This window comes from Anthonomus grandis, chromosome 5, assembly GCF_022605725.1.
Source record: "Anthonomus grandis grandis chromosome 5, icAntGran1.3, whole genome shotgun sequence".
Taxonomy (NCBI): Eukaryota; Metazoa; Arthropoda; class Insecta; order Coleoptera; family Curculionidae; genus Anthonomus; species Anthonomus grandis.
In genome coordinates, this window is record NC_065550.1 from 9,711,339 (window position 1) to 9,853,085 (window position 141,747).

Below are 141,747 nucleotides of genomic sequence, written 5' to 3' on the forward strand. Positions count from 1 at the left end.
TCTGGATAGTTTAGGTATGTTAATCATGGATCATGTTCATCGCGGCTGCTTTAATTTTTATAAAGCCGAAATTTATGTTTTTGTGCTTTGTTATTAAGCCAAAGTGCAGGATTTTTCTTCTTACCAATTCGTATTTCTCTTATTTATAAAATTTTCGTTGTAATATTAAATTTATAACAGTTTCGTTAAATATATATTCTTTTTCTGTCGATGTTATTAGTTTGGAAACTTTTTTGCTTAAATGATTTATATCGTTTTATAATGGTGCAAAATTAAAGTTTTAATAGCGTCTGTATTTAACGAATATCGGTGGCAGCATAATGATATTAGATGATTCGATAACCAGCTTTGGTTGAACTTACGTCAACTCAGCGTCTTCGTGATTGTCTAGGTTTAAAAGAAATCTAAAAAAAAAAAGTTAGCACGGAAATTTTAAGGGTCAGGTTTTTCAGTTTACTTTTTAATTTATGTGACCTATTTTTAATTTATTTTAAACTTTTAGATTATCCTTTAAAATACATTTAAACAAAAGGACATCGTTAATGACTTCTAGAATTTTGTAGGACCCATCCTAGAATATTTGAAGTTTCGTTGACTTTTCGAGGCCCTTTCACCTTTTTGGCTCGTAGAGGCCAATTAAGTCATCGCAAATTTGCAACTGCCAATCATTGTACGCAATTCTTGCCCGCAATATCGGTTCGTGGCAGGCAAGGTAAATAAAGTTCCAGGTCGCATGGGAGACTCAGTTCTCTTGCCATTATTATGCGGGCCCGAGTCCCCCAGTCTCTAAGGCTAAAGCCTACTTTGACGAAATACCGATTAAAGATTATTTTATCTTTTCATGCGTTCTACTATTCCATCTGACTGTGGGTGTAATGCAGTAGTCTTAACTTTCATGATTCCAACATTTCTTCTTACCGATGTTCTGGAACAAGTAATTAATAATAATAATATTAATATTATATTATAATTAATATTATTATTATTATTAACTCCACAACTTCCAGTTGCGCAGGGTCATTAAATGCCAACCAGGACCTAATCTGCTGAAGGTGATGCGCAGGAGAAACTGCCCGAGACATCACTTCAAATAGACATCAGCAATAAATGAACGTGATTGAGCAGAGAGTCACTGACCAATACCGCGTTATTTTTAGAAACAATTTAATCTCAGAAACCCGACTTAACTCTATTAAAAGAAAAATTGCAGCCCCAACAAATGATTAACAGGCCTTAAATGAAGTAAGGGAGAATTTGCAGGACAATGCCGACCAATAGAGAACAGAAGCGGAAGAAAACTTTAACCCACCACACCAGGCACCATTACCAGAAATAACAATAAATCAAGAAACTCAAAATGAAGACCAAAATAAACACAATGATGAAGTGCATGCTAACCTTAGAACTAGAGTTTAGAAGGGCAATGGCAGAGTATGAAGATACAAGCTGCCTAACAAAGCCAGCTCTTGCTAGATTTCCGCAAATTTGCGATTTTTGTTATTCATGCCAACTTAACTATACCTGAATATACAGGTATTCATACAGATACGACGCTTAAATAGCTTCATCTAATAATCTATTGTGCGGCTACCACTACTATTAAAACCTTGGGATTAAATATAATACATAACGAGCAAAGTATTTGACGTAATGTAAGACCGATATCGCCATGGAAAAGGGGATTACTGAAAAAGATTGAAGATATTAGGAAATACATTGGTCGGCCTAAGGAATATATCGAAGGAAAACCAGGAAGGTTCTGATACCTTCTATAGGAAGACTAAAGGAAATAATGCATCAGACTCACTTAACATACATGGCAGGACCCAGAAAATTGTACTCCAGAACAATGTCTAGACACCCTTAACTAAAAATTATCTATTTTTTCAGGCCGCCTAAAAAGGTATTATAAGTTCAGTAATAAAAGGAAACAAGATAATTTACTTTTTGAATGCTCAGAGAAGCAATTTTATCGAAAGTTCAACGACACTTCTGCAATAAATACTGCCATTAGTATTTTCCCATTAAAGAAAACGTCGAGGAGTTCTGGGGCACTTAATTAACAACATCTGGTGAATGCAACCTCGACACTAAATGGCTGACTGAAAAACGAGCAAAGTGTCAAACATATAATCAAATGCCATTTTTATCATTTTCAGTTGACGAAGTAACTAACGTAAGAAAAAAGCTACATAACTGGAAATCTTCAGGCCCTGATCACGTCCAAAATTACTGGATTAAGAAATTATGATCAACACCTCAACAACTGACCGACCTTTTAAACGACGTGCTTATAAATCCTCAGAATTTTCCCAATTCTTTAAAAAAAAGGTACCATTTACATCTTGTCCAACGACTGCTAAAACACTCAAGATCCGGCTAAGTATCGGTCAATAACATGCTTACACTCTATAAACTAATTGTATCTTGTATTACAGAACGTATTTACAAACAGTGTGACCAATCATAGCAGCTCAACAGACAGGATGTACCAGAAGTGCCATGGGGTGTAAAGAACAGCTAATTATCGACTCCATATTTTGCAATCAGGCATTTAACAACTAGAGAAACCTTTTTGCAGCGTACATTGACTAACTAAAAGCTTTTGATACAGTTCCATTTAAATGGCTTAATAATATACTTAAATTGTATAAAATAGGTAACCACATAATTTCCTTTCTAGAATTCACTATGGCATCTTGGGGAACGTCAAAAAAACTTCAGGGGCTAACGATACCTGCATAGGAACTATGGGTATATTCCACGAAGATTCCTTAAGCTAACTTTGGTTCTTATTTTGAACCCACTCTCTAGACAATTCAATTCATCTACTTTATATGGATGACTTAAAAATTCCTACGGCAACACGAAATCAACTAGATCAGATGCCTAAAATAGTGGACAAATTCTCTGATGATATAGGAATGACCTTTCTACTGGATAAGTGCCGAACTGTGAACATTTTTAAGTACGATCAGGTGATTTTCAGACAGAAAACGGTCAGATAGTTAATGCTATGGACGAAGAAGAATCCTACAAATATCTAGAAATGAAGCAGACGCAAAGAATATACCATAGAACTATAAAGAATGAGCTGATAACTAAGTTCACTACAAGAATGCGACCATTCCTTGAACAAGTTTTAATAGCAGAAACTTATTTGAAGCTATTAAAAGGTATGGTATGGTAAGCTATGGTATTATAGAATGGACTAGAACGGACATCGAGAACTTTTTAAAAGTGTTTCTGTAAACGTTTGCAGTCTTTTCTACTCAAGAAAAAATTTTTTAGTAAATATCAGTTTGGATTCAGGACGGGTCGCTCTACACAAGATTCATCTTTGTTCCTATATTCATATGTTTTGTCTAATTTGGAATTAAATAATAATAAATGTGTTATTAGCCTATTTTTTGATTTAAAAAGGGCATTTGATGTAATAAATATTTACCTAATGTTGGATAGATTTAATGACTAAGGCATGCGTGGTTCTGCCTATAAATGGATTAAATCGTACCTGACCGGTAGACATCAAAAAACGATATTAAAGAATGGAACTGTTTCAGTTGCGTCTGAGTGCCTACCAGTTGTTAGTAGTGTCCCATAGGGTAGAATTTTAGGGCCACTGTTATTTGTTATATTTTTTGATAGCATCTTGTACACATTTTCTGGCAACCATATAGCAGTGTTTGCTTTGATGACGTTATAATAACTTCGAGTGGTGACTTAGAAGAAGTTTCTAGAGGTTTAACCGGGATAGTTGACCGAATGAGAGTAAATATTAGTAGCAGGAACAGCCTAGTGCTTAATGAGTCAAAAACTGAAATGATATTTTTTAGTCTTACCGATTTGAATAAAAGCTAGCTTGTTAAAATGGATACCAAAACCATAGAACAAAATAAGGTTGTCAGGTACTTCGGAATATTAATCGATGAACATCTTAGTCTTATCATGTAAATATGGTTTTAAGGAAATTATCAATTTATGCCTATGTGATCTGGCAGTTGCGTAATAAAATCGATATTAGCCTGAGACTTCTTTATTACTATGGTTATTTCCAGTCATGTTTATCATATGGAATAAAGTGTTGGGGTAACTGTTCTAGAAGTAGTGAAGTTCTTACAGTATATTTTATTTAAGCCTTATACATTTTCTTGTAGAACACTCTTTCCAGATTTGAAAATTATACCATTTCTTTGCCACTTTATTTTTTTAAACTCGGTCATGCACAAAAAGCGTAATTTGTCTGACTATTCTTTGTCTAGCCACCATGAACTCAGGGTTAACTTAAATTTAGATTTATCCAAACATACATTAACCAAAGTGGCAAACAGCCCAGTAGTTTTACCAATTAAATTATACAATAATCTTCCCATTGAAATAAAAAAAATTGAGAAGATTAATTTCAAAGCTTCATTGAAAAGAATTTTAATTAAGAATTTCTTTTATATGGTAACAGAATATTTAAATTGCAGTGTCTCGTCTTTATTCCCATAATTCTTATTTGTTTGTTTGTTAAAAGCTGTAGTTTCTTATATTCTAAGTTTTTAGTTAATTGTAGATTTTTATTCTTTTTTCTTAAGGCCTTTTAAAAGTTGTATGTTTAGGTCTTATAGTTTTATTTTTTGACATTATCCGATACTTATTTGTATGAGTCTATAGAAATATTGATATTATATATATATATAATTTGAGTATTGAGTATTGGAAGCAGCTTAATCACCAAATTAGTCACTTGCGTTCCTTTTTCTTAAGAAAGGCTGAAATATCAGACATTCATCGTGTCGTATGTGAAGCAGATGACTCAACACCACTTCAACTTCAGGAGCTTGAGATACTCATAGCACTGAACAAGAAAAAAATGCAAGCTTGGATGAGAAAACCACTACATGGAATACATGTTCATGAGTTTCAACAAGAGTATATCGACATAGCGGCGTCGAACTTCTGGTTTACTTCGGGACAGCTTTTCCCCGAAACTGAAGGGTTTCTTATGGCTATCAAAGATCAAGTAATACCAACAAGAAATTATTTAAAGTTTTTCGTAAGTAACTCGACGGTTCAAAGTGACAGATATAGGTATGGATGTGAGACAACGGCGTCCATTCAGCATGTCACCGGTGGATGTCAAACTTTTGCACCAACAGAATATAAAAAACGGCATGATTTAGTTGGAAAGATACTACATCAAGAGCTCTCAGAAAAACTAAACCTCTTTCAGCAGCCAAGATACCGGAACACAACTTGTACTAGGATCGCACAGTACTTACAGACCAACGAGTAAGCAACAATAGACCTGACCTAATACTAATCGATAACATTTTTTGGGAGAGAACCCTTATTGATGTAGCAATTCCCAATAATAACAACCTAAGAGCGAAACATAATGAAAAGATTATTAAGTACAGGGACTTAGATCACCAGATATGAATACAATGGGAAACGAGAGAAGTGCGGACAGTTTCAATTATTGTGTCAAAACAGGAGTAATACCAAAGAGCTTGATCGAAAACATTAAATTCCTCAGCCTTAAGGAAATCATCTATAAGCTAATGCAGAAGTCGACGCTATTATTTACATCTCGAATCGTCAGAAAGTTCATTGGAAACGCAGATAACGTCAACTAGTTTAAAAAACATATGTAATTTTAGTTTAACTGTATTATTTGTAAATAAAGGAAAAGATTATAAAATCCGATAACATAGAAAGGACTCATTAGAGCTTCATCCTTCTGATAAGTGAATGTTACCTCCCTTCCCAGGGGGAGTGCAATTTGGCATAAAATCTATAATATTTATAATATTAATAATGAAACCCGTTAATATCGTGGAAAATCAGTCCTCTCAGTCTTTAAATGAGAAAGAACTTAATGTTCTTATTAAGGGTCTTAACTTTGTACCAGTTTCAAATTGCAAAATCAACCTTAAGAAGATTATACTGTGATTATAAGTGTTGAATCATCAGTTCACTACTTGCCAGAAGCTTCGAAAAGTTTTGCTAGAGAAACGATTCGCAACCAAATTACAAGAAATCTTACCAAATTATCAGGAATCTTACTAACGACCGAGAGAAAAAGATTGTTTCTATTTAAAAGTTGACAAGAGAAACAAAGTTGTTATTTTAGACAAAGCCGAATATTTTAAACGAGTTGATGATCTTATTGAAAATGGCCTATATGCCATCAAACTCCGCAGCACTCCGATGCGACCGAAAACAAAAAGATAGGCGCCTAAACTAGCAAATCAGCGTTCCAAAGACCGGCAAGAGCCTCGCGACGCTATACTAGATACATGGCAGTGCTAAGACGATGAGTTTAGTTTTAATCTTCTCCCGAAGATGCTAACATCGATTTTGAAATACGTATCGAAAGTTAAAATGAAAACTTTTAGTTAGTGGTAAAACTGTCACGTCATTTGAGTATCATACCAAAGTTCCAGCACGACCATGATATACTTACTACCTGCTTCTGATTCAGGAAACGGGTCGGCAACGTCAATAAAAATTCTTTTAAAGAGACTATCCACTTTCTTAATAAAGTCATCGTAGTTACTCGTATTAATCTCCGTATTATTAAACTTTTGTTTACCATTTTTTTTAACCACGTCACTTTTGTCACCATATTTTTTTTCTGAACGTACCTTATTTTGCCCCTCAATCTTCGATACGAGTTCTTCATCAGCTAAAGGATGTTCGTGTTCATTAATGCCTACAATTTTTATTTGCCTTTCTAACATTTTGGCTATTTTGATTATATCACTGTCTGAATTCACTCCTTTTCGCTTTCACATTTACATATCCCTCAGACTCACCCATTTTTGTTGGATTTTTCATCGACAGTTTAATGGTAGCAATACATTAGGAGATCTTTTCTTTAAATCGTCCATATTGGCCAGTTTATTGCAATTCACCAGAGAAATAGATGAGTTATAAATATATTAAAAAAAGGAAAAGTGAAGGAGAGGTACAGCTCCCTGGGATCTAATAAATCTCAGATCTAAAACCCTCCATTTCAAGAAATTGCGGGTAACATAATATTATATTAGGCCAATACATTAAGACTGTTTTGTTAAAAATATTGTTTACAAATTTTACTACTCGATATTATAACTGTCTTGATGGAACAAAATGGATCTCATTATAACTGTGATAGAATAATACGATCAGTATGGTCAAAAGCTTTTCGAAACTGGTGCAAAGTATAACAATTCAGCTTCTTTTATTAAGAATTTAATAAAATAAATATATGAGAAGAAGCTAGAAAAATTATAGTCGATTGAAAAGCAAGAGACATAAACATCGTGCGTGCTAACTGCATCGTTTCTAATTGTGTCGTAAAATTCTAAATGGGTCAATGCTTGCCAAAGCTGATAGAGCGTGTATGTTTAATTGTGTCTGGCCTCTTGGTTTTTAATATATTGAATACACTATAGTCATACCTTACGTTTTGCATAGAAGCCATATATCTATAAACTATCTATATATCTATAAAGTGATAGCTTCTCTTACGCAATGTAGGCCATTTGAAATCAAATCCATGTCATCCTTTTCCACATTTCGCAAGGCTTTAAAATTACACTTGCTGGAGAGAGCATTATATACAGCGAACAATTTTTTTATTAAATAAATATCAGAACGTTATAAATATTCATTTAATATTTTAATTTTTTCGTAATAAGACTGTGATATTATTGTACACATATTTATAGTATAGTATGTATTTATGAGTATCTATATTTTATTGTATATTTTCTGTATTGTGATCTTTCCTTTGTTTTTTAGTTTTGTCTACAAATTTTTTTGACAATAAAGCAGATCATTACTATTTTGGTAGAAAGAGAGAAAGTAATATTAAACATAATTTAAAATTGGTGTAATCACGGTGACATAGATTTATGCGTTATAACATTGTGTTCTAATATACATATCTATCTGTTGGCTATACTTTACGTGCGATGTTACCAGGATGCGTATTTCCAAAACCTAATATTGTACAACGCCCGCAAGTTTTCCTCGATTGTTATTGGTCAATTCAAAATCTAGTTGGTTACAACCCTGTACTCCAAAATCTAATACGATTCAATGCCGCCACAATATTAAATAGGATTTTACCATTAGACTCCTAGAATGGATTTTACCATTAGACTTCTAAATATATTCGAGTACAGCGCCAAGCCGCTAAATCTAATATACTGCAACACCAAAGCCATTTATTTACATATAAACACTCATAACATACCTTAAATATTTTAGTGCTGTTATTGGTGCAGGTATCATTAGTTTTTAGTTTATTTCTATTTGTTTTTGTGAATTAAAATCTGTGAAAACATGGAAGAACTTGGAACAAGCAGTATTTAATGTAGGAGTAGTGGATATTGTGGAGTTTCGTGACAGAGAATTTTATAAGGCTGTTTTACGTCTAAAACTGCCGTGAAAAAAGTATGCTGACTTAACCTCTGATCTTAAACATTAAGTGTAATGAATTGATTAAAACCTTTTCGGCTTTGACAAAAACGCAGTGGGTAGTCAAACAAACATTACCATATTTACAAAAACTTTTATTTCGAAAGAGGTATGCATGCCATTACACTAATTTTAACAAAATTAGCCAAGAAAAACGAAGACGGCTACTAAAACTAAGGGTAACAAATGTGAGGCTTCCGTGCATATAAAAATTAAATAAATTTATAAAAATACCATAAGAAATGACGTGCTTTTAAAAAAAGGATTATCCGCGGAAATTACGGTAAGTCAAATAATATTTTATTTCAGTACTAGTAGGTACAATAAGTAATACAGTGCGTCCGTTGTGACTCGTAACTCGTTAGGTATGCTAAAAGGTGCTTTTGTAGGTTTATTTATTTCATTTTTTTAAATGTTCATTTTTAGTTTTCCCGTATTACTAATGGAGTATTATGGGGATTCTGTATAAATATATTTTTATAAATAAAAACATTTTTGGCAAAAAAGAGCTGCCACTCTACCCGATTTTGATATTAGGAAGAGGTTGTTGTTAAAAAAATAGCCTTAAGATAATTTTAAAATTTGATTCAGTTCAAAGCTATGGTGATGCGATACTATTATTAGTGCTTTGTTCGCATTAACTTAATTATAGAAGTGTTATAAAAATTCAGCCAACGGCTCGTGTCAGAAGAAATACGCGCCATGGATCAAAATCTGGCGCCAAAAGAATCCAAAGTGGTAGGCCAGCTAAGAGGCGACATTCCTTGGCAGCTAATATTACATCAAATACTCCTAATGCCAAAATACAATAATTTTTTTTTGTAAATAAATAAATAATTAAGTAGATAATTTAGATACTTTATTAGATTTTTCATTTTTCCTTTACCGCATAATACACAAATGTTTTTAATAAGTTTTGTGTTTAACATTTTGGATAAGCAAAAAAACACTAACTTCTCAATTCTGTGTTGCAGTCTATTAGATTTAGCGGCTTGGCGCTGTACTGGAATATATTCAGGAGTCTAATGGTAAAATCCTATTTAATATTGTGGCGGCGTTGAATCGTATTAGATTTTGGAGTACAGCGTTGCAACCAACTAGATTTTGAATTGATCAATAACAATCGAGGAAAACTTGCGCGCGTTGTACAATATTAGGTTTTGAACATACGCTACCAGGATTGAATATTTATGTATGTCCTTGATAGAATGATAGCGCGTTGTCAGTTATTGAGAACATAAGGTCTTTTTCTTTTTGAAAATGTTTATTATTTTTTAAATAATTAACTAACTAAATTTATTTACTTGTATGTATTTTATTTATTCGTGAGCTATTTTCATTTTTTTGGTTGGTTTTCTGATTGCCTTACCTTAAACAAGTCAATAAAGAGAAAAACTTATCGCCAAGTAACACCACTATTTTCGCTGCTTCCCGACTTACTAAATATTTAGAAAAAAATAATTTTTTGTCATTCAACTTTTCGTGCTAAAGTTCTTTTTTTAAATTATATTGGTTATGCTTCGAATTTTAAATTAAAATGTCTAATTATGAGATTGATAATAAGAAGATATCGTTACACAAAAAAGAATTCCAAATTAGATAAAGCTAAATCAATTATTACAATTTAAGAAAAACATAACAGGGCATAATTTTTATGTTTCTAGTATTACAATTATTTGTATACATTCTCATTTATTAAGACTTAAGGTGTTAATAAATACTGAAGAGTATATTTGAAAAATCTCAATTAAATTAAAAGTGTGGTGTTTAATATCAATGTTATTTATACAAATACCCAGAAAAAATATATTTGTGAATTATTTTTCCTGTATTGGATTTAACAGCCAATTTGATTAAGGATTTTATTTTACAAATAAAATAATAATAATAATAATAATAATAATAATAATAATAATAATAATAATAATAATAATACGTTTATTTCCAAAATATCAAAATTTAAATACAAGATACTTATTCTACTTTACGTATAAGTACAAGGAAGAAATAAACGATTAGTACCGAAGCTGCTTTATTTAGAAGCTTGTTGGTACTTTTTCTTTAGGGATATACATAGTCCAATTCGGGTTTAAAGGTCAATATCGGGTTTTTCTTGTCAAGTCCGAGAATATATTCCATCAATGGTATTTTAATACATCACTCATAATTTATTTGTATCTGTCCATATTCAATTATTCTTATTGCCGGTTTTAAAACAACATTCAAAATAAGGATAACCGCATCTTGCACAACACATACAATAAGAAAAGACAACACTATTTAAATTGAAATACTTTCAGTAGCACATAGGAATCAACAAAAGAACGTGGGAATTATCGTTTAATAAAAGTTATCGCTCGGTTAGTACAAAAAAAATAAGAACAAGCTACAAGTTATATATTTAAGTTATATATTTTATTCACCAAACGATGAAATCCAAACGAGCCGCATCTGTCTGTTCAATCCATTGCCTTACATAAAATTTAAACGTTGCTATAGATTTTTTCCTGTATGGGTCTTGGTATAAAATTATAAAGTTTCAGTGCTAAATATTTGAAATGATGCTGACCAATACTTTTTTTGTTTCTACCAACACGCGCATTTTGATTAAGCCTATTTCTTGTGGGGTGTGATAAAGTTTCAAGAATTATTTTTTTCCTATATACATTCATACTTAAATTGAAACAGTAAAGTTTCCTCATGTTCATTATTTTTGTTTCCTTACAAAGTAAATTTGGTTGGAAATAGTCGATTTTTTTCAAATATAATTTTTTCTATTCATTTTTGAATGATGGCTAATTAAGTACTGTAAGTGGCAATCCCGGACACCACCCCACCCGTAAAATCCATATGTCAAATGAGATTGAACCAACGAATAGTATATTATGGTAAGATTCTTGATATTTAGTCATTGTTTTAAATATTTAAAAGTTGAAACTAAACCTCTAATTTTATTGGTTAACTGCTTTAATTGTAAATCCCATTTAAGATGTTGGTCTATAATAATACCCAAATATTTTATGGACGGTGATGCAGGAATTGACAACGATTGACTAATTTCTAAAGCACCTATTTGGGGTAAGCACCCATAGAAAAAAGACTATTTATATATATAATAAATAAAAGTGGTCCCATTACAGTGCCTTGGGAGACTCCACATTTGATATCTCTCATTTCGCTATAAGTGTTGTTAAATTTTACCACACAAGATTGATTTATTTGCATCCAATGCGTCATACAGCTGTTCCGTTAATTTAATAATGGCATCCTCGCTTAAAGTCTTCTCCCGAAACCCACATTGGTTTGGGGATAAGATCTTATATTTTTTTAAAACGTTATTTACTCATTGTTTTAAAATCATTTGAATTATCTTGGATACATTCGAAATTAAGGAAACTGGTCTAAAATTATTTACACCATCCAAAGACCCCGATTTATGAAGTGGTATAACAGTGCCCATTTTTAGAACATCCGGAAAAACACCTGTACTAAAGCATAAATTTGTTATTAGACATAAGGGCTAAGAAATATATTTGGAAATTTTTTTCAAAGTCTCTGATTGAAGATTGTCATGCCCTGGTGCTTTATTGTTTTTTAGTTGGTGTATTGTTTTTTTAACTTCTTGCTGATCGATCAAAAACAGAAACATAGACTCTTCCACAAATGTATCCTCAACTAAACTCTCTTGACAATTAAACTTTGAGGCTAATGTTGGTCCTATGTTACTAAAGAAGTAATTAAAATATTCTGACAGTGCCTTATTTTCAGAAATAATATCGCCATTCTCGCTTTTTAAATTTGTTATCTGCCTTTGCTCGGTGTTCTTTCTGCAACACAAACGATCAACATTTTTCTATAGGATCTTACTATTATTTTTACTTTTATTTATTTGTGAAGATATATATTCTTTTTTGGCTTTTTTATGTCGCGATTAACCAAATTATTGCACCTTTTGTATTCTGCTTTTAGCTGCTTATTATTTGGTTGTTGTATGATTTATATATTGATTTAGAAATAAAAGACTTGAGCCTTGGAAATAAAATATTTTATTAAAATATTAAACACTAATTGAGGCATACTATCTTAATAGTATTTTACTAAGTTAATGATACTAATCAAAATTTGCTTTAGTAATAAACTATCGTTAAAAATGTATTAGCCCTATAATTATTATTACTTATATTATTATATTACAGAACTCTCGATATCTTTAAAACGAAAGCCTTTTAATAATAAAATGCGATTAGATCTGGGAAATAAATTGCAAACATATAATATCGAATATTTTTGAGAAATGTAATTTTCAGTTAAATCTTCTGATCAAATAGTTATCCATTCTACAAAGTTATTTAACATTGAAATAATTAAATTACTTATAACATTTTTTTGGGTCAAAAAAAAAACAATAAAAGTTCTATTTTAGGTTTTCATTTAGAATATAATTTCTCTTACATTTAACTACCTAATACATATTAAACTTATTTAATTTTAATATTATTGCGAGTGATAAAATAATCTATTTTACATCAAAACAAATTGCAAAACTTAATAATAATGAGGTATTCATTGGTCTAGAGTATAATTTGTATACTTTGTTCTATAATTAGGATAATTTTAATAAAAATATTTATAAAAAGAAACTTCAGTCTTAGATATCGTTTAGAAGTCTTTTAGTTAAATATTTAAAATTAATATGAGTTTAACCATCACAATACCTAATATTATTTTTACTATGTAATTTGTACTTATTTTTGTGCTCTGAAAGCTATCTCACTTGCTTCTTACCCTACTATCTTTTTATATCGAACTTCTAACAAACATACAAAATCAGACTTTTTGCGGATAGTCAGCCTTTAAAGTTGGCATCTAATGCCTTTTTGTGCATACATCACCCTTATTGGCACAATTCAATTATCTATCTTAATAATATAATTGTGAAAATAGGAACTATATTTATTCAAAGTTGCTTATCTATAACCTTGGGTAAAACATAATACAACAAATCCTAGAATTTAAATAATACACAAAAATAATGACAAATTAGGTAAAAGCAGAGAAATATTAACACCTTAGATTTTTAAGTACATGAGACTTTTTAACTGCTTCTAAAAAATAAATATAAAACTTAAGTAAATATATCACCTTTCATTAATTGCAACTCATATTGCAAAAAATTTGTATGCACTCAATTATGAAACATTTATTACATAAAAATTAGTATACATTTACAATGATTAAAAACACAGTCAAATAACAATAGTAAAATTATTTATTTATAAAAATTTACGTTATACTCCTGTTAAAGTGATTGACACTTTTACTGGACAAAATTCGGTATCTAAACTGATATATTATTTGTAAGGTACTCGTATATGAATAATACCTTATAACATTTAGCTCGAAAAAATTTACGTTACGTATGTGAACAATTGGACATACAAATAGAGGTATTTGTTTTAAAATACCTGGATTCGATCATTACCGAAATCCATAAGATGGATGTGACCTTCAGGGTCAAGAGCTGCGGCACAAGGACGGTCAAACTCCGCTGGTTCTTTTTTACCTTGCCGTCCCACCATCCACATAAATTCACCCTTTTCATTAAAGACCTAAAGAAATGTTGGTTAGTTGTATTTACTTAAATTGAAATTTACAACTATTTACTTGAAAACGATAATTTCGGGAGTCAGTAACCACAAACCATCCCCTATCATCACAAACTACGCCTTGCGGCCTATTAAATTGTCCTCTTTCTTTTCCTTCTTTTCCAATAAATCTCATATTGTTTGTGTATCTGTCGATTAAGATTACTCTGTGCTTATTAAAATCGGTCATTATGATATTGCCCATAGGATCGAATGTCACACCCCTAGGAGTGTCCATGATTTCAGTAATCCGTTCTATGCCCCATTTTGTTATGAAGATACCGTCCCATCGAAACATTTGAAGGCGGTGGTTTCTGGCATCTGATACCAAAATGTTTCCCTCGCCGTCACAGGCTACATCCCACGGATACATGAATTGGCCTATTCGTGATCCTAAATATGACGATAATTTTGAATTGGCATAAAAACGCAGTGTTATATACGATAATCCTATTCTTATTTCATAAACTCAGTTAAGTTTTAAATGTTATTATATAAATATTTTCTATGTAAATTCTACTTTCGTCATAATATAATTTATTCGACTTAAATGAAACTTTCTTTACCTTTTTCCCCAAAAGTAAATAAAAAGTCTCCATACATATTGAAAACTTGGATCCTGTGATTGTCTTTATCAACAACAATTATGTTATCATTAATTGGACTAACGGCAACTGAAGAAGGCCTATCAAACTGACCGATCTGGCTTCCCTGTGAGCCAAAATGAAAAAGATACTTTCCTTCACAATCAAAAACCTGAAAATTCAAGATTATGTTAATTTTGCTTAAATATCTTAATAATTATCAAATTACCTGAACTCGGTCATTGCTCCTATCTGCAACGATCATCTGTCCGAATCGATTGATAGCCAAACCCCATGGTCGGGACAGATATCCGGGGAGTACTCCATTTTCGCCCCATACGAGTTTGGGCATTCTGCCGAAATCCTTTATTGTCACAGTGTCACGACATCCATAGATTGGACGGGATTTTGTAATTAGTGAAGGTTTGGGAGCTGACACTAAAAAAAAGTAACATGGTAAAGTAGTACATTATTCAATAAAAAATATTTCTTCGTAATATTTGATTAATGTTGGAAGATAAGTAAAAATGAAAAAAGTAACGGTAAAATTCAAAATGCTGGCTAGAAGTCTTAAAAAAACTGAAAAAAATGGTTCTCTTATAAACATAATTAAAGGTTAAATACGAACCACAAAAGCCACGCTTTTGTTTTGGATCCGAATACATTACACATACACTCATAAATATGTGTAGATACACCATTTATAAACCTAACGATAACCTTTTGAAGAAAATTATTATTTCACATAGTTTAGGAAGTAGTTTCAAACTTTTTCGTAAAAAAAACCAAAGTTTTACTCCTTGGTTAAGTACGGAATTAATAATGTGTAATCGATATTTTAACTGAATTCTTGAATTCATAATTTAAACAAAAAATCTACCAACATCTGAATATTTCATACACGAGTTAAAAAACTATTGATCGGAAATACATGTCCTGTTGGCTTTTTATTGAATAATTAGATAAGAACATTGAATCCTTTCTTGCTAATCCAATCGTGTCTTACAAATGTTAGTCTCCTAAATACATATCCGTTTACACTGGAAGGATCCGAAAAACATTCTTTTTTGTACTTAGTAAATGTAGCGGAAATCAGAACCTATATTTAGAATTCTTCTGAAATTAAAGATTTTTTTATATTAACTTTAATGAGAACTCTCAAGTTTAATAAGAGATTGGATAATATGTAGACCATCAGACATGTTAATTACCATTTTAAGCCGTACTCCGGTAAACTAGAAGTTCTAGAGCTGATTATACAAATTGGTTGCTCACTCGTGTTTGTGATCCTTTACGTATATAATTTTTTCTCTTTCTTTAGTTTTCTGGTTGTTTAGTGCGTCTGGTTTAGTTCTCTGAAGAAGCCAATAAGCAAAAAACGTGTCAAAAAGTACCAACCTCGTCTTTCCTCTGCTTTCTGACTGACGGAATATCCCTATATTTTTTATTATTTAACTTTTCGTGCTAACGTTCTTTATTGACTCCTATTAAGGTTGTATCACACAGGTTGTGCGTGCTTCCCTGGTGTAGATATATAGATATATTTTATTCCTGATAGTTTTTATTCCCAAACTAGAGGTAGTGCAGCTTGTTATATAAATTCGTTATTATCGCCTGTTTGTGATCCCTCAGATATTTCATATTTTTCCTTTAGTTTTTTGGTTGCCTTGCCTTGAAGACGCCAATAATAAAATTATGTGTCAGCAAATAGCAATTTTTTTTGCTGACTGACAAAACGTCCCGATAAATATATATATTTTTGTTATTTAACTTTCTATGCTAACCTCCTTTCAAATAAAAAGTATTAATTTATTACTTAATGATTAGCTTTACTGGTAGTGTTTAATGATATATTTAACTTTAGAAGTCTGATGGGGCATAGGAAATTTTGCGGTTTATAATTTTTTTTCGGCGTAAGTAATAATATTTTTTTAGATGTTTCATTTCTACCCACTGATTCAGTTGTAAATAACTTTAAGACGATGCAAGTGACATCTGTCAACAACCGTTTTTTTTTCGAAACAGTCGTTGACTGGCGAGGTGAAAAAACGTTTGCTAAATATATATTAGTAATCGAACTTACTAGTAGTGGTATAGTCACTTTTTTATACCTCGTCTTTTTTTCCTAATATAACGGCTGCAGTAATAGGTTCTATGATTCATCTATATGCTTTACCATTCTTCGACGGGTCATGAATACCAAATTCAAGACACACCTATGAATTGTCATGTATTTTGACAATAAAATCATTGACAGTATTTTAATCTATATTTTGATAACTATCGACTAATTAGCTTGTATTAAGGGGAAGGATAAATAAAATATAAATTAAAGGATTATATTTTAAAGGCAAAGTTTAAGTTAATGAGAATGGGAGTTCAGAGGATTCAAAGAATTAAAAAACAAGTTACTTCTGAACTGGTTTGTTCGTTGATACTAAAAAAATCAGGTGATTTTATTGCCTTATTAATTTGCCTTATTAAATGCTAGGATTTCCAGCTCCAATCCCTTTCGACAAGCATGTAGCACCTCAGTATCCGCTACAGGTTCACACTTATATTGATTAGTTTTAATAATGTGAGGAAAGGAGAAGAAGTATTACAAAATAAACCTCTTTAAATTGGTTTCTATTCATTTAATATGTTCTTTTACAGGAGTTTTATTTCTTCTTCCACTTGACCGATGTAGCACACTTTATAGTCTGGATAAGAACATTTTAGTCTGTAACTCCAAATCTGTGTCACTCACAGGAATCTTGTCTTTGCTTTGACAAGGAATTTGAGGTGCTGATAAACTTTTAATTTTCAACAATAATTTCTCTGATATCTTTTAGCTACCTGATTTGATATTTTATTTTAAAATTTGATACTACAGTATACGACTACTTTAGTGTCTTTAGTTAATCAAAATAAATTAGTAAATAAGATTTTTTATTTACAAATTTATCTTGATGTTTTGAATATATATTGTTAATGGTGTTATGAGAATATCCGTTATTTCTATTTGATAAATTTCTGAAAGTTGTTTAAAGAAAGAGGAATGTTAAAAAGTCTGCGAAACAATTTATTAAATGCAGCAAATTTTTAGTTAATAGATAATTGGAAGAAAAGTAAATTACACTGTTGCTGCAGGTTTTTTATCCATCTCGAATTCAAGTAAATTAGTACTTAATCTTTTGATCAATAAATCAAGAAAGGGTGAAGAACCTTAATTTTTTTTCATATCTAAACTTATAAATAGAGCTGTGAAAAGAGAGAGAGAAACAGCGTCTTTACAAAGTCCTGGAAGTCATCTTCAGATCCGGTATAAATTGTAAAAATACATTCCACGTAACTGTACCAACACTTTATGAACTTTTTTAAAGAAAGTTATACTGAGATATTCTTCTCAAGAAAGAGTATGACACTCTTGAAAGGAATGGAGACAAATTGGAATCTATATTTTGGAATAAATTTTATCTTAAATCAGTAAAAAGTGATTTGATGTTTATTCAACATTTAATTTATAATTTGCCAAAAATTTTGACGTTTTTTTACGCACTAGTGCGAAAAGTAATTTGGTATTTTTAATTTTTTTAAATATTTTCTTTGGTAATAAAACAAATTTAGTATGTTACACGTGTGTAAAATCTCCCTTTTTTATTCATGGGAATTGTCGCATGAGCCGTAGGCGAATGCACTGTAGGGAATTTCCAGTGGCGAAGCGTGAACTTTTTTTTCGGGTAGACAAACAATAAAAATTGTTAATTAGAAAAAATGTGTATTCAATATTATTCACTTTAAAGAAATACAGAATGAAAGCGCATGAAATATTAACTCAAAGAGAAAAATTATGTAGTGATATAAAAAAGAAATAAATAATTACTACTAGCATAAAAAGATAGATAGATAAAAATAAATACTACTTACAAAAAAACACTAACTAACATAAACTAAAAACTAACTAAAATACAATTGCCAATATCGAACAGTCGTTCATAAATAACCACTAAAAAAACCTTTTCTATACACCCAAAAACAAAAATACTAATTATTAAATTACTATAGCACGCGCCCCCACCAATTGCAGACAAAACTGAAGATGTATTGCGGCCGACCAGATCAAGCGTGTCCATAAACAATAACCCTCAACAGCATAATAAAATAGCTGGTCGACTTCGATAGACAAAAGCTCGAATGTCTTCCCCGCGAGTAAATTTTGCATGCGAAATAGGCTGAATGCGGCCGGACCTCTGTAGCCTGCTTGATGCGTATTTGGTTCGATATGCTCCAAATTTCGGAAGACAAATATCAATGTGTCTTCCTGGGGCTCGTATACATTAATTATCAGTTAAAATTATAGCCCTGTATTTTTATCTTAACCGGTGCGGCAGGCGGGGCGCGCCTTCGGATCAATCATGTTTAGATACTATATAATAATAGTAAGGATGAAAACATCTTGTCGAACTTGCATTGTCTTATTTATTTAATGTAACACGACGTTTCGGTTGTGTCGTGTTATTTTTTTTAAATTTAAATTTAACAATTACATGAAATAATTACGTCATAAATTAATGACAAATAACTGGATAATTTTGGGTAGACAGTGTCTACCTTGTCTACTCGTACGCTTCGCCACTGGGAATTTCTCATTTATAAAAAAAGGATCATTTTACACACTTGTTACATAAATAAATATTGCCTGTTATATACAACTAACAAGACTATTGGTTTCAGTAGGACAAACACTCTACGATAGCTTTGATAATTTAAGATGGCTTCCAAAACCTTTGGATCATACTCCTTTGGACTCTAGACTTCTTTCTTTGAGGGTATTCTTTATTAAAGAAACAGTTTGCGCCAATAAGGTTTAAGATCTGGATCACCTTAAAAATAATATTTTAAGAGAAATTTAAATAATTTATTTAATTATTATTTAAGTCCTAGTTACATAAATACATTTTTATTTGTTTTTTTTTTAGTTCCTACCTTTTTAAAAGGAACTATTTTTTGCTTCATCTTATATAACCATCTAGGGAAATGAACAAGAAATCTCTTCAAACAAATAACTTTAACTAGCTCGTTAAACAAGTTGCTGTATTTACACTTGGGAGTAAAGAAAATCATTTATTAAGAAATACTCAGAGCCCATTAAGCTTTTCAGCCATAATCAGCCTCAACTAATATGTAGAAAATTAATATTAAGATAATTCAATGGATTGGAAACTATTTAAAAAAATAGGACAAAATAATTTGGAAAATCACTTCTACTAAACAAAAATAATAAAGTTTCACTCTATCTTACGCGAATTCCTTTTTTTGGTAAGTATAAGTTTTTCTTTATATGTGTACTAAATTTGAACAGCATCTATAAAGGCTTCAAGATAATCTTTAACACTTGTATCTTATTACTTATTTTGTAACTCTCCAAATCCTCAATTCTTTGTCATAAGTATCTAAAAATAAGTTATTATTGCATGTAGTACATTACGTAGTCTACATATTAGTTAAGTAAAATTAAAATTAAAAGCTGGTGAATATAAAATATTTGTCACAAACATTGCGAGAATACCGTACTTATAAAATGTTGACTACTCAGATACAAAAGTACGCGTTGAGACTAATAACTCTTAATCTAGAATCTTTTGAGGTATATTCTTCTTTTAAATTTCACATTCATTCAGGTGATGATCCTTGATCTTACTAATTACTTATTGTATTATTTTAGTAATGTGAATATAAATTATATTATAAACTTACCTGTGCAATCTATGTAAAGTAAAGGTTGTTTACAAAGCATATTAGTTATAGGACTGGAGGACACGATAAGTTGACCTAAATAAATACTGTGAATATGAATATTGGTCGGTTCTGTAAACATAAATCCAATGTCATCACGTGGACCTATCTGAATTCCTAATATTATAACAAAATAAACATTAATTAGTATGTCTTTGAATTATTCTAAATTAATTCCCTACCAAGATTCCTAGCTTGTATTACTTCATTATAAGCTTGATAATTTGCAGCCATTTTCCTAAATGCATTGAAATGAGTAACAGGATCGTTCATAAGGTCCGAGGCGCGAGCTAACCTCGAGTAACATAATCGAATATTCTCCATTTGGAAATTGATGAGCGTTTGCTTTACTTGCTTGGCCTGTTCCAGACTTTGTAAGATCTCATCCTGTCTTCTCTCTATATCTGTGATAATTCTACAAAGTGTGTGGTACGGTAAACATATTTGTTAATAGGATAAGCATTGCAAAACAAACCTTTTAACAGAATGCTTTACTTTAGAGGTAACCTCATGGGCCCTAAAGTTGATGTAGTCAGACATGCCTTGCAAGTTATCTAGTGATTGACGTAAAATAACATTTACTTGTTTAATTTGCCCATTAATATCGTGTGACATTTGTGCCACTTTTTGAACAGCTTCTGTGATGTAAATTAATGGGTGTTCTGTAATCGAGTTTTAAAATACGATATAGTATTTGTATCGATAATGGAAATAAAAAATACTTACCATCATGCATATTCGTAATGCACATACTGCAGACAGGTATCATACATTCATTACAAAAAAATACAAATTCGCATTTATGCAAATCGCAAATTCCCCATTCAAAACGAAAAGGAAAAACTATGTTTGATGGGCTAATTAGCTGACCTTCTTCTTCTTTTGCATTAAAATCTTCTTCCCCGTTCGTTGCAAGTGAATCAGCACGCTTTTGCTGGTTCACTGATGGTGAAGATAAGCTGTGCTGGTTCGCTGATTTTGCTGATGGTGGAGATAAGCTGGAGCGAGGAGTAAGAACTTCAGAATAATAGGACTGGGGAGAAGAGGCATTAAAAATTCCGTTATTAGAATTTATGTTGATTGAGACCGATATTGAACTAAGCTGCAATTAAATGATAAATATATAAAATGCTAGAAAAATACAATAATTATCTTACCGTAGTTTGTATAGAAACTATGCTTTCATCGCTGGATCGTCTACTTTCAGTTGGGCTTGGTAAATTAATAGAGGAAGTTCTGGATGAGTCACGTGAAGATTCACCATTAGATCTTCGGCCCGCTCCCACTACGCGTGATAACGCATAGTTAGTAATACTACTATGATCTGATTGGTTACTGGTGGGTACTGAGTCGTTGTTTGATTCTCTAGATGTGGACGGTTCTGAATCTGAGATAACAGTTGGCGATAGTCTATCTGCCAAAGTATCAAAATTGTAAATATGATGAGTGTTCGTAGTTCTGTGTGCAAACACACATTTTTCGCACATGAATGTATTGCACTCGTAACACTTTGCACTAGCCTTATCCATTTGATGGCATATTGAACAATCCTGTGTAAGAAAAAATTGGAAATTATCAAATTTAATTTAATATAGGATTAAGAACTTACCACAAAAAAACCTTTAAAGAAAGAATCACCAAACAACTCATAACATTTTAATTGATTATTGTCTATCGGAAGACTTTGTTGCGAATTTTTAGGGTGAACCTCGCTTTGCGAATTAGGCAGTCGTGAAGATGGTAAGTTACATTGATCGAGTGGAGTTTCAGAACCTGAAACTAAGAACCCGAAAGTTAAGACTACAAATCTTAGTGCGTACTTTAAGTACTTACCTAATTCTTCAATTTGATTGTCGCTTATCTTGTGCAAAGAAAGATGTTGATTGGCACCGGCATCTCCGTGAGCTTGCGCTGTTAGTGGATTTGTGTTTGGTATCGATGAAGATGGGGAAAAAACCATCTTGATTTGATGTTGAGTGTATAATTGGGGTAATATGATGCGGTGTTGAAACTTTGTTGTTAAATTAACAGTGAATCTAAAATAAAAGCAAATAAAACCATTATAAATATATTAAGAAGTTGATATAATGAAAGTAGTGGGTGAAATTCAGGTTAAGGCTCTTTAGCAATAACTTACTTTGCTAAATAGGCGAATAAATGTTACTAGGAACTTGTTCCATCAACCGGAATTTAGAAACTTAAAAATAGTCTTTACTTAACTACGAAAATTCAACACATTTTTCTGAAATTTATGAAACTATCAAATGGGTGACATTCAGTTTTGACATATTATTTAAGTAGTGTTTCAAATCAATTTTAGTAAAATGCTATTTTATGCACTGTAATCACTATATTATAATAGACAAAGATAAAACGAGAAATCTAGATTCAATTTAAATTATATAGTTAAAGTATTGTTATGAAGTTTAATTTATTTAAAAATATAAAGAAAACTTTTGATAGGATTCGAAAATTTTAAATTGCATATACCGTCTGCGTATTAAAGATATTTTGTATAGCCATAAAATGTTCAAACAATCTTATACCGTTTGAAAACGTATTAAAATTATCATGAGGGTCTCGGTCAATAACAATAAAAGTACACCCAAAACCAATTCTTTTCCTATAACAGTACCCCTTAACAAAATAATAGAATATTAGGCAATCAACTTGGGCCCTATTGCATTGACTACTTCCACCCTCATAAGTATTTTGGCAACGCCGAAGACACGTTGACCTTCCATCCTATGAACCTATCCTTTTTTTGTTTGTGGAACAGCGGTACCTTTATTTCGGTTGGGTTAGGTTGGGTTGGATTCCCCCAAAAAAATATTAGATTACTATTAAAAACTAAATCTTTTAAGATACTATAATATAGCTAAAGATTTCTCAAAGAATGAGATTAAACCTGCTAAGCACAAAATAATATAAGCTATAAGAGAAGCTACAAAATTTTGAATTAACGTCCGATAAAGGACCTGACACATCAGTATGGCCGTAGTATGTAGAAATTTATGTATGTAGTTATGTATGTAGAAAAAGGGATGCCTTTGAAAATAAGGCAAATGCTATAAATAAATAGTGAGAGATGGAGATAGGGTATAACCCTCACCTAAAGAACTTAATTTATAGTTAAAGTTAAAAATATTATTAGCGAGGGATTACAGAGGTGCAGAACAATACGTAAAGCGTAACAATACGTAAATGCGTAAGTATATTCTCATCATTTTTGTAAATATAGGTAACAAATCCAAAAATTATGTATACAGGGTGTTTTAAATTCGACCCTCAACATGGAGACCTCGGTATCTATAAGGTATACAAAGATGGTTAAATTGGGGCAATTGAGGCACAAGTTGAGAATTTTTGAACAATATACAATTTAAAAAAAATAAAAATGCCGAATGGTTCAAAGATATTTAAAAAAAATACGAAATTTTGAAAGATCGTTTTAATTTTTTTCGAGTTTATTTCTTACACGATTTTGAAATAATTTGCACATTTGCGTTACTACTTTTTTTGTGCTATATGATGGTGTTTTTAGATTTTCAATACGACGTGTCGTCTTTTGCCAACCATCATCAACTTTGTTTTTTCTTATAGGCGCTATATTCGGTTCTTGCATTTTTAAAATCTTTGCAAAATTTCCTATTTACCGATGCATCATAAGTAATATTTTTTATTTTTAAAAACCTGAATTTCTGAAAAAAACTAAATTTGTCGGGGTAGGCTATGCTTAAACTGGCAAGACAATATTTAAACTGTCAATAAACATTATACGTTAGACAGAAATACTAGCAATACAATACCGTAGTGGTGCAGACACATTACTTCAGAGTTACGTCCTTATAATTTGAAGTCATTTTCCATTTTATTTTACAAAATTACGTTAAATACCTGAAAGACAGAAAATTACGCAAAATTATTGGAAAATATAAAAAAAAATGATTGAAATCCCTGGAAGGCGTAAGAATTTCATTCAAATTAATCCAGTTTTTTGGAAAATACAAAATTACGCTAAGTAATAAGTTTGTCTGCTTATATATGTCTTTATTCAGCAAATGTTACAATAATACCTATTTCCTTACAAAGGCGAAGATTAGCTACAAACTACTCCTAAACTGGAAAAAAATTAAAAGAAAAGTGATTTGAAATACCTGGAAGTCATGGAAAATAATTCCAAAGTCTCGGAATAAAACTAGATTTTATTCCAAATGCCTCAAATAATATAAATATACCAAAAAAGTCTGGATTATTTTAAAAATTATTGTAAAACTTTAAAAAATTCTAAAATTAAAAATTGAAAACAAAAAATTATTTTAGAACATTAAAATTAAAAGATAAATTATTTAAAATACTTGGAAAATGTGGAAAATGACCCTAAGGTCTAAGAATAAAATTATATTTTATTTCAAATGCCTAGAATGATGTAAGAATGTACCAGAAAAAATCCAGAAAATGTTAAAATTTATTCTTCTTCAAAAACTGAAAAAAAAACTTATTTCAAAACATAATGATCAATTTTTTGAAATAATAATAATTTCCCGAAATTATTATTCGGGGATTATTTGTCTCCAAATGCGTTTACTTATTTTATTATATCTGTTAAAAATGCCACAGTTTGTAAATGTACTTTCATCGGTCCATATTATATTTATAATAAATTTTAATCATATTTTGCTTTTCTTTATTCGTAAAAACTTTTCTTTATTCGTAAAAATTATCTAAATTATTAGTAAAATAGTTGTCAGTTTGTACTAGAACACTAACAAAACATACAAAAATACTTTTAACATGTGCTATTTATAACAGCTTATATATTATCTTGTCAGTTTATTATAGCCCACTGTGACAAAATTAGATATTCAAATAATTCCTACATACATCGTTAAAAAGGTAGCTTTGCACAGATTTTAAAAATATAAAAGTCCAATATAGCGCCTATAAGAAAAAATAGAGTTGATGATGGTTGACAAAAGACAAAACGTCGTACTAAAAATCTGAAAAAATAATTATGTAGCACGAAAAAAAAGTGGCAATGCAAAAATAAAAACTATTTTAAAATCGGATAAAAAATTATTATTAAATTTTTTAAACGGCATATATAAGTTCAAAAATTCTTAACGACAATTCTGACGTGGCTGGACGGTTTTATTAAGGCCCTGTCTAAGGCTTACTTTAGTAAAATTCGTTAGTTTTTATACTTCTATTCGTTACTTTAATACTTATTTATTGTTGTTATAATAGTTAATAAAAAAACTTTTTATTTATGTTTTTTGTGTGGTCTAGGGATATGAAAGTAATTTTTTTAATTTTTTTCTTAAAAACTAAGCAAGAAACAAAAAAAAATTAAGAGACAAAGAAGCTGTACTTTTAATATAGCCAATATATAATTTTAATATACCTCCAAGAAAGTTTAAAAAATCCACAAAAGTCAGTGGCGTGCATTTTTTAGTAAAAGTATTGATTTAGGTATCGCTCGGAATGCCACTGAATTAATAAAATTTAATTAAACTAGGAATAAATTAACACCTTACTAGTATAAATTACACAGCCAAATTACAACAATGTTGTATCCCTTATTTAAGATATCCCTTATTTAAGACATACATTCAATATATTCGATAAAAACCCATTTTTTTTAAGTTTTAAGCCGTTGCAGACGCATATTTATTCAAATGTCTTTAAATAACTCCAAGAACGTCCATCAGATTTATTTATTGTTGTTATTATAGTAAATAAATAGTTAATAAAAAAATTGTTTAAAAGAAATTTTTATGTTTTTTGTGTAGTCTATCCCTAGAAAATGAAGTTCATTAAATTTTTTTTCAAAAACTAACCAAAAAATTAAGAGGCAAAAAAGCTGTACTGTGAAATTAATTTATCTCAAAGAGAGTAAGAAAATCAGCAAAAGTTAATAACGTGCATTTCTTAGTAAAAATAATGGTTTAGGTATCGCACATTAAATTTATAGCACATACTTGCAATTAGCACGCCGTTTATTTTTAATTTTATGTTGTACCCGAATATTCAACGAATTAATAATTCTATATTTGTTTTCTATTTTTTTGCTCCTTTTTTAAGCTACGGTATTTTCACCGTCTAATAATCCTGTAATTTTAAATCCTAGGTTATTTGATTTATTTATTTTTATTTACTAAGTATTATGTATATATATTAATTTGTATTTCTTGATCAGTTTTGGCATTTCTTCTAAAGCAGCTTTAGTGAGCATATCATTTAATTTAAAAAAGTTTAATAAGAAAAAAATTAATGAAGGTGAGTTCATGGAAGACCTTGCCTTACTTAGTAGGATCTCACCTAGAAAAAAACATATTCTTAAAATTAATAGCCAGTACAAAAATCAATTTAAAGGAAAAAGGTTGTTTATTGCCGAAATTCAATATTATATGCACAAACATTTTTAAATAACACAAAACTAAAGATATCTGATGCAAAATTAATTGATTGATTTAAATATTTATATCTGTTCTACCAATTTGTTTCTTACTAAACAGATATTTCACTTAACAATAATTTTGTAAACAAATTATTTCGGTAAATTGACATCGACACCAAAAGTTCTAGTTCTCTTGGATGGTTAGAAACTGTGTATCAATTTTCTGTGTTCAATATCTACAGGTTTCAAATTTATCGAAAAAAGTAAATATTTTCTTTGAACTTTACCACCCCGTAATGTAAAATCTAAGACGTTTAGGAAATATGTTTATAGGAACTTTTTTGCTTGATTTCGTCCACAACCTTGAATTTTGTCGCAATATTTAAAAAAAAAACACCTTGTATGTAACCTTTAAGCCAAATTTAATTATACACGATTGTCGGTTTTTTTGTATTTTCTCTTTATTAAAGTGCGGTTCTGGTGTTTTAGATATTTAAAATAATATTTTTTCTGTTTATAAAAAATCACACATTCTTAAAATACAACCAATATTCTCCAAAAAAAACTACCCACCTTATTAACGAGTTTATCAAAAATTAATTAACGGTATTTTAATATCATTCATCTGAAATAACCCTTAGCTCTGGGATACAGTTAATGGGTTAAAAGATGACCCTTATGTTTTAATAGTTAGGTAAACGTACCTGCCCTCTAAGTTTACCGTTAGAGAATGGAAGCAAACATGTAGTTAAAAATGAGAATCAAGTTAACCTAGTTAATATATACACAGGTAATTTTAATATCTCTTTTATTTAATTAGGTATAATTTATTGCAATCAAATTGGTTAGATGTAAAGAAAATAATATCATATTTTATTTAAAAAAATTGTTAGAACAAGTTAGAATAATTTTATAAAATATAGGAAGAAAAATATGAATTACAATAGTTTTGCTTTCTTTTTATTTTGTACCTTTAGTCTGTTTGATTTTTTTGATAAATATATTTCCTTCATTTATTTTCTGTTTCGTCTTCTTGCTCTCTTTCCTGGTTTGCTCGTATTATTATTTCTTAAAAGATTATTCTTTTTAAACAATTTTTGTAAATCGCAAACTGTGGTTTTTCCTTACTTTATGTAAAACTCAATTTAGTTTCAGTTATATTATTCAATTTATCTCTTACTCAAATGTACAATCAGACACTTGTGGTTTTTTACAGAATATTACTACTCAAAGTTTCATGCTCCTGAATTTTCTCTAAGCACTGTAATCAAATTGAATACTTTGGTCTGTGGTATTATAATGTTTATATGTTTTAGATTATCCAGATCTGAATGGGTCAATTCTTCTGCCAAGAGACTAAATGGAATTATAAATTCAATTTTAAAGAACAACTTAATTTAAAACTTAAATCTTAAAATTTAAATCTGTTTCTAATATTCTTGTTGCTATATTTACTATCTTCATTATCAAACCTTTTTTTTTTTTTAATATAATATCTGGTTTTCCATCAATAAATAGACCTTTATATTTACATTTGCAAATTGCAATGTTTTGCGTTTTCTTTTTTTGTGGTTCATATTTTTACTATTTCATTGGTCGGTCTAGTTATTTAGGCTTTTCTATGTGTAGATTATACTTCTTTATATAATATGGTGTTAATTATTATTTTGGAACTACAACTTCTGCTATTTCTCACTTAAATTTTTATAAAAAATTAATTAACCAGCACCACCTCCCTAAGCAATCTTGCAAGTTTACTTAAATTGGCTTTTTTAATCGTAGTTTTTTTTTAAGAAAATTTGTATATTTTTTATAAAGTGACTGAAAGTATATATAAGAATTAAAAAGCAAATAAGCAATAAAGCAAATATAAGAATTTATTCATGTATAATAATAAGTTTATAAGTTGGCTTATTCTCCAAAGAAGACGCCATTTTTTTGTAATGCTGTACGTTTCTAAAATAAAGAATGTTATTGTTAAATTATGTTTTGACCTATATTTTTTGGGCTGCATATTTTAGAAATCAGATCAAGTCAGATGTAATTGACAATATGAATAATGATTAAACTTTAATAATTGCCATATATACCGAAATTAATTCAGAGTGGATCTTCATAATGTGATATTAATAATAAATATATCTTGATAAATACTTGTGCGATTATCTATTACAATTACTATTTAACCCTATTATAAATTATATTAAAGCTACAGAAAAACCGTTTAATAAGTTTTTATCAAATTCTTATCGGAGTTTTAAAGAGGATTTGTTTTAATGGCAAGGTAAAAGTTTTATTTGAACTCGCCAAATTAATGATTGTAAGCCTTTTTTAAAATGATGCGAAGCTATACGCAATAAATTAATAATCTAACGTAATCACTGTAACTATTGCAATGTCAATTGTGAAAATCTTTTAAATATTTGCGAATATTTCTAAAAATTATATTTTTTAATCTTTTAAACATTTGTTTCAATAAAACAGGTAATAGTCCTATGGTTGGAACCTTTGGTGTGGCAATCAAATCTGTCTCGTAATTTAATAATAACAGGTAATATTTTTTTTTATTGCAAGAAATTTTATTAGAAAAAAAAGTTTTAATTGGAAGTCCCGGTAGCTCAAAAAATTATTCAATATTTTGAGACAATTATATATTGGAATTTATCTTTTAAATCTTCAAATATTGGGCATACTTGAAATTGAAGACCTCATAGTATTATATGTTTTTGTGTTGTATAAATATCATGTTTAAATTCATGCATATCATAAAGTAAGTAGATATCAATAAATACGCATTTTTAAAGCTCTTAAGTTGATACACCTTGAACTCCTATATAGTGACATTTGGTTTAAAAAGTAGAACTGATACATATATGCCTATTCTTGTAAAATACCTAGACAAGAAATCAAGCCAAACGTTAAGTACTTTAAAGCAACTTCCTTTAAGATCCAGGGTCTATAATTTAGTTAATATTTCCCATCTCGAAGGTCTAGTAACGCCCATATTCTTAGTCATCCTCCAATTTAACAGTGACCGTGAATTTCGGCGGATATTGATTTTCAGCAAAACACGCACAGGCCTAAGAATGCGTAGGCCCTTATTTGATACACCTCATCTGAGGGACGGAGTAGTTGCCATATTGTGCGAAAAATTTTATGGCAAAAATAATAGTTTTAAACGCTGAAATAAAGCATTTTTCCAAAATATTTTATTTCATTGAAATATTTTTATACTATAAATACTTTTTTCTCCTTAAATTAATAAATTTATATATTTAAAAAAAATATTTCCTTTTGTATAAAAATAATTTTAAAAAAATGAGAGAGAAAATGAATTAGAATTAAGTAGAATTCAAGATCGAAACCAAAATTTGAATCGTTAATGCAAATTTTCTTTAAAGTTAATTTTCACATTCTTATCGTCAGCTTTGTATCCTTTTAAGATTCACAGCATTATTTCGTAAAAGTGATCTTCTCCAAAGAAAATGGTCTAAATTTAACATATCATGCAATCCACATATCAAAATTGCCTAGGGACAGGGTATTAAAATACAATTAAATGAAACTTTAAAAAAAATAAAATACCAAAAATTCAAAATAACAAAATTTAAAGAAAAGTCGTTGTTAATGACAACCTCTGTTGTTAATAGCAGCTCGATATCTGTTTGGCATGCTCCTAATTAAATTGTCAATGTCCTTTTGCTTAATTTGTAGTAATTGCTCTTGCATACAGTTCAGAAACTCTTTTCTTGTCTGGAGCACCATTCCTGGACTTTTTAACATGTGCCAAATGTGCTCAATAGGATTTCAGCCGAGAGATTTGCGCAGGCCATGGCAATACCTAAATATGGTGATGCTTCAAAAACTTTCTAGCGGTTTTTTCAATATGTAGATAGGCACTGTTGTGCATAAGTACAAAATTTTCAACAATTTCTATAGCACGTTGAAGAAGAATGGGTTCTAGAATTTGATCCCGATATTCGTTAGTTATAAAATTAAAATTAAAAATTCTTCAATAAGAAATAGATAACTCCGAAAACCTATAGAACCTCTAGGCCACACAATCAATAATCCGCTGTGATACCTGTCAACTTCTTGAATGATTTCCAGGTCTTTGCTACACCCTTAGCCTTCTTGAATCAGGACGTAACCAAACAATTACGTAAAAAAACAACGGCCCATCCTAATCTTCTTCCCTGAGTTACACCGCATAGTACTGGAGTTCTAATGAGACGTCTGGTGTAAATATTGTCCTTCAGGTTATCCATTATGTAGAGGTTCTGTTGCTCTTGTTGGCCCAATATGTCTTTCTTTCACATCATCAGTCTGTTCAAATCTCCATCTTAAGGATAGTGCCCTTGGTATAAATTATACTTTCTGCGACGTCAACTTCGTTATTGTAAATGGAAAAGCCTATATATTAAGGCATTTTTGGATTCTACGTTAGAATATAAATACTTTTTTGGTATAATGACCTGATATAAATCTAGCCATTTTAAAAAGATTTAGGTTTTTATGTCGAAAATGACGTTTCCAGACCATAAAATAAATATCAACTCTTTCTATAGGAAAACCGTTACCATTATGTAATGTTTTATACTTTATATGAATTTTAGATTATTATAAATAGACCTTTTTCTAGATAGAACTCCCTATCTTTATAATTTAATCGTGTTAAGCATCAGTGAATCAAGACGTAACCAAACAATTACGTAAAAAAACAACGGCCCATCCTAATCTTCTTCCCTGAGTTACACCGCATAGTACTGGAGCTCTAATGAGACGTCTGGTGTAAATATTGTCCTTCAGGTTATCCATTACCTATTATTTGATCAATGACACTAACGCCATGAACATTTTGAATCTGACTTCTGAGGTGGTTGGCAGTTATATTGAGGTTTCGTAATGCCTGGAGACAAATAACTTTTCATGTAGAGATTCTGTTGCTCTTGTTGGCCCAATATGTCTTTGTTTCACATCATCAGTCTGTTTAAATCTCCATCTTGAGGATAGTGCCCTTGGTATAAATTATACTTTCTGCGACGTCAACTTCGTTATTGTAAATGGAAAAGCCTATATATTAAGGCCTTTTTGGATTCTATATTAGAATATACATACTTTTTTGGTATAATGACCTAATATAAGTCTAGCTATTTTAAAAAGATTTAGGTTTTTATGTCAAAAATGACGTTTCCATATTATAAAATAAATATCAACTCTTTCTATAAGAAAACCGTTATCATTATGTAATGTTTTACACTTTGTATGAAATTTAGATTATTATAGATAGATCTTTTTCTAGATAAAACTCCCTATCTTTATAATTTAATCATGTTAAGCATTAAAAATAACTTTGTATAAAGATAATAATAATAATAATAATAATAATAATAATAATAAGAGATTAACTTAAGTTTAAACAATATGTTAGGTTCACATCATCCCAAAGAAAGGCCTTACTTTTAATATCAAATTATGTTACCTACTTCTACCTCTGCTACCGATTAAAAAGTATTAGTAACGCCTTCTTTAATATAAGTACTATAAAACTGAATCAATAATGTTACTACTTGTCATTTGCAATTGTCGTTTGCTTATTTATGTGCTGTTGAAAAACTTATCCTACTAACGTATTTAGAAAAAATACGGAAGGAAATTTTCGAATTGCTAATTTTAAGGCATTGGATTTATGGGCACTATTAGATTTTATATCTGACGTTTCCATTTCGGGAAACCATAATCAAATTATTTAATTTATTAAAAGAAAGAAAGTACTTTTTTTCATATAAAAAAAGTAATTTGAAGAAGGTTTCTAGAAAACGAAACGTCGGAGATAATATTTCATACCATCATGTAGTTTCTTAAAAATAAGACCGAAGACGTGTTATTAGTTTCTTGATATAGGTATCTTAAAATAAAGTCATAACAAAATCAAATCAATGTAATCAAAAATTTCGTTTCTTACTACATTTTATTAGTTTGGCTAAAGCTGTATCTCCAGCTAGTGCCAACATCCTCAAGATGGGATCCTTATTTTGTACACCCTGTATACTAAATATAATATGAAGGTTCTGTTAAAGATATCGTTAAATATTTTAACTGAATGAGCTGCTTAAAGTAATATCTTATAAAATGAAAGAATAAAATAATTAAATGTTGTGTTAAACATTCAACGGAAACCAAGGTTAAAATAAATTTTATAACAAAAATGATTACTAGTTATTCCTATAATATTTACTTATATTTTAAGAACTGTGCTAATCTATTTTTTCTTTTAATTCAATTCTTTATTTTTCTATTTTCAAGTTGTGAATCATTGCATGAATAAGCATTTGTTGGCCAGAAATAAATAGTTTTAGTAAATAAAAAGATGAAACTACAACAAATAAATAATGATAGCAGAAAAGAGAAATAGAAAATATAAACCAAGTAGGTAACAAATAATAAAAGAAAATGATCACAACTAAGATATATGGAAATTTTATACTTAATTATGATATAAATAGATTACATACAAGAAATTTAATCTATAATATAAACATATACAGTTAATATTGACGGTATACTTTGAATATTTAAGACTATATATACAAACGTTAAAAAAAATTAAAGCATTCTAAACTCACCATTGAATTTAGCGATATTGAAAGGATACTTCAAAAGGTATCAAAAAAACTAAAACCGAAAAAAAATTTACGAAGAACGTGTCGCGCCGAGATGTTGGTCACATGACAGATCTTTGTAATTTGAGAAAATTTTTGCCTGCCACCCTGGTTATAGGGTAGATCTAACCCCCGGCAGGCCTAAGGCCCATTACTTCGTCCTTTGCAATGTTGCCGTTATAATTTGTTTATCCTCCTTCGTACACCGGTATTTTAACTTAGCATGGTGAAAAAGTACTACGTATTTTACGTTTTTTTTCTCAACAGATTTATTTTATCTCTCAAGAGTATTTTTATTTATTATGCATTTTTTAATGTAGAAATGTTATCAAATAAAAAGATAAAACTATCCTTTAAAAGTTTTAAATCATTCATCAAAACAAAAAAGACAATATAAACTAAATAGAGAAAAAATCATCAAAAGTCACTACCATTAGGATGTAAATAAAAAAAAAGATGAATGAAAAAATGTTAACAGATAATGAAATGATTAATAAATATTTAAAAACTTTTAAAATATACATATATAATAAATTAAGACATTTAATATTATAATAAACGTTTAAAAAAAACAAAAAATATTTCTTAACTTACCAATAGATTAAAATAAAAGGGAAAATGTACTTGATAAAGTACCGAAGAAAAAAATCCAGGAGATATCCACCGAGAAACACTAGCACATATTGACATATTCATCACATGAAATACCTTTGCAATTTGAGAAAATTTTTGCCGGCCCTCTCAGTTATAGGGTAGATCACAACCCCCCATCAGATCCTATTAGCACCACCCTGCACTGTTGCCAATAATACTTGTGTGATTTCTCCTACTGCCGGTGTTTTACTTGCTGTTGTAAAAAAGTACTACGTATTTCAGGGATGCGTTTAATCTGGAGCCCTTTTTTATGGAAACTAATTAGCCTTTTATAAATATAAAACATTCAGAGTGGTGGAAGTAAAAAAACATTCATTTTAACTTAAAAGATGTCATCTAACATCTTAAACTAATAATTAAAATCACTCGGAGGAATTCGGAAGAAGATTATTGATATTCCTTAGTATCTATACAACAGATACGATTTGCTTATATACTTCCAATTGTATTTTTCTACATTTTATTAGTATAACTTGTTCCTTTCTTTGTTCCTTTGTTGATATTACTTCAAAACAATAAATTAATTTTTTGTTATATTATATTAGATTTTACAGGGGGTTATCCTGTACAAAACATCTATACGGATCAGGCTTAATTAAAATAGACATTTTGTACATCTTTAGTATGAGTTTTGGTATTGGATTTTAAATATTACATACCAGGCATAAATTAAAACTTAAAGAAAGTCAATATTTAGTAAAGACAATGCTCAGTACAAACACCCATTGAGATAATGTAAGTCATTATTTATTTTACTATTAGGGAGACTACTCACCCCTATCATCTATAAAGACGTCCCATCTCTGGATATCAAAATAGATCACTTCAATGATATTATTAATAAAACTTTGACTTGTACGTGTTGCTAAATACTAAAAAATCGTGAAAATAAAACAGGAAAAGCTACAAAGTTAAATTGTTTATAACATATACGAGGTATGTTTAAAAGATAAGGTGCTTTGCTTAAGAAGATTAACTAATTTTCTTAATAATTTTATACAAACTCAACACCATGCTTCGATTGATGAATATCTCTAACCATTATCAAGCGTCTACTCAAAACAAACTTTATTTTATAAGCTTATAAATGAAACATGAAAAATTCCGGGACTCTAGGTTGCTTCCAGAAGTTTCCTCTTTCTTCACGACTATTCCTTACATAGAATCTTGGCTTTAGACCAATGGATATTGTCGTCATTTGAGGAAGCATGTTCTGTTATGCCTGATTCTCCTGTTTTAGTCTGTCTTCAATGATTTACTTTGAGCCGTCTTGTCACACCTATAAAGTAGTCTTCAAACTCAAGTTTTTCATACTGCACCTCTGATTATATTCCCAGATTTTTATACGATCAATATGGTAGCTGAGCAACAAATGAGCAAGTGCATTCATGTCAAGAATCTATCATTTGTATCTGTTAATAACAAACTAAATATATGCTAAAAATAACAAAAATTAAAACGAACGTATATATATTACAAGGGAAACTTAAAAGACGTGATCATACTTTTTAAACATACCTCGTATTTAACAATATACAATATTTAAGACTGTAGTTGCATATACAGTGAGAACGCGCAAGTTGAAACAAATTCAGGGGTGTTTTCGAAAAAAAATCGCTAGGACACATCGATTTTTATTTTTTGCTTTGCGATTTTTGATGATGAATTGGTACACACCATTGGTACACATGTATACAGGGTAAACCAAAAATAGGCAACGACCATCAACTTCCATTTTTTAAATAGAAACACCTATTTCTTTATTTCATTTTTGAATTCTGCATAGAATTTTAAGTATATTTTGTATACCATGTCTTATACCTAATACTAACATTATTAATAAATTTGCAACTGTTTGGGTCATGTGAGCATATTCAAACATGTTTTTTCATAGTTTTTTTAACAGGTATATTTGATGGTTAACACCTTGTCACTATTTAACCGCATGGAAAAAATATGTATTACTTTACTTAAATGTCAGTAAGTGTCAAGTGCAGTCGCAAAGTTTAAAAGTATGGCGCGTTTAAAATTGAAATTAAAGTTAATTTAAAATTGAAATTAATTGAAATTGATAATGGTAGGATATGGCGACAAGACTCGAACACAGGCCGAAGTTTGCAATCTGCTTAACAATAAGTACTCGGAGAGGCCTATTACACGTTCGGTAGTAAGCAAAATTGAAAAAAAGTTTAGAGATTTTGGTGTCAGAGACAAATATGACCTGAACCGTCCTACGCTTCCAGAAAACAGACAATTAGATATTTTGCTCTATTTACAAGAAAATCCACATAAATCAACTCGACAAGTTGCTGCAGAGCAGTCGGTTAGTAAATCATGTGTTCTAAAATATTTGCATAGGAATAAATGACATCGATATATTATACAGAATAGAGTTTAGAATTAGAGTAGAGATTACAGAATAGAGTTTTGCGAAATAATGATGAATAAATGTAATGCAAACCCACAATTTTTAAGTAAGTTTTAATAAGTTGTTTTTTCCGACGAGGCAAGTTTTTTTTTAATGGTTCTGTAAATAGGCAAAATTTTCGTTATTGAACAACAGAAAATCCACACTGGAGTATGGAAAGTCACACACAATTTTCCAAGAAATTAAACGTATGGGCAGGAATTGTCGGCACGTCAATTGTGGATCCCTATTTTATTCAGGGCGCACTTACCTCTGAAAAATATTTAGAGTTCGAAATCAGATAACCTGGTTTAAATGCACTTTATCGAAATGGTGAAAACCCATGCAGATAGGATATGGTTCCAACCGGACGGCACCCCCCACACTAATCGCGAACAGTACGAGATTTCCTTACCAAGATTTTCCCAAATAGATGGATTGAAAGGCGGGGTTTCATTTAACTTAACTACTCCTTCCTATTAACTTGATAGTGGTAGCTCATTTTTGGTATACCTGAATTGGCCATCAAAAAAATCGCAAAAAAAAATAAAAATTAACGTGTCCGAGAGTTTTTTCGTTTTTTCGAAGACACCCCTGAATTTTAAATGAATCCGTTCCAACTTGCACGTCCTCACTGTATAAAATTTGATGATAATTTCATATATTTGATGTTAAGTTCATATATCTCAAGAAATTATTTAACAAGTTCCATCAATACAATTATTACAATATCAAGTAAATTCCTTGATTCGTCTCAGTTCTTATAATTATTTGTAGTAAATTTAAAGCAGTACTGCTACTGATATCAAATATATATTGATATTGACGATCCTTACTTCTAACAAAATTAGAGTAAAATAAGTAGAAAAGTCCACGAAGCAAAAGCAACTCTTAGTTGAATTTAAGAAAAAGTGCAGTTTATTTAACGATAAATAGTATTTTAAAAGAAAGATATTAAGAACAACATAGAGACAGTTGAGCCTAGTTCAATGATTTTTTTATTTCTTCTAAACACCATCAACAGGATTTATGCTGTAAAAAATCAGGTAGGTTATATGTTCATCGCATCTGTCCTAATAATATTATGAAAAGTTTCCGCTAATATGCTAGAGCTCTCTTGGAATATTTAGAAATTATGAAAGAGCGGATTAAGCCCAACTTCATAGGAAAAACCTAATCTATAGCAAGAGATGCGAATTGTTTTATGATACTATTGTTGTTTTATACAGCAACTTCGAAGAAGTAGTAAAATAATAGATGAAGAACTATTTATTTGAAGTTAGAGCGTGGTTATACAGATATAATAAAACTAAATGCGATAAACTAGTACATCATATTTTATTTTATTGTTTTTGTTCAATCTAAATCATATAATCTATTTCAAGCCTTGTGTGACAAATTAAAAATATTGTTTAAAATGAAAGCAGTTTAATTTTTATATGACGATACGTTAAATTAAAGTCAGTTACAAAAATTTTTTGTTAAAATTATCCTCTTTGGATGCCACTGGATGTTATTTTTTTATTTGGTACTGCCAAGGCTTAATAAATTCGGCAATATAAATAGTTATTCAGATCTTTTTAAAAAACTATTTTATTTGTGGTAAGTTGTACAACAAAAACAAATATTTTAAGTTGTAACTATATCCAGAAATAACCTGTATTTAGTACAATTTTCATTTTTTAAGCCGGTGTTTCATTGGGTTGTCAATAAAATTAATCTGACCAATCTCAATCTAATAATTATAAAAAGGATGATTTGCTAGTTTCCTAAAGCGTATATAATGAGTCTAAAAGTAACACTTATTGATATGCTGTAATAATACTACTTATATTCTTAAAACTTAATTTAAATTTATTTATAACTGAGGAACAAGCAAATAAATAAATTTCTGAAATTAAGTGAACGGCTGGGTTCTGATTCTATAAAATATAAATATGATTCATTTCATAATTTTCAACTTACTTAATACATTTTATTTATAGGCATATGAGTTTCCTATTATATATTTCCAGAAGCTTGGAACTCAGGTGATATAGTTGATATAAATATTCTGAAAACAATCACATAATCCCATTCTCTGAGAAGTATTTACAATCGCATAAAGTATATGGTATGGAGCCAAAAAGTAAATTTAAATGCTGTGCTATTAAAACATTTAATAATTATTTATGCATTGAATGTTTGGGAGTTTTTCACCTAAGCTGTCTGGAAAGGGATTTTCGGTCACATGAAAAAGAAGAACAAACAAAAATTTTTTGTTCTGATGTGTGCAAATCAACTGCTTCCTCACCTAATTCTGTAAAATCCGTTGAGCATGATAATGCACTTAAATTGGTTGCCGAGCTTCAATCCACGCTCAATGAAAAGAACATCTTTATTGAACAGAATTATCTAAAAATTATGAAATTAGTTTTCTACAGGATAGGGTGACTGATTTGCATAAGGAACTAGAATCTAGGGATAATGCTTTTCGAAAAGAACGCAAACTAACTCAGGACTTCGAGGAGGATATATTGGAAGCAGAGCGCAAAATGGTTGAGGAATTAAATAACAAAAGAGAAGAAGTTATTAAGTTGCGATCTGAGATTGATAAATTAATGCTAAATGAAGAGCTTTTGAAAATTTCTATTTCTGATCAGAAGGAAAAAATATCTTTACTCCAGAAAGATCTAGAAGAAGCTAAATCGATATGCAAAAAAATGATTACTTCAGTTAGACTTCTTGAAGCAGAAAATCAATCATACTCTTGTGAAATAGCTTCTCTCAAAAATGACATGGAGGTATTTAAAGCCTCTAACTCACGCGAGGAAGTTATCCAGGATTCTTTGGATATCGAATCTGACACTCATTGTACACTTAGTATAGAACTTGACAATCCTTCTAGTACCAAGACTTTAACAGTACCTGATGTTAAAGAGTTTTTTGTGACAAGTAATCCTGTCAATGTATGCAGAAAGCAGGTCCTGGTGTTTGGTGATCAGACTGCAAGAGGTGTAGCCTCTGGGATGACACATTCTTTGGACTCTAAGATCTATTGTATTCACGGTGAAGTTCACTCCAACTATACTTTATCCCAGATGGCAAACCGTATATTTGAATTAACCACTGACTATGTTAGTACGGATAATATTATTGTTTGCTTAGATTTAGGATCAACTTATTTTGACTGTCACTCCTTTTATGGTTTACTTTCTTTGGGTAAATTCACTAATTTAACTTTAAGCTTAACTTACGATGATACAAATAAGTTTAATTATTTTCATGTGGTATCTATTTGTAAGAGATCTCTTCGAAGTCCCAAAGGGCTTCAGTAAGAATTTTCAGCAATAACTCTCAAAATAATAAATTTAGAATTAGTAAGAGTGCTCTTTGTGTTCGTCTGGTTTTGTTTGTTACTGTTAGTTATGCGTTAAAAAGAAATTTTGTACTCTCCCCCGTTCCATTATCTAATGTTAATTTTGATAAGCATTCCAGTGGTTCTAACTCTGATAGTTCTCCTCTTACTCTTAACTCTACTTCAGCTGATGCCTTGGTTAATTCTTCTTTTTTAGGGTAGGCATTTTTGACGCATGCATTTCTATTATGCTTTTGAATATTCAATCACTGCGCGGTAAATCTGATGATTTGTATATACTTTTAGACAGTTTAAATTTTCCAAACATTGTCTTACTTACTGAGCACTGGTTAAGAAATGAGGAACCAATTTCCCTTCCTGGCTACTCTGTAGCTTCCAAATTCTGTAGGGCTGGCCTTGGATATGGTGGCACTGTGGCTCTTGTGCATCAATGTTTTTGCGACGGCTTTGTTGGTTTTGGCGATTTTGATGATCTTAGTGTCGAAAAGGAGTTTGAATTCTCAATTGTTTATTCTGGTAAAGCCAATTATTATATTGTGTGTATGTATCGTTCCCCAAATAGTAGTATAAGTACTTTTTTAGATAGGCTTAAACAATTCCTTTTAAAATTTTCTCCTAAAAATACTATAATTCTTGCTGGCGATCTTAATATAGATTTTGAAGATGGGAAGAATAGGGCTACATTGGATTTAATTAATTTGCTTTCCTTTTTTAATATTTCTATGCATGTTAACAGCCCTACGCGTGTAACAGGTACCACATCAACAACCATTGACTATGTTGCCTCCAATATACAGGAGAATGTAATTTGTAATGTATTTGATCCAGCTTTGTCTGATCATAATGCCATCCTGGCTCAGGTGCCATTCAGAAAAAGATACAAATCCAGAGGTTTGGGTAGAATTTACAGCACAAGGAACTTCCGGTCTTTTGACGCAGGATGTCGGTCTTTTAATTGGGACTCAATATTTTGTGAGCAGGATGCTCTTGCTTCATTTCACGCATCTCTTTCAAAGTTAGTTGATAGATACTTTCTCGTTCACCCATTAAAAAATCGATTTAGGGACCGGAAAAGATGGTTAACTCCTGGTGTTCGCATTTCCGGTCGTAATCTTAGATTTTTTGGTATTTTAAAAAAGTTCTACCCGATAAATAATTTTGTATTGTCGCTATTCTCGAGATATCGAAAAGTTTACCGGAAAGTTGTGTGTGAGGCGAAAAGACTCTATTATTCCAAACGTTTGAAATATTCCTCCAATGAGCAACGCGAAGCTTGGTCAATTGTTAATGAGGTTGTGTCCAAAAGTAATGGCTCTCAAGAAGTGCAGATTGATTCTGACATATTGAATAAGTACTTTTGTTCGGTTGCTGATATCCTCACAAAGGGTCTCTCTTCCACTTATGACCCTCTCAAATTTTTACCTACCACTAATGGAAACTCATTTTACCTCAGCCCCACTACTCCCAGGGAGATTTTTTTGCACTATAGGATCGATGAAAAAGAAAAGGGCATCTAGTGACGATGGTATTTCAGTGAATTTATTGGAAAAACTTCCTTTGAGTGCTATTCAGGCTCTTTCTGATGTTATTAATATTTCATTTCAGTCGGGCACATTTCCTCTTTGCCTAAAATTAGCAAAAATTTTGCCTCTTTATAAGGGTGGTGATCGTTCTAGTCCATCCAACTATAGGCCGATTTCAATTTTGTCTACTTTATCTAAGTTAATTGAAAGACTTATGAAGGATCATCTTTTAAGGTTTCTTCTGTGGGAAGGGGTTCTTCGAGATGAACAATTTGGTTTTCTATTAGGGAAAAGCACCTCTGACGCTATGTTTGATTTCTTGTCCAAACTTCTCCAGGGTATTAATGGAAGAGAGGCGACTGCGGCGGTGTTCTGTGACTTGTCCAAAGCTTTTGATTGTGTGAGTCATAGGATACTGCTTCAGAAGCTTTCTGCTTATGGAGTAAGGCGTGTTGCACTGAAGTGGTTTGAGTGCTATTTGTCTGATCGCGAGCAGTCTGTGTACCTTAATGGTGACTTTTCTGGTAGGGAGTCTGTGGATTGTGGTGTTCCACAGGGGTCAGTTCTTGGTCCCCTTCTATTTCTTGTATACATTAATGATCTTATTACTCTTAGCATATGTGGACATTTTACATTGTTTGCTGACGACACAACGGTTTTATGGTCGAATAAAGATCCCAAGCAGCTTGTCAGAGATGTTGCAGCCGATCTCCTGAAATTAAAGCAATGGTGTGATTCCAATCAACTTTGCTTAAATATGTCAAAGTCCCATATTATTGGTTTCAATTTTCAAGCTGAGAGTCTTGATTTTGTTGAGAACGCATTGGACATGGTAGACAATTCTGCATTTCTTGGTTTAGTCATTGATGAAGATTTGAAGTTTTCTGACCATATAATAAAGTTAAATAAAAAACTTGCTTCTAGCTGCTTCTCTGTTAGGGCAACCGTTCATGAACTGGGGAGAGATGTTGCTCGTGATGTGTACTTTGCTTTGTTCGAGTCGCATTTAAGGTATGCTCTTCCATTTTGGTGTGCATGTTCAAATTATCTGTTTCAGTCTGTTTTTGTGCTGCAAAAGAGGGCTGTCAGAAGTTTATTTAAGGCCCATTCTAGAATGCATTGTGGTAATCTTTTCAAAGAGAGCCGTATTTTGACCCTACCATCATTATTTATTTTGGAAACTGCATGTTTAATATTCAAAAATAAGAACAGTTTTCCAATCCGACATCACAATTATCCTACCAGACAGATTAATAATATTCCCCTTCCTATTCCTCATTTTACATCTATCAAAGATTCATTTATATATCGTGGTTTAATGATTTATAATCACATTAGCGTGGAATTAAGAAGTGTTCAGTTTTTGCGCCAGTTTCGTTGTAAACTGAAGTCATATTTGCTTCTAAAAGCCTTTTATTCGATTGAAGACTTTTTTAAGGCTGAGGATGTTGTGTAGTAGATGCTAAGCTTTTAATCTGTTAATTTTAATTTTGAACATACCTTTATGTGTCCCTTTATCTCTGCTACCTTTGTCTACATGCATATATTTTGTTTTATAAAGATTTTGTTTGTAACATTTTTCTCTTGCATTTTTTTTTTAGGCATTTTATATGTTGTATAAATTTTTTATACTTGTTTTGTAAAATCTGATTTGATTGTATTTATTTTCTGAAGCTTTGTCAATAAAATTCGTGTACATGTACCAAATTTTCGACAATAAAGTACTTGAAAAAAAAAAGCAATCTAGCTTCTTACTATCGTTCTATAAGTAAACATTATAAAATGTGTATATCATTGTTATGTGTTATGTGTATATCAAGTTAACAACATAGTAATGGTTCCGTGCCAAGCATAATAATACTAACAAACTTCCTCCATGTTTATGAAAAAGTTTTAAAACTCATAGTAAAATAACGGTGTTAGTATTAGAGTTCTTAAAATTTAAAAATGTGGAGTAATCTTTTAAAAAGTTCTTAAAAAATAAAATCTTTATTTTCCGAGTAAATAATATGTGGATTTGCGTAAGGGAGTTGCAGAGGGTAGTATTATTGACCATTTGCTTTTTTTGATCTTATAGGTGCGACTTCCATAAGCACATTCACGTTTGTCATTTGTACCAGTTCGTTAACGACATTGAAAATGTATTGTCTATTTAATCCTATTAATGTTTATATTACCAACTAGGAACTCATTACTAGAATCTTCTTGCCTTATCCAATTTAAATATAAACGTATTTTAAAGCTCGCTATATAAATACAAATTTATAGTATTTGGTGACAAGTAAGCATTATGCGTGGTTTTAAGTATCTGCCAATAACTAGAGAAATATAGGAAATTGGATGCCAATCTCATGTTTAAACGGTACGTGTTCAATTTATTAAACGCACCATTGAAAATATTATACATGAGCTGAAACATTCATTCAAATTACATAAGATACATAGTTTCAATTTTGTCGATATTGGTTATTGTTGATTATTACTACTTCAGACTAGCTCAGGATAAGTGATTTTTAATGCTATTAACTACAATTGTGCATCAAGAGGTACTTTCTGGAGAACAAATGCTGGTATTGTTAGCAGAAATATGGGCCTTAGTAAAAAAGCAAAAAATCAGCAAAATTCTAAAGTTATTTATTTAGTTATAGTACCTCTAAAAAGTCCCTCTTATGACAATATTTAAAAATATAGCAATAAATTAAATTTTCAGATGAAAATAGTTGGAATATAGATAAAAAAAAAATATTTCTTTTTTATCTATATTCCAACTTTAAACCATTGTCATATTTTTGTATTTCTATCGGTTTCATATTTTATTTTCTTGGATGGTTAGACGCGAATTACGCCCTCGGATTAGGTAGAAAGCCATTTTATGTCATTCTATTTATAGTAAGTTACTTCCCAAGTACTGCTTCAGCTTCTTCGCTATATCAGCAGATGATTTTTCATCTATCTTCAGCATTAATTCTGTTTAATAGTTTAACGTCAATCCATGTATTATAAGCGGTTAATTTTGTTATTTGTTGTTTTTAAGAGCCAATATGTATTTGATAAAATTTATTATTTATTTGATAGTTGATTCATATAGCAATAACCAGAGTGAATCTAATGCGTTTGCCTGAAGTATGATATTGCGAATGTAAAGTACTTTAGTAGCATCTCTTCTAGAGTTAATTAGCTGTAAATGCTTCTTAGATGTTTTGAAAAATATCCAAGACGAAGAAAATTTTTGTATATTTTAAGAATCATGGTTTTTGTAGCCTACATAGGCAGTTCGTTTATTATTGTTGGTGTTCCTTTTATTATTGTACACTTAATTATATATCAGAGTCAGTTATAATTTGCTCTTTTTAGGCCAAAATATGTTATTTTTAAGCACATGCAACCAAATGCAAGCAGACATATAAATGGGTGGCATTTTGTTACATCGGGGATAATGTTTTATTCCCTTAACAGTAGGTAAGTTCTATCATTTACGGAGAGTTAACAGTTAGAAAAGCTGCACTTTTTCTTGATTTAAAAGAGGTTAGAATGTCGTTCAAAAAAATGGTTTAATGAATAAATTTCATTTAGTAGTTGTGTATGTTTGGGGCGAGCAGCCTTAAAAATTAGAAATAATATGTTCTTCTATTTATCCTGCTTCTGTCTTACAAAAAGGATAGCTCGTTGGATTTATCTTAACTTGGATAACAATTTCTAGTGGTGTGTGCTGACGTCCGCTAAATTATCCTGGTTTCTACTATTGCTGGCAATATACTTTTTTTAGGTATTGATACAAATAGCTTCTGGATCTAAACACTTTTATGTAATTTAAATTATCGGATCTTGTCGGGAGCAGCATTCTGATAATTTCTGAAATAGCCGATTTTCTTCTGAAATCTGCTATCCCTAAACTGATTTTCAAATTTTTAGTTATTACTCCGCCTAATTAGGATTTTTGAAATTTAAAATATCCATTAAGATGACTAGTTTTTATCACCTAGCTATTTAGCTAAAAAAGGTTTGTTCCGTCATTTTGCTAAGGATCTTTTTATATCAGCATTTAGTTATTCTAGAAATCTTTTATTGTTTGGTCTTGGTGGTTTATATTTTGTTTGATATTATTCAAGATTTTGTTCTTCTATATCGGCCAGTTCGTTGCTTTTCTCCAGCTTAACCTTTTTAAGATTAGGTAATCGTGATTTACAAGTCATTATTCTGGACGTGATCCACTTGCGCTAATTTGGACAGGACAACTTGCTGATAGGAGGAGATACAACTAATGTCATGTGACATATGTGATAGGTGCCAGACTTCTCAACATGCGGCAGGCTACTGACGGTTTAAATATTATCTAGCCCAGCGTCGACTGATTTCTACTTTTTAATATTTCATAAGTCAAATCTATTTTTTTTTGACAAATTAATTTTGAGTTTGATATTATGTATGTAACTAGAGATCTTATCTCTCATTATGAATAATCGTCGATAAAATGCTTGAACCCTACAAGAATAATTGCGGCATATTTTTTCAAATTATTCATGATATCGTAAATTCTAATAAAATTTTGCTGTATTTGCATTTAAGTCGTAGACCAGTAGTTAAAAGCTTATTAGCCCTTTTTAAATTAATATCCCACTACCAGTACCCTGTTCAGTACTCTACTTTAGAATAATAATAAAAAAATATTTTTTACATTGATCTTTTCATTGTTCTCTCAATAAATTGAAGATTTTTGCTTTACAAGTGTTGTATTAATAGATTTATTTTAATGTTTTCTACCTCTGTTTCAAGTTTTTTTTGATTCAAAAAACTGCCTAAATATTGCCTTATCATTGCGTTAAAGAGCTTCAAAATAAATAAATAAATTCTTGAATTAATAGATAGGTCAGATAAAAGATAGAAGATAAAATTGTCAGTGTGAAATATTAACCTGAAAACTCTGAAAAAATATTTTTAAAATTAAAAAACTTTTTTATTTTAATGAATTACAATTCAAATATACTAGTTTAAAATGCATGACTAATTTTTTGTAAAAAACTTTTATATCAAACTAAATAATAATAATAATAATAATAATAATAATATTAATAATAATAAAAGGTCTTTTTTTAACTCGACGAATCTCAGCAGAGTTATTTGGTTAACCGAGCATACATATTACAATCAAAAATTACATAATATTAATAAAGATAATTTAATAACAAAGTAAAAGAAGAGAAAATAAATTTAAATATATAAATACATCAATACTAGAATAAACAAAAAAATTAAAATATTACAAAACGATGGTCTACGAAATAGTACAATTAAATGGTAAAAAGAAAAAAAAATAAGTGTCTCAAAACGCATAAAATTAACCTACTTTAGAAAGAAAAAGTAAAAGATAAATAAAACGATTTTATAGAAGCAGAATAAGAACACAATCTGGAAAGGTAGCTTATTTAATTACCATTTAACAAATATTCTTTAAAATTATTCTTAAAGGTCATAAAGCTAACACTATCCCATCCGCTAAGTAATTCCGAATTTAAAAGTTTTGGAGCCAAGTATGAGAAAGAGTCCCAAAAATTTTAATGGCGTAAAATAATTCATGAAGTATTGCATTTACCACTTTATTGCTATGATGAGAATAGGAATGCATTTTCTGAGTGTCCAAATAATTTGATTCACTGATATATACGCTATAACCTTTGGATTTTAGATGTCCCCAAACGTAATAGTCGACAGGAATAAAATCAGATAATCGAGAAGACCATCAATTAGGATTTTATCTGTCAATCTACGTATTGAGAAAATTGCTATTAAAGAAGTCCTCAGAAGAATTCAGACTTTCAGTCTGAAATGTAAAACTACATTTACTCAATTTTTATACATGCATCAAATAAAGAGACTTTTGAGTAAAATTAAAATGCATTTCGCCAATTAGCCCATTTGGGAAAATACGAGGTTATATACCGAAGTATATAGCCGAAATTGTGCTTGTATACTCTATTTCTTAATAATAAAATAAAAAAAATAAATTGAAAATAAAATAAAAAATATAAAATTATAAATCATTCAAACCACATGAATGATTTTTAATTTTATTTTATATTTAATATCAGGTATTGTTATTTAATTTTTAATTTAAATTTAAATTTTGATTTAATGTAAGTGAGCTGTATTATATATTGATAATAACTTAACTAAAAAGGTCTTATATTAAACATAAGGTTAAAGAGAATAGTTTAACCACCAAAGAATCTACCTTGTTAGTAAAATAATTTAAACTATTTCTCATTATAAAGCTTTTATATACTAAACAAAATATAGATCAAAGCAAACAAGCAAATCCAAGTACAAAAAAATTAATTATTTAAAACGCACCCTAAGTATGATAACTAAACTACATTAGCGATGGATATGTTACACATGGCAATTTCAGGGTTTCATCTATTTTTTGGAATAATCTCAATCTAAAATCGGGAAGCTTATATCGTAATCGAGAAAAAAAGACACACAGCAGGCAAGCAAATTAAACTTTGTAGAATACAAATTTTCTATGTTTACTTTTTTTGTGCATTTTTGAAGTCCATGGACTTTCTTCCTTTCTTGATCCAACAACCATTTTCTTAGTCGTGATTTAAATAGATGTAAATAATTTGAGATTTTTATTGTATCTGATAAGCAACTGTCTATATTTGGCCGTATGTAAGGAAAAGATCGTTAGGCTAGTAATGTTTTGAACTTTGAGAGAGCCTGTTGAATTTGTATGTCTAGCATTATGATTATAATTTATAATTGTGTAATTTTATTTTTTGTGTAAAACTTATAATAGTGTCTTTTTATTGTATTGTCTCAAAGCTATTTTTTCTATAAAGAGTTGATCAGTCTCATATCCTGCCTTTTTTGTCAAAGAAAGTTATTGTTTATTGGTAAAAACTTAGGCTGTTATAAAATCCTCTTACATTAAAATAAAGGCAATTTAAAATACTAATCGACGTCTCCAAGCATATTTTCGAAAAAAGAACATCTTTGATTTAGTTCATTTATTCTAAGTTAGAGTCTCGCACTGTATGTACAAGAGGAGCAGCTAAAAAGTCCTTATAGCGTTGATTAAATAATAGTTATTCAATCTGTTATTTAACCTATTATTCAATCAACGCTTATAGTCTTTAAAAGTTTCGCTTCCAATTCCTTCGCTTCTAGGATTTTTTTAATTTTTTAAAGAGTATATGGATTTAATAACCTTTATATTATTGGTCAGTGGTAAAAATAATGAGTGACCATTAAAACGTTTGTGGATATTTTTAATTTGAATTTATTGTATTTTTCTTTCTCATCTCATTACCAACATTCTTGAAATATTCATTAAAACATTCTACGATATCTTTTTGATCTGACACAATTTGCCCATTAATTTCAATATCGCCAAATTCTTGTATTTTTTTGCTTGATTAAAACCTTTTTAACATTCTTCCATAGTTTATTGGTTTCCTTCAGATTCTTGTCTAATTTACTTTTTAATATGTTACATAGGCCTGGTCAAACACATTATTTAAAGTGTTTTTATAATCTTTATATCGACGCGCTTAATGTTGACTCCTTGGACATTTTTTCGTTTTATTTAATAATTCATATTTTTTATTTTTGGATTTCAGTAAGGATCCATATATTTTTTCTAAATATTTTGTTATAATAATTTTTTATTGCTCTTGCCGATTCGATATGTGTCTTAAATATTTTAATAAAGTTATTCATTATAAAGTCTGCATTTTGTTCTAAATAAACCTCATTCCACTTTTCCCCAGATAAAAGTTCTTTTAATTTGTTTTTATTTATGTAAGCCTTATTTTTGTAATTTCTGATTGCTTTATTAAACTATTGGAAGTTAGTTTTAAAAGAAAGTGCAAAGCAATAGGACAATGATCTGTTACTTTATTTTCAAGAGTAAATAATTGTCCAATATCTATCGGACTTTTCGGACATAAACCCGCTTTCGCATAACAAGTTTTTGTATTCTTCAGTTATATGGTTAGTGTCAAGCAAGTCGATATTAATACCCTCTATTAAAACCAAATGCTGGTATTTCTTTAACTGAGATTTATAATTCTTCGAAAAATATTTCTAGGGAGTAAAAGAAGTTCTCCATTTTTACTGATGGCGATCTGTATGGTCTAATATAAAGTTTTACCACATTTACTTGGTCTACAATCTCCAAAATAAATTTAAATTGCAATTTTTTTTTCTTTATGTTATATATAACAGTGACATCATGTCCTAAAATTTTACCTTCATCATAGATAAGCTTATATCCTGAAATAATCAAAAGTGCTACATCAGTAAGTAAGAATGTCTTAGTCAATACAATAATTTGATATTTGTTTTTAAGGTTATATGGTTTGGGGATCAAACAAGTAAAAGTCCAATCCTGTTAAAACTACCCTAAGTTTCGTAAGTTTTCGTTTGTTTTTAAGGTCACTAAATAAATTTGAATTTCAGTAAAATGTTTTTCAAAAGTGCGTATGTTCGTTTGGAATATTCTAAATTAATTTGTTCAATTATAAATATTAAGATATTTATTACAATCTTTTATCTTTATATTCTGAATATTATCTTTCTTAAAATCTTGTAAATAGGATTTAATTTTAAATTTAGTAAGTAAAAACTCAATAAGAATAAAATAGTTAAAAGTTAAGTAAATTTTAGTAAAAGTAAATTAAACAATAAAGCAATTACTCAGTTTTTGAAGGCTTACTTCCGCTTCTAAGTTTTTTTAGTAACACGTCCTTTATACTCTAAGTAGTCTCGTAGTTTATTGAGTAAAATTTTGCGAGTACTTCAATTGATTGATCTTTAACTTTATTATATAACTCTTGAGTTTTGTCTCTTTGCATAAATTATCTGCTAGACTTCTTCCAATTTTGTCACCAGCTTCTAACGTTTGAACCTGTTGTATATGATATGGATAATGTCTAGCATGGGGTCCATTGCTCACTATTCCAGAGCTGATTATTAAATCAAATCAATTAAAAATTATTTATAACCAACCATAAAAATACACAAAGTTTGTAAGTTTAATAAACATTATTGCATATATATTATGGCAAACGCTGTTACTCCGCGATTAGAAAAATCGATAGCGTCGATATAAAAACACCTACATAAAATAACCCTTAAAAAACATAATTAAAAAAAAACAAAAAACTTCACGAATGAAAAACTGGTAAGGCAACGGTGGGGACAGAAAGAAAAAAGAGGAAATAACCGCAAGAAAGTACTAGTAAATTATTAGTAATATCATTTATAATAAATTTAATTTATTATAAATTTTAAATTATTAAGTCAAACTCCAAAGGCAACATTTAAACATATTAATTTAATTTAATGTATAGCAAAAACTCCAAGTAATCAAGATGCTATAAACATTTATATTATAATTTTTCAAATTATGATAGCTTAAGTTTTTCTATAATATTTGGTAAATTATTCCACATTTACCGTACACGCGCTACTCAAAAAGATCCAGGCATGTAATTTAATGGATGTTGAGCTACTAAGAGTTTTAATAACTAGTTTAAATATTTCTTGTATTATGCTTTTGACTAGATTTAGAGCATGAAGCCCTTAAACATAGGCGTTATCCTGATTTTATAATTTTAAAAATAAAATTGTACCTGTAGTATTTCTTACAATAACTCATATTTATTATTATTAACTACGTCGATTATATTTTCTTTAACACCTAAATGACGCCTTTCTTGCCATTTATCTTAATTTACTGTATGAAATGTACAATGTTCTTTAAGGTATCCAATCCAAACATTCTTGAAAATGTTTTAAAGTTAAGTGATTTTTTGTTAAGCAATTTTCTTTTACATTCCACTTTTGCAGCACGGCGACTACCATTCCAAAATCCGTACACAAAACCATGTCAGCATACTCACTAAGTTGAAATATTGCTCTCTCCTTTTTAATTATTTTAAAATATTAAATTAATTTTACTTTGTGAAGCATGTTAAAAATTTGATGTTTGACAAATTTTACCAAAGAGTAAGCAGGATTTTTTATTTTTGTAATTTCAAGTTTAATATATAATAATCAATATATATTAATTAATTCAATAAGACATCTCAAATAAATAATGGATATATTTATAAATTAATTAAGCCTATATTTAAACGCAGAATCTCAAATTGAATTTAAACTACCTCCCCATAAAAAATTTTGATTGATTTGAGTCAAATTGACTTTTTAATATATCTTGAAAATGGAAAACAAAAAATTAAAACCAATTAAATTTTTTTAACCAATAACTTATTTTTAAATTTTATAAGACAAATAATAAACTTGCTTCATATTTACTGGGCCGCTATTTGCATTTCAGCCTTTAAACTCACTTTTTCAAAATGTATAATATTATAAAATCAATAGTTTTTAAAAATAGTACTCAAATACATATAAAAACACCTGAAAGTTGTCCCTCCCTTTCCACCGAAGCAAGGCTCGACTTGTTTCACTCTCTCTTCCCACCCCACATTAATATACGTACAAGAAATAATTGAAAGCAAAAAAGATTATAGGGTACAAAGGTGCACTTTTGCAAGTACCGCACAATAAAGAAATGTTTTTTGCAGGTACCAAATAGACTAAGCTTTGAAAGAGACTAATCCCGCATATTCAAGGTGGGTACACCTGGTTTTTAAAATCTGAGTAAACAGTATCGGAGGTTTAGTCTGGTGTACACTTATTTAATTTTTAATTTCGGACTTAGTAGAATACACTGGAGAAAATTTATATACGAGATGAGCTTTAATTGAATGTTGTTAAGAATAACCTTCTCACTCTGTTTAAATAAATGCAAATGTTTTCCTATATGCGTGAAATAAAAAGTAGCCTACTCAAAATGTACCGCAGGACATAACCATTTTTTATTTCTAAGTCTGTTCACACGCTTGGAAAATATTTTATACTAAAACACAAACTTAGTGAATTGTTTAATACTCATTTCGGGAAAAATGCTTTTCTTTCCAAAAAGGTTGATATAGGGTAGTTGCTAGAAACTTCTGTCATTTTACTTGTATGTTCAAATTATTGATTTAATCAGTATTATTAATTCATATTACACGGATCACTTCATTCCAGAAGGAGTAAAAATAATTTAGTTTTTTTTAACATATGGGCGGAAATCGAATTGCTGGGCTAATGAACTAATGCCATCGTGACAAACATGTTCAGGAAAAGTTATCCTAGATAATTGGCTAGCCCGTTCAAAAAAATTATAGGTTCTATCCGTAAAAGAATCAGCTTTCTATATCTATCTAGCACTAAAGACAGCAGAAATGAAGTTACCCATTTCGTTTCCAAAGAAATCGAGACCAGGTCATTGTCGCCATTTGTCTGGGTGGGTCCTTCGAAGTAGAAATAGCAAGTAAAGAATGACATACGTGCACAAGTTATCCAGAAAGAAATTAGTTTGTCAGAACACAGTAAAAAGGAGAAACCTTGGATCAATTCTTCAACTGACTTCGTCTGATTCAACTATTCTTCGAAATGAGCAAATTTATTACTACTATAATAAATAGCATGTTTGAAAATTCACGTAAATTAGATAAGGAACAACAAGTGCAGATAAATCAGACACCTGCATAACTTGTTGTCTCGGCATAGAGCAGATCTGATTGGAGTAATTCCAGGTCACTATAGACTCAACAGATCTCTAGATCAGTTCTCTATCAGAGATGGTACACTGTATCCCACTTTTTGCACGACACAAGAAATCGCCCACAATTTTATAGTAGAATGCGACTAAGACGAGGTACTTTGGGATCTTTATTTCTAACAAAAGAGGAATTCGTATTAGGCTGTTATGAGTGGAGGCACCAATTTGTGTACGTCCACTACGACGCTAGGTCTCAGTCCTGGTATTTATATAGTTAGTGTTAGTATTAGTGGCTCACTCTTAGGTGTTTATACTTCCCCAATTAAGTCCACTCTCTTTGAGAGTTCGATAATTTGATTGGGAAAATTATTCTTAATGTTTTCCGTCTTAGGTAAGGCATTGTCGAAGATGACCTGAATGATTCTCTCTAGTGCCGGACATCTTCATAGGATGTGCTCTGCAATCCATTCCTTCTCCATGCATTGTCCAAAATCGGCGATTTCTGCCAAACTAATCCTATTCATGTGGTAATGCTGTCTGCAGTGGCCGGTATAAATTTCCATTAGGGCTTTTAGGAACTTCCTGTTAAGTTCCCTTATGGTATCTGTTACTTTCCTTATTGCGTCTGGAATGTAAGTCTTTGCATGGTTGTGTCGTAGTAATCCCTCCCAGTAGCGCTTTGTTTTGCCATGTACCAGAGTTGTTTGTTTGTGTGTTTTGCCATATTGTAGGCAATGCCTAATGCTGGTTCTGAATCTATCAGGTTCGATTCTGCTCCTTTTTTGGCTAGCTTTACGCCGCCCCATTCATGTTAGGATAATTTTGTTACTTTCCCAAACAGTATGAGCTTGTTTTTGTAGCTCCATATTCCTCTAGATGTGCAGGTAGAGTATTCTAGCTCTTTTAGAGCCGCCTGACTATCACTGTAGATTTTGATGATTCTGTTTTCAAGTTGCATTTGGTTACGCATTTTTGCACGGATTTCAGTGGGATTGAAAAATTGATGAGTGTTAGGCAGGCAGATAGATATTTGTGTCCTTGGGTTATTGCAGGATATTCCAACTCCTACTCCAAAATTGGTTTCGGAGCTGTCTGAATATAGCCGTAGGATACCATTGTTCCATAGGGACAGTTTTGGCTTCTTGATTATTTTGTCAAAATGCGAGTTTCAGTTAAGCGTCCTATTAAGGATATTTTGCCTCCGTTGCAAATTGGATGGTTTCACCTCTCAGGATTGGCGGTTTGAGTTCGCCCATATTCCTTTTTCTGGTGAATGGCACTATTACCTTAAGCCTATTACCATTACCTTAACCTTAACTGGAAGTGTCTGTTTTTTTATTAGAAGGGTAGCCTATCTAGAAATGATGAATGACGTGGCCAGGGGCAAACGGTTGGCAAAAAGGCTTATCCGCTGAACGTTAGTTCCCCCATTACCACTACCATAGATGTATATAACTCCGCACGTACGGAGCTATATACATCTGTGCCACTACAACTGCTACTATTTTGCGATGCGTAGAATAGTGGACCACCCTGTATAAATATGGCTTGTTGTTTGCGAGAAAGTGAAGTCAGTGAAGTAAAATATTGTTATACTACGAATATTTTAAGGCCCAAACGGAACTGTGGTATAATAACTTTACCGGTACGGTCAAAAAACCGGTTAATGAACTGGCGAATCGGAATTCAACGCTTTATTCATGTTAACTTAGTAAAAGAATGAAATTGCAGGTAATAAGAAGATAAATATGTTAATCTGCTATGTTATATTTAAAATCTAATAATAATTAAAATCTAATTTTTGAAGAAATCCAATATTGGCATTTTCAGTACAAATAATTCATCAGAATTTATATGTACATCACTTCTTATCAGAAGGCGATTTAATCAAATGGGATATAATCATCTATAATACTAACAACAGATAAAAAAATGATATTCTTAATAAAAAAAATCCTTGACCATATAAATCGATTTACGCCAATTAAAACTAAATTTATCTACGAAAGACCTTATGAAACCTAAGTTTTCCCTTCAAATTGGATAAGAACCATTAAAAAATCGCAAATCCGATTCAATTAAATGACCTAAGCGCCATTAGCATTTTGCGTTCTATTTCAAAAATAATCGAAAAATGCATTTTCAATTTATAAAGTTAATTTGCTGAAAGCTAGAATCAATTTTTAAAAATCAATTTGGTAAAAGTACGTAACGATATACGTTTAAATGAAGATGAAAAACAGAGTACCTGTATGACTCTCGACTTTAGTAAGCCCTTGATAATGTTAACGATAGTATATTGCTGGACAAGTTAAGATATTTTGCTTTATCCAATTATGCTTTTTTTCAAAAAAAAATCCGAATATCAACTAGTTTCTTTGGGGGTTACCACAAGGTTTCACCTTATCTCTTCTGCTTTTTTCAACTTATGTGGTGGTCATGTATAAATCTGTAAAATATGCTACAATACAATAATAAGCTGATGATTCACAGTTATATATACGGATTAATAAAGATAATATCTAAACTATTTAAAATCACCGTATTAGTGACATAAGTAACGTTGAACTTTTTGCACTAATCATATTTCCAAACTGAATACATTAAAATCTTAAATCATCATCTTAGGTGAAACAATCACATATAAAAAAAAATTGAAGAAAGGATGCATCTCGATGTTTCTTATAGTTTATATTGCAACAAATCAAGTAAAAAACCTTGGGGCAATCTTTATCTTTCTTTCTAACCGCATGTTAAACTTAAACTAAAAACTATTCAATTACGCCTTTTCAAAAATTTTAAAAAATATCATACACTCAAAGAAAACCATTATTTTTGCGAATCTCTAATGTTGTAGCTCTTTGATGTCATGAACAAACATATTATTCAAAAAATTTAGAATGGCTGTATGAGATTTTCGTTCAACATTCCTTATATAGAGACCTCATTAAGCCCTATTTAAATACTAATAATATTTTAAATATGGAAAACAGAAGAAGAAAATATATGTATAATTGTATTTATAGAAGTATCAAACAAAGCAGACCAATGTATTTAAGACGGATTTTCACAGCCTCTAGGCATATATATAATACAAGGTTCATTCAATGAACCACAGCATCGAACTCTTTAGCGATCTCTTGCAGCTTATATGTGGAACAACTTGCCTTTGACATTAAAAACTTGTGGTCCAAAGACTTTTTCGAAGCATGTTAAATTAAAATTATTATTTAAATAGCATATATAGCATATGTATTTTTAAACATGAAGAATTGCAATTGTCAAGCTGTGGAAAGCCCAAGGGGCTGTTATGCATAGGGGTTTCCTAATGGTCTGGTCGTGTTCCATCGAGGGTTACCAGTGGTCAATAGCCGTGGAGAAAACCAATAAGGATTCTTAGAAAGACTTAATTAAAATTTAAAAGTAATTTATGTAGCTGGGTAAACTGTATTATGGCAAGTATTCTTGCCATCAGCAGACTCTAAAATATATTACAAACAGTTCAAAAACATATACGAACATTTTTTTCTTGACAGGTGACATAAAAAATACGGATCAAATTTCATAATTTTTTATGCCACCTGTCAAGAAAAAAATGTTCGTATATGTTTTTGAACAGTTTGTAATATATTTTAGAGTCTAATGATGGCAAGAACACTTGCCGAAATGCATCACTCCTGAAATTAGAGGATTAGCATTTTATATGTGGAGAAAAGACTTCCCCTACTAACTTTTCAATATTATATTGACTCCATTTCAGAATGTACTTTTTCCTTAATGAAATATAAGTTAAAAGTATCAATCCCTATTAGAAACCATATAAATAAAGTTATTTGGTGGTGTTGATACCCATGTTTTTAGCATGGCACTAACCAGAGTACCTAACTCTTCTGAACTAAGGTAGTAGGTGTATTTCAGTATGTCCACATATATAGCGTTTTGTTCTTTTGATGCATTTTGCTTGAACCTAAGCTGTTCTTGGACGGTTTTGGAACATAATGACTGGTACTATGAACTCTGCATATCTCTGAGATAATTTTTTTAAGTCTGGACTTATGATGCGAACCACATAACAAGCGTATTGTAAATAGTGAATTACAAAATAAGGTTTCAATTATTGGATTATATAGGGTATATTATTTTAAACCAACGCTTAACCAAAATATTTAAACCAAATATTAAATTCTTATACTTATTGGACAAAATAAGCATTTGTCGAATTTTCTAACAAATTTTAAATACAGGGTATCAAGATAATAAGGGACTACTAAATGAAATGACTTTTCGATTAGTCATTTACTCTGTATATAAAATCCCCTTGTGACCCAAAAACTAAATAATAATAAGGGCATGAAACTATAGTTAACTACTGTTACATTTTCATTACAGGAAGCATTATCAAAACTGCTTAGATTTTTCCCATAATAACCGATATAACCCAAAAAAAGTGTCGACAATTGGATATGAGGATATCCTAAATCTTTGGAGAATGCCGGGTGGAAGGCCGGTAAACTGAGAAAAAGTTGTATATTTACTTACCTGCTCAGGTAAAAACGGCTTACATCATTTTTATAAATTTGGAAATTACCTCTTTTATGAGATGCAGTGTAAAAAGAAAGAACGCACCTTTTTTGTTTTGTTTTCTAATTTGAATTTTATATGATATATTTATGTAATCGATGCGGATTACGAATAAAGATTCATATTGTTCGGGTTTAACTAAGGTTGTTGTATTAAAGCCATTTAGATCTCGCAAACAACTCGACACAAATGTTTAGGAAAAAAAATTGTTTATTTTAAATAATATAAAAGATATATTTTGAGAAAACAATCTAAAATTTTTCTATTAGCATTTTTGTTTGTATTTAAACATACATTATGTATTAAGTAACTTTTAATGTCACATTATCTGTAAAATTATGAAATTGTTATTATAAACTTCTTTCTACTTTATGTAAAATTTGTAGAGTATTATAATTTAATACAGTTGCTCATTTTGAAGTCGGCTAAATTTTATTTTCTTTCACCATGTTTTAGTAATAATTTATAATTTATTTTTTTTGAAGAAATTTTTGAGGAGCGACAATAATATTACTTTTGAAATACATTCTAATACAAATTGTTAAGACAAAATTAAAAGAATTTAATTACATAGCCATACCTAGCTTATTACAAGATACTTAAGTTTTTACATTTTCGGGTTAAAAATGTAGAATTATTAAGTAAAAAAATCTTTTTACACGTAAGGAAAGCATTCAACAGTGCCCTACTGAACTTCTTATATGAATTTGCACTGGGGAGAGGAAACTAATTTATCTATGACTCAATTATAGTGATGTTAGAAGAATATCTACCACTAAAAAGAGAGATGCTAAAGTTTTTCACCGAAACAATTTTTATCTTAGATTCCGTGCATTTACCTACTTCATTATTAGAATAAATGCACGACATCAGTCGTAACATATTCAACGGACTTTAGATATTTTCTCTAAATCAAAATCTTCTGCAAGTGAAAAATATATTAACATGTGTCAATATTGAGAGGTGTGTTTGACCATCTCAAGAAGGACTGATGATGTTATTCGTTGTGGGTAAATTTAGATATTAAGAGTTACTCTATCTACTTAAATACATATTTATGTCAAATTTTTCATATCCAAGAGATATGCGCAGTTTGACTGCAATAGTTTTTTTTTACAAAAAAAATTAAAAATTTCAACATTATTTAATTTCATCTTGACATCAGAAATGTTACTTTAATGCCAATAATAGGTTCTATTTGGATTCTAGAAAAATGGAGGATTACCTTGACTTAATTTAATGAGTAAATAAAGATTTTTTATTTTATAAACATATTAGCTATATTTAGTAATTTTCAAAAAGTCCTCCGTTTTGTTCAAAACATAAATTAATTCGTTCCTAAAAACTTCTTTCTACTATATGTAAAATTTGTAGAGTTACTTGACCAAACGTATCTCGTATTTTATGCTCCACATATATATAACTGCCGTTATAGGTATATTTCTATAACCAACTTCTTTTATAAAACCCCATAAGAAAAATAAATAATAATTTTGTTAAGTCAGGCAATCTGGCTAATCAATTAATAGGTCCATTCCTTCCTATCCATTTTCCTTCAAAGGTCACATTCAAATGTTTCTAGAAAAATGTGCAGAAGCTCCGTCGGTTTCTAGTAATTAATGGAAATTTCGCAAGTGATATAGGGAGTTTATTTTGTAAGAATTCAAGATACGTTTCTCCATTAAAATGACCTTTAAAAAAACATTTAATGACCACATATGCTGGTAGTCGATCTGCCGCATGAAATGGGAGTTTTTGGATGAATAATAGTGAAAAAAGTAAATAATAGTGAAGTACAAGTCAGTTTTATATATCTCTATCAAAAAGTAATGGATGAAAAGGATTCCTTTTTAAAATTCGTTTCAATAATCTCTTTCACTTATTCCAACTGCTCTTTATTTGCTTGACTTAGGTGAGGATCTTTGGTTACCGTTAATAACACATTTAACTCTTGCTGATTAGTAACGGGCCTTATTCTTTCTACCTTTGGGTAACAAACATTCACTGCCTCCACGAATTCCGCTAATAACCCTCTAAAAGATTTTTCATCTAGACATCTATCAGGATAACGCGCCCCATACATTCGAGAGGCTAAAAGGCAATTATTTTTACATTCACCCAACACAAATATCATGTCAACAAGTTCGTTATTTTTTAAATTCGCTTTATATGCAATTTTAGTTTAAAAATCTTTTAAGTAAAACTTCCCTTAGAAACGGTACTTCAAAATACTAAATACTTAGTTGATAGTAATTGATTTGTTATATTATTAGTTGATACACATAAAAATGGTATTGTCATCATAAATGTCACCCAAAACTGTCAAAAATTTATTTAGAAAAATAGTTGAAATATTTTGCTTAGCAACAAAAAATATTATTAAAATACCTATTTTGTTTAGAGTGGAAATTTTTTGGTTCTTGTTTAAACATTTTATATCTACAGATAATTATCGTGAATATTTTAGAAACGACTAAAAATGCTAATATGTTATATCATAATTTTTTTTGGTTAACCAAATTATTGCATTTAAACTGCGCATGATGATATATTTAGCGTATATTACTAAGTGGCCTAACGTGGCACCAAAAATGAAATAAAAATGATTAAAAAAAATGCCGCTTAGATCGCCACATTTTTTGAAGCACCCGTATATTTCAAAATATTTTCCAAACATGCGCATTCCGAAAAATTTTAAGAGGTTAGTAAATATTAACCCTTTTTTTAGGCTTTATGGAAGACCGAAGAACTGTTGCAGGATTCTCTATAAGTTACATTTTTTTAATAATACGTTTCTCCGTTTAAGTATTAAACCATCTATTTTGATATCCTTAAGTATTCAAATTTTTTATTACACACTAATAAGAAAAAGCGCAATGAGGGAAATACGCAAAAAATATGAAAACATTTGAAATATTAAGATAATTTTTTGATCGCTGCTTAAGCGTTTGGAAAATTTTATTCCGCACTGTTTTTGTTTGGTTTAACATTTATAAAAAAAACTACTTTAAATTAATCGTAATATAGAGTGAACATAATATGCCAATATATATTTGAATGTAATATGCCAATAATTGTTTAGAAAATACCTTCTTTTAACTTATTAAATTAAAATAGTCAAAAAATGGTTTTCAAATATTTTTTCTAAAAATTTTTTAATTTGAGGTAAATAATTAATTTTCTTTCTTGACATCTTTTATCTATCAGTAAGAGAATTCTACACGAAAGGTTTAAAGCCTACCATTCAAAACTACTGCTTAACAGTTTTAAAATGTAGAGAATAATGTAAAGTAAGGAAACCTATTGAGCTGAAGTTGTTCTGTTCGTAGCTAAAGCAGGCCCCAAAAAAACAAATATGGCGGAAAAGTAGGTAAAGACTTTGAACCAATGTGAAACGGAGGTCGGTAACGTGGGTTCTCGGCTTTATTTTAAATTTCGGAGAGCTCACTTGCTTTGGCAAATTTTATGAGGGTTGTTAGTCTCTTGATATTGTATATTTAAAAATGAGCAACGATTAACATATAATAATTCTTTTTTAAATTTTACTACTTTTGTTTGTTAAATTGTATCAAACGACTAGAATTTTATCCATAAATGTTTCGTAATATACAAAGTGTGCGTGTTAACAATATAACAACCCTGGGCAGGCCATTGTCCCTTACCTATTGTCGCCAGCGTGCCCACGCCGGGTTTTATTGGATACTATCTGCACGTGTCAAATAGTGCCAAAAATCTGGGTATATATCCTTGCCTTGTTTATGCCTTAATGTGTTCTTAAGGCAACGTTGCCAGATATACTTATTAGTAGTAGAGGTTTTGTAATTGAAAAATAAAATTTTGAAAAAAGGAAATCTCTTTTTATTATTTAACAACTAAGAAACCAGGAAGTATTAATTAAGCATTGCTTATGGGCTTAAATTATCATATTATTATCATTTTCAAATTGACCAAACATCTATCGCAGGAGTATTTCGCCAACTAGCGAAACTCTTAAAATTTTTTAAAATGTAATTTTCTATCGAAATTTACTAAAAAAATATATATATCATTTTGGATGTATTTAAAATCAAGATAATCAAACTATAAAAAAAGAATAATTTCAGAAATTATCAACAATAAAAGCATTAATAAAAAACATACAGATAATTTAAGTACATTATCTGTATCTTGTTTTTTATTATACCTTATCTTATTAAAATAATAAAACCAAATGGCTAAAAATATAATTGTTAGATATGCCCGCTGTACAAAAAAGATCATCCGTAGTTTATTTATTTATTTTGTTATCAGTCAACCGAAAAAATCATAACAACTATATCATGTTGCGCTACCTAAGGAATCTCTGTATCACTTTTTAATCAATATTATACATATAAAAGAACAATATATATTAACTAATAACAAAATATGTTAATGTAATAAAGGCAGTATAGTACTGATATAATCATAAGTCATGACCGAAGCTTGCATACATATACGCAAACAAAGTTACATTTTGGAATAACATGCTAACACCTCTAAATCTAACAGATGTATTATTACTTTATGACCTTATTGAAAAAAATAATGCAATATTGTCACAACCCTAAAATAACCCAGTGTGTCCATTAGAAAATGATGCATACGCTTTAAAGGAATCTAGTGCGACCAGAATTACTACAAATTTTTAAAAAATTACAAAGTTACGATAAAAAAACCGTAGAGTAGTTTTTTTAGCCCTTGGCCAATTTATCCACATAATGTGGACCTGGGGTAGTATTGACTTTATTGATTTTTGAATACGGCAGTCACAAATTGCAGTATATAGTTGTGAGCAAATAAAAATGTAACAAATGTTACTGCGAGCAGTGGTATTCTGTTAACTATATAAATGAAATTAAATTTTGTGCCTTTAATAGATAAACATATGATTACGATAGGAATAGATCCTCTTATTATAAGAAATTTAGTAAAAATTCTTATACATAGTAAACATCTCCTATAGTTTCTAACATTTTCTATATTTGTCTATATTATATTCGGTAAGTACTCCATCTGTTACCTTAAAAATTAATGTAATGCTAAACATTAAAAGGCACAAGTTTGCCTCTAAGTAATAGTACCTTTTAACCGAAAAACCGTGATCATCCTATTTCACCATGAATGCTTATTTATACTCTGTAATATCAAAACATTGTTGGAATATAACTAACTGGAATAGAAGTAAACAGTTTCAAATTTTCATAATATGTTATAGACATTTTCATAAACCTTAAGTACCTCTGACTTGAACTAACATAATAAAATAATATTCTTTACAATTTGCTCTATTGTACCCAAAAGTCAATAAAACCCCAATAGCTCAGTATGGTAATAGCCTTTCTCGGTAAAAGCAAAAATTTTATGACCCTTCCTTTACTACTACCAAACGAGTGTCTATTTAAGATAAAGCTGCTTTTAAAACTATTCTTGTAACACCTGCACTTTGAGTTTTTGCTTGATGTATTGTAAATGTATGTATTATACTAAATAATAGCTTTAACAAGTTAATAATTTTAGATTTTAACATTGATTTTAGCATGAGAGTACTAAACTGATTAGCCATCAGGATCTTACGAATATTGTAAAAATCTATTTTATCTATCTACACAACATTTAAAGTGTCTAAAATTCGTTTACTTTTTTTTAAGCTAATTGACTTTAATTAAAAAAAATAATAAAAATTAACACTAGCAGGATACCCTCTCATCTTAAAAAAATATTTATTATCAGTTTCAACACTCTGCATCAAGAGAACAAATTACATCAATATAAAAGAGGTACTATATTATGTTATCTATATAGAGACATGCTACACAGACAGACTTTTAACCCATTTTCAATACCAAATTACTTATTAAATATTAATAAATTCAAGAAATATTATTTAACATCGATTATATGCAACTTACAGAGCTTATGTATTATGATAAAAATTCTTTTTAACTTGTACGCGGTACACGCCCTTTTACGGTGCACGCCGGCACTATTACGAAATTTCTGAACTCATTCATCAAAAGGAAAATCTGTAAGTTTTAGTACGAGATTCAATGGTAAATTTATAGACTTAATTTAAGCCGGCCTTTTTGAGAAAAAATTGATTATTTCTTCGAGTAAATTTATACGTATTCATACCTATTAATTATAAAATAATTAAGGATTAATTATGAAATCACATTACGACCTGTTATTCTTAAGGTATTATTTTATATTAATTATTTTGTAAATTTATTTTTTATATATAGAATCAAATCGAAAATCGAGAAAATAGATTAATGAAAATAATAATACTAATACTAATAATAATAATAGTAATAATAATAGCTTTTATTTTCAACAATTATTACCTAATTATCGGAAAATCACTAAAAAATATTGGTAAAAAACTCATAAAAAGCACCTATAAAACTTAGTTCCTTTTTTAATAAAATCCACTGTTAGTAAACACCTTAAAGATAAAACTAGTATAAATAAAATGAGAATTAAATGATTACTTCATGAAATATATTAAATGAAAAAGAATCTCTTAAATTAAAATTATAACTTTCCTGACTTATTACTGTCAGTATTTTGACTTTTCATGTATAACTTGAGAAAAACCAATTCTCATTTATTTAGTACAACTTTAGTGCAATAGGATAAGCTATTACACAGCTTACCCTGTGTGGATGACAGTGCTAACATGCGGATGCAATGATGTCAGTGAGATATGTATTAATATTTAAAAAGCACGATTGGTTTTTTCGAGTTGATTTAAAAAAAAAACATTTTATCCTTAAGGAATTTAACCAGTTTAAAGATTTAAATATTTTCAAAGATTATGTGCCAATGAGAACAACCCAAGTTCATAACACTGAACAATTTGCTGACTTTTAGCAGCATATCTATCGTATAATAAAAAAAGTTATTTATTGCATCACAAGGTAGTTGATTAGTAGACTGTCCTGACTACTTTATTTTACTTATTTCAAGGCAATACGATTTATTTCTTATCACTATATGCGGACAGTCTTTATATTCATCGATAATATTTGATTTCCGTGACAAGATCTTTAGGGTAATATTTAGGCAGATGGGCATATAATTACATCTAAAAAAACATTCATTTGCAGTAATGTTACAGAATACTACTTTGAAACGAGCAAGAGCTGAATCTCTCATCTCTTAGATAAAAATATGAGAAAAAGTGGTAATTTGAACCAGAATTAACAGTAGTATAGATGAACCAAATATTTGTTATAAGACCTCTCTAGGACTAAGGCGGCCAGGTTACTATCTTACTAGAGTCAAAATAAAAACACTAAGTGTCGGCCTCAAAATAATTTTTTATGTCCCAAAGGTTACATGTTTTGCTTAAAATAATATAATATTTTATAGCAATTCTGCATAGGTACAAGCTTGATCCTTATCACATAAAACTTCATGAAGAGCTTTACGGACAAATGCGTGAATATTACCATTTTTTGAGAAACGTTATTTTTTTAAATTGTTTTTTTTTTAATCAGTTTTTGTTGTTTGTTTTCCTAAAAGGTAAACATAAATATATATTACTGGGTACCTAATCATCCTCACTAGATTAAAACTGGATCAAATCAACATCACTGGACTATTAACGTATGGTGTGATATTTTTATAGATAGAATTAATGGCTCCTATTTTTTTCAAGGCTATTTAAATAGACATATGTACATATATTTTTTTATAAAATCAGTAGTCTTGATAACTAAACCAGAATGTAAATCCTGATGCTTGACCCCCTTTAATATTTTTTATGGGGGTTAAAGGATAAAGTAGTGGCTACTGCACCTATGACTTCAGAGGATATAAAAAAAAGTGGGTATCAAGCTCATTTTAAGAAAAAATAAGAAAGGTTTTGAAAGTCGAAGGCTGCCATTTTGAACAAGTTCTTAGGAATAGATAATTAAAAACTAGGCAGTAAAAATTTGTTTTATTGTAGTTACATACCTATCAGTTATAGTCTTAGTCTCCTAACTAGTAGAGCGATTAAAATTACTTTTTTTTGTAAACAGCCTTCGTGTTTTTAAAATAAAAAACTCATTTAAAATAAGAAATTGACTTCCCCCCCTACTCTTATGAGGGTGCCGATTAGCTAAGGGAAAAATATAAAAAACTCACTGTGTATGTTTTGATAAACTTGCATCTTAATCATTGGAAAAGCGATATATTTTTAACGTAAATAGAAATTATACAGGAAGTTCCAAAAAACCAATAATCTATGGATTTAGCGCTCTTCATAACGAAAATATAAAGTGCTGTAGCAAATTAGAGAAAAACATACTAGGTAAAATTATATGGTTTGTTTTTTCTTCAGAAAACTTTAATTTTTAAAGTTCTTAGTTGAATTAATAGGTCCAAAAAAAAAGTTAAAATCTAATGGATTTAGGCGGTCGAAAAGGCTATTAATATAGAATCCACACTATAAAGCAAAAGAATATTTATTCTGAGACTGTTCCTCTCGTGTAGCTAGTATATTTTCGGCTTTCCAAATATGTGTTTCTTGAATTATACATTTATCCTCATCCGTAAATAAATAGCCCCTAAATATTCTTTAATTTTGAATGACCCATCTGCTAAAATTCATTTTTTAAATTTCGACACCCGTTTCCAATTTTTAACTTGTTGATTTTTAGATTGTTATTAAACAAAACCATACTTGATGATATTTTCTTTCTACATCTAAATGACGCCTCTCTTGATGATTTGATGTTCATTTATGTTTATTTATTCTTATTTTTAATTTTTTCTTGAAATTAGAAACTAGAAAGGAATGAGATGTCTTACAAATATAATGATAATTATTAACCAAAACCTAAAACCTTTTTATTAAAATTTTATGTGAAAAATTGAACATTACCTTTTGACTAAAATATTTATTTATTGATTAACAAAAGAATATTTAAAAATTTTAAATACACAGTGAGCCTTCATGTTATTATTTCATCCTAAAAATTTTACCAAAACCTGACGAGGATTTTTTTATTTTAGCAGTCCTAGGTAGGCCCTCAAATAAGGAAAAATGTACGGTGTTGTTTAGAAGTTACAGTGGTAAATTAAAAAAATCGTATTTTAAGTAAAGAATCCTGTATTTTGCTTATCAAGGGCGAGATAGTCAAAAACCTATACCTTTATCTGATATGGCTTCTAAAAGACTTATTGGAAAAAAATTGTAAACTTTAGTTAGACATAAAAAAATATTTCATTATCATCAGCCTACGTACTAACACAAGATAAATATCATTAAATCAACACCAAAAAAACCACAAGTTGCATTTCGGTATTCGTTAAAAGTAAGAGTTATAAATCCCCGACTAAGTTCCCCCCTCTGTGAAAGTGAACGTTCCCCCCAATGCTTATTCTTCTCGAAAATGACTTTCATCCAAGCTTTGGAAGCTTCATTACGAGTTGATTTTCGACGGTCGTTTAGCTCAGTGCGTATTAATTATTCGGGGGGTTTTAGCCAACTCAAGCAAATAGGTAATTATTATTTTTACATGGTTGGTTTAGTTAAGGAAATTCCAGTGGCCTTATAGGAGATTGTTGTTTCTTCTCTTAAATATAAAGTTGTTACACTTTCGAATCATTTCTAATTCTTGTTATAAAAAAAATGATTAAAATATTGATTTCAAAATAAAATGTATTTTTATAATATGATTAATTCATAAGGTATCTAATTTGGTTAGTCCTGCAAACAAAAATTAAGAAAAATATTTAACAAAGCTTAACCCGCTTAAGAACTCATTTTAAAATGTAGATTTTAAAAAACCCACTTTTTTAATGCAAAGGCAAATAGCTTTCGCCAACGCTTTCATTTTAATAGGTAATTTAATGAAAATTAATAAAATATTTATAGTTAATAAAACATGTTCGAGAATCCTTATCCATGCAGTGGTTTATGATAATTTAAAAAATGCCAAAAAAATAGCAAAGCCCAGTAATAATTTTATACATATTATATATTAAATATAGTAGCACTACATTATATGACAAAAATATAATAACCTAAAAAATAGGTAACATAACAGAATAAAGTAAGAACGATAAATAGAAGATTATTAAGAAAAGAATTAGTTAACTTGGTAGAAATAGATTTGTAAACGTATGGTAGTATTATCTACTAATAAACACCTTAACAAATTAAAAAAAATACATATATATATATATAACTGATTTTACCGTTCCCATATTCATCTATATTATTCTGACGAATTCATAATTAGTTACCTAATTTATTGGTTATTACGTTACTATTTCAATAAATATGTAATTTAGAAAATAATATCTTATATGCTTAAATATTGAAAAAAAGAAGAAAATAGACTTATTCATGTATTTACAAAAAAATATTAACTTCAATCTTTTAACGATGCCTTTTTTTAAATTCAATCTATGTCCAATAATTCTTAAAAACATTTTTTTTATATACGCAGAAGCTAAGGTTTTTTCAATCTTTTTTTCAATTTCAATAAAAAATAAAGTTAAATAGATTATTGAAAGGAAGAAACGAGCGCAGAGGTTGATAATAAAACCTCAGCTCCTTGGTATGTTAAAAAAATCTATTACACCGAAAAATCTATTACGTAAATTATTGTATTTACGAATTATTGGACTTATTTACGAATTATAGCCCACAAAATAAGTAACAGTATTTACTTTTGTGGCAAAAAAAGAAGCAGGGAAAGAATATTTACTTTTTTCAGAAGACGCTTTGCTACGCCTTTTCAATTTCATCCTTTTCAGTTTAATTAATCAGTTTAACAAGTCTCAATTTTAACATTTTCTTTTTTAAAATAAAATTAAGATGATAAGAATCTAGATTAATTAATTAACATGCAAAGAGATTGCTTTTTTTCTTTTGGAAAATAATTGAAAGTTTTTCGAATTTTTCTTTAGAAGGTCATTTTCATGTAAAATATATTTTTTATTAAGACCCAAAATGTTTAAATTAAAAAGAACAAAAAAAATTCTGGAACGCCTGGATTAGTGAGAATTACGATTGAAATTTACGTCTTTATGAAGCATCTTTAGCAAAAAAACTACAAAATTCATTAAACTCAATTTAAATAAGGAACAGCAAATGCAATTCAAACAATTCCAATATTTCCAATTTAGGAAAATGCATTTAGGAATACAGCTATATTTTGGCATCAAATTTTAACTCATATATTTCTTTGACATTAAGACTCTCCATTTTATAAGTCTATCTATAAATACACTGTAGCCTAAAATATCTATTTAAGATTAGTCTTAATGATGATTTTTGGACTTTTTCTGAATAATATACTAAAGAAATTTGGCATATTTGTCAATTTGGAGCAACTTGTATATGAATTTATTTTAATTTGGATGGCAGAATAATAACTATCTGTTTTTAATTTATCTACTTAATATAAAAAGTCATTTTTTATATTGTGAAATATAAATAAATAGATATTATCTATAGGGTATTTATATAATATATGTATTTTCGTATTATCTATAGGGTATTTTATACAGTGCTTTTCTTTGAAGTCCCCCCCCATTTATTTTTTGAACGGGTCAAAAAAAATTTTTGAAACTTGGCATAAGTAAATTGGTCTATAGATACTATTTTTCACTGTAAACTAGGTAGTTGTAAATTCCAAGATGGCGGCTGGGCGAAATCTTGAGAAAAAAATTTAAATAGAAAGGGGGGTCATGTGGTACCTCATTTTAAAGGTCTCAATGAGTACTTTATAACCCTGAAATATTAGACCCATATCTTAACTCGTTGCAAAATGGCGGCCTAATAAAAAAGTATTTTTTTTTTATTTTAACGTTTTACATTTTTATGATTTTTCAATAGGTAAAAATCAGTGTACGAAAATAAATGCGTCACTATTTTATTTTGACATAAAAACGACAGTTCTAAATGTCAAAATAACACATAAGCGCCATCTTGAATAAATGCATTAAATAGAAATCTTGTGTTACCTCATTTAAAAGGTTTTATTGAGTACTTTTAATATTTATTACATGGACTCGGTGAACTCCGTTTTGACTTGTCTAAAAGTAACAGCCAAAAAAATACACTGTTGCGATTTTATTAACGTTTTTAATAATAATATACAAATAATTTATAATTTTTGAATTTTGGATTTAAAGATTAACTTTTTGGTTTCTAAAGACTTACTGAACCGCCCTCGTATGTCACATTTCACGTTAAAGGTTATTGAACAATATTTAGACATTCCAAAAACCAAATAGCTATTAAAAAAACTCGAAAAAAAATTTTAAGATATTTTTCCTTAACCGGTAAATTATCTTAAAATTTTTTTTCTCTTGTATAGTAATATAACTTTTGATATTAATCACGTTTTACTTAAAAATTCAAATGTTACACTGAGTCAGATCAATCTAAAAAAAGATGCCACTACTATCAGCGTGATTTGCACTTACAGAACCCCTAATACAGATAAACGCCTTTTTTTGAATGACCTTGGAATTTATTTACAAGAATGTAAAAAAAGTGAATTTAATATTTTTTTGGGTGATATTAACATAAATATTTTAAACAATGATGATGACTGCGTAAACTCATATCTTTCCCTTTTAAATCATTTCGGCTTTTTATCATGTGTAAACTCTCCGACAAGAATTACCCCAGAAACAAGTACATGTCTTGATCACATTTTCTTTAACAAAAAAAATAATAATACGATGCAGGTCAACTCATATTTACTACATGCTGATGTGACAGATCACTATCCCGTTATGTTAAACATCTAAAAAAAATTTTAATTGCAATAAAAATAAACATATAATTAAAAAAATAAATAGACTAAATGAACAAATTTTCTATAATCTTTTACAAGAAGAAAGCTGGAACACTGTCCTATCTGAAACGGATTCAGCCAGAGCAACAGATAGTTTTTATAAAATTTTAGTAACCTATCGCGACCAGGCCAGTTACACAAAGACGATTCACATAAAAGAATATGAAAAACGTAAACCTTGGATAACCAATGGTATAATAACCAGTATAAAGAAAAGAGACAAAATGAAAAAACTACTTTTGCAAACTTTTAATGAAAATGATAATCTGATTTACAAAAATTATAGAAATAACCTAAATAAACTAATAAATAAAACTAAACACACATATTATAAAACGGAAATTGAAAATGCTGGCAGTAATCTTAAAAGAGTTTACAAATTAATAACAGAAGCGACTAATGGTCAGTCAAAAATTAAAAAAAACATACTTCCCATTGTAAATAATAAAACTAACATCCCCTTTACGAATATCAAGAGTTTGGCCGATTATTGTAACAATTACTTTACTAACATTGGACTGGAAATGTATAACAAAATTAAAACTAGCCAGAATGAAATAGATGTAAATACAGCCTTGTTGAATTCATTTTATTTAAGTCCAGTTGATAATAATGATATAATTAAACAGATTAACAATCTTAAGAACAATAGCTCTCCAGGGATAGATAACTTTACCTCTTCTTTAATAAAAAAGACACATTTATTTTTAGTTCGCCCCCTCGCCCATATTATTAATTTAATATTCACTACGGGAAAAGTCCCTGAACAATTTAAAATATCAATTGTGTCACCTATTTTTAAATCCGGAGAAAAAAGTAATATAAATAATTATCGACCACTCAGTGTAATAAATAATTTTGCTAAAGTTTTTGAGAAGTGCCTGAAAGATAGGTTAATGACATTTTTGCAAAGTAAAAACTTAATATCGAAACGACAATACGGTTTTCTTAGTGGGTCAAGTACAACAGATGCCCTATATCAACTTACTAAACAAATAACAGATAAACTGGAAAAGAACAAGAAATGTATTACAGTATTCCTGGATTTGGCAAAGGCCTTTGATACTGTGCCCTATGATCTTCTCTTGGATGTTTTATCTTCAAATGGAGTTAGGGGCCCAGTATTGGAGGTTTTTCAAAGTTATTTAACTGGAAGGCAGCAATATTTAAAAATTGAGGATACATTAAGTGAACCATTAGAAATAAAAATAGGAATACCTCAGGGAACCGTGTTAGGACCTTTACTGTTCATTACATATATTAACTCACTAACAGAATTAAAAATTAAAGATGGTGCTGTTATATCATACGCAGATGATACGGCAATAATTTTCTCTGGAACAACATGGGAAAATGTGAAAGACAGTGCAATAATCGGAATACGTAAGATAAAAAACTGGCTAGACACTTTTAAATTATCACTTAACATATCAAAAACTCACTATATTGCATTTTCATTAACTGAAGCAAACCGCCCATCATTTAATTCTCTTGATATAGAAAACAATACACAACAGGATAATATTATTAAAGAAGTTTACTTCACTAAATATTTGGGTGTTACTATTGATAAGCATCTAAAATGGAATCACCACATTTTAAATCTAACCAAAAATATTCGAAAACTCTTACACAAATTTTACATTCTAAAACAAATCTTAAGCCGGAAATTGTTGGTTGCAGTTTATAGGGCATTGGTTGAGTCATTGATTAGATACGGTATTGTTGCATGGGGTGGACTGTACCAAACTTCTTTGAAACCCTTAAATGTGGTACAAAATTATATTTTAAAAATCATATTTGGGAAAAATAAACTATATTCAACCAATTTATTGTACTCATGTGATATTTTTGATGTCCGATCACTTTATGTTTTGGAAGTTTGTTGCTTTGTTCATGAAAATCCTGAACTGAATATTGCTGTAACACATACCTTTAATACTCGCAATAAGATGAATGAACACTTAAAAACTCCCAAAAGTAATACAAATTTAAATAAGCGTTTTATAAATTATTTTGCACCAAAAATATTTAATTTAGTTCCAAAAGATATAAGAAAAATAGCGAATAAAAAAAAATTTAAGAAATCTTGCAGACATTATATTTATACAAATAATAAAAAAGTTAAAGAACTATTTAACAGCAGTTAAAATTATAAATTGGAATTTATATAGGTTAGGTTTAAGTAACCGAATATGTAGTTTAGGTTTTAAGTGAATATAAATTAGCATCAGATGGATTTATTGATATTTTGTAATATAAAAAATCTTGTTAACAGGCTCATTCAGGTTTTAAGTTACCTAGGTGCCTATGAGTATATTCCTACATTCCTACATTCATGTAATTTATATTATTATGTATTGATGTATGAATAAATAAATAAAAAAAAAAATAAAAAAAAATTTGTATATTATTATTAAAAACGTTAATAAAATCGCAACAGTGTATTTTTCTGGCTGTTACTTTTAGACAGGTCAAAACGGAGTCCACCGAGTCCATGTAATAAATATTAAAAGTACTCAATAAAACCTTTTAAATGAGGTAACACAAGATTTGTATTTAATGCATTTATTCAAGATGGCGCTTATGTGTTATTTTGACATTTAGAACTATCGTTTTTATGTCAAAATAAAATAGTGACGCATTTATTTTCGTACACTGATTTTTACCTATTCAAAAATCATAAAAATGTAAAACGTTAAAATAAAAAAAAATACTTTTTTATTAGGCCGCCATTTTGAAACGAGTTAAGATATGGGTCTAATATTTCAGGGTTATAAAGTACTCATTGAGACCTTTAAAATGAGGTACCACACGACCCCCCTTTCTATTCAAAATTTTTTCTCAAGATGTCGCCCAGCCGCCATCTTGGAATTTACAACTACCTAGTTTACAGTGAAAAATAGTATCTATAGACCAATTTACTTATGCCAAGTTTCAAAAATTTTTTTTGACCCGCTCAAAAATAAGTGGGGGGGGGACTTCAAAGAAAAGCACTGTATATGTATCTATCTGGTATTTTACCAGATAAACTAAGTTGTATTTTTGTTGTTTATGGGGTCGGTTGCTATGGCGCTTAAGAGCTTTGCGGTTCTCGTCGCTTATTTGTCAAATCCGAGATGTCGATTGTAATTACCGTCACAGGATGATTCTGCAAACTACCAATTTTAAAAATCACTTTTTTTTGGTTTCTATGCAATATCTTAGATATTTCTTGCCAATTCTATGTTGCTCATAAGTTTAAAACATTAAAAGGATAGAATTACATTGCCGTGGAACGATGAGCAGTTTTTTTGCTTGCAACATCTCTAAGGCAATGATGCTAAATGCTTATGTATGAAATGGCAAAAATACACTTTATAACACCATAAAAATGTGTTACTTGTAATCATTTTTAATAAAATATGATAAGATACTCTATAAAGAAGTCAATAGATAAAGTTAAATGACAGTAGATAAGGTATATTACAAAAAAGGACAACAACATCGCAACCCCGCTCAATCGCATTGTTGATTCTATGGACACAAGGAAGATTTACCAGTGACGTCATCAAAGATATTTACATGATCAATATTTATTAATAATAGATTATGCTTTAAATATGAACAATATTACAGTGTATGAATTTTTTATGTGTTTCTTCATGCGTACCTTTACTCTTATCAATTAGAATAAAGAAAGGTATGTACTTATCTAATAAAAAGCATATTTATAAGTTAAATAATTTATAGTTATTATAGATTTCTTAATAATTCATTTTTTAAGATACAAACTTTTAACATTGTCATATGCCATTTTTCCGTCGAAACAAAAAAAAAATAAAAAAATGAGTCCTGTTTAAACAAAAGACAAAACTCGAATTTATATTCTTTATAGCCTGTTAATAGATAAGTATTTTTAAAGAAATATTAGAAATGATAAATATGAAGATTCTTTTATTTCACATGCGCTTCCCATTAAAAATGTAATTTAGGTTTATTTCTCTTAGGGTTATGATCCCTTATTCTACGTTTATGGTGACAATTCTCGCTTGGTATGATTTTATGACAGTATCGGTATTTAGTTCTGAAAAGATCCACTTTAATCGCCTTTTTTCCATAGTGCGGCACAAGTTTTTACTATCGTAACAGTTTACAAAAATACTCAAATGAGATCTTTTTCCTTTTTCAACCAAAAACTAAAGAAAAAACACAGAACTTTACAAATGCAGAATGTAGACGTAAAGACGTTTGGTAAAATGACATTTCGCAAGACGTTTTACTTGCAGTATTGCCATTCCAAATTTTTTAGAAGTGGTTTTAAGAATAATAATGTTAATAATTTTTTTTGGTTTGTAGATTTTATTTTTGCATTTAGAATAGGATATATTTATTTCTACTTTTTATTTTAATCCACAATCCAACATAAGTAAGTTAACTTATTAAATCTGTTAATATATAGCTGAAAATTTCGTCTTTTAAAAATGTTTGTAAACAAAACACTGTATTTATGTTCTGACGCCAATTTTTAGAGTTAAATTATGCTTAGACATCATCATGTTAACTAAAAAAATCACATAAAATTAGCACCGACGTTAATTATTTAATCATAAATCAATGGTTATTAAACACTTTATCAGTAATACAAAGATCAAAGAAATATAATCATTAGAAATCTAAGAAATCTTCTAAATCAACAATTACTTTATATTATATTATTATTTCAAGATATTTAATTTATTTATAAACATCAAAACAGAAAACAAATAATATTAAAGGTAGAATTAAAGTATATTAAAAGTTAAAGATATTTATTAAATTAATGATTTAAGAATTTGGTTTTTATAGTTCTACTATCTAAGCTAAGTAACGGCACCAAGTTATCTATATTTACGACCTATAATGAAACTTTTTTATATAGGAGCCTAGTAAGCAACTCTTTCTACAAGTATAAAAATTGATAAAAATTAAATACATATAATTGTTAAATTCGAATGATGTAGGCTAATGCCGGCCGTGACCTTACTAAACTTTACGACCTTAACCATTCATATAATAGGATGGTCAAGTAATTGAGAAGAATTTGGCAATTATTTCGATTTTTTTTAAACATTATTCACACACCTTCATAACATTGACCTTTTAAATTTTTTATTTATATACGCTGGTCTTAGTGTAAAAGGTGATTAAATAAGAGATTTTAACAAGACAACCTTTCGACTGCTTACTTACCTATTTTTATTCAAGAAATTTAACTTTGAGTGAGAATTAAAACTTAATGAAAAATAACATTATTGCTAATTTTCAGAAATCCTTATTTGCTATCGTTTTGTTACTGTAAATCTGTTTCGTAATGAAAAATTCTTGTGCTTAATAATGAAAATAAGAACATACTTTTTAATATATATTTTTTTAATTCAAGCGATAAATATGTTTTAACAATTTTTGCATCGTATCCATAGCCTAAAGACCTCAATTTGTTGTTACATTTATGCACTTCAACTGCTCGTATTATTTGTAACCGCAAAATTACAGGTTAGTAATGGTTATGCGGTATATACATGTCAAGTCTAATGGGTCGTATTGATTTGCAAATAATTTTGCTCTTATTATACTGATTATCGTACTGTTGAGTAACTGATATGACCTTTTTCTAGAATGGTAATAAAGTGTGACTCAATAAAAAATAGTTAATTTCTAAGCAAATGAGTTCTTAACATAATATAAAACGTAAAATATGCAAAATGTTGATTGAACCAACATCATTTCTATTATTTAGCTATGCATGACTTATCAAACCCTGCTAACAGAGAAAATAGATATGCGTCTAAAAAAAGGTAGACATGCTTGCAAATAGGAGGCTAAATGGTTTAACCTTAAAATAATATCTAAAACATCAAAAAATCTATATTGATATACTTTTTAAAGAATATTTAAACTATAGTAGTTTTCATAAAATTCTTAAAACATTATTTTTTATGCTCGTAGGTTTTTATTTTTCTTGGAAAATTTTCAAATATAAGTTTTCATTTTCCAGATTCTTATGTCTTGCAGATGATCTAAACTATTTGTTTTCTAAGAACAAATAGAACTATAACATAGATGCTATAACATTTCTATATGCATTGTATAATACACCCCTGTCAAATGTGACAATAAGTAGGAATCATTCAAAATTAATATATCTGAGATTGAATCAAAAGCTATTAAAATAGCAGGTTTTGTCAAGAGATGTATAAGAGGTTTTACAAATATTTTTGCTATCCGCATGCTCCACGGTACTTTAATTAGAGCTTTGCTGGAGTATGCCTCTTCAATCTGAAATCATAGCTAGCGTTTAAATTCAAAATTGATTCTGTTGACAACAACCATTGTAATTACAGATTTCTATATCATATGTTTTATCTTCCTTCTCTTATTCGTCGGGAGTAAATAATATTAGATTTAAAGAAATTGTTTAATAGTCTGTATGCTTCTGTAGATTCTCGAGAGTTGCTATGCTCAATAGGCTCAGTAGGCTCAGTAGGTCTGGCAGTACGTACAAAAAATACAAGATCAACTCGCCTTTGTCACAAACCTTTCTGTAGAACAAATATTATGTACAACAGTTTTATTACCAGATCAGACATACTAGATTTTAATATAAATGCAAAGCGCTTTGTTGAGGATTTTCGTATATGACTTGGTGTATTCATTCCTGTCGAATTTTAAACTGATGTGAGCTGGTGGAATCCAATTTGGTTTATTTGCAAGGAATTTGTTATATTCTCTTGTTTCTTGTTTCTATTATCTATTGATCCTGTTTTGCTTTATGACTGTGATAGTGGTAGGTTGTGAATATAAACTAAAAATTGGTTTCAAATATCATTAGTATTAATTGCCTGGAGGTTATACATTTATACAATATTATTTGAATTTATGCTATTTGTAAAAATGGGTAAGGCTCCTACATAAATAAATAAATAACTAAGAATAACTTAACATGATGAATGTGATAACGTATGTTCCAAGATAAATACAATTTATCTTGAAAAAATTGTTTTCGTCTAAAATCTTGATGTGTGTGTAAATAATAAACTGATTTACTTAGACCTGTTAAAGATTGTCAATAAGACAACGCTAATTGGCATGATAAAAAACATTACTATAAAGAAGATACAGAATACCGATATTTCAGCAAGATAGAACTGTTCGGCATTAGGCATTATTAGTTCGGAAGTTTCCCGATGGAAGCAGAAATAATATTGAACGGCCGGCCCATGAGATTACCGGATTTAACTTCCTTTCATATATTTTTCAGTGTCATTGAAGGAAAGGAAGGCTAAGCCTCCTCATACATTTTCAAGAATTATTTAGAAATATTAATATAACTATTTTTTATTAATATATAAGCCCTACATGATACCGTCAACATAGAACGATCGAACATTTTTTCTATAGTAGAAACACGGCGCTTTCGTCGGTGTTTCAATATCGACTCTAATCATATAATATCGAGTTTATTAATATATTTATTATACATGAAATCCACGACAGTACTCTCTCCTATTCTAAAACCCACGAACAGCCACTGATATTTTTTTAGGGATATTTCCTCGGATAAATATTCTACCTTTCTTCATCTACTTCGTCTTATCTAACAAATATTATTTACAATATCCCAGAACACTTTGAGCAATTTTCAACTAGATAAATAAAGTTTTTTATTCAAATATTATTTGATTGGGCGATATTTCGACAACATTATCTTTTTCAAGATAAAAAAAAAAAAAGAAAAAAAGCACACATACATTAAAAATATTAAAGGAGATACATAAACAAATATTAGAAATTTATATATAAAATATTATCTTTATTATGGAATCTTATAAAATGATAATTAAATTACTATAATTAATGTAATCTAAACAATTTTAATTATTAGTATAAAGTGATAAATAATACATACTTCTCATTTGATATTTTTTGTCACTTACAGTAGTAATTTTATTTTTTTAGATAATAATTTTTCAATTATTTTAATTAACAATATTTTATAACATTTTATAATAACTTTTTTTATTTTGAAAATTGTAACTAAATTTTTAAGTAAGATACAAATTTCTAATAATTTTTGCTCTGTTCTGTGATTTCTTTGACACATGTATGTTTATTTTAGCTCTAAAAAGATACAAATATCCTCCAATTAAATAAATCTTTGGACAGAAAACTTAAGTCAGTCATTTCCGCTACATTTTTTGCTCACTTTTTCTGAACCTGGGAGAATAAATTCAAAAAGAAACATTCACGATTCAAATAAATTTTCAAAAGATGTTTGACAAAACATACCCCTCTCCTATGAAAAAAATGTGAATGCCGCCCCCGCGAAGAATTCAAGTACGGATAAAAATAGTGTACCAAAATAAATAATAATATTCGGCTACGAGCATTTTTTAAAATTTCTCCATACAAAGTCGTAAATCTTGCCTGATTGTTTTAGACGACCATTGTAAATTAAATATACTGCTCAAACTGTATACGGTTTGTATTACTTGCTAGGTTATGTACCTATGGTATGCATTTTTATATTATATATTATAGGTCGATCTTTCACTTGATAATATCAAAATACCATATGATTTTTCTGAATTGTAAATATCAAGGCTAATATGCTTTATCACCGTAAAAATATGTTCGTCATCGATCGTCAAGTACCATCCTACATCTTTTTTTTCTAATTTCCTATTCATATATTGACGATTATAGGTTAAAAGTCAAATTAATTACTGCAAAAAAAGTTAAGCAGAGGCGCCGACTTTTTGAACATTGTGTGGATGTTTGTTTAACATAATCTGACTAATGTGACATTGCTGAAGACATAATTTTAAAAATGTGTGACATTGTTACAAAATTAAAAATATCGTTTTTGTAATATGTAAATGTAATGTAATATAATAATATTTAAATATTGCGTAATGGCAAGTTAATAGAAAAATCAAACAGAAGAAACGTCATTTATAATATGAAAAAAACGTAAGATGCCAGAATAAAAATTAGAAAACCATGTACTTTTTAGAAATGAAAAACTTTTTTTGCGGGCGATACTAATAATCGTCATGTGATGACGAAGTTGAAGTGAAGGCTATTTAGTCTTTATTTAAGAAAATATATACAATGGAGATATAATAAATATTAAATCAGTAATAAAGAGTGTTACTAAAAAAGATTACATTTATGGACATTTGCTGCTTAAGTTTAGTAACTATATTGTTTTAATCACAATAGGTAAAACTTCAATTTTAGGGTGAGAATGTCTTTATAAAACTGAGTCATCCTGCACCGCAATTGTGTGAATTAAATTATGAAACTTTAATAATTGATAGATGAACTCAAATAGAGTCAAATATAATATTAATTTATTAACAATAAAGAACTCTTAAAGATATGAATTACAATTTATTACTTTGCCACAAATAATATAATATAATAGAATATAATAAATAATCAATGATGTGGAAATGAATAAAATCATACGCAAAATAGATAAAAAGTAAGACGTAATATAGACAACTTCAGTCTTTTAATACCTTATGTTTTAATTCAAACCAATTAACAGACCATTAGTATTAGTTCATTAAAGCTCATTTTATTATTCTTAGTTCAGTTTTTTCTAAAAATGCTAATATCGCTAATTTAATTTAAAAATAAAAATAATATATGCATAATGTAATTTTTAATAAAAGCAATCTACCGATCTGTAACCTACAAAAACTGTTAAAATTCTTAGAGATATCGTTATGCAATAATAATCCAAATTCCGGATTTAAGTGTTCCACATAACCGCGTATCTACATGAAAGCGAAATTTGACGGAATTATCGAGAATAACTTTATTCCCATACCCAGCCCAGGTTGAGAAAGTTTATTATTAGCTTTAAGTTTATTATTATTGGTTTAATTAGTTATATTGAAAATCGATCTATTAAAAATTAAGAGAAAAAGGTAAAATGCCATAAAGACACATATGTAAGTATAGCTTGTAAAAAACTATACATACATACTAAATAATTAACTAGTCATAAATCACTATACATTATTTCTATAACTACTATAATAGGCACATTTTTTGTTTTAAAATTCTAATGTGTCTTGACTAAATTCACCAAAATCGCAGTTCACCTGTTTTTGCGCATTTCTGGTATAAGAACTTTCTCCTTATGCTATGAAACGATCACAAATTCAAACTACATTTCATCACATAAGTAGATATTTCTGTATAAACTTGTCTATGTCCTAAGGCAGGCCTATATTATACAATATCGCTTGTGTAATGTTATATATAAGTTTAATTTGTTTTGAGTTGTTAATATATAGATAATATAATACAAGGTGTTCCGTATCGTTATGTTTAAATTTTAGGGGCATTAAGTACGCTTCATTTTAAGTAAAAAATAACGCACAACTTATAGGTTAATTTTTATTTGATTTAAAGTTACTCGCTCATGAATGTTATTAGAGGGTAATACTTGAAATAAATTCCTAAAGTAAATAAAAACTACTACATTTTTTTTCGATCACAATAAATACCAACGAAATTGTTTTATAATAAACAAGGCAGTTATTCCTGGTTTCTTAGTGAGTGACGATATCTTGATCAAAATGCCTTACCGATTTTCTTCTCAAGAGTACGCAGACATGCATTTTGTATATGGCTACTGTAACAGCAGTGCTCGTTAAGCAGTTATCGAATATGAGCATCGGTTTCCAAATAGGTGCATTCCTCATTACAGAACATTTCTGGAAGTACACAGACAATTTCGGGAATGCGGACTGTGTGATTATTATTTCGATCCGGGAGTGAACTTGTCAGCAGACTTGTATTGGATCAACGAGTATTAGATGCTGTGGCAAGAGATTCAACTATCAGTGTACGTCGAATCTCTACATAAGTCGGAGTACCGCGAATGACTGTTTGGCGAATTTTAAAACGTGAAGGCTTACATCCGTATAATCGTAAGGTACAAGGTTTGCTTAAGAAAAAACTATCCTCGTCTAGTTTATAACATGGTCATTTCCCAAATTACTGAAAAGAATCCTTGTCACTACCTAAAAAACATGATCCTGTCAGTTTTACAGAATTGAGGCCTGTTAGTCTGCTTCCTGTAATATCAAAGGTTCTGGAAAGAGTGGTTCACGTTCAGATCACTGATTATTTTAATACAAATGGCTTTTTCTTGTACATCAATCGGGCTTTAGAGCTGGTCATAGTACGATAGCTGCACTTCTAAATATTACTAACGACATTGTAAAAATTCAAGATAGGCAAATCGCTGCTATATTGATTTGATAGACTACTCTAAGCCTTTGATGTTATTGATTATGAGTTGATGTGTGCCAAGTTATCATATTATGGTTTTGGGTAGGTTGAAATACTGTTCTTTAGGTCATATTTAACAGGTCGAAGGCAGGAAGTTAGGATAGGTGGTGAGACATCGTAGAGTAGAAACATTATTTCAGGAGTGCCATTTATTGTATGTTATTTATACTGCAGATATGTTTTCTATTGTATCAACGCACATGCAAACATATGCGAATGATACACAATTATTATTTCAGTTTAATCCAGACTGTCCTGATGATGCTTCTGAGATTTTAAATTCATATTTATTTAAATATTTTGCAATACTTAACAGAACATAATCTGACAATTTATCCTGCAAAAACTACAATGTTACTGTTTTATTCTGAAAAGAAACGGGGCATACTCATAAATCAACTTAATATTCAGATTGAAAATACTCGGTTGACTTTTGCTAACTACGGTAAAAATTTGGGTTTGTGTTTAGATGTACAGCTTAATTTTGAATATTTAAAATCTTTACTTAAAAGAAATTATATGAGAGTGAAGCTTTTATATGCAAGCAGATACCTTTTAAATTTTAAAACCAGAAAAAAATTGTGTGAGTCACTTATTATGTCTCTTTATTCATATTGTTTCGTAGTATATTATCCATTCTTACATTTTGTAAATAAAGAACGAATACAATACGTTAAGAATACATTCTGGAGATTTAATTATAAATTAGGAAAATATAATTTTAACTTGACTCTATTTTATAGAAATCTAAATATGTGTCAACAACCAGTATATTTGTTTAAAAAATTAATTTATAGGGAGGCAGTGCATAACCGCTCTTTACGAGATAAAAATTTTTTAACATTGCCACAACATAGAACTACTTTTTTTTAAAAGAACTTTAGTTATAATTGTGTTAACTTATATAATAATTTACCTCTTCAATTCAAGGCATGCAATACTGATTATTTAAGGTCTAAGTACAAGAGGTATTTATTAGATGTGCAGTAGATTTTTAGGACTTTTTTAGTGACAGATATATTGTATGTATATATGTACTGCATTGTTATATTGTTATGTTTGGTTAAACTATTTTATCCTCAGTGTCAGTTCTTCAAAGCATTCTATTGGACTTTCTCTGTTAATGTTTAAAGATGGTGAACTTAATATCCGGCGAATTGGTTGAGTGGAAGAATGGTCAGAAGGCTAAACTTTGCTAGTTGCGCTATTCTTGTGCCTATGATGTGAGTGTACATTTTGATATGTTTTTGCATTGTATGTACAAAGAAATACTTGAATAAAGGCGTTATTTATTCTAGATGGATATTAAGACAGTCCTATCTTAATTTTCGTTTCTGCAGAACAGTCCTGTGGACAGATGAAGCGATATTTACAAGGCGTGGTATTACAAATCTGAGAAACCTGGATAGGTGCGAATCAGAAAATCCAAAAGCTGTACGTTCTTGTAATTTTCAACATGAATTTTCTGTTAACGCTTGGGCTGCTTTAATCGATGACTTGTTGATTGATCCTGTTCTGCTTCCTGCAAGGTTGAATGCGGACAATTATCTTCAGTTTCTTATGGAAGAACTGCAAGGACTTTTGGAGGATGTCCCACTGAATATTCGTCTACACATGTGGTTCCAAATGGATAGGGCTCCACCGCATTTCGGAATTGCTGTCCAAAACTGGGTTACGGCCAATTATGCAAGATGGATTGGTCGAGGTGGTGCTGTTGCCTGGCCATCTAGATCACCCGATTACAATCCCCTTGATTTTTATTTATGAAGGTATATGTATTTGGTCTAGGCGCAAGTTTCAAATACAAGGGAAAAGTTATTGGACCATATTCAGTAAGCTGCTGAACAAATAAGACTTAACAGGGGTCAAATTCAGATAACTACGTCATCTGTTGTCTTACGGGCACAAGTCTACATTGAACAAAGAGGTGGAGAATTTGAAAATATAATCAATTAATCTTTTTTTTAATAATATTTTTTTTTAATTACTTTAGAAATTAATTTTTAGTATTATCTTTTAATAACATTCGTGGGCATGTAACTTTGAAACAAATAAAAAGGGACCTACAAGTTTTGCATTTTTTTTAACTTAAAATGAAGTTTACTCTATGACCCCAAAATTTGAACATAACGATACCCTGTATATAGATAATATTTAGTTTTATGCTTTCAATAACAGTTATTGCCGTTAATATTTATGATAATTTCAAGTTTAACTTTGCCTAATTTGTGAAATTTGTTTCATATGTCTTTCTTCCTATAACTAAGTAGGCTTTGTTTCTGAGCTGTTATTCAAATAAGCTTTTTAATATTATATACAACGTGTCCAAGATAAGGCGGGCCAGTACAGTAATCTCCGTAACCATAGGAGAGAGAAAGTTGGTTAGATGGAAATAATTAAAATATCGCGGCTTTAGATGCTCAACAAAATATCACTTCAAAATCTAAAAAATTCCGAGTAGCTCCGAAGATATCCGGAAAAAACCTAATTTTAGAAAAAAATTTAATATTTTCGGCTAAGTTTATTACAAAAGATTTTTGAAAATAAATTACATTTTTTCACATTACATTTTTTAAATTACATTTTGACACTCTTTTACCTCTTTAAGATGCAATTATTAAATCTTAGATCCGACGTTTCTTCTTTGGGCCATCACTTTTTCAGGCATTAACTTTTTTTTTCAAATACGGACTTGTCTTATAGATATCAAATATTAAGTGCTTTTAATTCCGAATTCAATGGTTTATGACAAGCTGTGGTTCAATCATCTTTTAGACCTTTTTTAAGCATAATTATATATCTTCGATGCTTCAGAAGAAAGTAAACTTTGGAAACACAATAGTCGTCAAAAATGTTCGCCAAAATATTTAGAATAAAAATATTATTGAAAAAATCAATCTAAGGCCTATTCAATACAATTAATTTAATTCTGGGTAATCAATCAATTTAGCAACGTTAACAAACAATAACAATAACTAACCAATAAAAAGCTAATAAAAAAGTATAAAATAAAAGAATTTACGTCAGTAGTAGAAGTTCAAAAAGATGTTCTTAATTTTCTAAGCATAAACAGTATCTCCATATCGTGAATTCCAACACATTATTGAGCATCATTGGTGTACTACTGTTAAAAGCCTCGAACACTAATCTTTGAAGTTCAAAAATCTTCGGCTTCAAAGTTGTTTTTGGAAACTTTGCATCATATCCAACACATAAATAAAGAAATCTAAGGGAGTAATGTCGGAGAAACATGCTGGCCATGGCGTTCTGGAGTACGTGCCGTCTCCTTGGAAATCTAATTTCTAGATATTCCCTAACTACTCTGACATTATAAACAGGTGCTCCATCTTATTAAAACCAATGGTTTCGAACTTCTACAAGAGACAAATAATCTAAAACTTTCTCTAAGTCGTTTTGCAGTTATTTAAGATAACGCTCATAATTCAAATTATGATGGTAAATAAAAGGGCGTAAAATACTCCTTCTTACAGTACCAACCCACATATTGAATCAGAAACACACCTGGGGTTGTACTTATTTCATCTTGCAAAGTCTACATTTATAGTGTTGAAAGTCTGTTTATATGGATGAATTTTTTTTTAAACGAATTAAAAGTATTTTTTTATATTGCGTTCTAACATACTGAAAGTTCTTCTGTTTGGCCGTCTTTCAGGATATTTATTCAAATACATCTGCTCTGCATTATAACAATTTCGATAACTTAAAATGCAACAAGTTAGCATATCAAATTTTTCTTTATTCGAAACTATTTTTGCAAAATAAATTGAAATATGTAAAGTGTATAGTGAAATAACTCATAAGTTAATGTCAAACCTCAAGCATCTCTATGACTACCATTTTGTTTCCAAAACCTACTTTCTTTTAAGTCATTGAAAATATTTAATAATGTTTAAGGTAGGTTAACGAATCCGGAATTAAAAGCACTTAATATTTGAAATCGAAAAACAAGGTCCGTATTAGAAAGAAAAAGTTGATGATGGTGACTCAAAGACGAAAATAAACTAAGCAAAAAACAGATTATTTTTTTCGAAAATTCGTTTTTAAAAATCTCCAGAACTACGCGGAATTTTTTAAAATCTACAAAATCTAAGTGGCATATTATTATGCACCCAAAGGCGGTACTAATTTCTATTTAATCAACTTTCTATCTCTCATGGTTTCGGAGATCCCTGTACTGGCAGACCTTTTTTAGGCAAAAATTATTTTACTTATATTTTTTCTCCTCATAGTTTAGTTTAATTCTAATCACGCTTTTATAAAAAAACATTTATTGAAGCAAAGAAAGGTAGCCATTTTTTTAATTCTTTCTGATTTTAAACATATTTGATTTAATCTACTTGTGTTTCAATATCTATTAAAATAATTTTCTTTTGGCTTCTTTCTTAGCTAACAATTGATTATCACATTTTTTCACTTAACAACTTAATATTTTTTTGATTTTGTAGTTATACATTTTCTTAATAATTTTCTTTTCAATATAGTCAGAGGTTTTTTACCAATTCATCCGAATCTTATTTGTTTACAGTTTTAAATAATTTATTCCTTTTCGATTACCAAATACTTTGTAATATCTACACAGCCTATTTAATATAATTTCTCTTTTTATGAGATACCGTGCATTTATTCGTGTCAAATATTTTAAGTTTCGAGTGAGCAGTTTTAAATACATTTTTTTAATGGTCTGATCACATATTACTTATTAATCTCTATAAATTCTGTAATACTATTTAAGTAAAAGTAAAGTTTACAATATATCTTATTTTTTGTTTAACCTGTAATATTTAAAAAAATGTTTTTGTCGGTTGGAAAGCCATATAACAAAAAAAAAAAAGAAAATCCTATTTAAAAAAGAAGAGAAGTGATTTATTTTTAAATTATGAATTATTTGTTTGATAAACAGCAACTTAAGATTTACTTTTGCCATAAATCTTATAGAGGTAACGTTTTTAATGACTTTAAATATAATTTTGAAGGAAAAAAATTCTACATATATTATTTTAACTAGTAAACCACCCAGTGAACAAATATTTGTATAATCAATAAAAAAATAATTTATTTATATGTAAATTAAACAATGTATGTACAAAAAACAATTTTAAATCTAAAAAAATGTGTTTTGCAATTTTGGTTTAGTTCACATTAGAGTTATCTATTATATCGTTATAATTGGGATAAACTGCAAAACAAGCTCCGTAATTACTTCCTCCAGTACTTTTAGAGGAAATTCCGTCATTTGCGAGAATTTTTTATTTAAATTAGTTATTTTTGAACATAAATTATAAAGACAAAAATTTCGAACAAAAATCATTTGTTCTTATATTTATTTTAATTAACCCTAGTCGAGAATTCTTAGAAAAAAAATTAATAACCGAAACTCAGCTTTCTTTTGAGTATTTGACGTTATAATTTCTCACTCAAATCTGGTTTCAATTAAAAAATCATTGATTTATACCTAATATAACCTAATAAGTCATATTAAATTAATTACCTCAATATATTTTGACCAATATTGCATTATTAACCATTCCTTACTATTGCTATTTAAATTTAGGTAATTATTTTTTTTATTCTTTACGACTATAACTTGGGTTATAATAAGTGTGTATTAATTAAAGTAGTATCTAGTATCTACATTTGTTCTGAATAATTTTAAATAGGCTTTCTTTAAGGATTCATTTGACACAATTTAATGTATTTTTAAATTTATTATTTTTACCTATATATTATATATGTATATCTCTGATTCTCATTTGTCCTCAATTTTTTTCTTTATTAACTAATTAAAATACTTCCGCTTACTGACTGACAACTTTAAAAATGTTCACCTAAATTTTGGTTTACTTAAGTAATTTTTTTATTATTTACTTTTAGTTAAATGATTAAGGTCATTAAGATGTTGACTATTATTGGTATTTTAGGTATAAACAAGCCTAGCACTAAAAACGCCAAAAAAAATCTAAAACTTTGGTTTTAAAATAATTTAATATACAGTTATTCTCGTTTTGGATAATTTATTAATTCTTCTTGTGTCTTTTAACTTAATTTTTATTTATTTATCATATATTGTATGTATTGTTTGTAATGTTACTTTTTTCTCCCTTTAAAACTTTTTCCTTGCTTACTTTTAACAAATTTTCGTTTTTTAGGCCAGCTAATAATATTACGAAATAATTTATAGTTTCACCGTGCCTTAATATTCTGCAACGTGTCAAAATCCAATAAAATCAAACAGAAAACTTGCTTTCAATTGTGCATTTTTGCCCGAAGAACACAAATTTAAAGAGTGAAAGGTAGCGGAATCGCGTCCGTACAACGATCTAGATAATAAGCACCAACTATATAATGATTTTATTTTGTTATTAACAATACAGATACTATGACAAGTTAAATGCTGGTATTTTATATACCTGTGTACTGTTGGCAATAAGAGAAGTAAAAAAAGATTCACGTTGCTTTAACTTTTTTATTGAAGAAATATTCCTTCTTGAACTTGTTAAATAGTTACCTGATGTTTGTTGAATAATTCTGACTAGTTTTACTGGATGTGCTGACTTGACTAGTATTAATATATTTATTTACTCTTATTTTAATTTATACTACACTTAATATTAAAATACAAACCCAGATGTAAAAAAGTTAATTTCTTTATTAAGAAATTAAATCCTAATTTTAAGTAGATTTTAAACATGACTGCTTAATCTCCATTTTCCTTTAATGCCAGGGTAAGATGAAAAAAGATATACACTAAGGGTAACATTAGAAATAGCGGGTGCGTTATTTCAAGGAAATATTAAGTATACGGGTTGGGAAATTCAAAATTAGGCATTGTCCAAAATAATGGCAACAACGCTTACTCTCGTCGCCATCTCTGGTAGTCTTATGGGTATTTGCTGTTTTTATTTTTTACAAAATAACAATAATAGTATCGGCAGATCTTATTTTTCTGTGTGACTACACTTTGCAGTCTTGCATTTTTAAGCGCTTTTATTTTTTTCTCCACCTATTACGGTTTATACTCCTTCCGAAAGAGTTCAAGTGATTAAAAGGTTTTATGGAGGCAATTTTTTTTTCAGGTACATTTGAAAATAGAACGATTTCTTGCAAAATAAACCCAATTTTTAATGTGATTTCTTGAGATTTTTTTTCCTCACACTAAAACGTATTCCACACTTAAATGCAAAAACCTCCTATTAAAAGCGTCTAGGGGCAAGACCGACATGTAGTGCCCTAGAAGTGTAGATTCAACACGATCAACTAAAAGTGTTGGAGAAGAACTGGGTATGGACCATAAAATTGTTACTATTATTTGAAAAAAAATATAGGTACCTGCGACCATATCAAGCCATTTTTTATTGACGGTACTTACTTTAAATGCTCAAAAATTCCTTAAGTTGCTGTAAAACCAAGTTCTTCCCACTATTCAAATTCTCCTTGCTCTCTTATTTAGAATGTGGGTATGGTAAATGAATTTTTAACAAATACTTTTCCCAACCATTTTATTAGTGGAACTGCCGATAGTAAATGACCTAGAACTCCAGATTTGTCCCCAAATGACTTTAAGGAGACTATTTGCAAACCCAATAATAGGACAAAATGACAATCAATTTGAATAGTTGCGAGAAAAAATTGTAGAAACACAATGTCATTTTCACAGAAACTTTTTTGGAAGTACGAAATGGCTTTTATGATAAATTACCTTTTAACTTATGAAAAGTTAGGCAAAGAAGGAGGTCTGTTTAAGACTTTTATTAAAGAATTAATTTTTGTTAAGTTTATTTTTATGAGTGTTAATCTTATTTTTGCATAGTGTGTCAATTTTTCTACTTTTATTAGAGTTTATATTATTGTACTTAGAAACAACAACGAGACAGGCGAGTAGCATAGCGAACGAAATTTCGCTTTTAAGTATCTCTCTATCCCTAATGATTGATTCCCCAACCTGTATACATGGCCAAGCCAAATTTCTTACTATAAACAAACAAAGAGAAAAAATCGCTTAAACATATGGATTAAATTGTGACACACATTTTGGCACTAAAATTCATATCTTAAGAGGCGAGTTATAGATTAACCAGCTCTTTTAAAACAAAATTCCACTTCTTAGTGTGGCTTTCATATTTGTTATTAATGAGTCTAATTTTAATAATTGTGGACCATTATCATTTATTTTATCTCCTTAAAAATACGTTTTTTGAATCAGTAATATAAATTTACTTATATTACGCTTCTGAAGTTCAGTATCTACTAAAATGGAGTTTCAATTTGTGAATTGGTATGGTTGATTTATGTTTGAGCTTTTTTATAATTTATTTTCTTTTAAATTTTAAAATTGAAAATATTTAAAAAAATTAAATTTGTCTGGTACTAGAGGACTTGGAAAGAAAAATAACTTGTACACCCATCATGCTTCTTGTTTTGAGCTACTTGTTTTAGTATAATTATAAGTAAGCTTTTTATTACTTTATTTTAGATTAAAGTTGTCATAAAAATAATTTTACTACGTTTATAAATGTTTTACTCATTATAAACTCTCGCTTTTCACCAACTACTTCTTCATAGTCGAAAAATATGACAATTATCCAAGTGAAATTCGCTTACAAAAATATTTTGTATTTATGTATGTATTAACCATATGTCAGTGATTTCTAAAATGCTACTCTACCATTTGATTATATTGCAAGTTCAAATAATAATATTTTCGGATAATTAAGGTGAAAAGATATTAAATATATTGTATAGACTAGCTTATTTTCTATTTTTATAACTTTATTGAATTGTTTTTTAGGTAATAATAGACTAAAAATGTTCTAATTAGGGAAATAAACAAATTTTTGAAATAAGGTAGCAGGCGTAATTCTAAGTTAAAAACATTCACAGTCGAGTTAGAGTTAAGAAATATTTTTTAAATTTTTATCTTAAGATTATAGAAACCATAGGCTTACAAAACTGTTAATGGGGGTAAAATTTTAATTTGAAAATTTAACGACCTGTATCATGAAAACAAATTAAGATCGATTTTTAAGTTATGTTTTCTTTTTTTCTGGGGTGATAAAAACCAAATTAAAATAAATTAAAAAAATTATATCACACGTGATCCTTTAGAAAAAATATAAAATACACGAGAAAAAAACTTTAATAGGGGAAATAGGATAAGTACTTGCAAATACTAAGCTTTAAAATTACTTTAGTGAAATACGACAACCTGGTTAATAGTTGAATTTTTACGGCCTTGTATTTTTTTAAGGATTTTCTTATACTAGCTATAAAAAAAACTTTAATAATAAAACCATCTTAAAATATTTTTTTTATCGCTGTAATATGAAACTATATAATTTTTATTTCATTACGTCAATGTAGTCTGTACTTAGTACTGAAATCAAAATCTAGGTTGGATAAAAATTATATTTATTAAAATGTCCGACTGCCTTCATCTACATATTAAAATGAATACAACACATACCAAAAAAGTAAATAGTTTCGAAGGACATCTCTTAAAACAACTTGTTTACCCTATTACCTAGGTACAGCTGTTCTCACAACACTTATTAAATAATCTTAGAACATTAAAAGACTAAAATTAACATTGCCATGGAACTATGGGCAGTTTAGAGAAAAAAACCTCCAAAAGGTCTCAAAACATACACGTTTTGAGACCGAGACTTGGAAGTTTTTTATTTTTTTTCTTTGAAATAATGGACGAGTTCTTTCAATATGGGCAGCTTGTTTGCTTGCAACATTTGTGATGCAGTGATGCCAAATGCTTATGTAAAACAAAAAACACACACTTTATAATATCATAAAAATTTGTAACTTATTTTGACAAGCACAAAATAATACTATTCTTCTTTAATAAAATATGAAGCATCTTATTTTCATAAAATATGATAAGATACTATAAAAAAAGTCAATATTCAAAGTTAAATGAATGTAGATAACATATACCCTATAGTAGAGAAAAAGGCAACAACATCGTAACGCCGTTTGATCGCATTGTTGATTCTACCGACACAAGTAATCTTTACCATTGACGTCGTTAAAAAATAATTACATGATAAATATTTATTATTAAAAGATTATGCTTTAAATTATAAACAATATTACCTTTTATGAATTCTTTATGCGTTCTTTTAACGTATTTCATTAGAGTAAAGGTACTTATCTAATAAAAAACATTTTTATGGAAATTAAATATTTTATAACTATTATAGATTTCTTAATAAGTTTTTATTATTCTACGGTTGTCCCTTGATAAGATGTTATGACAATATCGGTATTTACTTGTGAAAAGATCGACCTAAATTGCCTTTTTTCCATTTTGCGGCACAAAGGGCACAAATTTTTACTACCGTAACAGTTCACAAAAACACTAAAATGCCCTAAACTTTTTCCCTTTTCAACCAAAAACTAAAAAAAGAACACAGAATTTCACAAATGCCGAATGTAAACACAAATCCGTTTGTTAAGATGACATTTCGCAAGATGACAACTTGCTTGCGGTATTGCGAGTTCAAATTTTTTAGAAGCGGTTTTAATAATAAGAATGTTATTATTTTTTTGCTTTGAAGTTGTTATTTTTACGCTTAGAATAACATATATCTATTTCTACTTTTTATTTTTAATTTAAAATCTAACATCCATAAGTTAAATTAACATTATTATATATGTTGATAGATAGCTGAAAATTTCTTCTTCTGAAAATGCGTGTAAACTTGACAACAGAGTACAAAAAAATACCCCCTTTGCCCCTGTGCACATGTTGAACTCAAACAAAGTTGTTGTTTACTAATTCTAGCCTTTCAATGTTCTAAGTAAATAATAATTCTGGTAATATTATTACATACAGGGTGTCCCGAAAGTAATGGGTCATAGAACAACAGTAGATTCCTTACGTCAAAATAATGTGATTGAGGTCAACTTGACTCATCCTAACTTGAATAGTAATAAAACACAGGCTGTCAAAGTATTATTTGATTTATCGTTTTTTTCTCATAGGTTCTGAACCAAATGATTAACATGAAATTTAGAACATACGAGTCTTTTAAAAAGAAAAAGAAAATTTCGTATACATTTCTGTGTTTTCGGTAGAGGACGCTCGTTGCGTTAGTTTTTACTTTTTCAAATCTTCTAACTTTTTTGCAGCTCCATATATTGGTTTGATATAATTACGTATAATTTTGACATAAATAATTAATACTTTATTAAGGTCGCTAGGAGCAACCATTTTCGAAATAATCACACTTTTAGGTTTTTTAATATGTGAATGACTTAAATTTACTAGATTTTTAGCAATGCAATCCTAAATAAAATAAAATTAATACCTATAAAATTATTAATATTTATTTAAAATTAGAATAGTTACTAAATAAAAAAAAATATTACGACTTTTTTGTTAATGCTTATCATAACCAAAGTAAATGATATTTATTCAAACAAATATACCAAAAACAATAATAAATAAAGACACATATAAATAACGGCACTATAACAACTGTTTAAAATGCTCTCCATTAACTTCAAAGCATTTTGAAATACGTTTAACAAATGACTGCCGTATTTTAAAAAGAAGACCGTAACTTTTTAACATATTTAGAGAATTTACAATTTTACATTTACTTCATTTAGATTATTTATAGGACTATCACAAACAATTGATTTCAAATATTCCCAAATATAGAAGTCCATAGGGTTTAAGTCTGGACTACGCGCAGGCCAAAGCAAAGGTCCTCCACGGCCAATCCAACGTTCGGGATTTTGTTCATCAAGGTAATTGCGTACCTGTCGAGAAAAATGCGCTGGCATAATGGTAAATCTTCTAAAAGACCTTCAAGTTCATTTCGTAAGAAATTTAAGTACGAGTCTCCGTCCAAATTAGGTGGTAGTTCATTCCAACACATGATTTGCTTACACCTGTAGCTTCCGCTATTCGCCTAGTACTTAACCCGGGATTTTCTGCTACGCGGACCAAAATTTCTTCTTCCTGTCCTTGGGAAATATTTTTTGGGCGGCCCGAAACAGGCATGTTTTGCCGAAACGATCCAGTTTCTCTTAGTCGGCTATAAATTCTTTGGAATAATTTATGGTTTGGTTGTTGTCTATCTGAAAATATTTTTATCTCCAAATTGGTAAACAAATTATGCCTAGGCATTACTTAAAATGATTAAACTTAAAGAAAAAAACTTTTTACTCATTTTAAAAATTTTATATGACATTCAAAAAGTTTGACATAAATAATACAAACACTGGTTTCTGCGAAAGCCAAGTGCAGATGCGATTTAAATAAAGTAGTAAATAAATATTATTTTAAACATTTTTTGAAAAATGTTGAAAAATATGTCGAAAATTATAGCTCCTAGCGACTTTGATAAAGTATACATTTTTTATGTAAAATAAAAAAGGGAATTTATTTTGATACTTATTAAACCAATATACGGGGCTGAAAAAAAGGTAGGGGTTCTAAAACAGTAAAAACTAAAGCAACGAGCACCCTCTACCGAAAACACGAAAACTATATGCGAAGTTTTAATTTTCTTTTTAAAAGACTCGTATGTTTTAAATTTCATATCAGTATGTCAATTGGTTATACCCTGTATTTCAGTTACTATTAAAGTTAGGATCAGGAAGTTGACCTCAATCACATTATTTTGATGTAAGGAATCTACTGTTGTTCTATGTCTCATTACTTTCGAGATACCCTGTATAGATACTTATAAATTATTTGGCAAAACAATGGATTCGACTATAGTAATGCCGTCTGCAAAAAATATGGAAATACACTTTTCACTATTCACACTCAATTTTTACAGGTAAATAATTAATTAAACGTTAGGCTTATTACATAGCTATAATATCATATAAACTTCTAAATCTAAGCGAAGCTTATGTGCTTTTTAACTAGCATTTTTACGTCTTAACACTTTTATAAAATTTTAGAATGGTTTATGAGTTCTTATATGAAGGTTCCTGAGATATTACATAAAAAGTTTCAAGGAATCTTTTAAGAGATTAGAACAGTCTAGATTATATTATTTCAGCGACACTATATCATAAAAGTTTTTACGAAAACGAATAGAATAAGAAAGTAAGTATTTTATTTCTTATGTCCAAGAACATTATACATATAATTACTCTTAACCATTAAGTTCAATATTCTACAGCAGCAATAAAAGCGTTCTATATTAGATCACATAGTTTATGTAATAGAAGATTTAAAAGTAATTTAAACGGGGCGTAATTTACAAAGTAATGCGGAAAAGGCGCTATGTATTGCCTAATTATTATAATTAAAGGTAATTCGTATTTTTAACTCCATACTACACGTAAAAGCAAAGTTTCCTTACTAATTATTTTTATTCAAATTCAATCTGCAGTGATAGTAAATTTAAGGTTTTGTAATATAATTTATAGTAAAATATTGATTAACTTATATTTAAATAGTCCTAAATAAAAAAAAGTTACTATTAGTTTCTAAGAAGTTCCTACATATATATTTCAAATTTACAAAAAATAAGGCGTGGTTAATACTATTTTTTTTAATAATATTCATTCATTGTCTATCCGACAAGAGCTATTTAATAGTCAAATTACATAGCGAGCGTAATTACAATGCTTGTTAAGATCATTTGCAGATTTATAGCTGATATTTACATAAAGAAAGTGTAGCAAATGAAGGCATACATTGTTCTCACCCTATTGATAACAATCTGGTTTATTAGGATTTAGAAAGCGTTAAAAGTTTTATTAAAAAATCATATTGTATTTGTAAGATTTAATAATCATGACTTATTTACATTATTAATATTATTGATTATGACATATAATTCTTATTTTAAGACTTTTTTAGGCACTAGTGCGTAAAGTGAGCACTTTACGCACGGTAGTAGAAAATAGTTATTTTACACTTTTACTGTTTATAAGTCTAGAAACTTACATTTTTTATACACCGTTGGGTGGTAAATTAGCTGTTGCCTGTACCCTATCGTCTATTGCCCTAAATTTGTGATTGTGTACCATTCACTCAATCATAGCTCAATATATTCACTCAATAGCAGGTGGGACTTTTGTTTGATGTATGGCCTCCATATAGTTTTATTGGGTTTGACTAAATACTCCATATAGTTTGCGTTCGGGGGTATGGCATCTTATATCACAGAAGGCCACCTCCTCAGCACCCTGACACAGACAGTTCGAATAACGAACTTGTAATACCAATCTCTACTTGGGTTTACGCTACATAATTTAAAACATGTGAATAAGGATCGAGTAAAACCTCTTTATAAAGGTCAATTTTCGTTTCTGTTTAGCTCTCACAAGAGTAGCTTTTAAATAAATAAGGTAAAATCTGGTGAAAAGCTTTACATAATAACTTCAGAAAACCGTCACTATATATTTTAGCATTGATTAAAACTACTTCAGCTTCACTAATCTTCTCCAAGATCAAATATCTCCATATGTTATAAAACCAAGTTAGTCCAAAAAGTTTAAGGAGTACCTCTTATGAAGAGTATTTTTTGAGGAAAAATAAAAGTGAAAGACTGAAAATATTTTTGTTTCAGAATGAAAATCTACTTAGCTCTCACGCTTCTAACAAGTTTTTACTTTATTACCACTAACAGTTTTCCCCAAACTGACGTCACAGGATCGGTCCCAGGTTACACTCAACTGAAGCAGGATCAAATCAGATATCTACAAAATAAGGGATTTGGGTCTACACAAAAAACTTTTAGACCTACCACGGTAAAGAAGTATAAATGTAGAGAAGCTTAAAGCAACTATAAAAGAATTAGATTTTTAAGAATGCGTTCTTAATGTGTAATATTTAAATTTATATTTAGGCTGCATATGAAGAAGAAGAATACGAAGACGAATTAGATAATGCACCAGAGGGCACCCAAGACAGACAACCAACGTACGCCTATGCCACGTCACCCCCTAAGACCTCCTATTATGCTGCTATCACCCCAAAAGGCTACGTTAGGCCTGATTCAAGGCAAGGACAGCAACAACAACAACAACAACAGTACAGAAGAGCAGGAGAAAAAATTGCTGTATGTTATATCTTAATATCTAATATCCGGTATACTTTGAAGCTAATATTATAATGCCTAAACTAATATTATGCCCTTTTTTAAGCCACTACGACATTTTTTTTAAACAATTTGTTATATTTTTTGTATCTATATAGCAACCAAATAACAAGCTAGAGGAAGAAGAGGAAGAAGAAAAAGAGGAGGAGCCAGATAGATTGACTCTTCTACTACCCCAGTCCAAATTCCAATGTACTGGTAAGAAAACTGGATACTATGCTGATGAAGATTTGGGCTGTGAGATCTTTCATTATTGTCATGACAATGCTAGACATTCCTGGATATGTCCCGAAGGTTTTACTTTCCATCAAGTAAGACATTTTTTCTGTAGTGACTTTTTATAGTACATTGTCTCTAATTTTATAGATTCAGCTCATCTGTATGCCTCCTAGCGGTGACAACATATGTGAAAAGTCCTCTGATTATCACTTTGTAAATGATTACTTATATAAGCCATTAAATTTGGAAGAATATCAGCAAAGGCCAAATACCAGTTTAAGATACTCAGACAGGTATTTTCCTGATTCATATAGATCTAGATACGACGAAGAAGAGGAAGAAACAAGGCCTATCCAACATCAGAATTCTGTAAGTTTAAACAATTTTTCTGATGTTTTATCAGTTATATAAAAGAATGATGTTTCTATAAAATAAGTACACGGTAAATAAAATAGAATATAAGGTTATTCAAGTAATTGCCTGTACTTATCTTATTAAAAAAAGGCTTCAGCTAAAGTTAGGCTTCACAAATACTTTTCGTAACGCAAACATACCAAGTATCATGCAAAGAAAATAATTAATTTCTCAATTTAAAAATATTGCTCATTAATAATAAACAATAATATTTTTATGGAATATTTGCTAATACATCGTTTTATTCTTAGGTTCGCGTGACAAATCCTCCAAGATATCAACCAGTTCCATCAACGACGTTTCGTCCCCAATCTCAACTAGGACAAGTCTTCAGATCCCCTGAAGAGATCAACATTAGTTTACAGCAAAGAAGGCCGCAATATTCGACAGCAAAATATATCGATGTATATCAAAAAAAATAAATTAGAATAATTCCAGTAAAAATGGATATTTGAGTCAAAAAAATCATTTTAAATGTGATACATCTTCACCTATGTACTCATTTCAATAAGCTAACTGCAGCCATTTTTAGGTGTATATCTTTAATGTCTAGTATAATATGCTCTATTCACTCTCTTTTAATTCTTAAAACACAAAATATTTAGTAAATCAAATATCTTTTTTTTGGAATGTGTATATAACTTATTTACTTTATTCAATTTATTGTAATGTAACTATTTAATTATTTTTAGGTTATGTTATTTTTTTAATAAAATTGTTTAAAAAATTAATAGCTTTTGGCAACTTTATAACACGATTTTTTGGTCAATTTAAAATTTTACTACTCAGCAAACGGTTCGCAAAGCTCAAAAAAATATAAAGTGAAAGCATTAAAGACACATTCTAACATCTGTGCATCGCTTTGGGATATACTAAGCCAAAAGTATGGTTGTTGTAAATCAGAATATACCCGGGATTACAAATTAGTCGATATTAGCTTCTTATTTTACTTATATATTACCGAACAAACCATTTTAAGTTGTTTATTACTGGAGCTTAGCTAAGACTCTTCTTATATTATATATGGGGTATTAATGTTATAAAAATACAATGTAAAAAGATTGATTAATTATTGAAATATATATGAATAGTTTTTAAGATACAGGGTGTAAAAGTTTAAATTTTCTTTTAATAATTATATAAAAACTAAAAGACAATAGGCAGTGCATCTATTTATTTTAAAAAGGATCCCCTTCTTTGTTATGATGGAACATCTTCTATCCTCAGCCCAATAAAATTTCGATCGTTCCAGACGTTAATTTTGTATTAAAAACTTATTGGCCCAATACAATGTGGGTTAACATTGTCCAATACAAAAAGAGTATGAAAAATTACATAATGTATTACACAAACATGACTCCAAATAACTCCACCTACAACATAAGTATTATTTGTACAGAACTTATTATTTTTAATTAAGAAAAACGGGATTTTATATTTGTCTCTTTGTTGGGTATTAAACCAATTATTATTCGTCGTTTATCAACTTATATAATCCTTGTAGTAAATAGTACAGATAGCTACATACAAATTCATTTTAATTGGCGGGCTTGTTAAAAATTTGATTCATTCATTTAAATTACTTTCAATTCTGTTCGCTTATTACTGTTCTTAGTCCGTGCATTCCAAACTGTAAAAGCACCTTCATAGAAACACTTGGATGAGGTTATCGTCGAATTAGGAATCCTTTTTACGTTAAAGCAGCACCGGCAATGTTGCTATCATGATATCCATAGAAATCAAATCAATAGAAATCAATCCATCAGAATGCCAAACTTGTTAAATAGTGCCAGAATTTGAGTACACTACCTTAAAAGCTCTTCATACTTACCTTTATTAAGCCATACAAATGTACAAAAATTGGCACCACATAAACGATTAATATACTTTATTCCTGTTATTATGCTGATTCAAGTAGAAATGTGCTTTATTTTTATAAGTAAACTTCCCAAGTTTTTAACAAATCATATTACAAAAAATTGTCTAAAACTTTGACACACGATATCTTGAAAACTTATCGTTAACAAATTTATTAATAAATTTTATATATTTCGTAGAAAAACCTAATAAAATAAAAAAAGCATACAAAAACAGAATGAAAAAAAAAACATAAAATAAAAAATCATAAAACGGTTCTACCATTAACCAAAACTCTTTATTTTACTCTCGCCAAATGTTTTCCTAACGATTTTATCATCTTCGGAAGAACAATAAAACGGAGTTTGAACTTTGAGTTTTGCGGAAAAAAATATATGTACTTGATTTTGAATGCCATATAAGTATAAGTATGTATTTTATTGTGCATTGTAGAGCTTTTAACTAACTTCGACCGTGAGGTTGGAAGATAAAGATTATGCTCCCCATTGCTAAGTGGATAACTGTGAGGTTGCCTTTCTGGAAGAATTGCTGATACGTACAAATAAAAGTTGAAATAAGTAAACGGCTTAAAATATAAATAAAGAAGAAAAAGTTAATATTTTATATTTTTTTAAGAAGTCTGGACAGGGTGTCCTACTACTTAGCCGCAGCGAATAATGAATAGCTCTCTTTTGTAGTTATTTTTAAACTACTAGGGAAAATATGCAAAGCTTAATTTTTTGGCTATAGCATCGATTGCACATCGATGGTCCCATTATTAGGACTTGTCTACAATAATTACCAAAAATTTGATAGATTCAACGGTGGCTAAATTGATGTTATAGAGTAAAAAAGGTTCAAACGTATTTTTCTATGACAACACTTTAGTTTTAGAGACGATAATGTACAGACACTTTTAATTGCACCAATATTTAATTGTGTGATCATCTGATACGGTTCTATGTAGTTCCTTAATTCCCGGGTTGCCCCAAACAAAGCTTGTATAGTTTGCAAAGAGGTTTTGCCGCTAATATCCAGACTAGCAATGATATTTATAAGTGCAAAAATAAAATAATCCCCAGAACTGAACCTTGAGCTTTTCCATATTCCATCGGCTTATAAGAAGACGTCATCGTATTAATCCCTAAAATCTCGCTTCTGTTAATAGTATAAAACTTAAACCATTCGAGAAGCTTCCTTTAAACCCGTAGTGCTGCAACTCAATAATTAAGATTTTATAATTTACACACTTAAAAGCTTTAGACAAATTGCATTAAATGTTTGCCGTCGAGTCATCTTTGCTTAAACAAGAGTATACTCTACTAAAAAAGGAAAACATACCATTGTTGGTGCATTTGTTACTCAGGAATCCAGATTGATGAGATTTAAATATTTTAAATTTAAACAGAAAAGAAATAAGTCTTTTTTATCTTTCAATAATATTGGATAACATTGGAAGAAGTGTAATTGAACGATAATTCCAGACTTGATCTCTATCACCTCCTTTATGCAACGGAATAATAGTTGCCGTTTTTAAGTACCTCGGAAAAGCGAAAAGCTAAAATGACTTATTATTTAAGTTCGTAAGATGGTTTAAGGTGCGTTATGGCAGATTTGAAAATATTTTTGAGATAAGTCTATCTATCACAGATGATGATTTGTTTCTAAATATCATTTATTATACTGCAAAGCTCTGCATGCGCGTGAAAAAAAATTATATAAATTATCATTAGGGAGGTATAAAAATGGATCAACGCGAAAATTGAGATAAAAATGTTCTAAACTTTAGGTACTTAGGCCAAACAACTGATTTCTCTATAACTTTCTCTGTGATGATATCCATTCTGAGTTTTAAAAAAAAAAGTAAGACATGCCTTTTATATGTATTTTTGTCCTCTACATTTTTGCAATCCTTGCGATACTAAAAAAAAAATTGTTTCTCAGTGAAAAAATTAAAAAAGTCATTTTTGGTGACTTTGGCGCCCTCTAACTTTTCGAATTTTGGTTCTACAGCTTCGGGCCCATGAGATGAATTGTAGAGCACAAAAAGCTTTACATTTTATGTTCAATAAGTTTTTCTGTATGACTCGCTGTTTAGCTGGAAACTCGATTTGAAAAACTTTTTGAGTTTCCCAAAAAAGGGGAGGGGGGTGAGACTCTCAATTCCGAGGACTTAAGCTTTTCTTCGGAAATAGAATCGACCCTCAAAAAATTAGTGACTTGGATAGTTTAAAAAAAAAATTACAGATTGACTGTACTACTGTGTCATTATCTAGCTTTGTTAGTAGCGGTGCTACTTTTTTATTAGAGAGCCATTAGAAAAGTTGCTTCTTTTTCCCTAATTTTGTCAAGCTATAAGAGTCTTTCTAATGAAAAGAATGACTTGAAGGAAAAAAGAATTGCTTTACTTCATCTTAACCAATACCATAGATATTATAATTTTCTCTTCAAAAGTCCAGGTCGCTAGGAAATCGCTCTGATGCTAGCATTAATTTAATACTGCTGTTTGTGTGCTTTTCAAAACATGCACGTTAATGTTGATCATGGAAGAAGGAAAGAAAAAGATTTTAATATCAGAGGATCCCTCAAATACATATAAAAAATTTTTAATAGAATTATTTAATAGTATTATATTCAAACAAGCAATTTTTAGAATAGACATATAGACGAATATTTAGAAATGATTTACTAGTATTATATACTTAATATTTAATTAAAAAAAGGAGCATTGCCTTAATAACTTAAATATACAAGAATAAAATATATAATTTTCAAGTATTTGTAAACTTTTTATGTATATAACATAAATAGACTATTGGACAGACTGTGATATAATTTAACATCTCTTTTAAAAAACTAGCTTTGAGACGCTTTTAGGAAATTATAATTTCAGAGTTTCAGAGTTCATGGACCTCTGAAACCTAATGTCCTAGTGGCTTAATATCGAGTCCAGGCAAAAACCTGAAAGCTTCAAAATAAAATAGAAGATGCGAATTTTCTATCCGAAAGTATTAAAAATATATTTTCTAAATCGGATCTAAATAAATAGAGTATCCCACAGCAACTATTTGTTTTTATAATAATTGTGGTCGTAATATTTTAGTTTCAGCGATATTTAAAATTATATCTCTCAGATACAATTTCAAATTAAAAATTTAAAAAAAATCTTCAAATTTAAATTAAGGAAGATGTAAGAAATAAAGAAAAATTAATCAAGAAGTTATTTAAATGTACAATAATAATTTCAGTAATACTGATTATATATTGTGTATGCAAGTTATGAAGAGAAAAAAAATTGATACTTGATACACGAGTATTAAGCATATTTTACAAACTTTTTTTGCTTAAAACTTTTAGTTTTATGGGTATGAATGTTCCATTTCATCGGTAAATTATATCAATACCAAATTGCAAATAAAAAATAATTTTGATAATTTGCTGATTATTAGACAAAATAATGACAAATATTTATTCTGCTGCCATCTGTGATCAATCATATTAGCTGCATAATACAAAGGAAAGTAAACATCATTACACGAACGAATAGTAAAGGATAGAAAAACAGTGGAAAGAAGAGAGATAATTAGTTAAAGAACACCATCAGCATCATCTAATAATATGTAGGGAGAACAGTTGGTTAGTCTCACAGAAAACAGACCAGGGATTTTTCCTCTTTGTGTTCTGTGGTTAGTCTTGATGCGTTGCTGAAGGATCCATTATGCGGACGAATCAACAGCGGTTGAAGAATTTGATGGAATGTTTCCAGCCCTGACAGGCTAGAAATGTTTAATCTTTATATTCTATATGGAGGATAAGATTGTTTGTTTCTTTAATGCATTTGCAGATTTATGTTGCGTCGTTATAAAAATATAATATAATAATAAAATATAATAGCTATAATATATGGTGAGATCTACATATTGGATAAATTTTTTGAATGTATTAGTTACTAATAAGTTTTAAGCATACGATATCTAAAATTAAACATTGTAATTTTTTTTATAAGTGATGAAATAATTTAAATTTCGGATAACGTAATATATAAATAGTATATTCATTATCATACAAAATTTGTTAAGGTTTTTGTTTAAATAAATTATAATTACTTACGAATTAACAAGTTTTTTATATTTTCTCAAGTATATAATTTTAAAATTTTATTAAAATGTCTTTTTTAATTCCGTTATAAATAATATGGAATAAGTTATAATGTTATAAAGTGTAAGGTATATACAGGGTATTTTCACAGCTTATACATTTATTTTAACTGCTTTGTAAAACTCGTCGAAAAGAGCTGTTATCCCAAAAATCACCTATATTAAAGTTGCATAATAAGAGAATTACTTTACATTAATAGAAATTATTTAAAAAAAATCTTCATTATAAGTTAAATGGTTAATATTTTTACAAAAACACTCTTCATAATATACGTTATTAGGTACAAATTAAAAGTATCTAAAATAACATTATATAGGGTAATGTGATTGTTCTTAAATTTAAACTATGCAGTAAAAAAATTAAGAACCAGATAAAATCATTTGCATATTGTTGTCATTTTTACATACTTTTAGCTTTGATAAATATATCGAAATATATATTGAAAATAACAATGACCATAAAAATCTACGAAATGCCTACATTTCAATCTCGAAGGGTAGAAGAAAGAAGAGGAGGGAAGGGCTGAAGAGAGTTTCTGCGTTTAGTTTAATGATTTATGCAAATATCAAACCATTTTAATTAGGTTTGAAATAACTTCTGATTTATAAAGTTTTAAACGGTTTTTTAAATCCAAGAAAAAGCAGCAATAATTTTTAATCTCTCTCTCAATAAAATTCAAAGAAAAAAACATTAAATGCCTTGCATGTGCATTGCTTTGACTAAAAGCTTAAAATAACATTCAAGAAAATAAAACTACAAAAAAGACATAGAGAGAGAGACATAGAGATAAGAAGTAATTATATAAAATATTTTTTTTTTAAATATTAATACGATTTGTATTCTCGTAAATATACCAATTAAGTATATAAATAAAATCTATATTGTTATGACAAATTTATAATTAATTACGTATTTTGATGGGTATTACGACACCATTCCAATAAATATCAATTTAGAAAATACTATGTCAAATGCTCAATTATTGAAACGAAGAAAGAATTAGACTTGTTCATGTATTTAGAAGTAATATGATTTTAAATCTTTAACGTTACCGTTTTATTTAATTCATTCTAAGTCCAATAATTCTTAAACACAATAATTCTTGACATATAGCTTTTTTATATACCCAGGTGCTAAGAATTTATTTATCGACCTAATTCTACCTAACTTAATTTTTTATTGAAATTTAAAGGAAAGAAAAACCTATCAACCTAATTTAAACGAACGTTTTGGTATTTATATGTACTACCGCTACCAAGGTAAATCAAATAACTTCACTAAATCAAATACTTTTTTTACACTGATACTTGTTTGACTTCGACAAATAGAAATTGATATTACAATTCAAATATAAGATAAAAAAAAGTGTTTTCAATTTTAAGTAATAATAAACTATAAAAAAAATTTAATTTTGAAGTTTAAAATTAGAATTTAGAAAAATATTGAATCGATCACCGGAAAGTACTTTTCGTAAAATATATAAATATACTCGCCGGCACAAAATTCCGCCACCCTGAAATATTGGCCAACTTTGATGTTTTATAAATTTTTAATTTTTTTTCAGATTCTCACGATTTTGCCATCAGTTTTTAGATACATTTGTTGTGATTTTTTAAAATCATTTTGTAAAGTAGCATTTTTCGATTAGGCTATATTATACAGGAGTAAAACAAACTGTTGTTTTTTCTCGTAATTTCAAAAGACCCTGTAGGAAAATTAAGGTGGATTATTTTGTTTACATACTGTTCCTTGTAGAGAATACATCTTTGATGTATTCTAAACATTTCGATTTTTGATTCATTCCATTATCTCATTTCTAGCAAAATTTTTATTAAAACGCTGATTTGAAGCTTATTTTTAGATAATTAATGTCAAGTTTTCGGTTAAAAATTATCGACGTTGGCTAAGGACGCAATTAATGTGACATAAAGTTTGACAGTGTCACTATTATAATTTGTTGTTTGTCAATATGGTATTAACTCCAGCAGGCGTGGGTAGAATTGTTGCGTTAATAGAGGATGGCCGTAGCAAAAGTTATGTCGCCCGTACTCTGAAATTTCCGCGGTCTACAGTTCGAGATGCCTGGAATAGGTATTTACAGACGGAAATTTTTATTAGACGACAAGGCTCTGGCAGGAGCAGAATGACCACTGCAGCTGATGATCACTTTGTCACCATTAGTTCTTTAAGAGATCGAAGATCTACTGCTGTGTGTCTAAAAAATGACTTGCGAATACTTCATGGAGTAAGTGCAAGTGAAAGAACGATACGTAGAAGATTAGCAGAAGCTGGACTTAATTCACGAAGGCCAGCAAGATGTCCACAATTACTTCCTCGGCATCGACAACACCGACTGAGGTTTGCAAGATCGCATTTTGAGTGGACTCTAGAACAGTGGGCAAACGTACTATTCACAGATGAATCCAGGGTTTATTTAAGGACGCCGGATGGTCGTGAGCGGGTATACAGACGTAGAAATGAAAGATATGCTGACTGCACCATTTCAGAACAAATCTCATATAGTGGCCGTTCAGTCATGATTTGGGCGGGTATTTCTACCGAAGGACGCACCAATCTTGTATTTATTGAAAATGGAGCTCTAACCGCCCACCGTTACATTGAGGAAATCCTTCAAGAAGTTGTTGTCCCATATGCTCCATTCATTGGGAACCAATTTACATTAATGCATGATAATGCTAGACCTCACGTTGCACATGTAGTGAGCGAATATCTGGATGAAGTTGGACTCCCAAGATTGGAATGGCCCGCATGTAGCCCGGATCTCAACCCAATAGAACATCTTTGGGATCAACTTAAAAGGGCCGTTCGTCGTCGTCCTGTACAACCACAAACCTTGCAAGACTTACGACTAGCGCTGATCGAAGAATATGAAGCTATTCCTCAAGAAAGAATAAGAAACCTTATTCATTCGATGCCGCGAATACTGCAAGCTGTTATTGCTGAGAGGAGGAAATACACGCTATTAAATTTTTTTTTTAATTAACTTTATGATATACCTTGTGTTTGTTTCTCCTAATAAAAATACGCTTCAAATCAGGCATCTTCTCCCGAAGATGCTAACATCGTTAGCGAAACACATGTCGACAGTAAAATATAGAGTTTTGGTTACTAGTAAAACGATTTAGTGATTTGAGTGTCACACTAAAGTCTATCTTTAAAACTTAAAACATCATAAATATCTCTAAACTTATTAGCACATTTATTGTAACCAAAAAAAAACCTAAAATGAATCCTTTTTGCAGGAAAATAATACATTGCTTTAAAATAAAAATAACGAATAACATTAATATTCACAAATATTAAAATAATCATCAGTAGTGCTCAGAACGCAGATAAGTAAATATCTTTATACTAGAAACAAATAATACTAGATTAATTCATCAATGGCTAAATAGCTTAAAAAATTGACAAGTAGACTTAAAACCAATAACCCTATGATGTATTGGTGAAGGTGCTGGAAAAATTTTGATGGCAAGTAATATCTTACATCAGAAACCAAAGGTAAATGATTAAATTTTTTAATTCTTCTCGTTGTTCTTATTGTACATGGAAATTAATTCTAATTAAAGCATAAAAAAATATACAAAGTAATTTATTTAAAATAAAAATCAACCTCCATCATTTTGAAAATATTTTAGATGTTGGCATGGCATCCATATCTTGTATAGTAGCAATTAATAAAGAAAGATATTTAAAAAATAGAATTTAATGCAAGACTAAGGCATAAAGTTGATAATTAATATAGCCAAAGATTTAAATATCGTCTCTAAAAGGGGACATAAATTATCATAATCTTAAATAATGCGGTCAAAACACAGTAAGAAAAAACGAAACAATCTTTGGGAAGCAGGTGTTTCTAACCAAACATCGCATCAGAAACCAAAAAAAGAAGCATGTCTTTATCATTATTTTTAATTGCTTTTTCGATGTTGTAGCTAATTTATTCAAACTACGAATATGGCAAAACAAATTTCGCCCAAGAAATATAATCGTAAAAATCTTATTAATCCTCCGAAACTTATGTCGCTGTTTGATAAAATTCGGGTTGGTTATATAATTAAAACCATATAAGAAAAAAGTCGTCAGATTTACATAAACTTTGCAATTCAAATGTAGAGGTTTTTACACGAATCTAAAAATATTTAGATACATCTTTTTGGAGTAAGGTATTTCGTATTTTTTCAAAACATAATTTCACAATCACAATTTTTTTTTAAGATAAAAATAAACTTTACTGTAAAAGTATTATAATAATACGACATACGGTATTTTTAATATGCATCAGTGGTAAGCTTAATTCTAAGTTGCAAACAACTGAAGAATATTTTGTAGAAAACGAATTAAAGCAGTTGACAGCAGATTTTGTAAAGAAAATCATAGAATGTGAGAACAGGAATGAAATATTCGTATTTTATTTACTGATAAGTCTTTTTTTTTCACTTTATAGACATTAGAATTGATCTGTTAGGTAGGTAGGTTAATCAACAAAAAATAAACATTTAAATATTTTTAATAAAAGTATGGTTACATGGGTCGGTATTTAAGAAAACTCAATTATTAAGCACTTTTTTTATTAGCAACATAAATGAAGAGGAAGATCTTAATTTATTTGAGGCAAGAAATTATTTCTACTCTTTGGCAGCAATATTAATTAATTTGAATAAAATTTGGTGCCAACAAAACGGTTGTCCTCCACATAATGCAAACATGATGGGCAAGTTTTTAAGCTACAATCGCATTATTAGCACAAAAGGCACGATTAAAATGGCCTCCTAAATCTTCCCATCTATATTCAATTGACTTTTTCCTTTGGGGATATATCACGGAAAAAATGTATAAGCATAGTCATAAACGTGCCCCAAATTTAGATGAGCCTCGTTTCAAGGTACGTGACACCCTGAATAATATTGAAGTCGAAATGATGCAGAACACTTGTGGAGAGTTCTGTAGCAGGCTGATTGGATATTGTGTACCATACAAGCCGATGGTATTTTTCAACATTTAAATGCTTTTTAATAATAATATACTATTTTTCGCTCTTATTAGAATTCCTTTTAATTTAATTTCAAGACAATTTTTGTATGCTTTAAAATTTTATGTAATATTATATGGTTGGTGTTTTCGTTTTCACATCGGTATGTATAAAAATAACTTTTAACGACACTTTTGTAGATAACTTTTAACGATGTCTTGCGGTACATACAACTTAAATCAGCCAAATTTTATGGACTAGTTTAAAGTCAATATCATCATATGATTAGTGTCTCATGACTTTAAATACAAAAAAATTGTCTCTCCGAATCCTATATGAATAATAAGAGAGCAAAGCCAATTAAGCATGAGAAAGCTAGCTAAAATAGATTCTATATCTTTGGGTATCGTACATGTAGTACAAATCATTTTTTAATATTTTAAGAAAGAGTACCTATCAATTTAGACACGAAAGTAATGAAAGGAATGGCTCTTAACGCTCCACTTATGACTAAATTAAAAAAATTCTTTAAGGAAATCAAACAAATCTTAAGCTTTAGATCTGATAATTTTTTATATAAAGATTGTAAAACGCCTTATATACAGGATGCTTAAGCTGGTAATAGGTGCTAAATTAAGATTACCACCAAAATACGTATGACGTGTGCTCCATAAGAAAAATTTATACACGTATCATATCCAACAGGTACAAAGATTACAAGAAGATCAGGTATCTAGAGTTGCTTTTTCGCAATGGATATAAGTACATAGAAGGACGCTTTCTCGAATTTTTTTCACTGATGAGGCCCAGTTAACGTGGGATGGTGTTTTTAATACGTGAAACTCCCATTTCTAGGCCATCGTCATTCCACATTCTATTAGGCAGATCCACATTTTATTAGGCATGGTTATTCCCAATAAAAATTTGCAGTCAATATTTGGTGTGGCCTAATTATTAATTCCTTAATCGGTTCCTATGTATTTCAGCAACATTTGAATAGAGCTGTTTATTTGGACTTTTTACGAAATCTTTTGCCTGGTTTTTTGCTAGAGCCCTATGTAAATTTATGGCGAATGTATTTCCAGCATGATAGTGCCTAGCATATTTTGCTATGGATATACGGGCATATCTAGACTCTTAGTTTCCAAATCGTTAGATCGGGAGAGGTAGGTCGGTTTCTTGGCCGTAAAAAAGATAAGCAAAAGCATTATAAAATTAAGCCATTTTTTTGTTTTTTAACGATTTCATTTATTGCAAACATTACTCGTTAAACATGTTAAACATATTTTACAAGCCTACACACAAAGTGTATATAGTATGAATTAAATGCAAAAAAACTATAATTAAATTATACAAAGTTATCTAATACTTAATTTATAATTTTTATGGTAAGCGTGTCAAATTATTTCTTAATCTTATTTTTTTTATGATTTATTGTAGCTTTATAAATAATTTAAACAAATATCAATATCAAATCTATAGGGTGGTTTTTTACAAGCGAAACAATTATTTAAATATTCTAGTCCGATCGTGTAATGAAATTTTTGCAGATATACTTCTAGCTTTAGTTGTACTAGTGTATTATGCCAGTAAAATTAAAAAAAAAAAACAAATATTGATGAAGCTGCAGCGGCCTTTTTATTTATACAAAAATAACGAAACCATCTGAAGTGCTTAATTTCTGAAAACCTAGAAGTGTAAGTGTCAATTGTAACCACAACCTTGACTATGTAGACTGGGTCCTGGAACACCTTGTATATATACAGTGCGGCTTTTAATTGTCTTCCCTCTTATCTTTTGAATGCGTTTATATACAAAATTGAAATTTGGCACACATCATTAGCAACTCAAATAGTACTTTTTGGTCTCTAGTTCATTTTGCAAAACTTCAAAATAGTTGCCGGATGCTATTCAAAAATAAAATTAAATAGAAAGGGGAGTTATGCGATACATCATTTGAAAGCTCCCACTGAAAGCTTTATAGTCTAGAATATTAAGTAAATACTTCTACCCAAAGCAAAATGGCAGCCTTTCCAAGTCTTATTTTTCGCATTTTTATTTTCATTTAAAATAACTAAGCTTTAGATATCTAATGTAATTAATTTAAAAAAAGATGCTGAAAGTGAGCAATATTAACTTTAAGACAGTAAAAAAATCTTTTGGAAAACTTTGCACGAACATTTTGGAAAGTGGTAACATTAATATTGCGACATGCATCAATTATTATTCTTTGACGTAGATCAAAGATAGATTCTGGCTGGATGACGTAGACTTTTTGGTTCAAGTACCCCATAAAAAAAACTCTAAGTTAAGAGTTTTAAGATCTGCCGATCTGGTTGACCACTCGGTACGCCCTCGACGACCAATCCACCGATTAGATCAATCCAAATGCTCTCTAAAATTTCTGCTAAAGTGAGGCGGTGCCCCATCATGTTGAAAAGCTGTTTTCAACTCAAATTCATAAGGATTATTTTCAATAATCTCTAGAGGTTCTACTGCATTTTCCAACATGTTTAAGTATAGGTCCCCTGTCAAATTTTGATCTAAAAAGAGAGGGCCAACAATGTGATTTCCTAATATGTTAGCCCACGCATTTATTTTTTCTGGGTATTGTGCGTGTGTTTCACGAAATATGTGGGGGTTTATGTCGCTGCCATAACGGAAATTTTGTCTATTAGCATTAACAGAAACATTAAAAAAAGTACATTTATCGGTGAAAGAAATGTTCACAGGTATCACTAACAATGGAAGTAGACTGTTGCGGATCTCTTACAATAGCTGCTATAATATCCACCTGCTTTCCTTCTGGATAGCTGGGAGGCTCTGGATTCTAACCCTTATGATAATAATGTGATATTGACATTGACAAAAAATATAAACTATACAAACAAAAACATACCTACAATCAAATTACACCTGAACAGTTGTAGTAAAGAAAATAAAAATAAATAAAAATGCGAAAAATAAGATTTTAGAAAGAAAGGTTGCTATTTTGCTATGGGTAGAAGTAATGACTTAATATTTTAGGCCCATAAAGCATTCATTGGGGGCTTTCAAACGATGTATCGCATCACCTCCCTTTCTATTTAATTTTATTTCTTAAAATGGCGTCCCGCTGCCATTTTCAAAATTTGCAAAATGAGCTAGGAACCAAAAAGTAATATTTAGATTGCTAATGATGTGAGCTAAATTTCAAATTTTTATATAAAGTTATTCAAATGGTAGGAGAAGTGGGTCAATTAAGAGCCGCACTGTGTATGAGCTGTCACAATACATGATATAAGTGATGATATTAAAAACTCATATTTTTTATGAATGATTAATAAAAGTGTCACCTTGACATTAGGTTTAACAGTTTTAATTAAGTATTTTATGCTAATGCTATTCCTGAAATATTTATCAGATTTTCTTGTGCTTAGGAAATTCCGGCACAGCTGACGTCTTTATTAAAATCAAACATTTAATTTAGTCTTCAGTTTAATCTTCTCATTCAAGTATAATTGCTACCAAAATATTAATTTTATTTTTCGCTATTTAAACTTTTTCTGTATATCAATATTTAAAAAATAATAATTTTGCATTCGTCCTTTATAACTAAAACTTGAATCTTTGTATATTTATTTTCCAAACGCCAGCCAATGGAACGGAAAGATTTATGATTAAAATTAGCTAACCTATTCAATATAAAAATAGTACTATTAATAGATTATAAAAATGTGGTTTTTGTTATTGTGTGCAGTTAGTTTAAATCCACTAAAATAAGAAAATTAGTTTTTATAGTTTCTAAGTAAGTAATAGGTTTTCCAATTATTTTTTTTTTGTAGAATCTTTTAATAACCTTTACTATTACCAAGCATAATTCAGTAAAACAATAACCATAATTAATTAATTAATCTAATTTATGTGTTAATATTTAATAAACAGTAGCATCACTTTTATTTGCAGGAAGATTTTAATACTGTTTCGGATTGAAGCGTTTTATTTTCAAGCTTTTAACAGTTTTTTGTTTGCATAAATTATTTTGTTGAAAATGGAAGTTTACCCTAGAGAAGAAGGAATTGACATGGCATTTATTTTTAGTGAAATCATCCAAATAAGGCCGCTTTTGAAGGATTGTTGTAAGTGTTTAGTACAAGACGGAGCCTAAAAGAAAACATATAATGGAAATATAAGATATTGAGTTGGACGTTATTGCTGCAGTTGTTCAAGATCCTCATATCGGGAAAAACCAAATGGCAAAAAATCATAACATAAGTCAAGCAGGTATTTCCTTGTAATATTATATTATAATGGTCAGTTGTCAAAATAGATACATTGTTAATACAGTCTTTAATTTTACCTATCGCTAATCGATTTTGCTGCATACTGTAATCAATTATAATCGGGTGTTTAAACTTAGCATGTCATTGTACCTCTAAAGCCATAACCATTTAAACTTAAACTTGATTACTCAACATAAATTAGATACTTTTTCATACAAAAAACGAATCAAAAAATACAAAAATTATTAATATAAATTAAAAAAAAGAAAATAATAACATGTCAATTTGTTATCAATTACATGGAAATTTTGTGTTAAATTTTTTTTTAAAAATCCGCATTTTAAATACTGCAATTTTAAAAAAAAATAAGAAGGTTTAGGGATAGGAAAACCTTATTAGTCTCGAAAAAGAATTCATTGTCACATTTATTAGTAATATAAAATACAGTGTTTCCCATTTAAATGCAACTTATTGCCTTTCAAAAACTGTAATAATTCAAACCTAATTTTTGAACGTTCTGCATGAAATAGTAACTATTTTACAAATTAAATGTAAAATTTAATAATTTAGTGTTCCTCAGTGCGAATATGTAAAAAAAACACAGGTTAAACATTTTTTTGTTGCAATTGTCTCAGTATTTTCACAAAACATAAAATATTTCGAAAACTTTAATATGTAAGCTGGGAAAACTTTAATAAAATCTACCTTTATTTACGATGTAGAATTCAAAAATCAAATAATATACAGGATGCGCCATTAAAAAAAACTAACTTTGATATGTTTCTGAAATTTAAAAAGATTCTTCTGAAAGGCCTCTGACATTCCCAATTTAATGTTTTACCCTGTACTTATTTATTTGGGTTTTATATGCTCTCCAAAAATAGACCCTCAATAAAAATCCTAAAAGTTGTGTCAATGTTCTATTTCATGCTCTATATCAAAAGGCTTTAATTTATTTCTGTCGCCCTGAAAAAGGCTTAACATAGTCGAAAAAGTTTGACATAAACGAAAAAAATTAAAAGGCTTGGAGTTTTATTTCACCCCATATTACTTAAAAACATTATTTCAATGAAAAATATTCTTTAATAAAATAGGTATATATTACTATATTATTAATCTTTTATTTTATTAAAAATCTTTCTTGAGTAGTATTCGTGAAAGTTGTACTCTGACTTGTGACAATTTTATGTATTTTCTCAAACTTTAACTTTGACATTTTTACGCACTACTAATCAAAGTAATTAAAATATTTTATTGTTTTATTTGGTAATAGAAATGATTACAATTATTCATACTAAGCATCATTATGTCTTTCATCAAATCACATGCAACCCAGAAGCAGGTACTAGAAAATCTTAGTGCCCTGACCAAGGATTTTACATCAAGAGATTTTGTGATAGTGGGGTGTGGAACAAATGACTTGGCTAAGGGGTAAATATCCTCGAATGAGTGTAAATAATAATAAAATTAAAGAATGTCTTCACACTAATATATTTTTTTTGTCAGCTGTTAAAACAAATAATAATATACATTTAAAGCATTTGTTTTGCTATAACCAGAAGTTACGTAATTTTATACATCATGTAAATAGATGTGTTGAAAGTGTTGTATGTAAATATGTGTAATAGTATAGGTAGAAAGATCAATAATGTTTCACGGCTGTTGGTTCATGTTATTAAGAAGGAACCCGCGCACTTTTAAAAGAAACAAAACATTGATACACATAAAATTCAAGGAGATGCAGGAAGCATTATTGTCTTATGGGCCTGAGACTGATATATCTGATACTAATTTTATTGATTTGACTGAGACATTAAAACTAAGTTACAAACATTAAAACTTAATTTACTGAATAATAATAGTGATATAATTGCACGGACTGAAACCTGGTTGAATGATTCTATTTACAGCCAGAAATTAAATACTGACTGATAAAACTCATATAGTAATATTTAGGGTTGACAGAAACTAAGTACTGACAGGCAAAAGACAAGGTGAAGGGGTATTAATTGCATTAAGTAAAAAATGTACAGCACAGAAGTGTAATACATTTTGACAACATTTAAAGATATTGAAGCACTTTGTATTAAAATTAGTTTAGACCTAAAAGAATTTTTGTATGTTGTAATTGCTTATTTTGTTTATCATTGTGTTGAGAAAACTCTTTTAGACTGTAAGTGTACAATTTTAAGTGTTTTAATATTCGTGAATTTGTCCATAATGTGAAAAATGTTTCTATATGTGATTTTAAAAGTTTTTTACCTTTTACTATTTTACACAAATTAATAAGGTACGTAATATTTACAATGTACTTCTAGATCTAGTTATTGTTAGTTCCCATTTAAAGAGCTATTTAGTAAACATTAATGATAACCCATTGTTGCCCATTGATGTTGGCATCATCCTGTTCTTTTAATTGAAGTAAATATCAATAATAATTTTAAAGAATGTAAACAAGTCAACAATACAAAATTTAATTTAACAAAAGCGAATTTTGACTGAGAAAATTTTTGAAATAATGAAAAATTTTGAATAATGAATTAAATTTTTGAAGAGTGTATTCCTAAGTCAACCCAAGTAGGAAAGACCCCTGTATGTTACATTGGCGAGATCATTAAAATGATCAATACCAAGGAAAAGTTCTTTAAAACAAATTTAGAAAATCAAAAATAAGCTTTTGGTGGGATAAGTACAGACAAATAAGGCAAGGTTTATTTAGGGATCCCAGGTTTTTCTGGTTCGTAATCAAAGAAAAGTGTCTAATTTTCCAGCTCAGGTCTCCTATAAGGATATGTCCATATCTGGCACAAAAAATATTGCTAATATCTTTGCAACATATTTTGGGTCAGTTTTTGAAAATTAATTGCCTGTGCATCAGTGTAAACTCAACATACTTTTGTAGAAGGAAATTTTCTGCAGAAGAAGTTAGGGATTCCATTAAAAAACTTAAAGGGAACCGATCTATTGGTCGTGATGGTCTGCCTAGTTATATAATAAAGGGCTGTGGTGATTTTTTGGCACCACCATTTTTTATTTATTTTTAACCTTAGCCTACAGACATCAACTTATCCTGACGAGTGGCGTATCAGTAAGGTAATTCCATTGCACAAAAAAGGTACGAAACAAGCACGAGGTGATAAACCATCGACCTGTTACCATTCTAAATGCTGTTTCTAAAGTATTTGAGATAACTTTATGTCATAGATTATATGCTGAAGTCAGTCTTAATATATCCGAATACCAACATGGATCTTTACCTAATAAATTAATATTAACTAATTTAATTACATTTTGTCAATTTGTTCACAATGCTTTGAATAATAAAAAACAGGTTGATGTCATATATACATTTGTTAATTTGTTCATGTCATTTGATAAGATTCGATATTCTATAATAATAGCATCTGTTTATGAAAATAATGTAACTACAGATTTAATTTAGTTAATTTCTTCCTATTTAGAAAATAGACAAAACTATGTAGAAGTTAAGGGCGCCAGGTCTGATATTTACACTAGTACCTCAGGAGTCCCCAAGGTTCCAATTTGGGACCTCTGTTATTTTTGGTTGCCATAAATAAGATTGTTTCTGTTTCTAATGATTCACAAAAACTACTTTTTGCAGATGATTTTAAGATTTACATGGAAATTACCTCTCTAGGTGATTGCATCTCTCTGCAGAATGATTTAGATAGGGTTGTTGGTTGGTGTAATGCAAACTCATTTCATTTCAATAATAAAAAATGTTTAGCAATGTCGCTGACACTTAATAAAAATATAATTAATTATAACTACAAGATTAGCGGTACCCAGCTTGAACATTACTGCAATGAAAATGATTTAGGTGTAATTGTTGACTGTAATTTAGCTTTTACCGATCACAATATTAACACAGTTAATGAGGCACAGAAAATAATGGATTTCGTTATTAGAACTACCAAAAACTTTAATGTTGAGTGTTGTTTAAAACTGTTTGATAGTCTGGTTTTACCGAGGTTAGAATATGGGACCATAATTTGGTCTGCACAATATAACGTCTGGATTAAAACCATAGATCGTGTACACCGCAAATTTTTAAAATATATGTTTCTAAGAGATTTGGATATAATCCCAAACAAGGTTATAACCATAATTTGCTTCTGAAAATATTTAACAGATTATCCCTAGAAAATCGGCGCATTAAAACATCCCTAGTGTACATTTATCAAATTTTGACAAATAAGATTGATGCTCCTCAAATAATGGCAATGTTGCCATTCTTCATTAATGTTGGTAATACCAGACAAAGAAAAATTTTTCATCTTGATTGTCCTAGAACAAATATATACAAGAACTAATACCAATATATAGAATGTGTGATTATTTTAATATTTATGCCTCTGACCTTGATATTGCTATTACAGGTTTAAGACGTTTTACAGAAAATATTGACATTAGACTTTTTGCTTCTCAGTCTTAGGCCTGATATGTGATAATATAAATATGTGTAGTTGTAAATACTTAAATATATTATGGATTAAAAGAAATATTTTAAACTTTTTCTTAGGTGTACAATTTATATTGTTAAATGTACAATTTATATTATATTTGGAGGTCATTTTAGAGTAGTAAGTACATATTATAGGTGGTGTCTGAAATTGGCCTCTATGGCTGTTAATACTGTAATTCAATAAATAAACAAATAAACTATAAATATAAGCAAAAGACATTTCAAAAGACATTAAGCTTGATTTCCGTCTTCAATCTCAAGATTTTCCACATCCAAGACTTTAGGGTTGATGTGATCCACTCTTAGGGTAGGTGTGAAGGTGCAATTATTAAGGTCTGTGTCGGAAATAAAATCGACCGGTCCGATTTTTTTTTGAAAAAACTGCCTGTAATTGCCTCTATTTTAACCTTTAACCGTAATTAAGGATGGTGCACAGTACACACTTCAGCACAAAGAAGTGGCGGATCTGGAAGGTGAAAGAGGAGCGACAAGAGATCATTAATCGGGTGATATAAAATTAAAGAATTTTATTTTTAGTTAATGAGTAAGTTTTTGCTATGAAATTTATTGTACGTAATTTTCTGCTTAATTTTTTACCTTACATTTTTCTTAATAATCATTTGTTAATGAATCCTTAAAAATAATGTGTTATATGCTATGGTAATAAACAGATATAAACTTATCGCTAAGCGGAAAATGTTTAGTAAATAAGTATGTTATATAGTAGGAATATATCATGTATACATCATTTTTTAGGATGCAATCCTACGCATTCAATACCGACAAATATAAATTTTCAGAAACCTTTTTATGTTTCAAAAAAGGGAACAATAATTAGTAGAGAGGCATTTTCAGTTGATCTGCTATTTCGTTTTTTAATAAAATAATGCTTGTGAATATTTAATTTAAATAATGGTTGGTATTAATCGTAACAATAAATTCAGACCATTAATAAAATAACAAGAAATAATCCATAGATATAACTTATTCAATTTGTGAATTAACTTTCATGAAAAATAAACAATTTTAAATAATATAACTAATTCAAAACAATTTAAAGCCAGAATAAAAATTAAGAAATTATTAACTAAAGTAAAACCATATGCTTGGAACGACAAGTATTATATTATGGTATTTTTAGAAATATAACTGTTTACTACTATTTTTATTATTTTCAGCACTTTCAACATGTTACTTTTGCTAATTTTAATTCTCCCATGTACTTAAGTTTGCTCCAATGTTTGGTGGGTTTCCAAAAAATCTTTGAAGTGCTTTTCAACTTCTTTGATGATAAACTATGGTTTATAGTTGAGACTTATATCTCGAAAATATTGGTGATTTAAGTATTGTGGTGCTTTATTGAGGATGACGAAGTAAAATATTTTAGCAATATATAACAATTTCAATAATTCTGATTTTTTGGGGGTTAATAAAAATTCGAAAAAGAAATTGCGGGGTATTTAAATCCGCTCATAAAAATGTCCAGAAGGCATACCGTTTATTAGTTTAACTTCAATTCTACATCTTTTTGGTTTAACACTGTTTGCTATAAAATCTAAAATAAGGAGGAAGAGTCTATTGAATAAAGTATTTATAATTTTGGTTTGGCAAAAACTGAATTTGATAAACTTCATCTCGTTTAGAAAAAGAAGGTTTAAAAGTAAGGAAATAGTTACAATATCATATCAATTTTCATGGTCTCTGCTAGAGGTATTTGCAAAAATTTATTTTTTCAATTTTTGTCGGGAAATTTAAATTGCATAATTATTATATCGTGATCAAAAAGAGTAATTAATGTTCAATACAAAATTTGAGAGATTCAATTCGATATCTTTACGAATGAAAATAACTATGTGAATACTTATAATACATTTAAACATGGTTTTTATTTTTTGCGTTCTGCTTGATCGTAAACACTTAAAAACAATTGATTTTTTTTAAAGTTAAAATGTTTTTGTTTCTCTATAGCTCCAATACTAATAAATACATTAATTTGAATTTTACAAAATGTTTATCACAAATTCAATTTAAAATAAATGTTCAGTAAAAAAAATTAAAAGAAGGATAGTTTTGTAAATAGCGCCCTTTAGAGGGGGCCATAGAAATCAATGTGACATAGCTATTATTTCTTTTCAACTATCAAACCTTTTTTTCTCTTTATCAAATTCACGTAAGCCAAAGCAAAATTATAAATACTTTTATCAATAAACTTCCTCCTTCGCCCTCCTGCTCTAATTTGACTTTTAGCAAAATGTGTTAAATAAAACAGATGCAACATTGTAGTCAAAATTTGAAGAGGGATACGAATTATTTTTATAGAAACTCCTGTAAGAATTTTTTTTTAAAAAACAACCTTTGTTTCATGACCCTAATAAATGCGTCTGAAGTGAAGAATTAGGAAATTACAATTTTTTTTTTAGCAATTTCATTTGACCACTTTAAATGACCAACTTTTTCCCAAAGTTCTTAGTTTACTGCTTACTGAAATATGGTACTGCCAACCTTAATGAAACACTCTTCCTAAAAAAACCTTTTCCAAAAAACTGTAAAAAATACCTTAAGAAAACTTACTTTTATAATACTATCCAAAAAGAATTTTAAATAACTCCGTCATCATAAGCCCACAGGCAAGATCAAACCATGATTTTATTTTATTTTTTGCCGTAGTTTATATAAGAACAATTAATGTTGAATAAGATGGAAAACCCTTTTTAAAATTTGTTCTTAAACAACCAACGGGAAATTATTACCGGAAAAAGAGTTTTGTTTGTTTATTTTCGACTAGACTCAACCTAAAGTTTCAAAATTTATTAATAAAGTTCGGCAACCATACACAGTAACCACTATACATTTGTAATGTGTGTACTTTGTAATTTGTAATCTCCTTAGTAAAAAAATGCGTTTATACTGATTCGGTATTAAAAAAATTGTGGTTTCCATTTAAAAAACATATTGATGACGTCTTACCTTTTTTTGAGTCACCCTGTATTTTTAATTTTTACGTAGAAAAACCCTAAACCAAATATTAAAATCGACGGGTTCAGGCATTATTTTCAGAAAGGATACATTTAATTTTTATTGAATTTCTCCGCTACTTTACGGATGCGCTGTATATTCATGTAAATGAAATGGCAATATATAAATCAATTTGTCTAAGGAAGAATACAATTTTTTCACGAAAATCTAATAGATTAGTATTATTTACTTCACAACTATCAATCTATTATATTAAAATTTTTTTATTTGTCCTTAATACAGACTCTTTTAGACATTTTAAAGAATCTTACAATGTATCTATCTTGATCACAAATAATGATTAAGAATAAATTAACATTTTAACAACAAACCTGAAAAAAAAACTAAATAAAAATGCTCATTCGTACGAGTTAATAGTAAAACTGTTAATAAAAGCATATACAAATTTAACAAATTCAATAATATCCTATTAGTCGTATTTTATCATCAAAAATATCAATAAATCACGTCTTTAAATCTGTTGTTGACCGCCATCTTATGGTAGAAGTTCATGGCCATTTAATTTTGCTCAAATCAGGTTTATATGAGTTTTACATTATTAATTAATTTTTACCGATAATTATTACCGTTTTATGATCTAATCTATTTGATTTTTTATAATGTCGCGCATAATATTTGGTTTATTTTCCAATATTCTAAATTTAAACATAAATTTAATTAATCAGCTTTTTCAATGACTTACCCAGGTGTTTTAATTTCTTAATTTTTGTAAAACGTTACACATAAACACACAATTATAAAAACGGGATCAAAAACATATATATACTGTTACATATCAAATATGTAATGGTCAAAATGAAACTGAAATTGTATTTGGTTTAAGCGATACTCTCTCACGAAACATCAGTAGCATACAAATTTCAAATATTTTGAAGTATTTTGCAAAAAATACCATATCATACACTATCGGATTTATATGTTGACCCAAATAGTTTACGAGTTTGTTACAAATTTAATCATAATGTATTTTTACGAACTTTTTACAACCATATGCAATGTAGAAAAGTGATTTCGATTAAGCCCTAATCGCGATTAAATTAAGTTTAAGCCTAAAATTACAAAGCTTACCTCTAAACTCCGAATTTTGTTAGTTTAGGACTCAAAACTGAACTAACTTAACCTATAATTTTTTATTTATACAGGGTGTTACAAAATTCGGTGCAAATATTTTAAAATCGTATTGCTGGAGTCAAAATAAGACTATTTTTCCTATAAACATGTGTTCTAAAATGCACCCTCCTGAGAGCCTGCGCAAACCGTTTAAAAAAATTGATTATTTAAAACATTAACTACAATTATGCGACAAATTTTGAAAATCAATAGCACCCTCCAGTTACCCATCAAAATATCTAAAATCATCGTTCCATACATTTTTTCAATACAATTAATTTGATTTGAAAAAATAAAGCAGTCACGGGCCACTACGTTTTTTCCAATTTGATAGTTTGATCAGGATTTAGTCCAAAACGGTAAGTTGTATCGAAAAAATGCAAGAGACAAAAATTTCAGATTTACTTAATGGTTAACTTGATGGTGTTGCTAGATTTTTAAATTTCTTATCGGAGACATAAGACAGGGTCATCCAAAGGGTAAGCCTTTCCTGAATCCTTCTTCAAATGAAAATAGTAGCCAAAAAACGGAGACTTTTTTTGACTCCAACTATGCGCTCTTAATACTTACACCGAATTTCATAACACCCTGTATTTTTGTGAAGCAGAGGCTTTCTCTGATTTTTAATAAGAAATTAATGTTGAAGACGAACGAGTATTTTGATACCCTAGATGTCCTTAATATTTTGGAAAGATTAGAAGAGGCTTTGGAATTTTTATTTTTTGATTTTAGAAATATTAAAAATGAAAATTAGAGTTAAAATTAAACTGCATTTTTATCCATTGCCTATTGTTTTCAAAACTATTTACGGTACTATTTAGGGTATAATTATCAGTCAAGGTATTCAAAATATCATTCTGCATGCTAGTCATCATCAGGTAGCTCATAATTCAAAAATTTCTCTGGGTCGGTTGTTACTGTAAATTTTATAATTCCACACTCACCTATAATTATAATTCAATTTTACTATTTCAACTTTTCTTACCATTTTAATTTTATTTTCAGTGCTTAATGTGGCTTTTAAGCACTCTTCTAAGCATATTCGTATTTTTTGAGAAATCTCATATACGACTAATAAAATTTGATATTTGATTATTGCATTTTAGCTTTTGGACTAAGCAGAACTTTAAAAATTACCTTTTTTCATAAAACTAATAATAAAAAAGTTTTACATAAGTTGCCAACTTAAGTAAACACATTGTATTTGAAATGAAACAATAAGAAATGTAAACGACTGTATAAATTCAAACAGGATAGTAAAATTAAAAAATTAAAACTAAATTTATTGAAATGTATAAATTATTTTTAACGTATTTGTCAATTGGTGCTTCAGTTATTATTCCGTGAAGATTTAAAATATGGCACCACACGATTAGGTTTAGAGTAGAAGTATCAGGGGCAGTTCATCGAACACTAAAAAAAGAGGTAAAGGCATCAGAATGTGAATACAACTTCTTGTAGTGTTACTTACTTATTTTATATATTGATTTTAAAATTCCCCTTACGCTCTGGTAAGTTACAAAATTTCCAATGTTGGCATACCTATATTTTTACTAAATTAAATTTTCTATAAGATCAAAGATCTTAGGTTCGATAAGATTTTCTATAGATTCTTATAGATAACTGATAATATTTTAGTATAGCTTTCCTGAAATTTGTATTTATCAATTTTGATGATTTCATTAAAAATGATAACAAGATATGCAGTTAAATTATATCATGCTAGAGTGATAATTTAAGGAGATAATAAACTTAGAGAAGGCCTATGTTCAGTAGTGGACAGTAACGGCTACAAGATAAAGATGATGTAGTTAAATAAACTCCACTTCACTTCTTCTGTCTATTTACAAGTACAGTTACCAGTATTATTATAACATTGAAGTGAATGAAGAAACTTATATACCAAAGTTAAAATTGTTACGTAAAGAAAAAATGTATATATTTAGGTTTGTTCACATTAATTGATAAGAAACTACTAATTTAGAGTAATAACTAAATCTGCGAACTTGCAATGCCTTTATTTTAAAATTTAACACGACGTTTTGGTTGGTGTGTATCTCCAACCGTTATAAGGTGTAAACTAACAATATTTTGGATGTTGGCGATTCCCTGGAGCTGGTAATAGGTCGTACCGGAATCTGTTCCTTATGTATTTTGAGAAGTCCGTAGAAGTGTGGTTGTTTGCTGTGGTGTGGAGTGAGTTTGGTCCGCAGTGCATCCAAAATATGACCCTTTTTAGACATTCTTGTGAGAAACCTACACATACTGGCCAATACTTGCACTATAACTCAAATAATCCAGCGTCAACAAAGGTGGGAATCATCAAGTCGCTATACAGGGTGTCCCGGTTCATGTGGGAAATCTCTCGGATTCAGGTAGAATATCGAAAAATAATACCGAACGTTCCTATAAAAAAATTCCTACAGGCCTTCTTTACGAAGATACAGCCTCCCAAAGGATGCTGCTGGAAATTAGTTTTTCATAAATTACTTTTAAACTACCCGGTAGAATTTAATAAAAATTATATCTGATGAACACTATTAGGGACCTCTTAAAATGACATCTTTAAAATACATTTACCTTGTTTACTTTCCCAGAGGCGGATTAGGTTGTACACTTTAATGCGTATATCTTTAACACCCTGTATGTTAAAAAAAATAATTGGATTCCCTGAACCCTAGGCTAAAAAAAAGGTACTCTTGTTCATTATCGATAAAATGAACCGTTTTGGAGAAAAAAAATAATAAACGAGCCAATGTTTTTTTTTTAATTTTTTTTAAATGAGATAAGTACGCCATTTATTCAAAGACCAGAAAATGTCGATGTAAGTCATTTAATTTAAAAAAATACATGTTCCTAAAAATACAGTGGTGTCCTAAAAAATTCTTTTACAAAGTATTTCTTATTTATTAACGTTTATTTCTTTTTTGTTATTCTTAAGATAAAAACTAAACATAAAAAAAACTAAAAAAATAATGTAAACCAATTCTATTGTACCTGACTTATTTATCGGAATATTGCATTTTTGCATTTTTGAACGCATTAATGTTACAAACGTTGCTATACTCCAAATTTAGCAAATACCTATCATTTAAACCTAATCTTTGTCAACATATTCATCCTTTATTTGATAATATTTTTTTTATTTTTGAATTTTTTGGTAACTTTTAAATTACGTCAAAATATGGAGTTTACTTTTATTGAGTATGCAGATATGCATCTTATGTATGGTCTGGCGTCTTGCAATGCATTGGAAGCAAAAAGATTGTACGAAGAAAGATTTCCCAATCGCATTATTCGGGATCACAAAACATTTCAACGTGTTGATCAACGTCTAAGGGAAACTGGTAGGTTTCTGTTTTCCACTTAATGAGGTAATACTATTAAATTTCCTTAATGCAATTTTAGGATGTTTTGAAAAAAAAAGAATAATGGTGGTCGGAGGAGAACAGCACGTACAGTGCAATTGGAAGAAAATATTTTAGACGCTGTAGCTGACACTCCTACAACGAGTATTCGAAAATTAGCTGCTCAGCTTCATTCGTCCAAAACAATTGTACATATGGTACTTCAAGAACAACTATTGTACCCATATCACTTACAAAAAGTGCATGAACTACTGCCCAGAGATTTTGCTCCTATAATACACTTCACAAACTGGCTGTTAGATCAGCAGCGAAATAACCCTAACTTTATCAGCACGATTCTTTTTACGGATGAAGCAGGGTTTACCAAAAATGGAATTGAAAACTTACATAACTCGCATGTATGGGCTGATGAAAATCCCCGTGATACTATTATTTCTCATCATCAACATCAATTCCAATCAATAAATATCTGGGCAGAAATTATTGGCAATTTTTTGATTGGGCCATTTCAACTGCCACCACGTTTAAACGGAGCACTTTATTTGGAGTTCCTCCAGAACAATCTTCCAGATTTATTAGAAGATTTGCCCCTTGCAACCCGCCGAGATATGTATTTTATGCATGATGGAGCCCCACCCCATTTTAGCCTTGCTGTAAGACACCACTTAAATAATACTTTTGAAAACCGTTGGATAGGTAGAGGGGACCTGTTGCTTGGCCTCCTCGGTCTCCCGATCTAACGCCATTAGATTTTTATCTATGGGGTCACCTCAAAACCTTGGTGTATTCCACCCCAGTCGATACTCGGGAAGAACTGCTCCAAAGAATAACATTTCATTGTGATAATATAAAAAACAATCTTGGGTTATTGGGGCGAGTGCAGCAGTCCTCGATTCGTCGTGCCCGCGAATCTGTTAGAGTTCACGGAGCCCACGTCGAACCTACTTATGAAGTTTTTAATAATTAATTGTTTATTGCTCGTATTGAAGAATTTAACTTTTGTTTACAGATTTGGTTTTTGGCATTTTTTTGTAAGTTGTTTTTTCTAATTTAAAACATACACTCATCATAGGTTTTTTTTTATTATTTTGTCAAATTATTTTTTAGGACACCACTGTATTTTAAGGAACATGTATTATTTTAAATTAAATGATTTACATCGAAATTTCTCTGTTCTTTAAATAACTAGCGTACTTATCTCATTGAAGAAAAAAAAAAAACATTGGCTCGTTTATTATATTTTTCTCCAAAACGGTTCTTTTATCGATAATGAACAAGAGTACCTTTTTTTAGCCTAGGGTTTAAGGTATCCAAATTTATTTTTTTTAGACTTTAACATACAGGGTGTTAAAAATATACGCATTAAAATGTACAACCTAGTCCGCCCCTGGTAAAGTAAACAAGGTAAATGTATTTTAAGGATGTCATTTTAAGAGGTCCCTAATAGTGTTCATCACCTAAAATTTTTATTAAATTCTACCGGGTATTGGTAAGGCCTGTAGGAATTTTTTTATAGGAACGTTCGATATTATTTTTCGATGTTCTACCTGAATCCGAGAGATTTCCCACATCCATCCACACAGGGACACCCTGTATAAAAGGGCGACCACAATTTGCAATAACAGACGACCTTAAGATGGAGATAGAATATATCACCAAGGACCTTCAACAAAATGGGTACCCACCAAAATTGATCAAAACAACAATCATGAAAGTAGTGGTAACAAAAAAGAAGAAAACCACAAGATCCAGAGTAATCCTCAGAATTTTTAATGTTTAACAATTTCGTAAAACAGGGAAACCTCAGAAAAAATTAGGAGAATCGCTAGGAAGTTCAACATAGTAAAGTAAGTAACATAGTATAGTAAAACTGCCTTTAAGTCTAATAACCATACGAGGTTTAGTGTCGAAGACCAAATCAGAAAGCCTAGTGGACACCAAAAACTGTATATATCATGTGAATGCGGGGACTCAGACTTTAGTGAAAGAAAACGACCCGTGGATGTTAAGAAAAAGGAGCACCAAAAGTGGACCCGAGCATGAAAAGTTTTGATCAGGAATTGCAGAACACGCTTGGTCTAACGGCCACAACATACATTAGGCACAAGCAAAAAATCTATGTAAAGAACAGCACTGGAAAAAAAGAAAATTTCTTGAAGCAACGTACATCGCGCAAAATCAAGGAATTTTCAGCCAGCCCAGTGTTGAAATTTCCAACATCTGGAAACCTATACTGTTAGGATTTTGCACGATATAATGCATTTCACGCATGACCAAAAGTTCCACATGACTACGCACATCATACAGCTGTTGTTAGTTTACACTTGATAGTGGTTGGAGATACACACCAACCGAAACGTCGTATTAAATTTAAAAATTTAATTTAAGGCATTGCAAGTTTGAACATTTAGTTATTACTGCTACCTTCAAAACTACTAATTTCTAACTGTATCATCCATAAATTAATTTTATTACAATTTTCTAAATGGCCTGAATCACTAAGCAATTCGGTCGCCCCCGAGAAACTGAGAATATGTGGGCAAGGCTAATATTATTAGTTCTATCAATTTATTGTCACGACTAAATGTCCACACTTATCTGCATCAATCGTATCCAAAGTAGAACGAAAGAAGAAATATCGCTACTAGCTGTCGACTGTATAACTGGGCATCAAATTCTTCGAATTTGAAATCATTGGAATCATTATTTTTAATAGGGTCTTTACAAAAAATATTGCTACACTCTAGACGAGTTAATAATAAAGTTTTTCAAATGGCTCATTGTTTAAATATTAGACTAATTGAAACTCCTTATTAGCAATTAAACTAAAGTATATTAGTAATATTTAGTGGTAATTACAGAAATAAATAAATGATCATATTGATCACATAACAAAAGTATTGTTCAAACTCTGATTACCAGTAATGAGGAAGCTACTACAGTACAGAAGCGTGAAAACTTACAGTCCCGAATATTAAATTATGTAGGTTTTGTAGTCACCAGACGAGAGATCCTATACTCTTAAACACCAAAATAATACACTCGTTAACGGGTAACAATACTTTATTGTACCAATCGTACAAGAAAACAGCTACATAGCTTAGACACGTGGAAGTCAACGACTTTTACAACCAGTCTCTGTCACGACTCAGGTGCAACCTAATCCGCCATAATGGATCGAATACATCCTGACAATTGACAGCCTCCCCTCCACTCTCGGAGTGAGTGAGAGGGCGATACAAGTCCCCACACACTCCCCTCCTAGTGTGAACGTTACAATTCAACAAAGTCACAAACATTATATAATATGCCAAGATTAATAAAATTATGCATTAGCAACATTAGAATAACACAAAGTTACAAACACTATAATATGCAAAAATTAAAATTATAATTAAAATTATGTATTTGAAAATCTCACTTGCTTTACGAGCATAAGTTTTTAAAACCTTTTTAACCATTGGTACTGGCAAATCGCCAGGACCGTCCAAGTCGTGGGTTGCAGCCAAACTGGATGAGGTGACTGGCGAATTGCCAGCACCATTCAAGTCCTGGGTTCCAGCTAGACTCGAAGGGGTGGTTAAAGGAGGGTCGCTATCAAGTGTATCAGCTAACAAGTTTTCAGACATGAGATATGCCGGCTTAAGTAGCTCAACCGAGACGCTTTTCGTTTTCCCGTTGATATCGATATCAAACACCCTATCGGACGGTCTTTTAACAACCTTGTAAGGTATAAGTTCGTTCGAGTGTCTTCGCAACAACATTGCGTAAGAAAATATGGGAGCATTCATATAAATTTTTAAAAACAAACGCGCGCCTCTTGTGGTTATGTGTGACTGGAACAGGCCTGACAAGTCGCATAAACTCACGGAACTCCTCAATGAATGTGCGAGGATCAGGAGTAAAATCCCCTTCAAGAAAGAATTCGCCAGGCATGCGAAGTGTTGTGCCAAACAAGAATTCGGCAGGCGATGCCTCGGTGTCAGCACGAACATGAGAGCGCAACCCTAAAAGAACCGTGGATAAGGTCCGCGTCCAATTCTTGTCATTGTGACACTTCAAAGCGGCTTTAAGGCAACGATGCCAACGCTCGATCATTCCGTTTGCCGCGGGGTGGTAAGCAGTCATATGGATGTGTTGAGTGCCATAAGGCTAAGTAAGGCTTTAAATAAGGTGGCTTCAAACTCAAGACCCTGGTCAGAGGTAATAACTTTGGGAGACCCATAACGAGAGACCCATGTATCATAAAAGGCCCGCGAAACAGTTTGGGCAGATTTATCCGGGATTGGAATGGCCTCTACCCAACGGGAGAACCGATCAATCATTGTCAAAATATAATGGAAGCCGTTGCTTGGAGGCAGAGGGCCCACCAGATCGATATGTACGTGATCGAAACGACCATCAGGGGTTACAAAATGTTCAGGAATAAATTTGACATGCCTAGAAACCTTGGCATGCTGGCAATCTAAGCAGGTTTTGCACCATAGTGCAACATCACGGTGCAGACCGGGCCAAATGTACTTCATGCGAATTTGCCTGTCAGTTGATTTGGTTCCACAATGGGCAGCGTTATGTATACGATCAAAGATCACGCGCCGTAATGGCAAAGGGATAAAGGGGCGAATGGAGTCGCCAGAGATATCACAATATAAAGATGTCTTGTCAGGACCAAAGTCGAAGGTTTTAAAACAGAAGTCTTTATGGGGGGTCTTAATAAGCTCTGCCAGTTCTTTATCTTTGCTCTGCAAATCAGAAATTTGTTTTAGAGAGACGTCTATGAGTAGAGAAAGAGACTCAATACGTGACAAACAGTCAGCCACCACATTATCTGAACCTTTAATGTATTCAATGCACGTAGTAAATTGGGAAATGTATGAAAGTTGGCGAGATTGCCGGGGAGAAGCTTTGTCTGGACGCTGAAGAAAAGCGTAGATCAAGGGCTTATGGTCGGTCACAACCTTGAACTCCTGACCTTCAAGATAATGCTCAAAGTATTTAATTGCCTCGTAAATGGCTAGCAATTCCCTATCGTAAGGACTGTATCGAGTCTGCCGAGGGGACAATTTCTGAGAAAAGAATGCTAAAGGCTCCCAAGACTGCTTCGTTCCATCAATCGGTTCAGACAGTTGTTCGAGGGAAGCACCAATCGCAATGTCAGAGGCGTCGGATACCACACGGAGTTCCGCACCAGCGCGGGGATGGACTAGTAAGACTGCACTAGCTAGCTCCTGTTTAACTTTTTCAAAAGCTCGTTCAGACTGATCCGTCCAGATGATAGGACTTTGATCATTTTTACGCGAGTCCTTCAAATATGCATTTAAAGGAGCTTGAGAGGAGGCCGCGGTAGGAATATTGCGATGGTAAAAATTTATCATGCCTAAGAAGCGGCGAAGCTGAGAGACCGTAGAAGGCTTGGGGAAACTTAAAATGGCTTCAACCTTAGTAGGAATAGGAGATATACCACGATGGTTAATGCGATAACCCAGAAAATCAATTTCATTAACGGCAAGAACACATTTGGCGGGATTTAAGCGAAGACCAAATTCTCTAAGTCTTTCGAAGACTACTCGTAAATGAGTGTGATGGTCTTCAATGGTTTTGGAGAATACCAAAATACCGTCCTGATAAGCAAAGGTAAAATCAAGATTGTTCAAGGCTTGGTTGAGATATCTCTGAAAGGTCTGGCTAGCATTACGCAAGCCGAAAGTCATGAACATGAATTCGAACAAACCGAAGGGAGTTATTACAGCAGTCTTTTCGATGTCCTCAGGATGAACTGGAATCTGCTGATAAGCACGAATAAGATCAAGCTTGCTGAAGATTTTTTTACCATGTAATTCACTGGAGCAGTCATATAAATGGGGAATGGGATATTTATCCGGTTTGGTGACCGCATTCAACGGTCTATAGTCACCACACACCCGCCACTCGGTGTCACCCTTTTTGACCATATGAATGGGACTTGCCCAAGAGCTAGAAGAGGGTCTACACCTACCAGTGTTTATCCAATGCTGGAACTCCATTTTTGCATACTTAAGCTTATCAGGCGGTAGCCGACGAGCCCGAGCTGACAAGGGAGGTCCTGAGGTAACTATATGATGGAAAACTCTAGGAATTTTTGGAGGAATATTGCAGGAGCTGCCTGTAATTTCTGGGAATTCTGAAAGAATTTTTTTGCACTCACTATCTATCAGCACACAATGTATGGAGTGTACAGGAGCCTCTTTGACAATTCCTTTAGAGCATAGCTCAGTTGAAGTGTCCAGTAAACATTTCCTGCGTAGATCAACCGCCAAATTATACTGAAAAAGTAAATCGGCGCCAATAATGGCATATGGAACCTCCGCGATACAAAAGTTCCAGGATATGTCGCGCCGCAGCCCCAAATTCAGAGTACGAAGCACCTCACCATAAGTATTTATGAAGCTATTATTAGCGGCATAAAGTTTTAGCCGAGCCGGTCTGTCGCGAAACCTAGGATCGACTGGCATTAGCGAAATGTCCGCACCGGTATCGACAAGATAAATTTGACCTGTGGTTCTGTCACGGATATGAAGACGTCGAGAAGGTCCAATCACAACTTTACCTGCCGCCTCCAAACAGGAAGGTGTAGAATTTAGTTTTTTGGCTTAGCCGAAAATTCCGCGAACATTTTACACCACTCTTTGCACGAAAGAGCGTTATTCGGGTATTTCTGATGCGCATAACATAACTCGGATTTCGCAGAATTACCCCTGCGACCCTGATTGGACCCAGACCGTGACCGACCGCGACTGCATAAGCGTTTAAATTCCGTTTGCATTTGCTTAAATGATTCCATCATGGTGTCAAATTTTGCCTCGAGCTTTTGAAATTCAGAGCGGTCTACCGGCAATGATGGCACGGGTTTTTTAAACACCCCGAAAGCTTGGGGAAATTCAGCGTTCGAACCAGGTTGACACGAAATCTTGTCGGCGATAGTGGCTAAAGTTTCAAGGTCCTTGTCTGATACAATCGTTAGAATGTCGCGCTGTTGTTGCGAAAGACAATCGAGAAAGATTGTTTTAAGAACTTGATCCGAGAGGTTACTTTCATTCAAATCACGAAGTTGACTCAATACTATAGAAGGTTTGCAATTAACATCGACACGACCCTTTAATAACTTTTTTAAGCTGTCCTCCTTAGATAAGGAAAAACGTGAAACAAGCTTGGCTTTTGCTTGTTCAAACGCATCACCCGGAAGCGGACTCGATTTAATAATTGAGCTGATACATTTGAAGGCTTCCGCATCGTCAATAGCCATAACTAAATAATCGAATTTTGTAGAATCTACAGTTATATTGGAACGGCGGAAAGCGGCATCGACCTGAAAAAGCCAGCACTGAATGTCAGAAGTTATAATTTTGGGAATTTTAGGCGAAACAGCGTCGATGCGGCCTTCATTACGGCCATTACCGGCAATAACATTAGCCAGGGCGTCCCTGACATCACGTAGTTGAGCATTAGTTTGATCTAATTGCACTTGTAGCTCTTCAGCCGACATTATAGCAACAAAATGAATAATATATGTGAAATAAATGAATAAAAAAAAAATAAAAGTAAGTATGATCTAATTTTAAATTTAAAATAGTTTCCAACACAATATTTAATACAGTAAAAATAGTGACGATAATTAATCAAAAGGGATGATTATCACACATCCATAATAAAAAACTTAAGAAATTTAAACTTTTGTACCTTTACGCACTGCACTGAAGTATCAAATCAGCTGATCCCTCAATCACAAGTTTGAAGTTTGAAATCAGCTGATCCTGCTGTCAGACGGCGAGATGCAAGAGTCAAGTGGCGAAACGTCGCGCCCCAAAGTACAGCAACCAGCCAAACATCCGGCAACCGGCAAACAGCAACCGTACGAACACTACCAACAAGTGCGGCCAACAGTCGAATTGAAAAAGCCGGCTGCACACAGCACAATTTCAACCGGCAGCAACTGCGTGCCAGAATTCTGCCTAGCGATACGAACAATCACAAAGCCGGACGCACACGATGGCAGATGGGAAAAATTGGCGGTAAGGATACTGAAGACGGCACAATTTTTCAATAAAATTCATTAACAACACTACTGAGCGATCACATCACCGTTCCAGGGTAAAATTACCAAATAGCGTACTAGTTCACTGCTAACTTACAGCACACGCACAACCGTTACTATATGAACGTCGGGGTCACCACTGTAGGTTTTGTAGTCACCAGACGAGAGATCCTATACTCTTAAACACCAAAATAATACACTCGTTAACGGGTAACAATACTTTATTGTACCAATCGTACAAGAAAACAGCTACATAGCTTAGACACGTGAGAAAGAGATGTGACTTTTACAACCAGTCTCTGTCACGACTCAGGTGCAACCTAATCCGCCATAATGGATCGAATACATCCTGACAATTGACAGCCTCCCCTCCACTCTCGGAGTGAGTGAGAGGGCGATACAAGTCCCCACAATTATAACACTACTGGCGCCATCTGTTACTCGTAGCTCAAAGCCTAATAATAATTATAAATACTTAATAATCAAATACAGAGATCATAAAAGTATAATAATATTTTAGATATTTAAGACACCTCCTTAATTTTATGCTCTCTACCTATTCCTTACAAAAATATAACAGGTAATTCTAACATTAAAACAGTCAAGTATCAAACTTACTTTAAGTTTAATAAATCTCTAAAGCAAATAAACTTTATTTCCCCCATTGCCTTGGTAAGAATATCAGCTAAATTCTCGTCAGATTTAATTTTTATGATATCTATTACCTTAGCTAAATAATTCTTATGCACAAAATGATACTGACTTTCAATAAGCTCCAGCGCAAGAATTATCTTCATAAACTTGGATTGGATTATTTAAGTTAACTTTAAAAGTTTTTAAAATTTCTCATACAATAAGAATTTCTGAAATCGCATCTGATAATGTAACGTACTTAGCTGCAGTAGATGACTTAGTTACACTATTCTGTTTACGAGATTTCCAGTAAATAATGTTCTCATAAAATCTAATTACAAAACCGGTGGTAGATTTTCTATCGTTTGAATCACCTGCCTAGTCTGCGTCTACAAAGCCGTCAATAACTATAACTTTACAGTTTTCATTTCTTTTCGTATAAATTAAGTTTAAGTCTCTTGTTTTATATAAATATTTAAGTATTTTTAGAGAATATTTAAAATGAGTTTCTTCATGAAATCTGTTTAAATAGTTAACGCTAAATGATATATTAGGTCTGGTAGCTGTGCTAACATAAAGAAGAGCACCTATAATATTCCTATATTTAGACTATCATTTAAACTATCAGTCTTTAATAATTTTAAATTAACTTCCATTGGTATAGAGAAACTTTTATTACAACTGATATTATTATATTGTTCCGCTAATGTTTTGATATAAGTTTCTTGACTTAATAACATATTCGACTTTTTATTGTATTTTAGTTCAATACCAACATAATTGCCTATTTCACCTAGATCTTTTATATTAAAACGTAAAGATAATTTTTGCTTAATATTACTACAAATGAGAAGGTCATCCACAAAAAGTAATATGTAAATGGTGCAATTTTGAATATTTTTATATTATAAACAATAATCACCATTATTTCTAGAAAAATTAAGATCACTCATATACTGGTGGAAGCATTTATACCATAAATGGGGACTTTCCTTTAAGACATACAGAGCTTTATACAATTTAAAAACTTTATTGGATCCATCATTATAACCTTCAGGTTGTTCAACTTAAATATTAGTTGTTATTTTTCCATTTAGAAACGCTGTCTCGACATTTATCGGCTCTATAAAGAAATTATTTTGATTTTAAGAGTTTGACTTTTAAAGACAGGCGAATAAGTGTCATTAAGATCATCCGGAACATCACTATAATCTGAGTCACTATTCTCATCTTCCTATTCCTCTAGATTAAATTCTTGGGTTATCTTAAGTTCTTTCTTAACCTTGGGATCAATAATCGCTTTGGACTCTTCAAAACCAATACACACAGTGTCATCCTCTACTATATCCATATGTCGCGCTGCATTAATGTTATTATTAATATTATTATTAGAACTCGGTATCCCACATCTGAATATCCAACAACTATATCACATTCAGCCTTTTTATCCCATTTGGAAGTTCTTTTTACTTCAGGAATTCTAACAAATATTTTGCTTCCATAGATCCTTAAGTTCATGTACATAGGGTGGACACGGGTTAACAATAATACTTTTTTCACAAGCAAATTTAAAAATTTTCGAATTTATATATTCTGTTCCGTAATTACACCTAATCCTTTTAACCTTTTTATTAGAAATGTTTAACCTGATTAATATATTCAGCTAAACACTCAAAAACTTGATCTTTACTTTTAATACAGAAAACTTAAATCAATTTACTTTAATCATCATGATGCTTAAAAAATACTTCTCCCCATTACTTCCAACAGTGCTATGAGGTCCATTTAAATCAGTATGAATTATTTCAAGAATATCATTGGCTTTAGTTCTGTTATTTTGAAAAGGTAAGTTATGCATCTTATTTTCAATACAGATTTCACATTTCATAAAGTTACAATCAAGATTTTCAGGTAAATTCTTTAACATATTATTTTTAGAAACCTTACTTAAAGAATTAAAGTTTATATGCCCTTATTTATTTTCTACTTCTGTGCCATTTTTCCTTAAAAGACATTTTATTTTTAGGTTCAATTTTACAAGTAATTACATTGGCATTGATTTCATTTTTAACCAACAAGCCTTTTATTTAATATAAATTAATTCACTTCTTAGGAATTCCAACTATCTCATTTTTTTATAAATTTTACTCACATCAACTTCAGATATAATTTTATTATTTTTAGTAATTTTACTATAACTTAAGAAATTATTATTCATTTCTTTTACAAATAAAACATTTTTAATAGTAACAGTTGACATCCTATCATAAATAAAGAAATTACATATAACAGTACCTATTTTGGTTGCTTGTAGTATTCAAACATCTCTAAGTTTGACATTATTTGGTGTTTTTAAAGTTACAAATGTACTAAAGTATTTGTCATTATTAATTATGTGGTCTCTACTTCCACTGTCAAGCACCCAAGTAACCTCATTATTATTATAAATTTTACTACTTACAGATTCACTGACATTTTAATCTACATTAACCATAAACACACTACTGTTGCTGTTTGAGTTTGAATGAGCATCTCCTCCATGCCCCCTGCCACTGCCTCGAATGTTACTTCTCCTATCTTAAATTTGACCACCCTGAGAGTGACCTCTGTTGCTAGGCCGATAGGTATTTCCACGATTGCCATGAACATATACTGTAGATGAGTTGACACTTAAACTTTGGGCTCTGCAGTATCTCTGTATATGTACAGGTTTGCGACACAAATAACACTGGTATTGCGGCTGCGGTCTGAAATTACTGATGGTTGCCATAAATACAACATTAGACCTACCTTGATTTGAACTGGTGGCTGTTGACGGTCCATTTTCCATAGCTTTTAGCTTAATTTGGGCTTCAAAAATTCATAGGTTTTTTCAGCTTCTGGTAAAACATCAATTAGGTCTCCTATGTACCTGTATGTGCTTGGCAGCGCTTTTAGCATAAAGTTCTTCAACTTAATTCCCTTAAGAGAACTTCGATAGACAATCTGTAAAGCAGTAGACTGTCTGTTATACATCTCATCAAACTTTAGCATAACTTTTCGTGCTGTGTCCAAGAGAGACACAAATTTTCCGCCCTTTTTTACACTTATTTTGCTTTTATAAAATTTACTTTTATTTTGCAGTTATAAAAAAAAACATATTTTTTTATTTTATATTTATTGGAAATAATAATTATTAAATTATTAATTAACAACAAAAAAACATCTGTAATCCGTCACACAAGTCAACTAGAACTTTTATTAGGTTAAATGTTAAATATAGATGTTTTTCTTGATTCAACGGCAGCAAATTCTTTTATAACTTCATCAAAATCGATTTTGTCAACTATCTCCTGCTCTATAGCTAATATTGCTAGCCCAGATTGTCTCTCGGGATGCATAGTTGATTGAAGTAAACCCCAGAAGCCGCAAATACTGGTAAAGTTAAGAGTATTCTTAAGAAAATTGTAACATTTGGCAAAGATGAGGTTAAGGAATTGAAAATAACTTCAAAGCTTTAATCTCATTAAACAAAACATCTACCTCAATATCAGCCTCCATCTTTACCGCATCAGTAAGCTTCTGTTGTAAAGCTTGGCAGTTTTTTAGGAGATCATCGTCATATAATGTAAAAATATTACTGAAAAAAACAAAAACATTGTCATACTTAGAGATTATATCAAATTTACTATTTAGAGAACTTAGTAAAATTAACTTTAAACGCGGTTTTGGGATTTTGAGGTGCTTCATCTCTATGTTTATAATCAAAAAACTTTAGTTTATATTTTTGTCTAGTAGTATTGATTGCGGGAACATCTTGCTCTATCTCAAGATCGGCGGTTAATTTTGCCGCTTGAACAATTATTTTTTCAAAGAAATAATCATTTCTATAATTTGTAAAATGATCGACTAAATTCTTTAAATAATTTTCACATACTTTAATGTCAATTATTACACTTTGCATCATTTTGCTTACAAGATTAATCTGAAATAAAACATCATACCAAATAATTACATTACAAATAAATTTAAATGTTTGGATATTTAATAGTAAAGAACTTGCTTTATGAGTACTTTCTATGTTAAAAGTATCGTTATTCGCTATTTCTAGAAGACTCTCACAAATTTTAATTAAATTAAATTTTAATGCTTTTATAGCATCTACTCTACCTGACCATCTAGTATCACTTAGGGATTTTAGATTTAATGCAGGTACATTTTTTTTAATAATATCCCATCTTTTTGTGGAGGAAGAGAAAAAAAACGAGTTCTTGTACTATATCAAAAAAGTTTACATTGTTAGTTTCATTTAATACTTTAGCAACATCATTTACTGCTAAATTTAAGCTATGTGTAGTGCAATGCACAAAAAAAGCTCTAGGATTAACGTCCAGTATACGTTTTTGTAAGCCAATATGCTTTCCACGCATATTGACACTGTTATCATACCCTTGACCTCTCATGTCTTTAATATCTAAATTTAAATTTTGTAAAATTTCAGATATAAAATCAAATATTTTTTTTTCCTGTAAAATTGAATATTGGGCTAAAGACTAAAAAACTCTATTATATCTGACCTTTTTTACAATCTTGATTTAACACCACATAACGCAAAACAAGGCTTATTTGTTCTGTGTGACTTGTATCTGGGGTACAGTCCATAATTATTGAATAATATTTGAAATTTCGTACCATATTTAAAATATTAGTTTTTACTTTAGAGGACATTAATTCTACAATTTCGTATTCAATTTGACAGTCTAAATAATGAGTTTTTTTTTTAAATTTTACTGGGAGTTCTGCACTCTACTAAGATGTTTTCTCATCACAGGGTCAAATGAGGAAATCATCTCGACAGCCTTAAGAAAATTTCCGTTATCAGGTTGAAAAAGTATTTTAGAAGAACTCTGAAATGCTAGATATTGTCGGGATAAAAAATTTAACACTTTTTTCAAACTCATCCATATATTTATATAAACATTATGTACATACAATTGATGTTTCTTGTCTTTTTATATCCAACGATAAGTGTTGCCAATCAGAAAAACTATTTGAATCAGAAAAAGTATTGATAGTTTTACCAAAAACAAAAGCAAAATACAGAGTTTTTTGAAACTGAATAAATAAGCCAAATTCTCTCTGTTGTTTCACCATTCTCCAGTTTTCTGACAAAACACATACTTAAAAATTTTCTTTTGTCTTGATTTTTAGGAAATTGATAATTGCGTCGTATCAAAGGAGGTCCTTGTTCAACCAACCTTTTGACTTCCTCGTTGTTAATAGTTCTAGGCTATATACCAGGATTCTCTGATAGAAGAATGGTACTTGTCATCTCAGGGCCCATTTCAGTCAAGGCTTCAGTTTCATCTTCACTTGTAGCCTCTATTGTTGAGTCGGTGGGTTCGACCGATTCTACGTGTTTACTTAGAGTTGATGTACTCGTAGATGGTTTAAGTGCAGGAACAGGTAAAGCAGCGATCGCTTTAGAACATTGACCCTCTAAAGTTTCTGTTTCTGCATTGAAAACTGGAGTTTTCACCAAGATCTCTTTTATTTTGCCAGCCATCTTCTCCTGTTCTTGGGCTCTAACTTGTTTTTGCTTCCGAAATTTTGCGCCAGAAGGTCGTTTTCTATTCTGTGGTTCCTAAAATTAAGCAAGTAAAGCTAATATAGGCTAATATACTAGAGCAATATAAAATGTATTAAGATGTACTAGGCTCAGAAAACATATAAAAAATAAACGACGTTGGATGATAGACGAATTAAATATCTTGACAGTTTTGGCACTACCGGCCATGCCGGAAAGAGATGTTAACTTCGGTAATTTGAATGAAACTATGAAGTACCACGTAAAAGTCTAATTAGCTGGATTTTTATACATTTAATGCCCCTTAATAAAGATTTGAAAAAAAAATCATTTTTATTTCAAAAATTACATTTACATTTTTTTTCCTATAATCAAGACATTTATTATTTTGACTTGAATTATTATAGGCAATGATTCGGCATAATAAAATTAGTATAATATTTTATTTAACTTTTGATAGTTAAAAGATATATTGTTTGAAATAATAAAAAATTGAATATCCCGAAAGCCATTAAATCTTTTATAAATATTATTTTTTGTATGATATAATATAATACTTACCATTTCATCCTTAATTTAATTTCCACACCAAACACAATAACAAAAAATATAAAACACTTTATCAAATCGAAAATTTTCTTTCGACCACTTTCAAATAAGTCTAATTTATCTCCCGTTTTCTTATCTTGTGTGAATATTAAGAACTGATTAGCGAACGCCTGTCGTTTTAATTTATACCCCGTGAACTCTACGAGTCCGAACTAGAAGAAATGAAATAAAATATGCAAGTCTGGACCAATTATTACAGCTCGACAAGTTTTTACGGTTATAGACAAACTTGGCGACTTACAAATACTGCATATTATTTGAATTTGGTTTAAAAACATGCTTTCTTTACAATTTTTAAAAAAATATTAACAAAAATGCTAAATAAGCATTTAATTGTTAATAAACGATTTTAATTAATATCGCTCGATCTGTATAGTTGTTTATTGTTTGTTTTTAATCTTGCAATAGTTTTTTGAACTACTTCTACTTAACCGATTCTTACAAAACTTTCCGCATCATATTTTATATTTAACCCTTGGTTTAACCCCACAGTATCAACCCCTGAGCGAGGGTGAGAGCTGTCTTCAAATTTTTAAATTAGAAGGAGATCAAGTGATACCTCTTTTTAAAGGTCTTTTTATCCTGAATTTAATGTTGTAGTCATAGAGTAGATATAATTCTAGTCAAGTAAAAAGCTAAGAAATAAAAAATAGAAAGTATAGGCAAAAATATTTTTGAGATATCCTGAAACATTTAACAATTAAAAATAAAAACATGGGGCGCAACATTAAATAAATTGTTAATTTTTAAAGAGGTTAGAATCTTTAGAAAGTCTAATAATGTGTCCTAATAATTATTTCACATTTTTAGTGCACCAGATTTTATTTAAAGTAGTAGTTTAACATGACCCTACGCATTATTTTAATTTTTTTTGTCTGGATTTTATTTTTTGCCAAACCTTTTGCCAAACCTCCGGTTTTGGCGCCCCTTCTTCAAACTCTAATTACCAGTAATGAGGCAGCTACTGCAGTACAGAAGCATAAAAGCGTGAAAACTTAGTCCCGAATATTAAATTATAACACTACTAGCGCCATCTGTTATGCGTAGCTCAAAGCCGAATAATAATTATGAATATTTAATAATTAAATAAAGAGATCATAAAAGTATAATAATATTCTAGATATTTAACACTCATACTAATACATACCACTTTACATCAAAATCAAAATCTGCCTAGTTTTTTCTTCCAAAACGAGTACAAAATACTAAGTCGAATTTTATTAAAAAATATTTATGTAATAAAATAATAAAAATATTACGTGATATAAATTAAATGATAAAAATTAAACTACATTTTAAGCTTTACTTTTTGTCATAAATTTGACAATGGTGTACCTTTAATATAAAAGAGTGCAGATAGAAGAGTCAGACAGCCACTGTGCAAAGGAGTGACTCACAAACGGCTCATTATTTTTTACTTAAATTATATGTTATACGATTTTGGCTTGATTAATTTTCCTTTTTAGAAATTATATAATATAATAAACTGGAAGAGATTTTCATCATCGTCCTATTGTGCAACTGAATCATAGAAGTCAAGGTTTTTGGCCACCCTGTAGCTTATTTTAAGATAATGAATATGAATGCAGCCATTATTGAGTGGCCATTCGGGGGAATCTGAAAATGCATAAAAAATTTACCATTTCACTAAAAAAAAGGTAACTTTGGTCTCTACTAATGTTGTGATGCCTCCTGCATAAGCAAAGTTATCTTCCTAATGTAGATTTGAAAGAGATCTATAGTTTATTCGGGGCACTTTTGGCCTTTTGTTCATGAAACATTAAGGGGGTCCGAGCTAGATATTTTGGGGGTTGGGGAGGTGGTCTGGGCTCTAATCGGCGTAAGGCTGAACGGTCCCTAGCACATCTCTCGGGTAGTTTGTTGGACCTGCACGGAGACCTTTTTGTTTTTCTTCTTGGCTAGCACCTCCATAGTCATCAAACTACCAAGACTACAGGATATTTTCATCAATGATCGGGAGTATGCAGGCCTAGCCTGCATGCAGTCTGGAGTGGTATCGTCGGG

The 141,747-nt window shown here is 30.0% G+C and overlaps 3 protein-coding genes across 5 annotated transcripts; 1 reads left to right on the forward strand and 2 right to left on the reverse strand.

Annotated features, from left to right (window-relative positions):
• Window positions 1-13,708: 13,708 nt before the first annotated feature.
• Window positions 13,709-121,194, reverse strand: LOC126736454 (E3 ubiquitin-protein ligase TRIM71). 3 transcript variants are annotated; one of them, XM_050440808.1, is made up of 13 exons: window positions 121,048-121,194; window positions 22,298-22,500; window positions 22,074-22,243; window positions 21,939-22,014; window positions 21,622-21,878; window positions 21,191-21,566; window positions 20,940-21,126; window positions 20,647-20,879; window positions 20,426-20,581; window positions 14,916-15,124; window positions 14,669-14,858; window positions 14,122-14,495; window positions 13,709-14,066 (listed from the first exon to the last, which is right to left on the reverse strand). In XM_050440808.1, exons 2-13 carry the CDS (start codon window positions 22,422-22,424, stop codon window positions 13,914-13,916), a joined length of 2,508 nt encoding a protein of 835 aa, XP_050296765.1. In that variant the 5' UTR covers window positions 22,425-22,500; window positions 121,048-121,194; the 3' UTR covers window positions 13,709-13,913. The 3 variants fall into 3 exon arrangements, with proteins under 3 accessions (XP_050296765.1, XP_050296763.1, XP_050296764.1); XM_050440806.1 differs by having other exon boundaries at window positions 21,622-22,014; XM_050440807.1 differs by lacking the exon at window positions 121,048-121,194 and adding an exon at window positions 22,602-22,748 and having other exon boundaries at window positions 21,622-22,014.
• On the forward strand, window positions 67,024-98,304 carry LOC126736468 (uncharacterized). The gene is made up of 6 exons (XM_050440846.1): window positions 67,024-67,185; window positions 96,410-96,590; window positions 96,689-96,901; window positions 97,039-97,251; window positions 97,307-97,528; window positions 97,825-98,304. Exons 2-6 carry the CDS (start codon window positions 96,411-96,413, stop codon window positions 97,993-97,995), a joined length of 999 nt encoding a protein of 332 aa, XP_050296803.1. The 5' UTR covers window positions 67,024-67,185; window position 96,410; the 3' UTR covers window positions 97,996-98,304.
• Window positions 121,195-128,168: 6,974 nt separating the features above from the next.
• On the reverse strand, window positions 128,169-128,971 carry LOC126736143 (uncharacterized). Its single transcript, XM_050440372.1, has 3 exons — window positions 128,655-128,971; window positions 128,265-128,593; window positions 128,169-128,209 (listed from the first exon to the last, which is right to left on the reverse strand). The coding sequence occupies exons 1-3, from the start codon at window positions 128,969-128,971 to the stop codon at window positions 128,169-128,171; spliced, it is 687 nt and encodes a 228-aa protein (XP_050296329.1).
• Window positions 128,972-141,747: the final 12,776 nt, after the last annotated feature.

Excerpts from the sequence above, each read along its gene's own strand:
- LOC126736454 (XM_050440806.1), bottom strand. The coding sequence starts at position 22,424 with ATGGTTTTTTCCCCATCTTCATCGATACCAAACACAAATCCACTAACA. Across the intron at positions 21,127-21,190 it reads CATTACGAATATGCATGATG|AACACCCATTAATTTACATC; the intron begins GTAAGTATTTTT and ends ACTCGATTACAG. Across the intron at positions 14,067-14,121 it reads CCCGAAATTATCGTTTTCAA|GTCTTTAATGAAAAGGGTGA; the intron begins GTAAATAGTTGT and ends ACATTTCTTTAG.
- LOC126736143 (XM_050440372.1), bottom strand. The coding sequence starts at position 128,971 with ATGACTGCTTACCACCCCGCGGCAAACGGAATGATCGAGCGTTGGCAT. Across the intron at positions 128,594-128,654 it reads CATAACCACAAGAGGCGCGC|ACACTCGAACGAACTTATAC; the intron begins GTTTGTTTTTAA and ends GTTGTTGCGAAG. Across the intron at positions 128,210-128,264 it reads AACTTATGCTCGTAAAGCAA|TGTTTGTAACTTTGTGTTAT; the intron begins GTGAGATTTTCA and ends TGCATATTATAG.
- LOC126736468 (XM_050440846.1), top strand. The coding sequence starts at position 96,411 with ATGAAAATCTACTTAGCTCTCACGCTTCTAACAAGTTTTTACTTTATT. Across the intron at positions 96,591-96,688 it reads AAACTTTTAGACCTACCACG|GCTGCATATGAAGAAGAAGA; the intron begins GTAAAGAAGTAT and ends ATTTATATTTAG. Across the intron at positions 97,529-97,824 it reads CTATCCAACATCAGAATTCT|GTTCGCGTGACAAATCCTCC; the intron begins GTAAGTTTAAAC and ends TTTTATTCTTAG.